The sequence below is a fragment of the Prionailurus viverrinus genome, chromosome C2 (assembly GCF_022837055.1).
Source record: "Prionailurus viverrinus isolate Anna chromosome C2, UM_Priviv_1.0, whole genome shotgun sequence".
NCBI lineage: Eukaryota > Metazoa > Chordata > Mammalia > Carnivora > Felidae > Prionailurus > Prionailurus viverrinus.
The window spans coordinates 5,000,936-5,143,712 of record NC_062569.1 but is presented as its reverse complement, the minus strand read 5'-3'; the positions used below and the strand labels follow the sequence as shown (position 1 = coordinate 5,143,712).

General features: G+C 48.1%; 1 protein-coding gene across 10 annotated transcripts; it reads left to right on the top strand.

The window, feature by feature from the left end:
- The first annotated feature begins 22,781 nt into the window (after positions 1–22,781).
- Positions 22,782–120,900, top strand: TRANK1 (tetratricopeptide repeat and ankyrin repeat containing 1). 10 transcript variants are annotated; one of them, XM_047874472.1, is made up of 27 exons: positions 22,791–22,909; positions 28,358–28,626; positions 37,939–38,074; positions 38,815–38,917; positions 42,752–42,883; positions 46,199–46,325; positions 48,856–49,006; positions 51,788–51,906; positions 54,593–54,676; positions 54,923–55,061; positions 57,798–57,932; positions 69,075–69,245; positions 78,253–78,414; positions 80,522–80,776; positions 82,646–82,822; positions 83,717–86,656; positions 90,961–91,160; positions 91,461–91,598; positions 96,222–96,368; positions 98,555–98,711; positions 101,912–102,000; positions 105,959–106,062; positions 106,174–106,306; positions 111,193–111,338; positions 114,561–117,610; positions 118,702–118,800; positions 119,869–120,900. In XM_047874472.1, the coding sequence occupies exons 5-27, from the start codon at positions 42,753–42,755 to the stop codon at positions 119,967–119,969; spliced, it is 8,955 nt and encodes a 2,984-aa protein (XP_047730428.1). In that variant the 5' UTR covers positions 22,791–22,909; positions 28,358–28,626; positions 37,939–38,074; positions 38,815–38,917; position 42,752; the 3' UTR covers positions 119,970–120,900. The 10 variants fall into 10 exon arrangements, with proteins under 10 accessions (XP_047730425.1, XP_047730428.1, XP_047730429.1 ...); XM_047874473.1 differs by having other exon boundaries at positions 38,448–38,917; XM_047874470.1 differs by having other exon boundaries at positions 37,939–38,917.
- Positions 120,901–142,777: the final 21,877 nt, after the last annotated feature.

The following is a 142,777-nucleotide window of genomic DNA, read 5'->3' as shown; positions in this document are numbered from 1 at the left end:
TGGGAGCTGGGGAGGAACAGAGAGAGAGGGAGACACAAATCTGAAGCAGGCTCCAGGCTCTGAGCCATCAGCATAGAACCTGACACGGGGCTCGAACTCACGAACCGCAAGTTTGTGACCTGAGCCGAAGTTGGATGCTTGACTGACTGAGCCACCCAGGAGCCCCTTAATATTTCCGTTTTAACTTAACATTGCGGAATTGGTATTTAACTTTTATTTAACCTTGATCTTATACTAATATTTCATTTATTTTATGCTGAAAATATTTGTTTCTAAAACGTTATTATAGTAACTTACTTGCTTTACCTACATTACACATGAAATTCTTTCAAAATAACATTTTAAATAATTTAGTAATATTAACGATAGTAAGATTAAGACTTCTCAAATGAAGGTGAGATTTCTGTGCAGTTCTAGTTGTCTTTACAATTGCCTTTACAGTATATTCCTCTAAGAATGTACAGTCAAAAGACTGTGCTCTAAAGTTAATTGAAATCAGGGGTGCCTGGGTGGCTCAGTCGGTTGAGCGTCTGACTTCGGCTCAGGTCATGATCTCGCGGTCTGTGAGTTTGAGCCCCATGTTGGGCTCTGTGCTGACAGCTCAGAGCCTGCAGCCTGTTTCAGATTCTGCGTGTGTGTCTCTCTCTCTGCCCCTCCCCTGCTCATGCTCTCTCTCTCTCTCTCTCTCTCTCTCTCTCTCTCTCTGTCAAAAATAAATAAACATAAAAAAAAATTTAAAGTTAATTGAAATCAGGAGCACCTAGTTGGCTCAGTTGGTTAAGCATCTGACTTTGGCTCAGGTCATGATCTCAGTTCGTGGGTTTGAGCCCTGCATTGGGCTCTCTGTTGACAGCTCAGAGCCTGGAACCTACTTCAGATTCTGTGTCTTCCTCTCTCTCTGCCCCTCCCCTGCTTGTGCTCTGTCTCTCTCTGTCTCTCAAAAATGAATAAACATTAAAAAAAATTTTTTTTAAATAAAGTTCATCGAAATCATTGTTTTTGTTTGTATGGTTATGTCATCAACTTGATATTCATTTAACTTTATTGGTTTCATTTTGGGACAAGTTTAAGACTTTTTTATTTTTTATTTGATATTATGTTTTATATATAAAAGGAAGTATTTCTTCTGAAGATAAAACTGTATGATGTTTCATTTTCACCCTTTTCCTTGTAATGCAAGGTAAGACTGCTTGAAATTAACCCTGTGTTCTCACCATGGATTGTCTAGAAAATGAACCAGCTAGCTTCTCGTCCTTCTCCTTGATGGGATGATAGCACCTATGAAGAGTCAGAGCCAACTACAGAATTAGAGGGATACCTTCCATACAAGACTGCTCTCTCTTCTGAGACAAAAACAAGTTCAGGAGGGGCTCCCAAAACTAACTCTTGGGTTCAATAGTATGCTGACTAGAAGGACTCAGAACTCACTGAAAGCTGCTGTACTCAAAATTGTAGTTTATTTCAGGGAAAGGATACATACAAAAATCAGTCTAGGGAAGAAGCATATGCAGCAGAATCCAGCAAAGTATCAGCTGTGGAGCTTCCTTTGTGCTCTTCCCATGGAATCAGGATGCATTACTTTCCTGGTGTTGATGTGTGACCAAAGGCATCGAGCATTGTCATCCAGGAAATCTCACTTGAACTTCAATGTGCAGAGTTTTTACTGGGGCTCTATTACATAAGCATGACTGACTGTCTACATGGCTGATCTCACTCTCCAGTCTCCAGTCACTCTGGGTGTGATTCAAAGCCCACAACTAAAATGCATTGTTAGACTACTGGGCCTGACCAACAGCCCCCTGCTAAACAAAGACACTCCTATCAGGCATAGTGTTCCAAGGGTTTCAAGATCACTTCCTAGAAGCCAAGGGTGAAGGCCAGGCCTCTTTTGGGGTAAGGTTAATTTTTTTAGAGTTGAGATATAATTAACACAGTTAAACTCCTTACTGCATAGCACCTAAGCTCAGCTTCTCATGCAACCTGTAGCTCCCCTCCTGCATAAAAGATTTGTAAGGGGCGCTTGGGTGGCTCAGTCGGTTGAGCGTCCGACTTCGGCTCAGGTCATGATCTCGCGGTCTGTGAGTTCGAGCCCTGTGTCCGGCTCTGCGCTGACAGCTTGGAGCCTGGAGCCTGCTTCACATTCTGTGTCTCCCTCTCTCTCTGCCCCTGCCCCGCTCGTGCTCTGTCTCTCTCTGTCTCAAAAATAAATAAATGTTAAAAAAAATTAAAAAAAAAAAAAAGATTTGTAAAATCTCACAGGCTTTAAGTTCCCTGGGTGGAGGATAAGTGACTTTCTCAGACAACCCTTGTGAATCACTGCCACATCCAATCCCAGACTGCCTGGTATCGAACAGACTGTTTAGATCACTTTACCACGTGAACCAGTGCGGGGAGGGGTTCCTCCAACAGAACTCCTTGAACATACACTGTTGTCCAGCAGATGCCCTGGCCCTGGTACCCCTGTCCATGGGATGATGGAGAGACTGCACGATGTATGCGTCTTTGTTTTGCCGACTCTGGTCTTGGGAGTTTTCCCCAGGACAGCCAATTCCCCACCCATGCTCTGTGAGGGCATATACTTCATCTCAATCCCTTGTACAAAAAATGGCAGCCCCAAAGGGACCAGACACAGCGTTATCTAAATTCTCTTTGGCACTTTGTAAAATGAACAATACAAACAACATTATCTTGGAGATTACTTCAAATGGATACAAAAGAGGTCTTCTGCATTCTTTTTAATGCTATGTAGTATTCCTTTGTGTGAATGCACCTACTTTATTCAACTACTCCTGTAGATTGTTTCCAGTCTTTTATTTTTACAAAGAATGGGCTCATGACTTACTTTGTGTGTAGGTCATTTCATGGTTTTGTCAGTGGAACTTTGAGGTGGAGATCCAGAAGTGGAACTTCTAGGTTAAAGCATAAGTACGTTCATTATTTTCCTAGATGTTGCCATATTTTCCTCCTTGGTAGTTGCTTCATTTTTTTATCCTCACCAGCAATATATGTATATCTGTTTCCTAACAGTCTTACAAGAAACAAAAGTTGTAAAACTTTTGGATTATTACCAATCTGATGGTTAGGAAATGGTGTTTTGGTGTACCTCTACTTTATGCTTCTCTCTCTTTTAAAAAAATTTTTTTTAAATGTTTATTTATTTTTGAGAGGGAGAGAGACAGACAGCGTGAATGGTGGAGGGGCAGAGAGAGAGGGAGACACAGACTCTGAAGCAGGCTCCAGGCTCCGAGCTGTCAGCACAGAGCCCAACGTGGGGCTCGAACTCACAAACTGTGAGATCATGACCTAAGCCGAAGTCAGATGCTCAACTGACTGAACCACCCAGGCACCCCTATGTTTCTCTTATGAAAGAATAGTTTTTTAAAAAATATATTTAATGATTATTTGTAATTTTTTTTCTGTGAACCATCTGTTCAAACCTTTTGCCTATTTTTCTGTTGGGCTGTTGGCCTTTACAATTTTTAGGAGCTCTTTATGTATTAGGGATATTAGTCCTTTGTGATAGAGGTTACAGATTTTTACCCAGTGTGGCATTTTGTTTCTGATTTTTTCCCCCTAAGAGAAAGTTGATTTTTTTTTTTTTTTTACAAACCTCTAGCTATATTGATGAAGGAAATAAAAGAAGACTCAAATTACTAAAATCAGAAATGAAAGAAGGGAACATTACTTATAAAAATAAAAAGCATTATGAAGAAACACTATATCAACTGTATGCCAATAAGTTAGATAACTTAGATGAAATGGACAGATTCCTAGAAATACACAAATTACTAAAAGAGAAGTCTGAGAAGAAATAGACCATCTGAATAGACCAGTTACAAGCAAAGAGATAGAATTAATAACCAAAAAATTACCCACAAAGAAAAGCCCAGGCCCAGACAGCTTCACGACGGACTTCTACCACACATTTAAAGAAGAATTAATATCAATTCTTCTCAAACTCTTACAGAAAATAGAAGGAAAGAAAATACTTCCCAACTCATTCTCTGAGGTCAATGTTACCCTGATGCCAAAACCAGAGACATCACAAGAAAACCACAAATATGCCTTACGAATATAGATGCAAAAATCCTCAAATAAATACTGTCAAGTTGAACCCAGCAACATAGGAAAAGAATTGTCCACTATGAACAAGTTAAATTTTTCCCATTGAAACGAGGTTGGCTTACCATCTGAAAATCAATGAACATAATATATCATCTTAATAAGATAAAAAATAAAGACCACACAATGCAGGAAAGGCATTTCGCAAAATCCAACATCCTTTCACGATTAAAACACTCAACAAACTTCATAGCATCAAAAAGAACAAAATATTTAGGGATAAACTTAGCAAAAGTAGTGCAAAACTTGCATTTTAGAAACTACAAAACGTTGAAATATTGAAAATGGAAAATATTCAGTTTGTTTATTCTCTCATTGGGGGTAAATCTTCAAGTAACTTTTTCTAAAAATATAGTTGTTTTTTTTTTTTTAACTCTATAGTTCAAAATCTATACTTCACAAAATGTTGTGGGATACATCTAGGTAGGGGTCTTTCCACTGACTTTTTCTATGGAGGAGCTAACATGCAATGGATTTGTCCAGTTCATTGGCCTTTTGGGTGGGAAGTTAAGGGTGGAGAAGGGATGTTTAAAAAAAAATTTTTTTTTTTAATGTTTATTTTTCAGACAGAGAGAAACGGAGCATGAGTGGGGGAGGGGCAGGTAGAGAGGGAGACACAGAATCCGAAGAAGCAGGCTCCAGACTTCGAGCTGTCAGCACAGAGCCCAACATGGGGCTCGAATCCACCAACTGTGAGGTCATGACCTGAGCCGAAGTCAGATGCTTAACCAGCTGAGCCCGCCAGGCGCCCCTGGGATGTTTTAAAATGCAAGTTTTGTTATTATTCAGATACGGTGAAATCAACACATCAGGAGATGACTGTCACTGAAAAGATAACTTATGATTCACAGTTCCCAAGAAGAGGGGCACTCCACACTATGTAGCACACAAGGGGAAACACCAGGGTAGGTCAGGATTTATGAGGAATGAGGGGAGAGCATAGGCAGGGTTTCCATGGGAGAGACAAAGCAAGGCAGGGTAAGCAGGTTTAGGATTGGCTGGTTTGAATAATCTCAGCTGGGAATATGGGATACGGGGGCTCTCTCTAGTTGTCTAGTACCTGGCCAGGGGATGATTAGGGCAGAAGAATATTGTCTCTTAGAGTGTAAGCACCAGATGGGGGAAGGGGTCCAGAGTACAGACTCTGGATTAGGTTGGTTTACAGATGACAGGCATGCTCAAAGGGAAGTAGTTTGCTATGTGTAGGGATTAGCTACCCTGGGGCCTCTCCTGGGTCAGGAAGGACCCAGATGCCAGAAAGTCAGGAAAACAGAAAATAAGAAAACATAGTTAACAGGAGGGGGTAACTACCATTCCAGATCCCGTAATTTTCTGGCAGAGGAACGGCAAGTCCCAGCTCAGGGATAGCTGGTTTATTCTTACAGGTGTTCCAGGGACTCATTTTAGGAGTTTCCTTTTCAAAAGGATACTGGCTCTTTCTTCAAGCATGAACATGTCAATCAAGGGCAAGCCAATGGCTTGATGGAGAAATGAGTTCTGGCTTTTGTGCTTAGCTTGGGCTCCTCAAGTTTCCGTGTAACCAGGCAAGCCTACCAGCCCATGACTGCTGTCAGATTAAGTACTACCTAGGGCATCTGGTGTAGGGTCCCCCTGGTAGATCACATGAGTCATCAAGACAAATCAGAACCTCAGTCTCCTAAAAAAGGAAAATCATCTGTTAGTTGGAATATAAAGAATGGTGGTGAGGGTTCCCTTATGGCCCCTTGCTTGTAACCCTTCTTTGATGCTCCTTTGCCAAGTACGCTTGACTGTCATCCCATCTCTTGAACACGGGCAGAGAGACTAGATAGTAGTTATCCAGGCAGCCTGAAAAACACCGTCCTTAGTTGGGAGTTCCGAATAGACCTTTGTTTGCCTCCACGCTCAGCCACTTTACAGAATGTATGTACTTCTCTGCCTGCTACCAAATGCCAATAATTGTTAAAGCTTATGCGTGGCCACCTGGAGGTCTCTCATCTTTTGTATATGTTTGAAGACTCCATAAGAAAGAGATTTTAAAAAATGAATCACGTTTATATCCACCAGGATGGCCACTATAAAAAAAAGCGGAAACTAAGTGTTGGGCAAGGATGTGGAGAAATTGGTGCCCTGATGCGCTTTTGGTGAGAAAATGTAAAATGATGCAGTCACTATAAAAAACAATATGGCAGTCCTTCAAAATATTAAAAATAGAAATATCAGATGATCCAGTAGTTCCAATTCTGAGTATGTACTCTAAAAGAGGAAAACCTGGGACTTGAAGAGATATTCGTACGCCCAAGTTCATAACATTGTTGTTCACAGCAGCCCAAAAGTGGAAACAGTGGATGAATGCATAAGCAAAATGTGGCATATACATACAGTGGAATGTGACTCAGCTTTAAAAAAGAAAAAAGTTCTGACATACAGTCCAACGTGGATGAACCTTGAGGACATCATGCTAAGTGAGAAATAGCTGGTCACAAAAGGACAGATACTGTTTGATTCTACTCTAGGTGTCAAGTTCATAGACAGAAAGTAGAAAGATGGGTGCCAGCGGCTGAGGGATATTTAATGGATGTAGAGTTTCAGCTTTGCCACATGACAAAGGTTCCAGAGATGGACGGACAGTGGTCATGTTTACACAACAATGTGAACGTACTTAGATGGTTAAGATGGGGGGATGCCTGGGCTGTTCGGACGGGTAAGCTAAGCGTCTGGCCCTTCATTTCGGCTCCGGTCATGATCTCACAGTTCATGGCACTGAGTCCTGGGTCAGGCTCTGTGCTGACAGCGTGGAGCCTGCTTGATATTCTTTCTCTGCCTCCCACTCTCTGCCTCCCCCCCACCCCCAAAATAAATAAATAAACTTAGAAAAGAGTTAAGATGGTACGTTTTACATTACGTGTATCTTACAACAATTTAAAAAAAGAATCAAGTTTGGGACGCCTGGCTGGCTCAGTCAGAAGAGCATGCAGCTTTCAATCAGGGGTCCTGAGCTGGAGCCTCACGTTGGGTGTAGAGATGACTTAAAAATAAAATCTTAAAAAAAAAAAGAATCAAGTTTAAATACTCCATAAAGTTAAACATAAGCCTATCCCATGACTCAGCCATTTTACTCCTAGGTATTTACTCAAGAGATATGAAAACATATGTGACCAAAATGTTCATTGTTAAGGAATATTCATAGCACTTTGAGTCAGAATAATCAAAATCTGGCAATAAGCCAAATGCCCATCAATACGACATGGATACACAAAACGTGTTCTATTTGTACAATGAAAGACTAATCTGCAACAAATACCCATACATATAACAACACGGATGAATGCCAAAAACGCTACTCTGAGCAAAAGAAGTCAGGCCAAAGGGAACATAACTATTTAAATGAAAGTTAAGAATGGAAGAATCTAAATGATGGTGATACTATAGTGATGGAAATCAGAGCCGGTGGGGGAGGGAGGGATGCAGAGAGGGCAGGGCAGGGAGGTGAAAGTAAGGGTTAAATGTGTGTGTGTGTGTGTGTGTGTGTGTGTGTGTGTGCGCACAAATGTGTTATTGACGAAAAAGGTTCAAGAAGGAACTTACAGGGGTTGATGGAAATACCCTGTATCTTGACGGGGGTGGTAGTTCTATGGGGGGACACATTTGTCAAAACTTGTAAACTGTATACTTCACATCTGTGCATTACTATATATTATTTATACTATATCATAAATAGTATTTAAAAAATGTCCTCTGGGGCACCTGAGTGGCTCAGACGGTTGAGCAGCTGACTAGGCTTAGGTCCAGAAATCGTGGTTTGTGAGTTTGAGCCCTGCATTGGATTCACTGCTGTCAGCGAAGAGGCTGCTTTGAATCCCCTGTTCCCCCTCCCCCTCTGCCCCTTCCCCACTCACACACTTTCTCTCTCTCTCTCTCTCTCTCTCTCTCTCAAAAATAAATAAAACATTTAAAAAAATATCTTCTCTCTACTCTCTCCCTCTGCTCCTGGGGCCCGTGAAGCAAGGCTGAAAAAAAAAATAATGTGGTTTTCACACTATTCTCTGGGCTGCGACGTGTATCATTTAGAAAACAACCACCGCTCATGTCTAACGAGCAGGTCTGCCTGCAACAAAACACAGGCAGCAGGTCGCGCTGGCTGGTGCAGGCCCCTAGCCAGTGTCTCAGGCAACAAAGCAGGACGTGAGAGAGAGCAGGGGTGTGAGCTTCCTGCAGCGGGACAGCACCACACAGGGGCAAGAGACGGGCCAGGAAGGTGGCGGGGCTCAAGAGGAAGGGTGCTTGGTGAACAGCGGGCCTGCGGCATTATCTTTGGCATCAGGGAGAAGCTGGTTTCCCTGGCGACGGGAGCCTACTTAATGAGCGGTGCCGGGCAGCGGGCATGAACACATCCAAAGCAAGCATGCACGGAGACGCAGCACCTCCTCACCAAATACTCCCTTTCACTCTGCATTCTCAGCTCTGTGGATGGTTAAAAACAAAATCAGGAGCTGCCAGAAGTTAATGATAAAAAGCTTTGGTGCCCCCACTCACTGCTCTCTTCCCACACGGCTATGCTCTGGTAATAACCGCGCGTAGGCTTTTGCTTATACTGGTTCTTTTGGTTTCATATGAATCACTGTATATCATGCACTCAACTGATCCACTGTCCACATTATCCCTTTATTGCCTATTAAAAGAAATAAAGGCTTAGAGAATCCATACCACTCCGTTTCTTCTTTCCTTCTTCGTGTGTCACTATTCCTCTGGGATCATTGGTTTTTGTTCCAGTGGTTACTTTTGAAAATTTAGGTGCTATTCTTTTTTTAAAAAATGTTCAGTGTTTATTTATTTTAGAGAGAGAGAGATAGAGAGAGAGAGAGAGAGAGAGAGAGAGAGGCAAGGGCAGAGAGAGAGGGAGGCACAGAATCTGACGTGGGGCTTGAATTCATGGACCGTGAGATCATGACCTGAGCCAAAGTCAGACGCTTAACCCACCGAGCCACCCAGGTGCCTCTAGATGCTATTCTTAAACTATTTGCTTTTTCTTTGTCAATTTTCACCAGTTCCTCTCAGCTCTGCCCCATTCAGCCCTCCATCCCTCATCTGACTTCTACCTCCTAGTGCCTCTGGCCATCCAGCCCGGGTTAGAAGGTTCTGTTCAGAAATCAGAACTATTCCCTATACCTGGTACCTAGGTGATGATACACGCTTTAAATTAACAAATAATCAATTGCTATGACATGATTAGCTACATTTTCTCCTATGCTTACAATGTTACAGCCCTGGGCTCCTCAAAGGAGGATGTTCCTAGCAAATCATCAGGTGGATTCTTTTTTTCTTAAACTACCAACCACAGTTGCTCAAATGCATATCACATTTTAGTTTGCTTCGAAGACAGATCATAACTCTACTGTCTTTTTGGAATTTTTTGTTGCCCCTCCCTCTCATTGGGAGACGTAAAAGACTTTTTCATCATAGTGCTGATAGTTTCTTTTTCATTCTAAATAGTGCAGGGTCTATTCTAGAATTCTTCTTAAGGACATCTCTTTGGAGGTGATTGACCTTCTGATTTCTTTCAAAACCTGCTGCAAGCTATCATCCTGAGATTTCTTTTCATTAGATGAGCAAGGTTAGTTTTCTATGTTTCTTGTTAGTTTCTATGTTAGTTTCTTGTTTTCTATGTGTACCTCACACTTGATTTCTCTGCCAACATCTTTAAAGCTCTTGTTCACAAAGACTAAATAGTAGATAAGCCATTTTATCTCTGAGTCTTTACAGGTATAAAAATGGTTTTAGTTCTCAATCTTTTTTTTTAAAGTTTATTTATTTATTCATTTATTTTGAGAGAGGGAGAGAGAGAGAGAGGCAGGGGGAGGGGCAGAGAGAGAGGGAGAGACAGAGAATCCCAAACAAGCTAGATGCTGTCAGCATAGAGCCCGACAGGGGGGCCCGATTCCACGAACCATGAGAGCCAAAATCAAAAGTCGGATGCTTAACCGACTGAGCCACCCAGGTTCCCCTAGGTTTCCATTTTGATAGCTAGTATGGCTAGGTACTGATTTCCAGGTTCAGAATTATTTTCCCGCAGGCCTTGAAGGTGTGCTTCACTAATTCATTGAACGCTTTACAAATTGTGAAATAGAACACAAATATAGAAAGGTGCATAAACACAAATATTTATCTTCATGGATTGTTATCAACCACCAGCCAGGCCATAAAATGACATTTTGGCCAAACCCTAAAAGTCCACACCATACCTCTACCCCCAACTCATATGCCCCTTTCCAACGATAGAGCTGCCCTTCCCTCTTGGAGATATCCACAATTCTGACTTTTATGGAACTAATGCTTGCCTTTAAAAAACAATGTTGTTATGCCAACACGCATCCATAAACACATAGTCTAGTTTTGCTTATTTTTGAGTCTCACACAAACAGAATTCTACAGTGTATTTTGTATCTGACCTCATGTACTCAGCATTATGTTCTGAGACTCATCCATGTTGTTGCATGTAGCAATGGTTCATCCGCTTACACCGATGTCTAGTGGATGAATCCGACACGATTCCACCCATGATGGATAGTTAGGTTGCTTCCAGGGCGGGGCTATTGTGAATAAGCTGCTGTAAACATCGTTCTACATGCCTTTTGGTGCTGATTCGAGGAGAATTTTTGACTGTTTGTTCTACCAGCTAGTGATACAACGTTAAAATTTCCCACCAGCACTGTGAATTTCTCTTTCTCTGACACCTCTTGCTTTACACATGTGAAGGACATTATTCAGCACACACACATTTTAAATTAATTACTTAATATTGCTAATTCTTCCTGATGACTTGAAACTTAAAAAAAATTTTTTTTTGGATGTTTATTTATTTTTGAGAGAGGGAGAAAGACAGAGCGTGAGTGGGGGAAGGGCGGAGAGAGAGGGAGACATAGAATCTGGAGCAGGCTCCGGGCTCTAAGCTGTCAGCACAGAGCCAGATTCGGGGCTCGAACTCACAGACGGTGAGATCATGACCTGAGATAAAGTCAGACACTTAACCGACTGAGCCACCCAGGTGCCCCTTGCACCTTTTATCATAGTGAAATGTCCCTCTCTAATGCTTTAAAAAAAAATGTTTATTTACTTATTTTGAGAGAGAGAGAGAGAAAGAGAGAGGGGGGCAGAGAGAAGGAGAGAGAAAGAATCCCAAGCAGGCTCCATGCTGTTAGCACAGAGCCTAATGTGGGGTTTGAACTCACCAGCCGTGAGTTCACTAATCCGAGCTAAAATTATCAAGAGGCCGCTAATGGACTGAGCCACCCAGGCGCCCCTCTAATGCTTTTTTTAATCTAAATTCTGTTTTGTCTGATGTTAATAGGGTTAGATGAGCTTTCTGTCATTTCCTTATTGTGAATTATGCATAATATAGAATTTTCCATTTTAGCCATTTTAAAATGTACAATTCAGCGGCATAAAGTACATTCACGATCACCACTATTTCATTCCAGAGTTTTTTTCATCATTGCAAACAGAAATTCTATACCCATTAAATAGCAACTACGCCTCTCCCTTCCCCTCAGGGCCTTCTGTCCTTAGGGAATTTGAGTGTTCTAGGTGCCTCCAGAAGTGGGATCATATACTATTTGTCTTTTTTGGGGATAGCTTGTTTCACTTGTTTCTGGAGTTTTAAACAAACATGTTGTATCATCTTCACATAAATGCACTGAGCAGAGATGTTTTTTCTTCATGGACAGACCTCTGTCTCCAAATGGTTTGGGACAGACTGCTTGGGAGGCCGACACAAGGCAAGGAATTAGCATCAGGGAGGCGCAAGATTGACTGTGAAAAGGGTAGCGCGTGGTCTTCCTTTTGTTTGACCTCCGTTGACGGAAAGAGCAACCTGTGTGATATTTATTTACACGTTATTGAAATTGGATCTGTAAGAGGGCGGGGCTTCAGCACGGTTTCCGCCTGCCTGGAGGTGAAGCCCGAGCCGGCCGCCTGGTGGTGTAATTACACACTCCTGCCTCACGGGGGCGGCACACCGAAATGAAAGGAGGGCTTGCTTGTCCGGGGAAGGAAGCTGGGGAAACGAAGCAGCACCGATCCTATCATGGGAGGAAACAAAACCCTTTCCAAGGGTGGCGCCGCTCCAGGTGGCCGTCAGAAGGTGCTGGAAGCACTTTCTAGTTCCTATCCCCCACCACGTCGTTTGCCCCTGCACCCTACAGTTCCCTTGTGAGACCCACCCCATCACAGCCACTCTGTTTCATTTGTCGCCTTACTGCCCGCATCCTCACCACCAGAGTCGCCGAGGGCTCTCAGTCCTTTGAGCCGTTAGTTTCATTCCAGGCTTGTTCTGGTTTTGCTCCTCCTTCTCCCGCAGTGCAAGTCGGTTTCCCAGTCCTTGCCCGTGCTGCTCAACATTATTTTGGCCCACTCCCAGGCTCTGATAATGAACGGATTGTCACAGATACCAATTTGGAATTAGGGGCACCGACTCCTTACCCAGTCGAAAATCCACGAATACCTTTTGACTCCCTGAAACTTAACTACTAATAGCCTACTGTTGACCAGAGGCCTCACGGATAACATCAACAGTCGGTTAACACACACTGTATGTTATAGGTATTATACGCTCTATTCTTACAATAAAGTAAGCTAGAGAAAAGAAAATAATGGGGCGCCTGGGTGGCTCAGTGGGTTAAGCGTCCGCCATCGGCTCAGGTCATGATCTCACCCTTTCCAAGCTCCCAAGTTCGAGCCCCACCTCAGGCTCTGTGCTGACAGCTCGGAGCCTGGAACCTGTTTTGGATTCTGTGTCTCCCTCTCTGTCTCTGCCCCTCCCCCACTGGTGCTCGCTCTCTCTCTCTCTCTCTCTCTCTCTCTCAAAAATAAATAAACATTAAACAAAATTTTAAAGAAAATGTTAAGAACATCATAAGGAAGAGAAAAATATATTTACAGTGCTATAGCGTATGATCTGCACATAAGTGGACCCACACCGTTCAAATGGTGTCGTTCAAAAGGTCAGCTGTATATCCAGAAGCTTCCTGACACTGCTCTCATTCCCGATGTGTACTGTTTGTTCATTCACTCCTCAAGCATTGTCAGCTGAGTGCCAGGGAGCTGGGAACACAGGATAAAGAAGATGAACCCGTAGATCTGGAGGCGTTCACAGTGTAGTGGTAGATGACAAGTGAACAGTTCCAAAGCAATGTGGTGTGGGCTAACACTGAGACATGCAGTGAGCAGGAAGTGTTGAAAATGGAGAGGCCTGGGCTCGGTGGATGGGTCAGTCCAGGCGTTCACATGGGAGGTGACGACAGAGATGAGTCATATAGGGACTTGCGGGTTTGCCAGATGGAAGAGGGTGGGTCGAGAGGCCATATCAGGCTGCAGAATCACAACCCGTGAAAACATCATTAGTTCCTCAAAGTGTCCGGAGTTCAGTGAGGTCGGGGCAAACCACAAGCCAGCCTTAGCTGGACAACTGGATCTTGGTCGTCTTATTGCTTGTGTAGAGGGTTACCCAGAGGTCCTGCCTTCTGCAGAGCGATGAGTCAGAGCAAAGGAGGAGAAATGAGGGGACAGTCCATTCCTGCGGCCAAGACCTACACGAGGAGCGCAGAGAGCGATGAAGGATCATGCCCATTCCTTGGACATTATTCCTGGCCTGGGAGCGTGAGAGTGATAGGTTCACGCCAACTATTGTGGGGGCCAGGGCAATGGCACAAATAGAGATCCACAGCCTGAAGCCTGCTCTCTTTCTCCTCCTATTTTCACCTCTGCCCCGCAGGATGAAGTACACATCAAGCTTGTGGACCCCCCAGCCCACAAGTTGAGCTCTGTCAGCAGCTCTCCATGCTCCTGGCAAACAGCCACTCATTGGCTGCCCTTTGGGTGTGCACTGGGAGCTTGGTGCACTCTTGGAAGGGCAGAGTCAAGAACCAGGCCTGGGCAGACCCTGAAAGAAGGCTTGGAGCCATTTGGGCTGGGAATTATGGTTCAGATCTTGGTCTACAAGGAAGGTGTGAGCTCCGGTGTTTCTCACTGACTCTTGCTCGTAAGAATTTTCTTATCATCTAACAGCACGGGGCCCAAGTCTGGGCGTGTGCCCCCAGTACTCATGCTGCATCGTCAATCAGCTGCTTTCGTTCCGTGTATCTTTTTATCTGCCTCACGCCTTTGGCCCACTCTGGTCTTCGTGACCCATCCATGGGGTTGTCCCCTCTCAATATTTTTCATCTTTGGCTTCTTCTGCCAGTTACCCGGACCCTGACCTCTAAGAGACCCCTCAGACCACTAAGAGATGGTCTGGTCCAGAAAAATCACTGTAGTCCCTTTCAGAACAGCTTTCTTATCAGTCTGTCTCAGTGAGAAGTGGCCAGTCTGCCTTGGCTGTCTTTGGGTAGATGCCTACCCACCCTGGTCCGGGGTTTGGGTCTTATAATACAAACCCTGGCAAGTTATCAACGGAGGAAGCAGCCCCAGGTGGTTTGTTAGCAAAGTTGTCCAAGACAAGGCTATTGTCCACTGCTTCCTCAAAGGTAAGGTTTCCTGAACTTGGCCCCATTGACATTTTGGGCTGCGTATTTATTTACTGTGGGGGACTGACCTGTGCGTTGTAGGATGTTCAGCAGCATGACCGGCCTCTGCCGAGCTGGTGCTAACAGCAGGCACCCTTTCCCCACTTCCACTGAGTTATGATCATCCGAAATGTCTTCAGACATTGCCAAATGTCTCCTGGGAGGAAACTCACCCCCGGTGGAGAATCACAGTTCTAAGAGTATGGGAGGCTTCAGTGTTAGCCCATTCAGGCGTAGAGTTAGTAGTCAGCAGCGTGAAGATGAAGAATAGCGATTGTATGCCTGCCTTCCTCAGCGCTGGCTTAGAGGCTGAGAGGGGCAGCTCCTGCTGTGGGCAGGGGGTTGGGTGGAGCGTCGATGGGTTCAGATATGAGCAGCGGTGCTCGATCAACGTGGGGAAACCGAGGCAGTATCACATGCATGTGTGTGTTGTAGCCGCGTGGGTTTGAACGAGCATGTTCAGTGGTTTCCTCTTTGTGTGTACGTTTCCGAGACTGGGCAGTTCTCTGTGTGGGTGTAAAGGTATCTGAGTGAGGACGCAGGTATCTGTATGTCTTGAGGTTGGACGGCACATAGCGCACACTGCCCTCCTCCTATGTAATCAGGAGAGATTAGTGCCATATATGATGCACCTGATTAATACCAATCAGACTGTCACCCGGGGTGAGAATTAGCTTTACTGAAGTTGAAATGAAAACCAGGACTTACTTCAGAGTGGTTTTTCTTCTTGGGTGGACCTGTCTGCCTCTGGGCTCCTACCACGTGCCACGAAAGGCTCATGCCCCTAGTGGTCTCAGTGACACCATGCTGCAGCACCAGAGTCCAGGGTGGGCCAAGCTCAGGGGCCCAGGAGCACAGCCAAGGCCACTCCAAGCTCATGTGTGTTTTCCAGTTTCAGCCCTTGAAAAACTAGCTGTACAACAAACTGCTCAGCCTTTCTTTTTCTTGGGTTTTCCTTTCTGTAAAATGAAGGTAAGTAATACCCTTCTCAGAGGATTCTCAGGAGCCTCAGGGGACTCTGACATTGTCATGCTTTAAAAAATGGCACTACCTAAATGTTGAATGAAAACGAATTGTACTTCCTCCTCTTTTTGGCATTAGGTGAGCTCTTCCCTTTTAAAAAAATCGACGGATATTTATTTATATACTCTACATTCCTGATCATTTATCTAAATATTTGCCCTTCGGACTTGATTAGCTCTCTGGGCACATAGGGTTAGGTCCAAAGGGAGGTATGGACCTAACCGTATGTGCCCGGAGAGCTAATCAAGTCAGAAGGACAAATATTTATCAAAGGAGAAGAGCTTGTTAATCCTTCAACAAGCAGCCACAGGTGAGAAACAGAAAGGTTATGTACGGCGTCTCCAACCCTCAAGGCATTATGGTAAAGGACAAAGCGTATGGGAAAGAGGCCCACGGACAGTCATGCCAGTCATTCTACTCGTTCACGTTAATGGCCTTTTCTTTTCTCCAGCTTTATTGTGGTATAACTGACAAATAAAATCACATGTATTTAAGTGCACAGCTAGACGATTTGATATACGTGCACTTTTTGAAATGATTACCGCAACTAACATATCCGTCACCTTACATAGTGACCTTTTTTTGGTTGTGAGGACGTTTAAGATCGATCTGCTTAGCAGATTTCAAGTGGACACTGCGGGATTATTAACTCCGGCCACCGTGTTGTACGTCGTGTCTCCAGAACTTATTATCTTATAACTGAAGCTTGTGCTCTTTGACCAGCGTCTCCCCAGTCGCCAGCCTGGTAATTACCTTTCCATTTTCTGTTTCTGTGAGTTTGGCTTTTCTTTTGCTTTTACTTTTCTCCCTTCCTTTCCATTTCTTTCTTTCTCCCTTTCTTTTCCCCTTTCTTTTCTTTCTTTCTTTCTTTCTTTCTTTCTTTCTTTCTCCTTCTCTCTCCCTTCCTTCCTTCCTTCTTTTCTTTCTTTCTTTCTTTCTTTCTTTCTTTCTTTCTTTCTTTCTCCTTCTCTCTCCCTTCCTTCCTTCCTTCCTTCCTTCCTTCCATCTTTCCTTCTTTTCCTCTTTCTTTCTTTCTTTCTTTCCACATGTGTGAGATCATATATTATTTGTCTTTTTCTGGGTGGCTTATTTTACTTAGCATAATGTCGTCTAGGTTCACCCATGTTGTTGCAAATGGTAGGATTTCCTTCTTTCTCAGGGCTGAATGATAGCCAGTTGTCTATATCTATATGTACATATCACATTTTCTTCATCTATTCATCCATCATTAAACACACAAGTTGTTTCCAAATCTTGGCTAGTGTGAATAATGCTGCAATGAATATGGGTGTACAGATATCTCTTCAAGGTACTGATTTCATTTTCCTTGAATATATACCCAAAAGTGGAATTGCTGGGTCCTATTTGGTTCTATTTGTAAGTTTTTGAGGAGACTCCATATAGTTTTCCATAGTGGCTGCACCAGTTTATATCACCACCAACAGTGCACAAGTGTTCCCTTTTGTCCACATCCTCATCAATACTTGTTATCTCTTGACTTAAAAAAAAATTATGTTTATTTATTTTTGAGACAGAGAGAGAGAGAAAGACAGACTGTAGCGGGGGAGGGGCAGAGAGAGAGGGAGACACAGAATCCGAAGCAGGCTCCAGGCTCCAAGCTGTCAGCACAGAGCCCGACGCGGGGCTTGAACCCAAGAACCGTGAGATCATGACCTGAGCCAAAGTCGGATGTTTAACCGACTGAGCTGCCCAGGAGCCCCTCTCTTGTCTTTTAAAAAGTTAATTCATTTACTCTGAGAGAGAGAGAGAGAGAGAGAGAGAGAGTGCACACACACATTCATGAGCAGGAGAGGAGCAGAGAGAGAGAGAATCCCAAGCAGGTTCTGTGCTGTCAGCAGGGCTCCATCTCACAAATTGTGAGATCATGACCTGAGCTGAAATCAAGAGTTGGACCATTAACTGACTGAGCCACCCAGGCATCCCTGGAGAGTTCTTTTTGAATGAAGACCTCTAGCTAATAAATGCAGAAAGAATGATAGAATTAAAAAATGACTTAATTTTAACTTTGTAAATGTCAATTTATTTTGAGAGAGAGAGTGTGTGAGTGGGAGAGGGGCAGAGAGAGAGGGAGAGAGAATCCAAAGCAGGCTCCACATTATCAGTGCAGAGCCCGACGTGGGCTTCAATGTGGGGCCCAATCTCACAACCCTGAGATCATGACCTGAGCCAAAATCAAGGATTGGACATTTGACTGACTGAGCCACCCAAGCGTGCCCCTTAAAAAATGATTTAAAAAATGCTTAAATTTCCCATGTTTGAACATACAAGTGGAAACCCCTATAAGTTGGTTTCAGGATTCTCTGACATAATCACATTCCCCATTGGCAGCTTCTTTGCTTTCTGGAACAACACAGTCTCCCTGGTTCAACTTGAACATCTCTGCCCCCAACATGAAATTAGTGATTTTTTTTTTTTTAACAAGTCATGGTTCCTTGTAGAGAGGAATAGCATTTAGAAATCACCTTGTGGGTGCTGGGGTGCACACTATGATTGATTCTAGCAATACTGCATCACATCAAGGATGGACAGAATGAACAGAGCTAGGTAATAAACCACAAGTCCACACTGATATTTCCAGTTCAGTTCTCAGATTACAGAATTTTTCCTTAACTTCTTTGACTTTATATTTATATTTCTTTGCTCTTACACTGAAAAATCTCAGCTCTGGATAACATTATTATAATTAAGTATTTGCTGATTCTAATTTATATACATTCTGAGTAATAAAAATATTACTGAGTAATATTTTAGATAAATATTTTAAAAACATATCAATATTGAAACTTGAAATAATTTTTGTGTGGTTATGCTCCCATGTGATATTCATTTGTTTCAATATGTCTTTAATTTTGGGAGCTACTTAAACAAATTTATCTATTTATTTTGAAAGAGAGAGAGAGAGAGAGAGAGAGAGTTTGTGTGTGTGTGTGTGTGTGTGTGAGCAAGAGAGGGACAGAGAGAGAGGGAGAGAGAGAGAATCCCAAGCAGGCTCCATGCTGTCAGCATAGAGCCTGAAGCAGGGCTCGGATCCCATAAACCATGAGATCATGACCTGAGCTGAAATCAAGAGCCTGATGCTCAACTGACTGAGCCACCCAGGTGCCCCAGGAACTACTTTAGACTTAAGTTTTCAATTATGTTAAATATTCACATGGTTCCAATGACAAAACTATGAAACAAAGTGTGTGTGTGTGTGTGTGTGTGTGTGTGTGTGTGTGCGTGTGCATGTGCGCACGTGTGTAAGATTTAAAGTTTATTTTTAATTCCAGTTAGTTAAAATACAGTATATTAGTTTCAGGTGTAAAATATAGTGATTCAACATTTCCATACAATCCCAGTGCTCATCACAACTTAATGTATGGGGTTAATCCCCATAACCTTAATCCCCAACCCCCTCTCCCCCCCACACACCAACTGGTAACCATCAGATTGTTCTCTATAATTCAGTCTTTTTTTTTTTAATTAAAAATGTTTATTTATTTATTTTGAAAGAGAGCGAGAGGTAGAGAGAGAGAGGAAGAAAGAGACTTCCAACCAGGCTCTGCGCTATCAGCATGGACCCCAATGTGGGACTCGATTCCCATAAACTGTGAGATCATGAGCTGAACTGAAATCAAGACCTGGACGTTTAACTAACTGAGCCACTCAGGCACCCCTATAATTCAGAGTCTTAAAACAAGGTTTATTTAAAGAACTTTAGCTACCCTAACTTTCCCTCCTGCTTTGTTCCTCCTTATAAGTAACCATGTGTCTTAGTTTTTGGTTTTCCTTCCATTGTTTCTTTCAGAAAATGTAAGCAAATGCATGAAAATATTCAGCTTCCCTTCTTACTGCAAAGGTCACATACTATCAATACTGTTTTCATCTAGCTTTTTTGACTTGACAGTATTTCCTGGCCCCAGCCCATAGTGTTACATAGCAATTCTCTTTATTTCTTAGTACAGCTGCATGGTTCTGTATGGTGTAGATATACCATGGGTTATTCAATCAGTTCTCTATTGATGGACATTTTGTTCCCATAGTTTTAATCCTGAGCAGATGATCATCTGAGGAAAATCCATAACAATGAGACTAAAACAAGAAACATTAATAGAAAAAGGAACCCAGAGAATGGAGCCTGTGTAGAGAAAACAAAACCACTATTAATATCTGTAAGGAGATGAGAAAAGTATATAATCATGAAAAAGGGAATGGGGCACTCCAACAAAGAATAATAAAGAGCTCTTGGAACAATCAAAGAATGATATCAGAAATAAAAAACTCATTAAGAAGAATTAGAAGATAAAATTGAAGTAATCTGCCAGCAAAAAAGACAAAAAAGAGAAGTGATTTGAGCCTCGGAAACACATCACAGGAACCAATCCTGGAAGTTCAATTTTTGAATAATAGGAATTCCAAAAAAAAGAGAATAGGGAAAATGGAGGAGAAGTAATAATCAACAAAATTATTCAAGATCATTTCTCAGAACTAAATAGCTTGAATGTCAGGACTCAAAAGAACCCATTCAATACACAGTAGAAAAGATGAATGGGCCCATAGCAAATTACATCATTGCGTAATTTCAAAATGTTGGGGGGGAAAAGATTTTTCAGGCTGCCAGAAATTTAAAACAAAAAGAGGTCAGATAAGATGGGTAATTGTATGTTTTCAGATTTTCAACAGTGGTACTGGAAGCTAGTAGTCACTGGAGTAATAGCTTCAAAATCCTGAAGGAAAATCCTTTTCAACCTAGAATTTTATACCCAGCCAAACTACATCAAGGGGGGATTTTTTTTTTTTTTTTAGACAAGCACAATCTAAAAAAGAAGTACTTGATGATACATAAAACTGGGGGGGAAAACCACCCAACAAGAAGTAGGAGTATTATCTAGAGGTGGAAATGGAGCCAACAGAATGATTAGCTAGCAGGGATAAAATTGGTTGCCTCTGGAGAACAAGTCAGGTGGGGGGAGACTGTTCTTTTAATTGTGAGAATGTATAATTTTGATAAAAATATTTAAAATCAGAAAGAGAAGAAACAACTTTAAAAAGAAAGGTGACTGGAGGACCGTTTTGAGCTGATGTGATTGTTTTGAAAACCACCACAAAAGATACGGAGAAAGAAGTATGACAAAAAGATTCTAAGATGCTTATGGAAACTGGTCAAAGGGTGGTCAAAGTTTAGAGGATCCTTTTCAACCCTCTGCACCATCACCAACTTCTTGATGTGTTCTCCTTCATGTAAGAACGTGGGAGTCTTCTGGAAGCAGAGACTCCTTGAAGTTGGCTAAAAAGAAGAGCCATGCTAGAAGAGGTGTGTAGAAGAGATCTAGATTCCTAAATATAGGACTGGGAGGCATTGAGAAAAAACTGGAGGAAGGATAGGTAAAGTTTCCTAAAAGGGAAAGGACTGATAATGTCTGGGAAATGAGAAGTAGCTCCAAGTATTTGGAGACTAGAAGTGCTTCCCAAACTTTGCTTTATGTTATCATCACCTGAGGAGCTTTAAAAAATCCAGATGCCCATGCCATACCCCGTAACAATTAAATCAGACTACTCTGGGAGCAGGAGTCAGACATCAGGATTTTTTAAAGACCCTCAGGTGATTCCTATGTGCAGCCAAGTTTGGGAACCACTGGAGTAGTCTGTGTATGAGGAAGTAAGACTGGGAGGATAGGGCAAAATCGTGAAGAGTCTCAAATGCCCAGCTACCTCATCTGGTCTCTAGGCAATGGGGCGCCACTGAAGGATTCTGAACTGGAAGTAATGCAATGTGACATCTGCGGAAGATGAATGGACAGAAGAAATGGGAGGGGCTGAGACTCTAGAAGCAAAGAGACCACTAGCTACACTGATAGGCTAGTTTTCTTTTTAATGTAATTTATTGTCAAACTGGTTTCCATACAACACCCAGTGGTCATCCCAACAGGTGTGATAGGCTAGTTTTTGACTCAGAGGAAACAGCGCAGAGAAGGACACGGGTTGTGTGCATTAGCTATGTCCGTGCCTCACCAAATCCTCCCTGCCTCATTGGAAGCTGTACTGCCCTTCTCGGAAAACTCTGTGGTGTTCTCCTCCCTGCCACGGGGCTGCCCAGTGTGGTGGGCCCGGATTGATCAGAGAATCACCAGGTGGCTGTGCAGGCAAAGCCTTGTTGACCCAAGAGAGGAGCTGTGAGCTTCGCTCTCGGCTTGGGCCAAACCCCAGGTGTGTGGCAAAGTGATCCCCGTACCAGACAAGCTGGGGGCCAAACCCGAGTGGTGGTCGAGAGGCTGTGCAGCCCGTTGCGCCCATGACAACCGAAGGATAGAGGGCAGTCACCTTAACTGTCTCTAACTCTTTGAGTCATCACTGCCCTTCCAGGAGGTTCCCTGCCATTCCGCCTGTAGTGAGAGGCGCACTCCTGGGCAAGTACAACGAACGCGGCTGTGAGCGTGGAGACGTCGGGGGTGTCCCTGGCCTCTTCCCAGGGACAGGGTCCCTGTCCCTGGTCCCTGAATGCCCAGCGTCTCCAGAATGCAGGCCCGAGCACACAGCGCTAGACAGCCAACGAGTGACTGCCCAAGGCGACCACGAAGTGGGAGCCAGTGGGCGCGGTGTTGGTTGCCTGAGCCTGGTGTCCCTGGTTTCTTTGTTGGAGGGGGCGGGAGGCAAGAGAGGAGGCGGGCTGGGGCCGTCAGCTGACCGTGTGCTCGGTTTACCCCACCATCCAGGCGGGCCCAGCCTAAGAACGCAGGAGTCCCCGAGGACCCAAACGTGTCGCAGGGGCGCGTGTGCGCGCTCGGTCCCTCGTGGCGGCCGGCTCGAAGCCCTCGCTTTTCAAAGGCGGCCGGGAGCCACCCCATTGGAGCACTCGCACGCCTGATGGGAGACACCGAAACGCCTCCTCTGAACACGGTGACAAACACGCCCTCCCACCCAGCGGCGACGTGCACGTGACAGTCCTCGGGCTCTCGCAACTACGTGGAAACTTGGAATAGGTCTGCGGCTGCACACAGCCCGGACGCCGGGGTCCCCGCGCCCCCGCCCCCTCCGCGCGGCCCGGGAGCCGCGCTGCCGCCGGCAGGGGCCCCCCGCGCGGCCGCCGCTCCCGCCGCCCGCGCCCGGGGCCGCGGCTCTCGGGCTTCGGCGCCGCGCCCTGCCCCCCCCCCCCCGACCCGGGAAGCAGCCCCCCAGGCGGCGGCGGCGGCGGAGGCCCCGGCCATGTGGGACCCGCGGGCAGCTAGGTGCGTAGCGGCGCGGGAAACGCGGGGAGCGCTTCTGGCCTTGCGGGCCCAGCGCCTCTGCCCGGCGGGAAGCGGCGGCGCGCTGGGGCTGGCGACCCCCGAGCGGTCGTGCGGCGGGGGGAGGGCGACCCGGGCCTGTCGCGCGGGGCGGCTCCGGCCCCGGGGGTGGGGTGGGGGGCGAGGGCTCGCGCGGCGACGGGACCGCGGCGGCGCGCGGCCTGCCCCGTTCCCACCCGGGCGCCCAAGCTGCGGCTCCCGGGCCCACCTCCCACCTCCCGCGGGGGGATCCCGGGGCCGCTGGCCGGTGACGCGGCGCGGACCGGCGGACGCGCCTCCGGGGCACGCAGTCGGGGCTGGCAGGTCCGGACGAGGGGCGGGATTTACGGGAACTTGGACGGCGCTGGCCGCCCCCCCCCCCCGCTGCGGGAGGAGGCTCGCGATTCCCGCCCCGGGAGGCCTCGTCTCCAGCCCGCCCGGTCGGGAGCCCGGCTGGCCCGCAAGGGGCCGTCCGGTCCTCCATCCTCGGCTAAACGCGCCTGGGGCGGGGGTAGCAGCAGGGCCCCGCGGCCGAGAAGCGGGGGGGGGTTCCGCTGGCGAGCGTTGGCAGGCGTGGGTTCCCAGCCCGGAGGCCGGGAGGCGCTCTCCGCCCCCCGCGCTGCGCGCCCCCTCGGAGCCCCGCGGCGCGGCTGGAATAGCGCCTCCCTTGGGTGCGCCGCGCCGGCCGGCTCCTCGCCCGGCCGGAGGCGTTTGGGGGAGCCCGAGAGCCTTCGTGCTTCCCCGGGACAATTTCTAGGGAGGTGTGCAATTTGGAAAATAAAGGGGAAATTTTTGAAAAGAGGGGGAGGGGGGGGGCTCTGAGGTCTCTAGCCCCCAGCCCAGCTGCTTTCGGTCCGATTTCTGTCGGTGGATCCTTAGCAGGGAGAACGAGCGGGGAGCAAAGGGCCTTGCGTTCCCAACGCCCAGGCTCTCCTCCGCTCCCCGGGGTTGAGCCTCCCGGGTGCCAGGAGCCTTTTTGAGGCAAAGCTTTTACCCGGATGACTTGGTCTTTGGTGGAGTATCCTGTTTTGTGTCTCAGTGAAAGGGCTATCGTAGTAGGAGAGTCAGAAGTTTGTTTCAACTGTTTTCCAGTCTAGTCTGTTTTGTAGAATTGCAGGCTGGGTGACTGAGTTCTAAGTAACCTTTGCTGGCTCCTGTATCCTCTGCAGGGCGTGGAGAGGTATGTGTGGCATTCACCCCCTGGAGTAGGATCCCACTGCCTCAGGATGTGGGTTTCCCCATTTAAAAAAATTTTTAATTTATTTTATTTTTTAATGTGTGTGTGTGTGTGTGTGTGTGTGTGTGTGTGTGTGTGTGTGAGAGAGAGAGAGAGAGAGAGAGAGAGAGAGAGAGAGAGATTGTGAATGGGGGAGGGGCAGAGAGAGGAGACACAGAATCCGAAGCAGGCTCCAGACTCTGAGCTGTCAGCACAGAGCCCCTCTTTGGTCTGGAACCCACAAACCCAGAGATCATGACCTGAGCGGAAGTCAGAAGCCTAAAGGACTGAGCCACCCAGGCGACTCTCCCCATCTTTTTTAAAAACCAGATCCACAGTCCAGACCCACCCCTGCCCCCATATATACAAGTATAAGATTGCAACAAGGACTTTACAGTATATTATTCTTTCTACAGGGTGGGGCACAATGATATTTTCTATTTTGTTCTATTTTCTGCTGTTTAAAAACGCTAGTCATAATCCATGAACTTGATTTTGTGATCGACTAACCAGTTTTAGGGGGCAACTGCAGGCCCTCTTTAGGGCTGAGGAGAACATCAGCATTTCGCGGAGAAACCAACTTTGGGAGGGGGGAGTTGGTGTAGGAGACATGAAGGAGGCTGAAGTTCAGACTGGAGTAAGGAAATTCATACCTGGGTCCTGAGAGTACCACAGGACATGGCTGTGTGGTTCCCATCACTAGCATCTACAAAGGCAGGCCAAGGGGTGCTTCCAGTTACTCTGGTTCTGTGTGTCCACAAGGAGCTTGCCACCTGCCATGGAGGCCAGTGGAGCCTTGGTTAAGTTTTGGAGAGATAGGGGCGTAATGTCTCCTTGGCGTGAGGCCTTTTTTGGGGTGGTGAAGGAACAAAGAAGGAGGGTGCTGCAAAGCTGCCTCAAATTCTGGATTCATAAATTCAAAAGAGGATCCTTAACATCTCTGCCCAGAATTCCACAGCTGCAGTGTTAGGGGCAGGGCCATGAACATTGTATAGATGGAAAGACTGAGGCCCATCACCTGTTAGTCATTACAGCTAATGAAGGGTAGCCCTGGGATTGAACACCCACTGTCTTGATTTCTCAGCCCATGACTCTCAAGGACCGAATAGAGACTTTGCCCTTGACTCTCAAGGACCGAATAGAGACTTTGCCCTTGACTCTCAAGGACCGAATAGAGACTTTGCCCTTGTGGACTTCTCAAACTCCTCTTTGCTGATTATTTGTTTCCTGGGTCCCTACCAAATGCAGGCATATACCGTCTTACCGTTTTATCTTTGCTTCTTGGGATGAAGATTCTTTTTTTTTCCTTTTCTTCTTCTTTTTGCTTGGGTTTCCCCTGCATTTGCTAGACTCAGGAAATGCTTTTTGGCAATAAATTGTGACAACTGTAAGGTTCTCCCTCATTTGTTTCTCATCTCTCAAGATCACTGCCCTTCCCCCTGACCCTGGCCTGGTTTTGGAGTCCATAGCTGCTGAATTTATTTTAGTTTATTATTATTTTTTTTACTTTAGATTCACTTAAAGTGTGACTCCATCTTTCCTCTTAAAGCCTTAGCTGCCACTGGGAAAATGTCACAAAGAAATTTTCTGGATTATAGTACCACCTTTTATCCTCTCTAGATACCAAAGATAAATGCTGTAAAAATCATTTTATGCATTTACTATTTACTCAAAACATTTGGTGAACATCGACCATACCCTGGTCACTATTTTAAGGGCTAGCTTATTTATTTATTTATTTATTTATTTATTTATTTATTTATTTTTGGGATTTGTCATATGCCAACCATATAACCTCATTAATTATCAATTGAGATTTGAAATTGTGTTGAAGGTGGAGGCTGTGTCTTAGATATCTTTGAATCCTTTTCTATTCATAGAACGGGTAACAGCATTCTGTACATATGGGTGTTACATTCAGAGTGAATTGAATGATGGAAAACAAAAATAAATGAAAATCTTTTCTCCAGAGAGATGCAAAGTTAAATCAGTTATGTTTTCTTTTTAATTTTCCTTTTTTAAAATCTTTAAATTTTTTTTTATTTTTTGAGAGAGAGAGAGAGAGAGAGAGAGAGACAGAACGTGAGCAGGGGAGGGGCAAAGACAGAGGGAGACACAGAATCCAAAGCAGGTTCCAGGCTCTGAGCTGTCAGCACAGTGCCCGATGCGGGGCTTGAACCCACGAACTGGGAGCTCGTGACCTGAGCTGAAGCCAGACGCTTAACTGACTGAGCCACCCAGGCGCCCCTTTTTAATTTTCTATTTAATAAATTTATACCCCCTTCACCCATTTCTCCCATCCTCCTTCCCCACCTCTGGGAACCACCAATCTGTTCTCTGTATCTCTGAACATTTTTTTTTTAAAGATCCCAGATATAAGAGAGATCGTATAGTTCTGCAGAATCTTTTAGTAGCCAAAGTGGAACCCCTAGGTCCCGAGTTTGAGGAAGGTAAAGTGATTCTGTGGATGTTTTCAAGAACTGACGTGGAGGTTGGGGCCTGGGCCTCCGGCCATTGTCAAGAGCGTGGCATTGTTTCATTTGACCTTGAGGAACAAGCTCTCTGTTACCTTTCCCCACCTTGGGAAGTCGAGCCCATAAGTCACTGGCTTGCCTCTGGTTTTCCAGTCAGTGACACAACTGACGGTGGGCTCATGGCTTTCTACGTTTTAAAATTTCTTTTACTTCTTAATTTATTTGATTTATTTACAAATTTTTTTTAATTCACATTTTAATTAGCACACAGTGCAATATTGGTCTCAGGAGTATGGCTCATGGCTTTTGTAACAAGTTTCCTTGGAGTGCAGCCTGAAGTTTTCAAGGCCAACAAATCCTTGGTGGAAGAAATCTTTACAAGGAAGAGGAATTTGGGGGAAATGGACAGTCTCCTCAGCAGAGATGACACTTCAGTTTGCGGCAGAGACTGATGGTGGGGACGGTGGCAGTGGTGGGGAGAACATTCAGGCTGAAACTCAAAAACTATTGAACGAGGTGAACAGACACGTCAGAACCTGCAAATGTCACAGCACCCAAACCAAGAGCAATGCTCGTCTGTTCTGCCTGACCAGACATTTTTCTTGGTCTCAACATTCATGAGTGAGCACTGCCTTGTTTCCTTGTTTCTTGTTGAATATTTGGACAGGTGAACGAGCCTTACATGTGACACCAGTTTAGCCGAATTGACTCCATCTTTTGTCCGGTCAGTATCAGTGCCCACCTGCCCTCACCATGACATGTTTGCCCGAGCTCTTGCGGGCCTGGCTAGCTGGTGGGACTCACTCCCTGTGTGTCTGTTAGAGCCGGGACAGGTGCGAATTTGGCTCTGTGTTTGAAGTTCCAACCACACTTCGACTGAGAATTTTTTTAAGCGCTGGGTCCTCCAATCCGTGGGGCAGCGCTGGGAAAGGGAACACGAGTGCCAAGCCTGGAAGACGCTGATGCTATCTGGGGGGAAACCATGCCACTGCCCGACAATGCAGAAAATATGGAGAATTACAGTGCCATACCGGGCAATTTGATTCCCTGTGACCAGAGTACTCGGGTCACGGCCTTGAGTCATATCCAGCTCTGGCCTCCAGGGTGCTCTCCTTTGGTCACCTTTGGGCCAGCTCATCCCTCAGCCCATTGGGGTCCCCTCTCCCTGGAGGCTCAAAATATGGTGACTTTGAGGGCTCACTCAAGTCTAAACTTGTTGGCCAGGGTCTAAGGGTCCTGATTGGCCCTTAGACTTTCTCTCTGATGAGCCCTTTCTTCTCCCCTCGGGGTTTTACCTCTTACCTCTTTGCAAGTCAGTTCTTCTCATATAACTGAAGACCCCGCACTGGCCTATGGAGGATAGAAACAGCTGAGACACAGGTGCTTCTCGTGCTGATAGAACAAAGTTGACGGCGGGCAGACCCGTGAGAAGACCTCAGTGGAGACGTAGACAAGCACCCCGAGACAGTTCCCAGCTCCTGAATCCTTCCCAGGAGGAAGTAAGGGAGGCCGCTTTTGAACCAGGCCTAGACAGACGAGAGAACTTCCAGCAGGCAGATTGAGGGGGGCCAGGAGGGAGAGAGGGACAGTCCAAGTGAAAGAAGCAGCTTCTTAGTAAGAATAATACTGAACAAAAGGGCTTAGACTCTAACCGTCAAGAGAATACTAGCAAGGATAATAACGGTTGACCTGGAGCCCGGCTCTATGTTTGGTGTGTTTCAGATATTCCGTTATGTGATTCTCACAGAAGGATTGTGAGCAATACCCATTTGACAGATGTCCCTGCAGCAGAACGTAAGCTTCTGGGCAGCAGTGTTTTGGCCGGTTACGCTCAGCCCCATATCCCAGGCATCCAGCAGAGTGCCTGGCACGCAGTAGGCATTCAACTCATTTGTGCTGACTGACTGAGGACACAGGGAGTCCCGTCAGAGAGGTGATGCTGTCCCCGTTTTCCAGGATGGAAACCGAGGCCTCGGCTCATGTGGTACCAGGTAACGTGTGACTTGATCCCACGTTTTGGGCCTTTCTTTCCTATGAGGAGGACACCCTCGTATCCTCATGTTCTCCTCTGACACGTGCCCCAGCCTTGCAGAGGCATGGGAGAAGGAGGGAGCCAGAAAAATCTGGGGTCGTGTGGCTACAGCATGGCAGGCGAAGTGTTGGAGAATGCTGGAAAGCTAAGTTGAAGGTGGTGTGTGTGAGAGGCTGAGAATGGGAATCTAAGCTATTGAGAGTTTATTCTAAACGGTTTTAAGAGCCGTGGAAAGTGTGTGCGTGTGTGTGTGCATGTGTGTACATGGTTCTGTGTTTTTATTAAGAAGGCTGAGATTGTGGATGAATACATTGTTCAGCCTGGCCAAAGTTCAGACTTTTTTCAAGGCCAAGTTCAAGGCCCTGTGTTTTAGGAATCTGTCAGCTGGTGTTAGAGCGGGAGCTAGAACTCAGCTCGTCCCGGTGCTGCTAAGGGACCTCCCTTTCATGGGGTTGTCCTTCAGGGGCCCCTGTCTGGGGGAGACTGGTTTATGAGGCGCTCCTGGGCACCTCCAGACCCTCCCCACGCTGCAGTAGATGGTGTTTTAGCCTCTCTGCAGGGTTTGTCTTGCCTTCCAGATTGAGGGGGAAGCAGACTGCTGTGGTTTGAGGACGGGAGGTGCAATGGAGGCCATTAATCAGCATTTGAACGGTTGTGGTTGCGGAGAGGCTTGGGGGTGGACCTGGGGGAGGAGGTGACTGGGCTGTGAGTATTCAAACTGAGCCCTCTCTGAATCAGAAAGCACCTTTTTTCAAGGGCTGTCGTAGGAGGGCTTTGTCGCTTCCTCGGGAGCTGCTCCTGACTTCACAAGCAGGTGCCCCCCGTGAGGGGAATATGGCAGTTATTCTGGCAGAGAAGCCAGGTCAGGAGTTGTAAGCAACCTGTGGTGGCCGATGCTTACCTCCCTCATCTGTCCTGAAGCAGAGTACGGAGTGCTCGCTTTTCAGTTTCCTTCAGGTTCGCTTTTACGGGGATTTTATTTCATTCTTTTAAGAGTTTATTGTATTCAATTTATTTTTTAAAAGTTTATTTATTTTGAGAGAGAGAGCGAGCGAGCGCATCCTCATGAGCAGAGGGGGGCAGAGAGAGAGAGAGAGAGAGAGAGAGAGGGAGAGAGAGAGAATCCCAAGCAGGCTCCGTGCTGTCAGCGCAGAGCCCGATGTGGGGCTCGATCCCGTGAACCGTGAGACCTGAGCTGAAATCAAGAGTTGGATGCTCAACCGACTGAGCCATCCAGGTGCCGTATTTTTAAGGACTGTCTATACCCAATGTGGGGCTCCAGCTCGCAACTCTGAGATCAGGAGTTGCATGTGAGCCAGGCACTGAGCCAGGCAGGCACTCCTGGATTTGATTTCAATTTTGAAGGCCGTCCTTTATGTTTTCCCCGGTCACCCTCACCCTTCCTACATCCATCTCCCCGAGGAGCTGTGGACACAGATTTTTGGTAGCAGACTTGGGTTTGTACCTTGCTTGGAGAAATCCCTTCACCTTGATCAAAAATGTTTCCTGATGTGTACAACCAGGATAATACTTACACCTCCTTCACTAACACCGTTAGGGATGTTCCGTGAGAAAATGCCGGAGAAGGTCTCAGCACGGGGCCCGGCACGTAGTAAGTGCTCAATAAATTTTAGCCGATGTTACCTCACGCTGCTCTCATTCAAACAGCAAAATGGAAGGGTGCCGATCTGTGCGCACACTGAGGAGAGACCGTGCCCACCGCTAGCCCCTGAGTGGGAGGGACGTCGAGAGTCCAGGACTCCAGTTCAGAAGTAGGAGTTGCGACTGAGCCACCTTTGCGTGCAGCGATATTTCTTGAGTCGCTTTCAGAGACCTGGTGTGGTTTTGGGAATTTGGAATGTCTGTCTCTCAAAGCTCACACCATCTGCACACTATCGAAGCCTATGATGCAAAGACCTTGGCCCATCCTTTTTCAAGAATGGCATTCTTTAGTCTGAGTTTACATTCTTCCTTCTTTTTTTTTTTTTTTTGGAGTTAAAATGTTCCTTATTTTGTGAAATTATGGGGCGGTGGAGGGTACACGTAGACATTAAACACATTTTTTTTAATGTTTATTTATTTTTGAGAGAGACAGAGACAGAATGCAAGTGCGTTAGGGGCAGAGAGAGAGGGAGACACAGAATCGGAAGCAGGCTCCAGGCCCCGAGCTGTCGGCACAGAGCCCGACGCGGGGCTCGAACTCAAGAGCTGCGAGATCGTGACCTGAGCTGAAGTCGGACACTCCACCGACTGAGCCACCCAGGCGTCCCAACATTTTTTTTTAATTAAAAAAATTTTAAGTCAACTTTGTGCCCCATGTGGGGTTCACACTCATGACCCAGAGATCAAAGAGTCACATGTTCTACTGTCTGAGCCACCCAGATACCCTTGGCTCCATGGTATCCTTTTTTTTTCCTTTTTCAAGTTTTTATTTAAATTCCAGTTAGTTAACATGCAGTGTAATATTAGTTTCAGGTGTAGAATGTAATGATTTATCACTTACCTGCCACATTTAGTGCTCATGCCAACGAGTGCCCTCCTTGGTGCCCATCCCCCATTTAGCCCATCCCCCACCCATCTCTCCTTCAGCAACCCTCAGTTTGTTTTCTATAGTTAAGAGTCTGTTTTATGGTTTGCCTTTCTCTCACCCCCCCCCCCCCCACCGTGTTCATTGGTTTTGTTTCTCACATTCCACTTAGGAGTGAAATCGTATGATATTTGTCTTTCCCGGACTGACTTACCTTGCTTCGCGTAATACACTCTAGTTCCATCCCCATCTTTGCAAGTGGCAAGACTTCATCCTTTTTTATGGCTGAGTAATATTCCGTTGTATATGTATTATCACGTCTTCTTTTTCTCTTTCAGTTTATTTATTCATTTTGAGAAGAAGAGGTGGGAGGGGCAGAGAGAGGGAGGGAGAGAGAGTGAATCCCAAGCAGGCCCTTCATCGTTGGCATGGAGCCCCAGGTGGGGCTCGAATCCATGAACCATGAAATCATGACCTGAGCCAAAACCAAGAGTCGAATGCTGAGATGACTGAGCCACCCTGGCGCCCCAATTACCATGATCACATCTTCTTTATCCATGCACCAGTTGGTGGACATTTGGGCTCTTTCCATAGTTTGCCTATTGTCAACAATGCTGCTATAAACAGCAGGGTGTATGTAACCCTTTGAATCAACATTTTTGTACCTTTGGGTAAGTGGTAGTGCAATTGCTGTATTATAGGGTGGTTCTATTTTTAACTTTTCGAGGAGCCTCCAAACCATTTTCTAGAGTGGCTGCACCAGCTTGCATTCATTCCTGTCAACAGTGTAAGAGGGTTCCCCTTTCTCTGCATTTTCCCCAACATCAGTTGTTTCCTGTGTTGTTAATTTTAGTCATTCTGACGGGTGTGAGGTGATATCTCATTATAGTTTTGATTTCTATTTCCCTGATGATGAGTGATGTTGAACATCTTTTTAATGTGTCTGTTAATCATCTGTATGTCTTCTTTGGAAAAATATTTATTCATGCCTTCTGCCCATTTTTGAACTGGACTATTTATGTTTTGGGTGTTGAGTTTGAAAAGTTCTTTATAGATTTTGTATCTTTACAAGATTGTATCGATTGTATCCAATACGTCGTTTGTGTTGTTTGCAAATATCTTCTCCCATTCTGTAGGTTGCCTTTTAGTTTTGTTGATTGTCTCCTTTGCTGTGCAGAAGCTTTTTAGGTCGATGAGGTCCCAAGAGCTCATTTTTGCTTTTGGTTCCCTTGCCTCCAGAGACATATCTAGTAGTTGCTATGGATGATGTCAAAGAGGTTGTTGCCTGTTTTTTCCTCCAGGATTTTGATGGTTTCCTGTCTTATATTTAGGTCTTTCATTCATTTTGAATTTATTTTCATATATGATGGTACACTTAAAAATTCCTTTTAATGTTTATTTATTTATTTAATTTTTAAATGTTTATTTATTTTTGAGAGAGACAGACAGAGCGGGAGCGGGAGAGGGGCAGAGAGAGAGACAGAATCCAAAGCAGGCTCCAGGCTCTGAGCTGTCAGCACAGAGCCCGACACGGGGCTCGAACCCACAAACCGCAAGATCATGACCTGAGCCGAAGTCGGACACTTAACCAACTGAGTCACCCTGGTGCCCCGATCCTGGAGGCTTTTTAACCCCACACAGAAGGCGATGTGATGGATTTGGGGACCATCTCCCTGGTGGCGGCGAGGAGGCCGAGCTGGAGTCGGGTGAGGCTGGGGTAAGGGGAGGGTGACAAGGCGGATACTGTAGTAACCCAGGCCGACGAGGAAGAATTCTCTGGAGGGTGTGTGTGAGCCAGACTTGGGGACAGCTCTTCTGGAAGCTGTATGCTGAGGTGGGGAACAGCTGACTTGTCTTCGGCCTGTTGTTTCCTAGTCACGGCACTGTGTGTGTTCGTGCTTAGATGCCCAAGTTGATTTTTGGCCCAAATCTTTGGTGTGCAACTGGGAATGGCACGTCGTATTCGTCTGGGGCAGGGTGTGCCTCCTAGGGTCAGTGTGGAGGGAAAGATTCTGAGGCCTCGTCGAGCCCTGCAGGGAGGGATACTGTGACTAGAGATGTCTGGAGTGGGGTGGAGGCAGGACACCCCTGATTTAGACCCTTGTCTAACGTGAAGCTGTGAGAGGCGTGAAATGGGCACGCTGCTCTTCCCCCTTTCTAGCAAACGAAAATAACAACGATTCAAATTGCTTAGGTTAAAGAAGGAAAGTTCTAGAAGGTGGCCCATGACTTCAGTAACTAGGGAAGAGGCAGGGGAATGTGGAGGGAGCCCCTCTTTCTGCCTCTTCCACTCTCTGTCCACTCTCAGTCCAGAGTGGCTTCTTCTCGGGGTGGGGGTAAGGCTGTACCCCTTTGGAGCCTCCTGCCTCAGCTGCCACTACCAGAGGAGCGCTTCCCAAAGTTCAGGTTCAAAGTCCCAGGGAAAGGTTCTGTCGGGGAACGCTGGCCTGCAGGTCTGGCACATAGAACAGGTGTGAGGGCCGGGGTTTGCCTCTGTGCACCTCACACCTCCTGTCAGAAGGCCTCTGTGGTGAGCCACGCAGCCGTCCCAGAGTGCGTTCACGTCGGTTCATTGGCCGCCTTCTAGAACTTTCCTTCTTTTGCCTAAGCAATTTGAATCGTTGTTATTTTCATTCGCTAGAAAGGGGGGAAAGGAGAGCAGCGTGCCCATTTCGTGCCTCTTCACAGCTTCACGTTAGACAAGGATTTATCAAGGCCGGTAAGCAAGTGTGGACCCTTCTTTTCGAAGGAACAATCACAGCAGAGAAGGAGAAAGTTGGGGGCCGTTTTCAGATGTTGCAGTGCTGACCCCCTCTCTCCCCTCATCCAAGGCCTCAAACCTCCGATTTTCTCAGCTATAGCTATTTAACTGACTGGTAATTTCAGGGATCCCCTGTGGAAACAGGCAAATACCAGGGCTGTGTTTTCTACCAAATATTTTCTCTTTGCTGGGTAAACAAAGCAAAGGTTCTGTAAATGTTGCAGGGATTACACTCAAATAACCTATGGAGGTTGTCATGGCCGGTACCGTTAACCGAAACCTTCACAGACCAGGGGCAAGACCCGGGTTCTGGCCCTGGCTCTTTTGCCCCCACAACAGGTGGTGTGGACCGGGGTGCCGGGGTCCAGGAGAGAAGCCCAGGTTTGAACTCTGGTGCTCACTACATTGTGACTGTGGTCAGGCCCCCAAATCTTTGAGCCTTGGTTTCCTTGCTCTGGAAACTAGCCTAATAGTGTCACTTTATTAAGTCCTTTTTATTTATATGATTCTGTGAGCATATTCAGTGAGGGTGTCATACTTGTTTGCTAGGGCTGCGATAACAAATTACCACAAAGTGGGTGACTGAAGTCAACAGAAGTTTATTCTATCATAGTTTGGGAATGTTCTTCCCATTCCCAGACCTACTCCCCAAAGATAGCCACTCTTGTTCGCTTCTTAAGGCCTTCCAGAACTTCTCCCAGTAGATCGAGCGTACACACATACACAAATATGGCCCTGAGCTTTCCAAGTTGCTCTACAAATTGTTCTCTAGTTTGCTTTATTCACGTCATCGCGCATCTTGACATGGCTTCCTCTTACTTAGATCAGCCTCATAGTTTAAAAAAATTTTTTTTAAATTAAAAAAAATTTTTTTTAACGTTTATTTATTTTTGACACAGAGAGAGACAGAGCATGAACAGGGGCGGGGCAGAGAGAGAGGGAGACACAGAATGGGAAGCAGGCTCCAGGCTCTGAGCCATCAGCCCAGAGCCCGACGCGGGGCTCGAACTCACGGACTGCGAGATCGTGACCTGAGCTGAAGTCGGACGCTTAACCGACTGAGCCACCCAGGCGCCCCTAAAAAAATTTTTTTTAAGAGAGAGACAGAGAGACAGACAGACAGAGCATGAGCAGGAGAGGAGGGGCAGCAGAGAGGGAGACACAGAATCCAAAGCAGGTTCCAGGCTCTGAGCCGTCAGCACAGAGCGCGACACGGGGCTCGAACTCACAGACTGTGAGATCATGACCTGAGCCGAAGTCAGACGCTCAACCAACTGAGCCACCCAGGCGCTCCTCATTCTTTCTTTTTAAACACTTTTGTAAGACTTTGTGGTGGGGAGCTGCACTGTGATTTATTAAACCAGTCTCCCGTCAATGGGCATTAATGCTGGTCCCAGTCTTTTCTAATTACAAACAGGTTGACAAGTGAATAATCTTGTACATGTTCCATTTCCAGTGTGTGCAATCAGTCTGTGAGATTGATTTCCGGAAATGGAATCGCCAGCTCAAAGGCCGTGTGGATGTGTCACTTGGTTCAGTATTCCCAAATTTCCTCCTAGAGCAGCTGAAGATGATCTAAAATGTGTCCCTACATTTTCTCTTACTGCTTTTATGGTTTCTTTTCCTCAATTTTTTTTAAATGAGCTATTTGCATGTAATAAAAGGCACAGATTTTGAGTGCACTATTCAGTGAGCTTTCGCAAGTATATATACCTGTGTGGCCACCAGTCCGTCGAAATCTAGAACATTTCCATTCCCCGCAAAAGTGGCCCTCCCTCCTTAGGCAACCGCTGTTCTGATTTCTGAGATTTGCCGGTTCCAGAACGCCATCCACATGGGATCACACAGTGTATCCTCTTTTGAGTCTGGCTTCTTTTGTTCATCATATTTTTGAGGTTCTTTGTGTTGCTGTGCATTTTATTATATGATTTGTATTGGTTTTCTATTGCCCCCGTACCAAATGCCACAGACTTAGTGGCCACATAAGTGAGTTGTGTCACAGTCTATGGGTCCGAAGTCTGGGTCAGCTTGGCTGAGGTCAGGGTGTTGGCTGGCTGGGTGGGCTCTTACAGGAAGGTCTGCAGAGAATCGCCTTCTAGGCTCATTCACGTTGCAGGCAGGATCAGTTCTTGCAGCTGTAGTGTTGAGGGCCCTGTGTCCTCACTGACTGTCACCCAGGGGCCTCGTCAGGTTCCAGGGCCACCTACCTTCCCCTTGACGTTGCCTTCTCTCCACCAGCAAGGCAGTCAGTGATGGGGCCGGGCTTTCCCTAGTTCCACGTCACGTGCCACATCTCTCCCGCCTTCTTCCCTGGCATCTTCCTGACTCCAGCCAGAGAGGTTTTCTGCTTGTAAGGGTCCGGTGATTAGGCTGGGCTCACCCAGATCATCCAGGATGATATCCTTGTCTAAAGGCCTGTAATCTTAACTACATATACAAAGTCCCTTTTGCATTCACGGGTTCTGGGGATTGGGGCGCGGGCAGATTTGGCGGGGGTGTGTGTGTCCATTGTTTAGCCTAGCACACGGTATGAGTTAGAAATTTAACTTCTTTTCCAGATGGTCAGCCAGTTGTACCAAAGTGATTCATTCTTTCCCTATCTATTAACAATCCGTCCCTGTCACACATGGAGTTCTTTGATAGTAGTATATATTTGTTTCTGGATATTCTATTTTGTCCCACCCATCTGCCTACTCCCATGTTAGCATCATCCTTTAAAAATCAGACAGGTTTTGTAAATATATTTTAAAATGTTAGAGATTTTCTCTTGATCCTTTTTTCTCTTTTTCCTGTAGAATATATTTCTACTTGGCACATCCCTGACGGTCACACGTGATCCATTGTCAGGCTTCTGTGTGTTTCCCCAAATTGGCTACTTTATACCGTTCGATTCAGTGCCATCAGAATGGATCCTCAGGGGCGAGGCTGTGTGTGTGTGTGTGTGTGTCTGGAAACTAATTCATTGTTATATCCATTTGTGTTTGAAACCAGAGCTTTCTATATTTCTTTAAAAATTTTTTTTAATGTTTATTTTTGAGAGAGACAGAGCGCAAGTGGGGGAGGGGTAGAGAGAGAGGGAGACACAGAATCTGAAGCAGGTTCTAGGCTCTGAGCATTCAGCACAGAGCCTGACGCGGGGCCTGAACCCACAGACCGTGAGCTCATGACCTAAGCTGAAGTCGGACGCATAACCGACTGAGCCATCCAGGGACCCCTAGATCTCCTATTTCTGTAACGCAAGGTTAATTTTGACTAAAAGCTTTGGAGTTGACTCTTCCTGCCCTTTAGTCCCATGGAGAGTGTCTGCCTCCTGAATGGGCCTTACACTGGTTCATTTCTCTCCATCTTGCCTGCAGCCAGCATGATGGAGTTAGTTTTTGTTAATCCCCAGCTCAAAAGCCTCTGGTGCTGTACTGTCCAGTGTGGTAGCCATGGGTCACAGGTGGCTGTGTAAATTAAGGTTAGTGAAGCTGAAACAAAAAATTCAGTTCTTCTGTACCAGCCATATTTCAAATGCGTAATAGCCACACGTGGCTGGTGGCCACTGTCTTAGTACAAAACAGAACATTCCCATCATCATAGAAAGTTGGAGTGGACAGGGCTGCTTTCTCAATCGTATTTAAGATGAATTCTGGTATCCTTGGTCGGCCTTCATGATCCCAGATTATTTATCTCTTACAGCAATTACCAATTACTTCCCAGCCTCACTTCTGTCCCCACCCCCTGGCAGTTCTTGAACGATGAAGCTCAGGGCCTTTGCATATACTGTTCCCCTGGCCCTATTCTTCACTGGGCCAACTACTCACTTTTGGGGCTTGGCTTACATGTCACTTGCCCTCCCCATTCTAAAGTTATATTCTCATTTTATAAGCTTTCTTTTACCCTCTACTTTTCTGCTTCAGAAGAACAATCCGTTAGCTATAATATTTGTGTGGTTATTTATTTTATGTCCATCTCTCTAACAGACAATAAACTTCTTGCAGGTGAAATAGTGGTTGCCCTTTCACCACGAAACCCCCGATGCCCAGGACAGTGCCTCACCCAGGTTAATTCCATGTAAATATTAACATTGGAGTAATCTAAAGTTCTAGATCCTCTTGAGAGGCACGAATATGTTGGGTGAGTAAGTGAAAATTTCATTAACAGAGGCATAGCTTTAAAAGCAGTCAAGAGACCCCACATATTAGGGAGATTGTTATTTATTTACGTTTAGGATGTAAATTTCACAAGGGTGGTTTGGAGCTGAACTAGTCCATTGGTTTTCGAATCACCATCCTGACTTTGGTGAACACGTAGTTGGCGGTAATTGCGGCTATAAATTAAGGTGGAAGTCATTTAAAGTTGTTGGATAAAGGGGATTGGCTGGATTAGGACAGCCCTGGGGTTTATGGCAGGCCACTGAGCTGGGCTTTGGTGGGTTGGTGCAGGCTGGTGAGACGTCTGCGGGGTGGACACGGTGATCTGGTCTTTCTTGTTCTAATTAAACACCCAGGTAGAAAAAGCTTGGGTCCAGCACCTCATACTTTTCCACAGGCCTTTTGAAAAAAATTTGGGTGAGTTTCTCCAGAAAACCTCTACTCTTCCCCATCAGCATTTACAAGCCTTCCCCCGGGGGGAGGAGGGGGGAAAGGAAAGAAAAGAGAAGAAAAGAAAAAAGAAAGAAGGGCAAAGAAAACAAATTGGAATCTCCAGAATGACTTCTGACTTTGGATTTCTATCCCAGACTGTCTGTGGCCACCTTCTCTCCTGTGGGGAGTAGGAAGGAGTCAGTTTTAAGAACCGTTCCCCCTGGCCTTGGTTCGGAACTGTCTATCCCCAGCATTCCAGGGTTCGTCTTAAATCATTGACTGTCTTTGCAGGGTTTTTTGAAAGGATTTTCATAAAAAAGAAAAAAAAAAAACCCCAAGAACAAGAAAAGTGAATTTGCTATCAAGATTTCTAGTGCTCAGATGACGTATGAAGGTAAAGCCTCCCTGTGCCCATTTTAGTGGCCCCACGCCCAACCCTGTCTGAAGTTTTTGCTCTATTCCTATAAGTCAGTTACAGGGTTTCATGTGTACATAGACAACAAGTAATAAAAGCTACAACAACCTGAATCTGCTTTGTTTCAGACTTGCTGGTTTAAAAAAATCTACCGAGGGCACTTGTATTTTCTTATTTCTACTTCCTTGGGTATAGTAGCCAGACAGCCCATGACACCTCCCCACAACTGGACCTTGAATCCTGATGGGGACACAGTGAAAATGACTGCCAGCCAGCACCACAGCTGTGAGACTATCTACTTTGGGCTTTCATCACACCAAAAAAAAAACCCTGGAAGTGAGGGCTCGGTGCCAGCCAAATCATCCCATGCCTTGGGGATTGACTGGGTGCTGACCTTTGAGCCCCTGTCCTGGCCTTTCAGACTGTAGTTCAAGGTCACATCACCTAGGTGTGCACTGTAGTGCCACGACTTTCTGTGTCACTGTGGCAAGTAGCTTAACTTCTCTCTGCTGCAGTGTCCCTGTGTGTCACATGGGGATGCAGTCATGACTCCCTCGTGGGTTTTCTTGTAAGAATGAAATGGCGTGATTGATGTCACGCACATAGTAGGCACTTGGTACGTATTAGCCATCAACTGTATGTCATTACCATTTGTACTTAACAATTTATTCTATAAACAGACTGCCCGGTTGCTCAGACTCAACCACCAAGCCCTCTGTGTTCTAAGGAAGAGATATAAAGCATTCTTCCCTATCATGAGACCGTGGCTGCTAACAAATCCTAATAAGCCAAAAGCCGGGGCGGGGCGCCTGGGTGGCTCTGCCGGTCAAGCATCTGACTCTCAGTTTCAGCTCAGGTCATGATCTCGCTCTTTCGTGAGTTTGAGCCCTGCCTTGGGCTCTGCGCTGACCGTGCGGAGCCTGCTTGGGATTCTGTCTCTCTCTCCCGCTCTCTCTGCCCCTCCCCCACTCACGCTGTCTCTATCTGTCTCAAAATACATAAATAAAAACTTAAAAAAAAAAAAGAGGCCAGAAGCCTTCTGTGTGGCTGGCAATCCCCCTATTTCCTGTGACGTCATTTTACCGAGAAAAAGCAGAAACAAGAGAAGGAATACATTTGACGTTTGCTCACCTAACGTTAAAAGCTCACTGTTGGTGGAAACAACCCGAAAATTCTGACCTGAATTGTTTTTATTGTATTTGTAAATAAAGTGGAAATGTTTTGTGTTTGAATTCTTCAATTAAGCCCTGAGTCTCATTTTAATAACATTTATATTCTGGTTATTAATGTACATTGTAGAGCAGCTGGGAATTCAGAAAAGGACAGAAGAAAAATTTAAACCCTGCCTAATCTCAATGGTGTTTCATTTTGGCATATTTTCTTTTTAAAAAAAATTTTTTTTACGCGGATTTATTTTTGAGAAACAGAGTGAGGCAAAACGTGAGCGGGGGAGGGGCAGAGAGAGAAGGAGACACAGAATCTGAAGCAGGCTCCAGGCTCTGAGCAAGCGGTCAGCACAGAGCCTGATGCGGGGCTTGAACTCACAAACTGTGAGATCATGACCTGAGCCGAAGTCGGACGCTCAACCGACTGAGCCACCCAGGCGCCCCTTGGCATATTTTCAATATATTATATGTGTTAAAAATTCAATTTGGGATTATACACCTATTTATGTAGACTGTACTTTTCATTTACTAACATAGCCAATCATTAAATGTTTTTTACAACATGATTTTTTAATTAATCGTGTGGTATTCTCCCATATGGATATATATTTTTTTAATTTTTTTTTCTTTTTTCAAAAAAATTTTTTTTTAACGTTTATTTATTTATTTTTGAGACAGAGAGAGACACAGCATGAACGGGGGAGGGGCAGAGAGAGAGGGAAACACAGAATCGGAAGCAGGCTCCAGGCTCTGAGCCATCAGCCCAGAGCCCGACGCGGGGCTCGAACTCGTGGACCGCGAGATTGTGACCTGAGCCGAAGTTGGACGCTTAACTGACTGAGCCACCCAGGCGCCCCTTAAATTTTTTTAATGTTTATTTATTTTTGAGAGAGAAAGAGACAGAATGCAAGTGGGTTAGGGGCAGAGAGAGAGGGAGACACAGAATCCGAAGCAGGCTCCAGGCTCTGAGCTGTCAGCACAGAGCCTGACTTGGGGCCCAAACTTACAAACTGTGAGATCATGACCTGAGCGGAAGTCAGAAGCTCAACCAACTGAGCCACCCAGGTGCCCCCCACCCCAGTATGTGTATTCTATAACCGATTCAAATCCATTACGAGTCATAGGCCATTTAGAGTTATTTCCACATTTCACTGTGGCAAACATCCATCTGTAAGACTGAATCTGTCCGTGATGTAGTACATTTCTCCTCTAAGCGGTATATGACAGCCCCCGACATTTGGGGTCATTCTTTTAATTCTTTAAGTATTTCCCCATGATACCTTGTTGCTGTAATTCTTCACTTCTTTGCTCTCTAGTGAGAGTGATCTTTTTTATTCACTCTCCATATATTTAGAAATTACTTGTATTCCTCTGTGAATCGTGGGCTTACAGCCTTACACATTTTGGACAAATTTGTGGCCTTTTCTTGCAGTGGAGAAGTATTTTTTAAAGTTTTTATTTATTCCGAGAGAGACAGAGAAAGAAAGAGCTAGCAGTGGAGGGGCAGAGAGAGAGAATGCCAAGCTGGCTCGGTGCTCAGGTCGGAGCATGACGTGGGGCTCGATCTCACAACTGTGAGCTCATGACCTGAGCCGAAATCGGGAGTTGGACGCTTAACTGACTGAGGCACTCGGGTGCCCCGGGGAGTTATTTCTAAAAGAGGCATGTTGGGACACCTGGCTGGCTTAGTCAGTAGAACACGCAACTCTTGATCTTGGGGTTATGGGTTCAAGCTCCTCTCTACTACCTTTGCTCAGCAAACACTCCTGGGGTCCACGGGCAGGTGAGGCTCTGGACGCTTGTCTCCGACTACACATCAGAGAGAATCAGTAACAGGCAACCTTCTGGGTTTGGCATTCCAATCTGTTACACCATGAATATTTAAATGGCCCTCATATGCTAGTCTGTAGGGCGACAAAGACGAGTAAGACAGAAGGTACGACCTGCAAGAAGTAATCTCGGGGACAAATACTCTGGGGATTATATTAGAGTGTTTGAGAAAGGGGAGAGGGCGGAAGAGGCAGTGGCTGTGGCCCTGTGTCCTAACCCCTCGTATATGGGGGCCTCTAGACCTTTCCCCCCTTCCAAGAGGATGGGAGGGCTATCCACTGAGTTTCGCTGCTGCCAATAGTCGATGCGGTGCAGTGGTCAGGAGCAGAAGCTTGGCCATCAGGTCGGAACCGGGGGCAGGTGACTTGAACCTCCAGGAGCCTCAGTTTCCGCCTCTGCACAGCAGGGACGGCGCCTCCTTACGGGCCGTGGTGGGTGGGTAAACAAGAAGGTAACAACAGTGCCAGTCTTGGGAACAGCCGCCGCTTCTCGGGCACACACGACCTGCCAGGTGTCAGTCGTCTTGCGGGCAGAAGCAGCCTCGCCACTCAGTGCCCGGCCGGCCATTAGCACAGAATAAATGGAATCCCCCACCCCTCCCCAGCTGCTGCCACTGAGGTCAGAAAAGAACTGGGGAAGAAACGGTCTCCTCAGGAGCCCCGTGTGGTCCCCTGGTGGTGAGGGGTGTTGTCAGGATGTGCTCGGCAGGTGGGTGGGGCCAGAATGAACCGAGTGCCTCTCCACACAGTCAGCAATGCAGACGTGAAGGGAGAGCGGCCGGGCCACCAGCCTTTCCCCCCTGTCTCTCTGCTCGCAGGATGGACCCCACGGCTTACGCTGAGCTGTTGAAAGAATCTGGCAACCAAGTTCTTAAGAACGGGAACTTCTCTCTGGCCATCAGAAAGTATGATGAGGCCATCCACATTCTCCTGCAGTTATATCCGTGGGGGTAAGTGCTGGGATTTACTCCTCATCTTTCGTTTGCTTGTTTGTTTGTGGGTTTTTTTTTTTTTTTTTTGTAGCAAATGGAAGGAAACTCACTCTGCCGCTTATGTGTTCACTTCTTATCACGCCGCCTAGTTTCTGTTTTCTTTCTCGCCCACTTCCTATTTATCCGCTCTGTGCTGTGAGCTCAGAAACTGCACAGAGAATACCAAGTACTGGAGAAATAGAAAGTGAAACATAGGACGCTGTTGGTAAGCATTGCACAATTTCCCCTTCTGTCTGGTTATGGGAATCTGAGTTCCTGGGACGATCCCAGCCCCCAGCCTCTCTCAATGGCCATCTCTCTCACTTTCTTGATCATCTGGGATGTTTACCCCCAGGCTACAGTGTGTACCCCAGGGGGACTCAGGTCCACCCCTTCCTCTGCCCCCTCGGCTTTCAGGAGACCTGTTCCCAAACATTTTTATTAGCGCAGCACGCTTAACAGCTAAGAGCTGTTGTCTGTGGAGGGTGTAGCTTTCAGTAGAGTCTGTATTTGAATTTAAAACGGAGGTAAGCTTAAAATACGTTTTTAAGCATCTATTGAAAAGATCAGTAATAAGCCCATTATATGTTAACGTAGGTAACACATTCTAATGCAAAATAAGTATGTTTTCCAAAGCTGAAAATTTAGTGAGAAGGGTGGCTGGCCCAGTTTTCATTTTTGCAGACCTCTTTAATGCATTTTTTTTTTTCAACGTTTATTTATTTTTTTGGGACAGAGAGAGACAGAGCATGAACGGGGGAGGGGCAGAGAGAGAGGGAGACACAGAATCGGAAACAGGCTCCAGGCTCCGAGCCATCAGCCCAGAGCCCGACGCGGGGCTCGAACTCACGGACCGCGAGATCGTGACCTGGCTGAAGTCGGACGCTTAACCGACTGCGCCACCCAGGCACCCCTTTGCAGACCTCTTTAATGTCCGTCCCCACAGAAGGCATCCGACTTCTCGTATCTGCTTCTGCGTTCAATCCACTGATACCACGTGTCGTGTAGCCTCTGGAAGATTCCCCGCACACATGGGAGAGAATGTGTGAAAAAGACACACGCGTGGTCCCCTGTTACCGCTGTGACTAATGACCACAATTTAGCGGCAGAAAACACCGTTTATTATCCTATAGTTCTGGCGGTCAGAAGCTGAGATGAGTCTCCCGAAGCTAAAATCGGGGTGCTGGTGGGGCTGGTCTTTTGCAGAGGAGAACCCATTTCTTGCCTCTTTCGGCTCTGGGTGGCTGCCTGCACGGCTTGGCTTGTGGTCCCTTCCTTCATCCTCAAAGCATCTCTTCCCAGTGTGCCGCCACGTCGTGTCACTCTCTCCTCTGCTACAGCCACGTCCCTCTGTCCCTCTCCCATAAGGACTCTTGTGGTTGTATCCTGATCCAGGACAATCTCCCCCCAAGATCTGTAAATTAATCCCATCTGCAAAGTTTCTTTGGCCAACAAGTGGTACCATTATTGGAGGACTATTATTCAGCCTGCCATCGTTGGGAAAATATTTTGACCTTGTGGGCCACCTGAGATGGTTTTGGGGCACACCAGACACACACTTGGGGGACCACTGCAGTAGAGGAGGCCGAGATTGGCATTTGTGGGGTGCCTGCGGCCTAAATGTGTACTGGGAAATGCCCCGGGGTGAAATTACTGAATCCCGGCTCCCACCTCCTGCCTTCCGTCACCTTGGTGTCTCCCCAGTAGCTGGATGTGGGTTGAGTGTCATTGATTTGGGCCTGTAATTCTGCCCCTCCCGGCTCAGATCAGAACGGTGTCAGAGCTGGGCCTCGAGCACAAAGCATTTGACTTTCTTAAACACGCAGTCGGGTGTAGCGGTTATGGCTGTAGACTGACCCCGCACCGTGGGGCCGCTAACGGGACCCCTGCCCGGACCCTCCCCTATTATCTCTCATAACCCTCCTGCCACTCTTCCCCCCTCCCGCTGCCGGCTGACATAGGGATTTAGGTGCCTTTGGTTTGCTGAGCAAGTGCTCTCAGGCGAAGGGGACTGAGGGAAGGAGGATGGGGCAGGGGCAGGGGCTCCGAGCAGGGATGGTGCGGCCTCTGGAGGCAGCTTCAGCCTGATCCCCTGGGGAGCTCTGGCGCATGAGCTGGACTGCAGAGCCCGTCCCACTTTGGGGCCAGGGAGCTGACCTTCTGGTTCCCATGCCAGCCAACCCTCGGTTGTAGGCTGTCTGGCCCCGGGGAGTTGTCCTCAGGAGTGGGGCTTGGGCTGCCAAAACAACATGCCGTTGACCGGGCGGAGTCACAACAGGAACTTACTCCTCACCGTTCTGAGGCTGGTAAGTCTGAGATCAAGGTGCTGGCCAGCTCAGTTCCCGGTGAAAGCCCTCTTCCCCAAATAGCATCACACGGGGGGGCCAGGGCTTCGACATATGGACGGAGAGGCACAATTTAGTCCGCAGCAGGGGCACAACTTCCCGGGGAGAGGGCAGCTCCCGTTAGGTCGAGGGCGAATCTGGAGAACAGGGCCATGGGAGCCCCTAGTGGCAGCCAGTGCTCACTGCAGCTGTGGATGGCTGCTCGGCCCAGGTTATGTGGGCGGGACACCTGCAGTCAGCCCCTGCTGATCGATCACCCACTGACCGCCCCACTGCCTCTTCTGTGCACCTCTGGGGTCTCATCCCTTCAACTTAAGGGAACAGAAGCCGGAAACAAAGCACTGACGATGGGGCAGTTGTAGAGGTGATGTTTACTTTGCTTTTTATTTGTGCTTATCTGCATCACCTAACTTAAAAAAAAAATTTTTTTTTAACATTTATTTTTGAGAGACAGAGAGAGAGAGAGACAGAGCCTGATCAGGGGAGGGGCAGAGAGAGAGGGAGACACAGAATCCAAAGCAGGCTCCGAGCTGTCGGCACAGAGCCTGATGTGGGGCTCAAACCCATGACTTGTGAGAGTATAACCTGAGCTGAAGTCGGACACTTAACTGACTGAGCCACCCCAGCGCCCCAGGACCAGTCACCATTTTCACAGAAGCGTCACCAATGGTCTCTAAAAAATGAAAAGATGCGTGGAGATCAGTCGGAGGTAGAACCAAGGTGTTGAGAACGTCTGTCATGAAAAGGAGCAGAGGATTTGGGAGTGGTTGCACTTTGCCAATGCCCCGGGGTTTCTGGGGGCTGGAGGGTCAGATGTGATCGGTGTAATTGGGACCTTAGCTGGTGATGGTGGCAGTCAGCCCCAGAATTGTGACCTCGAAGGTGGTTTTCTGCATTTGCAGAAAGATGGCTCGGGCTCTCCTGACCTCCGGTTGGTTCTTTCTGACAGGGTTCCCCCCAGGGAGCTGGCCGTCCTGCTGTGCAACAAATCCAGTGCATTTTACAGCCTCGGGAAATGGAATGAGGCCTTTGTGGCGGCCAAGGAATGTCTCCAGTGGGATCCAACCTACGTGAAGGTACGGGGACAGCTGGGGGGCCCTGCCTCCTTCCTCCCTTCTTTTTAAAACGGAAATGTGAGGAGTGCATCTCATTCAATCCTTTGCACTTTACACAGGTGCCCGTAGGGCGTGTGAGCCTGTCTGGAGAAGACTGGGAACACTGAGGGCCAGGTGTGGCAATGCCCTTGCAGGTGGAGCTCGTTGTGCTCTGATGTAGTTTCACCACTACTCGTAGTCTGAAGAGTACTTTGATGTTTCCGAGTTTCATTTGAGCTAAGCTGTGTTGCAGGTGCAAGCTGGGTGGACCCACATGGCACCGATTACTTCTTACTTCGAAATCAGCTCCCTTGGAGGGATGGGGGTGGGGGGAGGTTCGAATGGCCAGCAATCCACCCCCACCCCCACCCCCCCACCAGGGGTTAACAAAGATCAGTAAATGAGTATTTAAATGAGTATTTGATTGTTTTCCGCAGCTAAAATGCTGTCAGAGTTCTTCCTGCCTCAGGGTGAACCAAAGGCCAGGGAGACACCAGCCCAGCTGTTGAGTAACTCTCGGTCAAGTTGGGGAGAGGACAAAAAGCAAAATCGGAGGAGACCGTAAAGGAGTTGCCATTCTGGAGCCATCTGAGGCACAGACAATTAAGTGTCACGTGAGTGATACGGACCATTTATGGCGAGGCTCCAAGGTCAGAAACGCACAGGCCTTTCTCCCCGCTGCTCTGCTGTGCGGCAGACTGGTTTCAGCATGGGAGGAAATGCGTTTCCTTCCTTAAGCCTTCCTTTCCCCGACTGTGTAGGGAGTGGCTGCTTAGGTCTCAGAGTCGCTTCAAGGATTAAGGAGACCTTGGTTCGAGTCATTGGCACTCAGGACATAGGAGTTTGTATGGTCTTCTCAGTGATCTGCATTTTGTGTACGGAACAGTGGGAAGGGGCGAGGGGTTTTGACCTGCATGTTCTCCATCCTCGAGGGAGGGATTTGCCTATTTTACCTTCAGCCTTTCCTTAAAAACATTTTTTTTAAACATCTGTTCATTTTTGAGACTGAGAGAGACGGAATGGGAGCGGGGGAGGGGCAGAGAGAGGCAGACACAGAATCCGAAGCAGTCTCCAGGCTCTGAGCTGTCAGCAGAGCCCGATGCGGGGCTCGAACTCATGAAGTGCGAGGTTATGACCTGAGCTGAAATCGGATGCTTAACCGACTGAGCCACCCAGACGCCCCTATACATTTTTAACAGAGTGGTAAAGTGTGGAGGCGGGACAGACAAAGGAGAGGGGTTTAGACTTCGGGGGCTGCAGACTGTGGGAACGCACATGCACACACGTGGGGAAACTCATGAGAGGGGAGATAAGGGTGATCTTAGTAATGTTTAGCAGCGCTGGGCCGGCTCAGTGCCAATGTCCGTCTTCTTCATGGCCATAAAAATTCCCTGGGAGAGAAAATTTATGGCAGCCCTCATTTTGTAGACTTTCTGCTTTTACTCAGATCAGGGGAGCTCCAGGAAGGTTTCCTTCCACATCTTTTGAATCTCAAATGCCTTGGGCTCAAGATAATCCTTAGGCCCAAGTGCCATATTTTGGGGTGGCATATTCTGAACCCCTTTCCTCTCCCCACCAAAATAAAAGATGAAAGAAACTAACATCTGAGGAAGGGAAAGAAGCGGAGAATTCTGTATCCAGCTTACTGGGTTGGGCAAAAAAACCCCCAGACATTCTCCCAACCCTTTTTTTTCTCGTTGTCATCTAATGACGTTTCAAATGAAGGTGAAAACAAATCAATAGTCAGAGATTTGATTTTCAGTGGAATTTTTAAGTGCTTGCTTTTTGTGTGAACCCAGTTGGTGGACACCTTTCATTATCTTAGAATGTTGTCATGATAGATCCTGGTGTGGATTCCTTTAGAGAATCAAAGAGGGGGAAGGCACTGCCATTTTGTTCCTACTCAAGGCACACCATTTTATATAGGCCAAAGTCCGCCATTTTCCTCTAACAATCATTGTAATTTTCCTCTCCACAGAAATAAAAAATTTTTGCCTCCGGTATACAATGCCTATAACGTGGAGCTCGATATACCTCAACGCTTGTCATGACAACTTTTTTTCCAGCTGTGTACCCGTGGAAGTCGTGTTGACTTTGATTGAAAGGAGCAGGGAACAAGTTCTGTGTTTACATGACAATCTCATTCTTTTCTGGAACACTGTCGTCGGAGGATTTTTTTTCATTCTCTTCTTGCCAGGGCTGTGATTTGTTGCGTGAATAAGCCACACATGTACTTGGAAGCGGGCCCGCTTCCTTCGCTCTGTCCTATGTTAGATGCAGTAGAAGTCATGCATTTGGAAATGATTGTTTTCTTGGCAGTTAAAAAATGACAGGAAAACTGTGGCACAGAACGTAACGTGGAAATCCTGTAGCCAGTGCTTGTTAGAAATCCGTGTTGACACAGAAGTGAAACCTCTCCGGCTCATTTCCCCATGTCATCAATCTTGCCTTTCCTTTTAGCAGCTGGTTAGAGGGATGGGTGAGTTATGGGTTTGCTTTTCTTCTGTCCCAGGGATACTACCGGGCTGGTTACTCCTTGCTGAGGTTGCTTCAGCCTTACGAAGCTGCTCGAATGTTTTTCGAGGGTCTGCGACTTCTCCAGGGCAGCCTGGACCAGATCCAGATTGCTGATTTCCTTGTGGGAGTCTTTACCACTATGGGCAGTAAGTTGGAACCGCGGGAAATCTGCCTTTCTTCCTTCCTTCCCCTCCCTTCCTTCCTTCTTTCCTTCCTTTCTTCCTCCCCTTTTCCCTTCCTTCCTTCCTCCCTCCCTCCCTTCCTTCCTCCCTTCCTTCCTTCCTTCCTTCCTTCTGTCTTTCTCTCTTTCTTTCTTTCTTTCTCCCCTTTCTTTCTTTCTTTCTTTCTTTCTTTCTTTCTTTCTTTCCATGTCCTTGTTATTTTATTTGAATGGCTCCTGGAAGAGATAATTCCAGGGGGTTTCTTTGTGGCTGATGTATGCAGTTTGAATGAAACTGATTTTCACATTAGAAACCATTTTGGAAGTTGGGGTGGCTCAGGTTCTTGTAAAAACACCGAAATCGTTTTGCAGAAGAAATCACTTAGAGCTCCGCCACTCTTGTTGCAGACTTCAGTTTTCTGTGTTGCTACTGAGAGATCTTTCCCTATTCATACTGCCCTTTTTACGTGAGTTGTGCTCTTTCCTATGATTTTTGCATGGATTTATCCCATACGTGGAGGCAATATTTTTGTTCGCTGTCAGAATAGCCTGGAAGGGCTGATGGAGGGTCCCGCGGAAGCTGCCGCGGTGCCCGGCGTCTCGGCCGCTACGGTCAGTGACGCACGGGGGCTTTCCGCGTCACTGCCTTGAGTTATTACTCTAATGACCTGGCCCGTGAGCCGGCTTTGTCAGTGGCCTGGATTAGACAAAGACAGAAAGCCGTAACACAATGTAATGGACTCCCTGCCAGTGACCACGGAACTCTTTCTGTGTTTATCTTGGCGCAGTCTAAACGTTCTGCCAATGACCAGCCCATTGTTTTCAAATATTGTGTTTGATCACATTTAAGATTGTACCCATTAAGATGTGCCACTGAAACAAATGCTTTGCCACTAAGAGACAAACTCAATCGTCACACGCGTCCCGATTCTAGAGATGTTAGGATGTGAAACATGGCACCTGTTAGAACTGTGGGCAAATGGTCTTTGGCTTTCAGAGGCGGGGAAATAAATTCAACTGTGACAGAGCCACCTGTTCCCACTGGGAGTGTGGGAAGGCAACTTGTGTGGTCTGTGGCCAGCATGCCACAGATTTTGGCAAGTTTGGCACAGATGGGGGGTGAGAGCCGCATCAGGCAGTGAGTGGGGGGTGGTTGGAGGTAGACACAGCCACGTCCCCCCAGCAGAGAAATGGAAGATGCCCAGATGAGTGCTGATGGGTCACAGCTTTCCGGGCACCCTTTCACTGCCGTGACGGAGCCTGTGTCCCATTCCTCTGAACCTGATGGATTGGCCATTCCCCTTCGATCCCTCGTGTCTTCTGCATCTTTGTGAAGTCACCGTTCGTTCTTGGCGACGGCTCCCCTAAGAAATCTGGACGGTTTCCATTCTGCTCCCATCCTGAGAGCGGCACGTCGTAGGACTCCGTAGGGCAACTCATCCCAGACTTTTATACCAAACGACTCCTGTTTGGAGGGTGAATGGATGCCCACGGCCCGACTTCTAAAATTTGAAAAATATGCTTATGGAAATTTTGTATCGTCTTGTGCAACATCTATTTATTTTGATAGTTCCCTATCTGTGGAAATTGATAATCCCGGAGGAGGTGCCATGCTATTCTGGCACCTGCCTCGTCCCCTTGGATGATCTCACCCATGGGTTTGAGAAATGTGGCTTTTGGAGGATCATGAGATGCATTGGGCCACTAGGTTAGAAGAATGTGTGTTGCATAAGAGAGTTGGTGGATCTGGGTTCCCATCTCTGTGTTTGTCGTTAACTGGTTGCGTGATATGCCATGAAGACTGGCCTCGTTTGTCTCCGTTTCTCATTGGTTGGGTGAGGATAATATTTGTCACATCTTTCTTTCTTCTCCTTTTTTTTTTTTTATAATTTCTTTATTTGTTTTAATTTACATCCAAGTTAGTTAGCATCTAGTCAACAATGATTTCGGGAGTATGTTCCTTAACGCCCCTGACGCATTGAGCCCATTCCCCCTCCCACCACCCCTCCAGCAACCCTCTGTTTGTTCTCCATATTGAAGAGTCGCTTATGTTTTGTCCCCCTCCCTGTTATATTAGTTTTGCTTCCCTTCCCTTATGTTCATCTGTTTTGTATCTTAACATGCCTCATATGATGTCACATCTTAAGGGAAGTGAGGTTTTTTTTTTTTTTAACTTTTTTGAGCTTCTATTTCTTCCTCTCTAAGTGGAGATAATAGGCAGTGCCTTGTCGGTATGTTTGAGGGATTAAATATTAGCACATATCACTGGGCTTCACATATAGAAGAGCTAAGTGAGTATTAGCTCACATTATACCGCTTAACCCTTGGGGCATTGAGTTTATAGGTGAACTTAAAATGACTGCTGCTTCAGTCAATTATATAGGACTTTTACTTTGAAAGTGGCTCTCTTTCTTTTTTCTTTTTTAAAAAGTTTATTTATTTTGAAAGTGTGTGTGTGTGTGTGTGTGTGTGTGTGTGTGTATGTGTGAGCAGGGGAGGGGCAGAGAGAGAGGGGAGAGAGAATCCCAGGTAGGCTCTTCACTGTCAGAGTGGGGCTCTAACCCACAAACCATGAGATCATGACTTGAGCCTAAGTCCAGAGTCGGAGGCTCAACTGACCGAGCCACCCTGGTGCCCGAGAATGCCTCTCGTTCTGATATCTTTAACTTGCCATTTGTTTATGTGTGGTCCTAAATGGAGGACCTTTTCCCAAATGTTCTAGACTCTGCCTGGGTTAAAATTTCTAAACTATGGAACTTTCTTTCAGGCGACCCCATTGTTTTGCAAAGTTTCTTGCCCTGTTTCGATCATATTTTTACTACTGGATTCTCAACAGAAGTGTGGCAATCTGTAATAGAAAAGTTGGCAAAGAAAGGATTATGGCACGTAAGTAAAAGGAGATGACTCTCTTGTGGGAAAAGCACATTCTCGATCAAACAGAGTCTTTCTGCTGGCACTGGGGAGGGGGGTTGTAATTTATTATTTGTTTATCTTGATGCCAAAATAACTTTTTAACGGACACATCATTAAAAATGGAAAGTCACTGAGGTATATCAATTAGCCAGTTTTTTTTAAAGGTAGGAAACGTATTCAGAACACCTATAATAATATTAGCTAACGTGTATCACCCTCTCTCCTTGCCCTATGTCTCCATGGTCATCCCAGAAGTGTAAAGTCCAGATGCCAATGGTAATATGGAATGAGGAAAATAAATTTTGGAATGTTCATCTTCATATAATCTTTTTTTAATGTTCACTTATTCATTTTGAGAGCGAGAGAGAGGGAGAGCACGCGAGCAGGGGAAGGGCAGCAAAGGAGGGAGAGAGAGAATCGCACACAGACTGCACGCTATGACTCCCTCCTGATGTGGGGCTCGAACTCACAAACCGTGAGCTCATGACCTGGGCCAGAATCAAGCATCGGACACTTAAGCAACCGAGCCACCCAGGCGCCCTCATGCAATCTCTTCTATATTGCATTTGCTAGTGTGGGCTCAGGAGACCTGCCTGTGCTGCCCCCAGCGCTTCCGTGTAGGCTAAAGGGACCGCTGCCCGCAGGTAGCAGTGAGGTTGTAGGAGCCGGCCCGAGGCGGGGAATCTGTGGAAGGGATTCCCGGTGCCCAGTGCACCGCAGCCTGGGCTTTGGTGTGACACAGATGCCTCCTCGCATCATCATCTTCCACTTTCTGTTTTGGACCAATTATTTCCCCTCTGGGTCTCATTTCCGCATTTGTAAGTTTCAGGCTATAAACTTACTCTCTCGGGGCTTTGGTGAAGTTTAGAAATACTGGAGCAAGAACGCCTAATAATAATATTAGCTAATGCTTGTCAGGGGCTTACGATGTGCCAGGCATTGAGCTAATGGAGCTTCATGGTAGCTGGCTGTGCTACGTGCCCAGTGCATAGTTGTCATCGATGGTGGCCTCTCCGTGCTCGTGAAAAGAGCCGGCCGAGGATGGGAGTTAGGTCAGGAAGGGCCTGCTGGGCTTTCTAAAGCCTGGCAGTCCAGAAAAGTCACTAAAAGCCAGGGCAAGCCATAAGGACTCTAGAGCCAGGCAGGGCGAATGACTTTAGAAGACAGAATTCTTCAATTTTTAGAAAGCTCATGGATTCCACTGGAAATCCAATGAAATCTATGGGGTTCTCTTTGTATACATAGTTTCAGGGGGTTCATGGGACATCCCCTAAAATCCAGCCACGATTTCCCTGAAACTCAGTCCCATATTCCAAGGTCTTGAGAAAGCAGGTAGGTAGGGAAGGGAAGGCCCAAGAAGGCAGCCCAGGGGGCAGGTGCACTTGGTCCAATACTCCAGCAGTGGGGCCCAGGTCATTTTCACATATTGGAAACAGAGACCAAAAAAAAAAAAAAAAAAAGCCGGGCCAGCAATCAGGATTGTTAGAACCCTGAGTATGTCATCTGAGATTGGGGCCTGTGTGTTCACGGTGAGCGGTAAAGAGAGGGCAGCAGGCTGAAGGAATCTGCAAACAAGATGTGGCCATAGGCTCAGTCGCTGTGGTCCCCATGTCCACTGGGCATACACGAGGGAGACTGATGCGGAGCCCGGGCCCCAGTCACGGCCACACCAGAACCTGGAGCCCTCAGACCTGTTGGCACACCTGGATGATCTCAGGAGGGACCTCTCTGTGGGTGACCTAGGACAAATTGCTTAACCTTTCTGAGGGATTCAGTTTCTTCATTGACTCTAGTTTGGGTCAGTGGTTCAACAACTGGCTCTCTGCGAGAAAAAGGCCTGATTTGTAGTGTTTGCCAATCTTCGTAGCATCAGTACTCCAGCCATGGCCAACCTGAAGCCACGAACAGGGCTACCGGGTGTGGAATTGGGGAGAGATGGGCAGCCAGCTATCACTCGCTGATAAGGACCTTTCCAGCACACTCTGCTGGCCGGGGTCTAATGGACCCCAAACACTTGGGGCTTATGAAACACCCGTGTGCTACAGAATTAATTGGGATGAGATGCTTGCAAAGGATGGGATTCCTCTGCTTGCTCGGCTTTAAGAATTTTGCAGAGAATCACTTTTTTACCCACTCTGCCCTCGGCAATGCTGCTTAACGTCAGCTGCTCCCGTCTGCAGCGGGCTTTGAGGAAATGCGGAGAGAGCTTAGCTGTCAGCAGGAGCAGGACATCGGCCGGACGGAAGGACTTCGATTATCATGGCTCAGGCTGTAAAGCTTGGCACGTAACTTAAAAAGAGCGACGGGGTTGGGGCGCCTGGGTGGCTCAGCTGGTTAAGCATCTGACTTCAGCTCAGGTCATGATCTCACAGTTCGTGAGTTCGAGCCTCGCATCAGGCTGTCTGCTGTCATCACAGAGCGCGCTTCATATCCTCTGTCCCCATCTCTCTCTGCCCCTCCCCCGGCTTGTGCTCGCTCTGTCTCTCTCTCAAAAACAAATAAACATTTAAAAAAAAGAGAGAGAGAGAGAGATAGGGCTGGAGGGTATTTTGTTTTGGTTTTTGCTTGTTTGTTTTCACCCCGAAGGTAATGTTTGTTCCAATAACCTACGTGGAGAGCATTACTATTCCAGGTTTTTCTCTTTCTCCCTTCTCACCAGTCGTTCCTACTTCTGTCAGCGAGAAAGGACCGGCTACCCCGAAATATCCATGTCCCAGAGTTATCACTGAAGAGTCTCTTTGAGGTGAGGTGGCTTCTTGAAACATACGGTTTTAAGTCAGGCCACTTGGGGCTTGTATTTGGGACCTCTGCTTGCATAAGGGGACTTCAGCTGCCTCACTGCATATCGGTCGTTTATAATGATCTCAGGCGTGGGCCACAGCGAATCTAGGTTTTGCTGATCCCAAATTTTATGAGTGAAGGGGTTTGACGTTTAATATTGATGCGGTGACTTCCATGATTCTTCCTTTGTGTTTTTCTTCCCCCCCAGAAATATGTCTTCATTGGGCTTTATGAGAATATGGAACAGGTGCCCAAGCTAGTGCAGTGGCTCGTCTCCATTGGTGCGAGTATTGAGACAATAGGACCATACCCTCTTCACGCCCTCATGCGGCTCTGTATCCAAGCAAGTGAGTGTTCTTCTGGTTCACCCCGCCCAAGCCGCCCTCCCGGCTCTGAGCTCCGAGCTCTGCTGAATTTGGCCACCAGAATTTAGCCACTTGAAGGTGGAATGTTCAAACCATTTGAATACTCAAATGGTTTGATTATTCAGATGAATAAAGGCAGCAGGGAGATAGCATTGTTTGGTTTTGGTTTTGGTTTTAAAACGTTTTATTTTTTATTTTTTATTTTTTTATTTTTTTATTTTTTTTAAAATTTTTTTTTTAACGTTTATTTATTTTTAAGACAGAGAGAGACAGAGCATGAACGGGGGAGGGTCAGAGAGAGAGGGAGACACAGAATCTGAAACAGGCTCCAGGCTCTGAGCAGTCGGCACAGAGCCCGACGCGGGGCTCGAACTCACGGACCGCGAGATCATGACCTGAGCCGAAGTCAGCTGCTTAACCGACTGAGCCACCCAGGCGCCCCAAAACGTTTTATTTTTTTATTTTACAGAGAGAGAGGGTGCGAGCGGGGGGAGAGGGGCAGAGGGAGAGACAGAGAGAGGGAGAGAGAGAATGCCAAGCAAGCTCTAGGCTGTGAGTGCAGAGTCCGATGCGGGGGCCGAACTCACAAGCCGTGAGATCATGACCTGAGCCAAAGTCAAATGCTCAACTGACTGAGCCACCCGGGCTCCCCAGACAGCCTTGTTTTTATTTCGCCCGGGACCTAGTAGCTACAGGGGCCCAAGCTGAAAAGATTCTGTGTTCCTAGACAGATCCTGGCAGCACAGGGGCACTGAGACCCGAGGAGGGACCTTGGGACAGACAGCCTTTGCTGGGCGGAGCTCCCCGAGCCGCGGAAGGCGCGTGTGGTCTTTCCCCTTTTTCGGGTTCATTTTCTCTCTAGCCGGAGAGTCGACTGCTTCAACACTCTTCAACACTGGCTGTTGTTGATAGTGCCTGCTGTGGTTCCTTTAAAGGACTCCGATTTTCATAGAATTCTTTTTTTTTTTTTTTTAAGTCTTCACCACTTGGCTATAGGAGTTCAATTCAAAAATATTTAAATTTTATCATTCACACACACACGCACACATGCACGCACACACAAGATAAAAGCTTGTTTTTCTTTTCCAAGCATGTATGGCACCAGAGTTAGACATTTACCCGTACTGTTTTAGAGCCAGAAGAGGCAAGAGAATTGTCCAGACAGTCTTCCTCTTCTAGGCTGGATTGCCTTCCTGGGAATGAAGGAGTGAGGGGGGTGGGCAGGGCCTTCAAGACCTGGGCCCCCACTTTCCTTTAACCAGATTTCCATTTCATGTACTGTGGAGCCCATGAAATGTTTTATTCTTGCGGAGGGACTGGTGGATCAAACATTTAAAAGTAAAGTCTGACTAAAAGCAATTTGGTCCAATCCTCCCAGTTTTTTTAATTTTTAGTTTTGATTTTTGAAGGGCAGAGCGGGAGAGAGAGAGAATCTTGAGCAGGTTCCATGTTCCGTGTGGAGTACAGTTCTGGGCTCGATCCCACGACCGTGGGATCACGACCTGAGCTGAAATCAAGCGTCGGACGCTCGACCGACGGAGCCAACCGGGCGCCCCCAATCCTCCCAGTTTTAAACTAGGAATCTGGAACCCAGAGAAGTGTGCCTCTGGTTGTGAAAGTCATGATTCCCCGCTGTGTCTGCTCTTTACGTTAGCTCCCATGGGTACAGGCACGTGTCAATACCATCAAGCGTTCAAGGTTATCCCTGATTTGTTTCTCAGAGGAAAACTCTGACATGGTGACAGACCGTGTTCAAAGAGTTGGCGGAAGTGTGTGGCTTTCCTTGATCCCAGGAGCTCCAAGGAAGGAACGTGGGAAAATAACTTTTAACTATATGTCCTATCGGGGCTCCTGGGTGGCTCAGTCAGTTGAGCGTCCGACTCTTGACTTCAGCTCAGGTTATGATCTCAGAGTCATGGGATCAAGCCCCGCACCGGGCGCCCAGCTGAGCGCGGAGCCTGCTTGAGATTCTCTCCCTCTCTTTCTGCCCCTCCCCTGCTTGCGTGTGCACTCACGCACATGCGCTCTCTCTCGAAATAAATAAACATTAAAAAATATTACCAGTCTTGATTAACAGTCTTATTAACAGTATTGAATAGGGTAACCTTTTCGGATACTGACCTGCTTTCTGACACGGGCACTGTTGCCTTGCCTGGAGCCTCTTTACGACTAGTGCCCCCATCCCCACCTGCTGTTCCACAGCTGCCTCCTTGGCCAGAGAGCTGCTCTTGGCCAATCAGCCCCCCACTCTCTGGAGGCGCTCCCCCCCCACCACACCCCCTCCCTAGAGGTGCTCTGGAGCTCTTGACTGACACAAAGGTTAGCCCCTGCCTCCTCGTGGGTCAACACCGTGGTGCAGCTCACGCTGCAGAGCTCCCTGTGGGGTCAGGCTGAGGCCGACTCAGGGGAGACCACATCTCTGCTCGCCTCCTTCCCCTGCCCCGCCCTGCGTCCCTCACACTGTTTCTCCTGAGCTCCCCGTCAACAACTCACACGTACAAGAACCCCGGTCTCGGGCTCTGCTGCTCGGAAATCTGGCTGAAGTTAGAGCTCATCCTTTTAGTCTACAAGCTCTGTGTCTCCCATTCTCGTGGTGAGTGGCACACATGTGTCGGAGTCCCCATTCGGCTCCCTCAGGACGGGACGTGTTGATGTGCTTTCAGATTGATTTTCTGTGTGTGGAAAATAACATCAGGAACTCATTTTAATTCCCTTCAGAGGAAAACCATCTTTTCAGGTGGTTGATGGACCACAAGCCCGAGTGGAAAGGCCGCATCAACCAGAAGGACGAGGGTGGTTGCACCGTTCTCCACGTCGTTGCCTCGGCTCACTACCCAGGATACCTCATCAAACGTAAGTGGCGACACCAGGCTGGAGGGGGTGCTGTGGGCTGGGTGACCTCAGGCATTAGAGAGCCTGACCGCACGTTTTTACCCTTTTCCTCCTGGGCCGGGCTCCAGAGGGCTAAACCTTATGTCGACCTAAGCATGACCGGGAGGGCAGGAAAGATGCGGGTCGAGGGAAGGAAGATTGGCTGGGGTCCCCATGCTCTTTCGGCTTCGATGGCTTCTGTGGGGTTGAATGTCTCCGGGATATGGGCTTCTGGCTGCCCTGCTCCTTCCCTCATCACACAGTTACTATAAGCGCTTTATTTTATGCCAAATCTACGCTAACGAGCCAGACCACAGAAGTGGTCCTGCTTCCTGGCCACTCAGAATCGAACGCGGGGATCGCATCCTCCATCCTGCCAAGGCCGGACAGGCCACGAGGAAGAGTGAGGCTGGTTCTTTTTTTTTTTTTAATGTACTTTTTTAATGTTTATTTATTTTTGAGACAGAGAGAGACAGAGCACGGGCGAGGGAGGGCGGGGCAGAGAGAGACACACACACAGAATCCGAAACAGGCTCCAGGCTCTGAGCTGTCAGCACAGAGCCCAATGCGGGGCTCGAACCCATGAACAGTGAGATCATGACCTGAGCCGAAGTCGGACGCTCAACCGACGGAGCCACCCAGGTGCCCCCTGGAAAGATGGATTTTTAAAAAATAAGACGCCTCAAGATTATAAAATGTCCGCTCAAAATTAAACATGCCTGTGGACTAGACGCAGCCTGGAGGGCTCTGGTTGGGGACGTCCCGGGCACTTGTAGTCTTTTTTCCTCAACGTGTCCCAGGGAAGCCCAGCGAGGATTGTTTCTCTAATGTCATCCCCATGGAACTGCGTCCCAGGAACCCACATCTGGGGAAATGGAGAAAGGGTGTGCTACAGATACTGTTTGGAGCTTTATCGAAATATAATTCAGATGCCATATTCACCTGTTTCAAGAGTCCGATTCCCTGTTTTTAGCACATTCACGGTGTTATGCAACCATCACCACGATCAGTTATAAAACATTCTCATCATCTCCAGAAGAAACCACGGATCCATCAGCAATCATTTCCCATTTCTCCCTACCTCTCCAGCCCTAAGCAATCACTAACCTACTTTCTGTGCCCGTGGACTTCCCTCTTCTGGACATCTCATACAAATGGAATCATACGGTCTCGTGACTGGCTTCTGTCACTGAGCATGCTCTCGACGTTCACCTTGTAGCATGTATCAGGACCTCATTCCTTATTATTGCCAAATAATATCCCGTTGTGTAGGTAAACCACATCTTATTTACCCATTCATCAGTGGATGGGCCCGTGTCTTGTCTCCACCCTTCGGCTATTACGAATAATGCTGCTCTGAACGTTTGTGTATGTGTTTTTGTGTTGGGATATATTTCCATTTTTCTTAGGTAGATACCTAGGAGTGGTATTGCCAGATCATACGGTAACCACATGGAATCCCTTCAGGAACTGCCAGACTGGTTTCCAAAGTGGCTACACCATTTTATACTTCCCACCAGTGACGCACAAAAGTTCTCATTTTTCTGAATCCTTGCCGGCACTTGTTACTGTCTTTTTTGGTGTCCTGTGTATTTTACTACCTTCTTCTCTTGTCCAGATACAGTCCTACGCTTCCCCAGCTTCCCTTTCTCTTCTCTTTGTCTCTCTGCAGAAGGGGATCCCTCCCCTCTGTTCCTCTGCCGCCCATCGTATCTCTCCCAGTTTGCAGTCACGCACCTACGGCCCACCAGTTTGTCCTGGTAGGTCCCTGGAGGCATCTCTGTCACGTTGCTGCCAGGGGTCTTGCAGTTCAAAGTCCTCTGGACTCAACACTGCTGTGTTCGAGAGACGAGGGAACTTCGGATCCCCCTACTTCTCCGCCATGTAGGATCGCTTCCTATTTTAGTACCTTCTTAAAGGCAATGGTATCCTGGCAAATGTTTGACAAATGGGCTCTTCAGAAGGAAAAGCCCTGAATTGTGGTGTTTGCCAATTTGCTTGGTGTAAACACACCAAGACTTGGTGCCCCGAGTTTTGTTTTTAATGTAACCTATTTATCGTAAGTTTAAATGGCTATGTTGATCAACCACCTTGTAGCATTTCTAGACATTCGACTACTGGCCCTCGTGGACTAGGGTGATCTGGTTCCAGCTAATGATAATTACCCTGGTCATTTATGGGTAACGTCTGTGTCTCCAATCACTGTCCTCTCCTTACACATCCCTACTCTGAAAATGCCCCCCCCTCAAAAAGTATTTCCAGACAGGACTTTTCAGTTTGCAAAGAAACGCAGCTCCAAGTCTCCTGAAATCCAGGTGGTTTTGCACGGTGTGGGGTATTTTACATGCATGGAACGCCTCGGGTGCCAACTCTCTGCATTGATAACTTGGCAAGCATTTCCTTTCCTGGGGCTTATACAAGGACTGTCCAGTACAAGCATAATGAGAGCCACGTATAATTTTAAATTTTCTGGTAGTCATATGAAAAAGTAAAGGCAAAATAAGTGAAACTAATTTTCGTCATGTATGTTATTTAACCCATCCAACCGATGTGCGTTATCCAATAGATGTTATTTAGCCCATCCAATATATGTTTATATATATTTAGCCTATGTATTTAGCCAATATATATAGCCTATATATATATATATATATATATATAAGCCAGAATATTTAGCCTATCCAATAGATGTTATTTAGCCCATCCAATATATGTTTATGTATATTTAGCCTATGTATTTAGCCAATATATATAGCCTATATATATATATAAGCCAGTATATTTAGCCTATCCAATATATGTTATTTAGCCCATCTATCCAGCATATGATCGCTCACATCTCAGTGCAGACTAGCCACATCTCAAGTGCTCAGTAGCCATCTGTGCCTCATGGCTGCCATATGGAACGGCACAACTTTATACTGTTTCTTACAAAGGCAGAAACCTTCCGGACTTTCTGCAACATGGGAGAATAAGCACGTGACGTAAAGAGAGGCTCCTTTCTCCATGCAGGTGTAAACATGGACTGTCCCCCGGGCATTGCCAAATGAGGCTTCACTACTTTTGCAGGATGCTTCTCTTTTTCATCAAAGAAGCTTTTTTTTTTTAAATCTTCAATTTCAACTAATTTTAGACATACAGAAAAGAGGCAAAAATAGTTCCGGGAGTTTCTGTATACCCTCCCCCAGCTTCCCTTAATCTTAGCATGTTACGTGTCAGAGTTAGATTATCAAAATCAAGAAGTTAATTTTGACAGAATGCTATCAACATACACAGACCTCATGCGAATTTCACCCCTGTTTTCATGAATGACCTTTTTCCGTTCGGAGACCTGTACCTCACTTCCTTGTCGGGGCTCCCTAGTCCTCCAGTCTTTGACAGTTCCTCGGGCTTCTGTTACCTTGACCCTTTTGAGGAGTACTGGTCAGTTGTTTTGTAGATGGTCTATCAGTTTGAGTTTGTTTGATGCTTTCTCATCATTGGAATAAAGTCAGGCATTTTTGGTAAGAATTCTACAGAAATAATTTTGTGTTCTTCTCAGCATTATATCCAGGAGTTCGTGATGGCAATATGTCCTGTGACGTTAGCCTTGATTGGCTGGTTAAGTTGTGATCTGTGGGGACTTCTCCATTGTGAAGTTACCATCTTTCCTTTCATAGTTGTTGAATACCTTGTAGGAGATAATGTGAACTCTCCAAATACCATCTATGCAAATACTGTTGCCCTTTAAACTTTTGCACACTAATTTTAGTATCCATGGGTGGATCTTATCAGCATCAACTATTACTGTGACCTTTGGTTAATGTTGATTTTTAATTTTCTTCTTTTCTTCTACATTTGTTATTTGGGATTGTGTTGCAATGAAGAGCTATCCCTTCGATGTATGTATGTATGTGTGTGTATTTTAATATGGACTCATGGATATTTATTCCATGGGATAAAATCTAATACTATCATTATTTATTTTGTTGCCCAAGTTGTTCCAGCTGTGGCCATGAGGCACTCTTTCCTTCGGATTGGCTTCTGTGTTCCTTTGACGAGCCCTATCACACCTCTGATTGCAGACCAACACCATGGTCATTTAGCCTTTTAAAATTTGTGACCTCTCTCTTCTACAATATATTTACTTATGTGCTCACTTTTATGAGTTTCAGACATGCTATCCCATGCCTCTTTGAGAAACACATCCACTAACTAGATTTATGTTTGTTTTATGTTCATTTTATGTTCGTCTGTGTTCAGTTCTTTTTGTCTTCAACTTTACGGCATCCAGTCAAGATAGTAGGTTCTTTTCCTCCCCACCCTATTCACTGTAGGTATGCTGCTCATTTGTAGTACCCCGAGGATTATTTTTCCAGTGTTTGCATTTCATTTTAGGGTTCTTCTCATGTCCTGATTGGTTTTGTTTACGTTTTGGTACGTGAAAGCCACATATGTGAAACATTATTATGGTTTTAGGAGTCTGAACTTTACAAAAAGATATACTCAGAGAAGGGTCATTTCCTCCTCCTCTCAACACCCTCAGTTCCCAATTCCCCCCTTCTTTCTGCCCCTCTCCCATCCGCTCCCTGTAAGCGATCAGTTTCTTTTATATCAGGCCTATTTTTTCTGGGTTCCCTTTGCAGTGATGGGCAGATACACGTGTATTTTCTTACATCTCCTTTTTTACATGGAGGGTCCCCTTCTACAGATACTGTTTGGCATCTGGCTTTTTTTTCCCCATTAACAGCTATGTCCTGCAGGTCACCCCATATCATAAGTGCACATTTAGTTCTGTTAGATATCGTCAGATTTCCATCTGGAAGGACTGTGTCAGTTTGCACAACTACCTGCCATGTATGCGTCTTTCCCCACAGATTCACCAACAGAATTTGTTGTTGGATTTCTAAATTTCTTCTGGTCTGAGAGGTAAAAATTGGTATCTCAAGGTTGTTTACCTTCTAATTATGTATGAGTTTGGATGTTGAAAAATACATTTGAGAACCATTTATACACACACACACACACACACACACACATACACACACATACTTTTTTTTTTGGTGAGTTATATGTTCATGTTTGTTTCCCCTTTTTCCATAGAATTTTTGGTCTTTTGCCCTCAATTTTTAAGAATTCTTTGTTCATTAGCTCTTTGTCTATGGTATAAGTTATGAATTTTTTCTCCCAGTTTTTCAGTTGTCTTCTGCCTTCTTTTTTGTCATGCAAATTTGATTCTTTTTATGTAGGCAAATTTATTGATCTATTAATTTCTTGCTTCTGTATTTGGTGTCAGAGTTAGAAAATCTTTACCTGCATCAAAGTTAAAGACTTCTGTTTTTTTCTAGTACCTGTATGGTTTCTTTCTTTCTTTTTTTTTTTTTAAGTTTTTTTTCTATTTATTTGAGAGAGAGATAGAGCATGAGCGGGGGAAGGTCAGAATGAGAGGGAGAGAGAATCCACACTCTTAGCATGGAGCACAACGCGAGGCTCAGTCCCACGACCATGAAGTCGTGACCTGAGCTGAAATCAAGAGTCAGATGCTTAACTGACTGAGCCAGCCAGGTGCCTGGTTTCCTTTTTGACATTTAGATCCTTGGTCCATTGGAGTTTCATGCAAAGATCTAGTTTTACCATTTTCCAGATGTCCACTTATTTGTCTCAGCATTATTTATTTATTTTTCAGCATCATTTATTTTTAAAGTGTGCAAGACCTCAGGGATTTGAGATGCCACTAATTCTGAACTTTCTCTCCTGGTCTACTAGTCTCCTTGCCTGTTCATAGAGGCTTCTTTGAGTCACCTTTCAAAAACTGGTTTAAAAATTAAAAGTACACTTCACACCAAGATGGCTGAGATACAAAAAGATGACAGGAACTTATTGATGAGGATGTGGAAAAATTGGGAATAAAAACTGGCGTGCACCTGCTTTGCAAAAAAGTCTGGCAGTACTCACATCACCATATGATCTGGCAATGTTACCCCTAGGTGTATGCCTCATGGAAATGAAAACGTATTCCAACAAAAACTTGCCCGTGAAGGTTTATAGCAGCCTTATGGGATAAGAGCCAAAATAGTGCAGGCAACCAAAATCTCCATCAATTGCTGAATGGACAAAAAAAGGCAGTACATCCATACAGTGCAATATTATTCAGCCATAAAAAAGAAGGAAATATTGATACATGCTACAACGTGGATGAACCTTGAAACATTATGCTGAGTTCGAGCCCCGCGTCGGGCTCTGGGCTGACAGCTCAGAGCCTGGAGCCTGTTTCAGATTCTGTCTCCCTCTCTCTCTGCCCCTCCCCCTCTCATGCTCTGTCTCTCTCTGTCTCAGAAATAAACAAACATTAAAAAAAAAAAAGAAACATTATGCTGAGTAAAAGAAACCAGACACAAAAGACCACATACTGCACGATCGCATTTATATGAAATGTCCGGAATAAGGAAATCCCTAGAGACAGAATCAGATTCCACGTTGCCCCTGGGTGTGGGACAGGAAATATGGAGTGACTGCTAATGCATATAAGGTTTCTTTTTGGGGGGATGAAATGTTTTGGAACCGGATAGTGGTGATGGTTACACAGCTTCATAAATACACAGAAACCCACTAAATTGTACACTTTAAAAAGGATGAATTTTATGGTATGTTCAATCGAAAAATATTTTAAGGGGCACATGGGTGGCTCAGTCAGTTAAACGTCCGACTTCGGCTCAGGTCATGATCTCTCGGTTCGTGAGTTCGAGCCCTGCACCGCGCTCTGTGCTGACAGCTCAGAGCCTGGAGTCTGATTCGGATTCTGTGTCTCTCTGCCTCTCTCCCACTCACACTCTGTCTCTCTTTCAAGAATAAATAAACATTTAAAAAATTTTTTAAAATATTTTAAAAGCAAAAAAGAAAATTGAAAGGCATGCTCTTGGTTAAAAAGAAATCCACACATTTAAAAAAGATATGTGATCAAAAGTAAATTCTCTTTCACAAAGTCAGCTACCAAGCATTTTTTCGTGAGTCTTGACGGGATATATACATGTGTGTACCTGTGTGTGCATGTGTGTGTGTGTGTGTGTATCCAATTTTTATTTTCCTGCTTTAAATATGAATGTGGGCATACTCTACATTTTATTGAGTAACTTGCTTTTTCCCTGAACAATAATCTTGGCCATTTTCCCCTAATAGTAACTGCATAGCTATTTCATTTTTTTTTTTTTAACAGCTCACAGTTTTTTCTGACATGGCTATACTTCACTGATGGATGTGTAAATGGTTTTCAGTTATTTCGCTACTGAAAATAAAGCCCAGAGAATATTTTCCTACACATGTCTTTGTGCACTGGTGGGAATGTATCTGTAGGATTATCTCCTAGTTGAGGGATTGTTTGTTCAAAGAATTGGACATTTTGTTTATTTGGATGACTCTCATTTTATTTAAATTTTAAATAGATTACATTCACAACTCAAAAGATACAGAAAGTATTGAGAGTCTTTGTCCTTTAACCTTAGAAACCCATGTTACCAATATCTTATGATTTTTTTCCTACAAATATTCTATGAATGTATAAATAAAAACATATGTGCAACTTTAGGATGTTAGCATATTGGTATGCATCTGGCTTTTGAAAGCTATTGCTAATTTGAACCCCAGAAAGGTTGCCCCAACAGTGTATGAGTTATCTCCACTTTTAATACTTTTTTGACACATGGAGACTCAGGAGCTCTCCAGCGACTTTAACGTGGCCTGAATTCCAAATTCACCATTTAAAATAATTGCAGCATCATCGAGCCTCTGAAGTCATCAGTTCTGTCGGCATTTTGGTGGTGGCGGTTGTTACTACGGTCTTCTTGGCTCTGGATCAATGTGGTTTGGGAGGCCCAGGAGTACGGTCTCAGGGAATTACCAGAGCCCGGCAGCAGCAGGACCCAAAGCCTAGAAACGGTCATCTCCTACAACTGACATCAAGCCAGGCCAGGAGTAGTTGCACTGGACTTGGTTATAAGCTGCAGACGCTCCAACTGGCTTTGGCAAGAAAGGGGATTTATTGGCTCATGTGACTCAAGAGTCCAGAGTTGGGTCCAGGTACTCCAAAGGTGTTTTCAAGAATCTTTCTACCTCTCAGCTCTGCTTTCTTCTGTGTTAGGTTCCTTCTTAGGCAGGCTCTCTTTCAGGTGAAGCCGCCTGATATTAAGTTTATCTTATGCCTATTTGTCAATCGCAGCCAGAGAGGATACCTCCACTCAGTATTTCAGCTCAAGTCCTAGGAAGGAGTCTTGGTGACTTGACGTTGGTCACATGCCCTCCATGAACCAATCAGTAGAGCCAGAAGGATGGGATGATCTTACTGGCTAGTTCTTGGTGAGGCATTTTCCCCGGAGCTGGGGCTGGGGCAGAGCTCCGGGATGGAATGATCTGATTGTCCAGATCCCGATCAGGCGTTTGCCCCTGGGTCTGGGGCTGGGGCTGGGGTTGGTTGGGGTCGGAGCTGGGGCCCCGGCCGACGCCGGGGCTGCGGCCGTTGTGGAGGATGTCATGGTGGTGGAATGTGTGTCTGTCTGGTGTTCACTCACATCAAGTCAGGTAGGCTGGAAAAGGTGCTTCTCAAAGGAGACCTGGGCTCTTGTTATCAGGAAAAAGGGTAATGGGTGCTAGTCAAGTAAAAAAAAAAAAAGCCTAGTGTGTCTTCAAATTTTGCCTCTTTATCTCCTTCAAGCCTTGAAAACCTGTGCACTTTACATGTTTTCAAGTTGACATCTAGAATTTTTTATCTGTGAGTCAAAAATGTGTAAGAAAAGGTACTTTTCAGAATTGTGTACACAGATATTTTAAAATACACCCATTCTCTCTCTCTTTCATTTGCATATACTAGAATATAAATGCTACAGCAATTTTGATGTCCTCTAACATCTGTGTGAAAAATTATGGACCAGCTCTTTAGTAGCCAAAAATATCAACTTGTTCATTCATTTTTTGGGGGGATCATATCTCTCGTTTACTTTTCAGAGAGAAGTTTACCCTAATATAATTTATGCCTGAAAGTCTCATCAGCTGTCCAGTGATCTTCTGGAACAAAAATACTTATATGGCTTTAGATTAAAAAAACAACAACTTTTTTTCCTGTGATTTAAAACTCTAGAGTTAGTCTCTTTTCTAGATTTAATTATTACAAAATTGCTACTCCAGATATCATCAAAGCCACAGCACTCTATTAAAATCTTCTGTAACTAATTATTACAGAGAAAAATAATAATTTCGGAGGACAGTAAGAGGGGGTAGACTGTAGTTCCTTCGAAAAGAGTCACCTGGCGGTCACCTGCTTCTCCCTTCTGTTGATACTCTGCGGGCCAGGAATTTTCACCTCCTTGGGGCAGTACATGAATTCGCGGTTAGTTCTCTAGGCTGTGTAGCAAATCCCTGTAAATGTAGTGGCTCAAAACAGCTCAGTTCTGCAGGACAGTCGTCTGATATGACGTGACTGAGTTTTCTACTCGGTGTCCCCTGAGGCTGGTGTCAAGGTACTGACGGGGCTTTGTTCTCATCTGGAATTCCGGGCCCTCTTTCGGGGTCACACGGTGGTGGCAGAAGCCGGTGCCCTGCGGTTGTAGGACTGAGGTTCTCGTTCCCTTGCTGGCTGGCAGCCAGAGGCTGCGTCAGCGTCTACAGGCCCCACACATTCTTTGTCATGTGCCCCCCGCCCCCTTCAAAGCCAGCAGGGGAGAATTTCTTTTGTGCATCACACCCCTCTCGTATTTTAATTCTTTACCCTCTTCCTGACCTGTATACCTTTGACCTGTATGTAGTTCAGGCGGTTAGGTCAGGATAATCTCCATATCTTCAGGTCAAGTGCTTTGGGGCCTTGATTACCTGTGCGAAGTCTCATCACACTTTGACGTTTAAAAATTTTTTAAATGTTTGTTTATTTTCAAGAGAGAGACAGAGACAGAGAGCAAGCAGGGGAGGGGCAGAGAGGGAGACACAGAATCCGAAGCAGGCTCCAGGCTCTGAGCTGTCAGCACAGAGCCCGATGCCGGGCTCGAACTCCCAGACCGCGAGATCATGACCTGAGCCGAAGTCGGACGCTTAATCCACTGAGTCACCCAGGCACCTCATTACATTTATTCATTTTTGAGAGAGAGACAGAGCACAAGCGGAGGAGGGGCAGAGAGAGAGAGGGAGAATAGAATCTGAAGCAGGCTCCAGGCTCCCAGCTGTCAGCACAGAGCCCGACGCGGGGCTCGAACCCACAAACTGTGTGCTGATCGATTGTGCCAGTGCAGCTGGGCAGTTGGGGGCTATCTTAGAATTCTGCCTGCCCCAGTGAGATCCTTGATGGGTAAGACGTTTGACTTTGTAATTTTGTCTCATTTTTGTCAATGGGAGAAGGGCACTTGTGACTGGGGACATGGGAAAAGGGGGCTCCGTGAACAGGACGATGCCTGGATAGGTGCCTTGTCAAGGCGGTGAATTTTAGGAAAACATGGGCTTGGAAGTTGGGGATCAGGCGTTGATTCGCTTAACTCTCTGTGCCCACATAAGTCTTTGTACCCCCAGGGCTACACCCGTTCCATTCGGAAACCTGTTGCATCTGTGATCACAGAGGCACCTTGGTGCTCGGCAAATAGATATGTCAAAGCAGCGAATGGAGCTGGCAGCCAGAGGGTTGGGACTGGGAGGGTGGAAACAGTGACAACAAAAAGACCCTGATGCGAAAGCAATTGCCACTTTCTTCTATCCCCAGACAGGCTTTTTTTTTTTTTTTCCTTTTTTTTTTCTGGAAGAAGATTCTGTTTCCCCTCTAAGGAATAAAGAAATCTGAAGTCACAGCTTGCTGTTATCCTTACAGCTGTAACTGTTGCCTAGTAACCAGATCCCCCTCTCCTTGCGTGTTGCCAAGGAGAGGGGAGAAAGGTAGAGAGGAGAGCACTTCTGAACCTCTTAAAAGCTATTGTCCTACCCACTCTACACAGGACTTCTCGCTTCTGGGAGTTGGGTGGATTGCCCAAGGCCAGCAGTTAAGATTCTAGAAGCAGAGGGACCTTGGTCTCCTTGCCCCAGGCTGCTTGGGCAGGGAACTGGGAGGAAGAGCCTTCATGGGGACGTCTCCTTATAGAAGGAACCTCGACAATCCCCTGTTGTCGTTTTGGCCTGCTCTAGCACAAACAGAGGACGTACAGATGCTCCTGAGCTTTGGGGCAGACCCCACCTTGCTGGATCGACAGTCCCGGTCTGCCATGGATGTCCTGAAGAGGAATAAGAACTTCAAAGCCATCGAGAAAATCAACAGTCACTTGGCAAAGCTGGCCACATGTTCCAAGGACCTATCAGGTACAGCTTCCGGTGAAATAACTTTTTTGGAGGGGGGGGAGGTGCTAAAACTGGGTCTGTGATATTAGATGCAAATCACTTTATACTTTCTTAGTATATGATGATGGAGGTGAGACCCCTCAACTTTGGAAAACTTGTTTGCCTGTTTGGAAAGATACAGTAAGACAACTCTTCCTTACAGAGTGTCTGTGACATTCTGGTAACTTTGCTAGGTCCGCCTTTGGGCGGTATAGGTGACTTTTTTTTTCCATGCATGCACACAGTAAAAAAAAAAAATTCATACAAAACAGGAGATAACAAAAATGAAGCCTACTCCCCAGAAGCAACTACAGCCAACAGTTTAAAATACGTTCGTATCTCTTAAACACATATGGTTTACCAGTATGGGACAGCATCTATTGACTGGCTGCTGTATCCAACGAAATGCAACAAGTTAGCTCTAATTGTTGTATTTTGCCTAGTAATGTTATGTGTGTCGTTTACATTCTGCTCCTTACCTCTGAGTTTTCTGTGCTTCATCCACAGATGAATTCTAGAAATGGAATTCTAGTAAATGGCATTTACATGGTAGTGTGATTATGTAAATGATAATGTAAATTATGTTCTGCAACTGGTAGCCTAGCTGAAGCCGTAGAAAAGAATCACCAAATGTCCCGAAAACTTTGCTCTTTAATTGTGATACTATTTAAGCATCCCGGTTTAACAAAACATATACATTATTGTGTGGATGTGTGTATTTTTCCTGGAGGAGAGACATGGACAGTAGACTCATGGAGTTTTTTGAAAATGTCTTTATGTTGTCCTTACATTGGTTGAGTATAGGCAGTGTTTTCTTGAACATGGGTATCGTGTTTTGTCGATTCTAAATTGCAGTTTCCCCCCACATTTTAACGTCTTTAAAATCGGAGTGTGTTTCACATGTGGCGTGTCGATTTGAGGGCAGCTGTTTCTGGTGTGTCTGTCGGTGCGTGGGGTCTTAGATTGATAGACTATTCTGTAAAACCTTGTTCCTCCCAACTTTGGGGAAACTGTCATTGTCTTCTAGCCTCCATTTGCTACTGATTAGAAATCTGATGTCAGTCTCGTTTACTTTCCCATCTAGGACTTTCTCTGTCCTTCGAGTTTTGAAATGCCCCTGGGATATTTCTAGGTGTGGGTCCTTTTTCGTTCTTTCCGCTTGGCTCTTGTTGGCCCCTTTCAATCTAGCTTTTTTTAGCACAGGGAAATTTATCTTTTATCATTTTGTTCCCCTCCGATGCCTTTTTGGTGCTACCATTAAATGGCTGTGCTTCCAGAATTTATAACACGTCTCTCTATTTTTCCCAAATGTTTTCTAGGTGCTTTTTCTTCCCAGATCTTTAACTTGGTCTCCAGCGTTTCTTTTATAACTCAGCTCGCTCTTTGCATGTTTTGATTTGGAAACTCAGTTTTAATTTCTAGCAACTCTTGTTCTCTGATTCTTTCTTATCTATGGCAGCTCGTGCTTGTTCCGCATTCGCGCCTGTTCTTGAATGGCATTTGAGAATATTGCAAATTTCAGGGCGTCTGTGTGGCTCAGTTGGTGAAGCATCTGACTTTGGCTCAGGTTATGATCTTGCAGTTCGTGAGTTCGAGCCTCGCGTCAGGCTCTCTGCTGTCATTGCAGAGCCCGCTTTGGATCCTCTCTCTCTCTCTCTCTCTCTCTCTCTCCCCCCCCCCCCCACTGCCCCTCTTAAAAGCAAATAAACATTAAAAAAAAAAGAATATCAAGAATTTCTTTCCTAAAAGAACGTCCTCCTCTCTTCTCTGAATTATTTGTTTCTTTGGCGGTTAGTAGATTCATTTTCTTATTTCTCTTTTGCGCTATTGCTCTTCCTTTTTTTTTTTTAAATAACAAAAAAAATTTTTAATGTTTATTTTTGAGAGAGAAAGACAGTGTGCAAACAGGGGAGGGGCAGAGAGAGAGGGAGACACAGAATCCAAAGCGGGCTCCAGCCTGTCAGCGCAGAGCCTGACGCGGGGCTCAAACTCACGAACCTCTGAGATTGTGACCTGAGCCGAAGTCGGAAACTCAACCAACCGAGCCCCGCTGCCCCACCCCCGGTGCCCCACCATTGTTCTTCCTTAATTATCTTCTGATCTTTGGATGGTTTTTGTGCATGAATGAAGAACTAGACTGACTAATCCTCAATAGATGGTTAGTGTGTGTTTCCTGAAGTTATCTGGACGTGTTTCCCCTGGAAACAGTGCCCCCCCCTGAAGTGGGTAAGTAGGTGACAAGGTGAAGGAAGCCCACTGGGTATGTGTGTTGGAACCAAAGGCAGTGGGACAGACGAGGTCATCGCAATTGCCAGGGTCCAGAAGGTTTTATTTGGGGGAGAAACTGCTTTTCATTTAATATCCCTGTGCCCCTCATTGCCCTATGTTTTTATTTTCATGTAATTGTTTAAAATATCTTCTGTTGTTTCCATGAGATCGTGGGAATGAGGGGACTGAAGTGTATTTGCAGAGTCCTCTGTTTCTCATAAATGATCTTTTAAAGCTGTGACATATCATGTTTAGTTTTTATTTATTTTTTATTTATTATTATTTTTAAATATAATTTATTGTCAAATTGGCTTACATACAGCACCCCGTGCTCATCCCCACAAGTGCCCTGCTCAATGCCCATCACCCATTTTCCCCTCTCTCCTACCTGCCCCCCCCACCCCCCATCCACCCTCAGTTTGTTCATGTTTGGTTTTTAAATGGTTTTGTGATTTCTTCTGTAAGGTAGTGTAATTAACAAATCATTGTGAATTCTTTCCTGAGAGGTTTATGTCTCTAATCTCAGCTTCGGGATGGTTTCTACTGTTTGAGAAATTGACACTAACCAAACAGATTTCTTTGCCAGTGAATGTCCAGGTTTTAAAATAACAACAAAAAAGGACCACCTGTTGATGGTAGAAAATGGCTGATTTGTTTGCAGATTTTTCACTTATGTTTAATTTTGTGTTTGCGATTAATTCTAACCCTAATTCTTAGAATACTGTATATGTGTGTATGTATGCTATATTTAGGGCTACAGACGTTAGCATTAAGTCATTCATTTTTGTTTAGTTTTGAAAGTTTTGATTTTTTCAAGTTTTTTTTTTTTTTTGTAGACTAGAATCTTTGAATATCTGCTAATCCTAAAAGCATCTCAGTTTCTGAGACAGGGTCTTGTTCTCCTTTCCTCTCTCTCCACCTTCACCAACTGAATTTGTGGCCTAGGTTTGGAACTGAGAGAAGAGATTCAGTAGAATAGCAGCCAGTTCCCTTTTACCTATTAGAATTCAATTATACTCTCATGGGAAGAAAAGCACATTCAAGAGGAATGTGCCTTGTTCCAAGCCTGCCATTTGTCTCACTGAGTAGTTTGTGATGACAGTGGATGCCGTGAAACCTACAGCCTGCGTTGGTAAGCTTATTGGATATTACTTTAAAGTTTTCCGGACCGTTGACCACGAATTTTTTCTTGCCGTGTAGAAGAGTATTGAAAGACCATAGGGAAACCCTGAGTCAAAAAAGGCAAAAGAAACTGATAGATAGAAATTGGAGAAGAGGAGGATGACAGTTGTCATGACGAGCTAGCGAGTTGGAGTCTTCTGGTAGTGTATTTCCCAAAGACCCCGAGCAGTAGAACCCTTGTAGAAGTCGTTGGAATATGATGTCTGTATTGAACATCATTGAGCATCGATACGGCTGTATAGAGCGGTGTGCGTAAATTTCATTCCTAAGATTTTTGCCAGTTGCACAAACTTTAAAATCTAAGGTGGGGTCCGGGAATCTTTGTAGACGAATACCATGCAATATAATTTTCTGTAGTGATGTAAATGTTCTATATCTGCTCTGTCTCATGTGATAGCCTCTGGTCACATACGGCTAGTGAGCACTTGAAATGTGTGACCCATGCAACAGAGGAACTGGAAATTTCATTTTATTTAATGCATTTTAATTCTACTTAATTAAGTTAGTGGCCATCGTGGTGGACAGTGTAGTTTTAGACTTCAGCCCCAGCGTGGTCTTTCTCACCAGCGTAGTAGTTGAGAAGACAGGCAGAGGGAGGGCCCAGGGCTATGGGCATAAAGGTAGCTCTCTAGTCATAAAGATTAGGGTTTTATGGACTTTAATCCTTCCCCATCCTCACACATTAAGGAGCTGGATGGAAACACACTATCTTTGGGAAGAGTGCTGCCAGAGGGTTGGGGACCCTTGCTCCTGACCTGAGTCCACGAACTTAATCGTTTTGTTTTTGACATCTGGGCTCCCAAGTAAAGCGCCTTCAAGACCCTAGCTTTTCGTACCCGGACGGACAATATTCTAATGTACAGAGTAGGGTAAAAGAAGCTCTCACCCTCGGCTCATCCTGGGTGTCTCTGCGCCCGTTTTGATGATTATGGCGACAACGTCTTTGGAGAGGATGGCTTTTGCGCCTAGGTGAGAAGTAAAGGGTCTTCCTGAAGACTTCTGCTGTTCTCTAAACCAGAGCTTCTGATGTTAATGGGAGCCATTTGGGACGCTGTTAAAATGCAGATTTTGATTCAGCAGGTTCTGGGCAGGACCTGAGATTTTGCAGTTCTTGCAAACTACCAGCGGAAGCCAGAGCCCATTTGGAGGAGCAAAGCTTTAGTCCTAGAGTCAGGGTTACATACAGCAGTCCCCCGCCCCATCTGCAGGGGACACGTCCCGAGACTCCCCGTGGACGCCCGCAACCGTGGACGGTACTGAACCCCGGATGTCCTATGTTTTTTCCTATTCATACATCCCTATGATAGAGTTTAATCAGGGCCCAGCAGGAGATTGAAAACAATAACTCCTATTAAATAGAACCGTTATAACAATCTAGACTGTAAGAAGAGCTAGGTGAATGTGGTCTCTCTCAAAGCACTTTATTTGTACTCTTCTGGCCCTTCTTGTGATGATGTGCGACGATAAAATGCCTGCCTGATGAGGCGACATGAGTCTGAGGTGGGCACTGCGGCAGAGCCTTAGGGTACTACGGACCTTCTGACGGTTTGTGAGCAGGAGCACCGTCTGTTTCTGGACTGCAGTCGACCGTCGACCGTGTAACTGAAACCTTGGCGAGGGACACGCTTAACTGCCTTTCCCTGCCTCTCACGGCCACCACCAGGTGGCGCCAGGCCCCCCGCTCTGGCCGCCGTCGCTCTTCTCTCCTCCGGACCGGAGCCCTCATTTTCCTCATTTTGTACTATCTGGTTCACTCAGAATGAGGACCATTCCAGGCCTCTGAGGCCCTCCCTCCAGGGCTCCAGGGGGAGCCAGCTGCGTCGTGCTGTGCACAGCACTCGGAGGACACGAGAAGCTTCTCTCTGTGCGTGTGGGCTTCCCCCGTAGACGGACCTTGGGGCTCAGAGGCCCTGGTTTCTCATCTTACCAGCCCTCAGCACCGAGATGGTGCCCCATTTTCATACATACAGGAATCGACCTAAAAGATGTTCCTGATATGGTTTCCTTATTAAAAAAGCAATGTATTCTTTTTAAAAATTTCACAAAGTATAGAAAAGGAAAACCAGAAAATATTAATTTTCCATAAACTCACCTCCCTCCCCCCCCCCCCCAATTAATATGTTTGTGATTTGGTCATTTCGTCTTATTCCATGCTTTTAAGGTTATGCATTTTTCTTTTCTTTTGTAAAACTGAAACGAGTACATAAATTTAAATTGATAAAATGTGTGTACTAAAATTTAACCAGTTGTGCCTTTTTTAGCTTGAAAGAAGAATTTCAGGCAAAAACGAAATCTCTTTCTGAAATGGTTTGTTTCTGTGTTCTAACACTTCTGAGCACGATTGCAACTCCACAAGATGTCTTTTCGTTCTAAGTTTTGATTTACTTTAATTTTTTTCCAGAAATTTTTAAATGTTTATTTATTTTTAAGAGACAGAGAGAAACAGAGCACGAGTGGGGGAAGGACAGAGAGAGAGGGAGACACAGAATCCGAAACAGGCTCCAGGCTCTGAGCTGTCCTCACAGAGCCCGATGTGAGGCCCGTGAGATCGTGACCTGAGCCGAAGTCGGACGCTTAACCGACCGAGCCACCCAGGCGCCCCCCAACTTTTAATTTAAAAAAAAAATTTTTTTTTTCAACGTTTATTTATTTTTGGGACAGAGAGAGACAGAGCATGAGCGGGGGAGGGGCAGAGAGAGAGGGAGACACAGAATCGGAAGCAGGCTCCAGGCTCTGAGCCATCAGCCCAGAGCCTGACGCGGGGCTCGAACTCACGGACCGCGAGATCGTGACCTGGCTGAAGTCGGACGCTTAACCGACTGCGCCACCCAGGCGCCCCCCCCAACTTTTAATTTTATATATGCTTATATATATATCTAGTAAACCTGATCATTGTAGAAAATTTGTAAAAACAGAGTTTTATGTAAAAACAAACATTTATTGTAATTATACTTTGGCATATTTTATCCAGTCTTTTTGTTGTTATTCAGCACTTACATAATCATCTTAAAAAAAAATCTGTGATTATAATGTATAAGCAACTTTATATTCTGATGTTTCTCTTGTCTCTTATTAAGCTTATGGAGAATTTAGAACAAAACAGATTCAGAGTAATAAGCAAGTCGCCTGTGTCTGCCCAGAAATACCATCATCAGTGTGTTAGCATCTTTCCTTTTATGTGTCTTTTTAAACAGTTTTTTAAGTTTACTTATTTATTTTTGAGAGGGAAAGAGAGAGAGGGAGCACAAGCTGACAGGCAGAGAGAGTCCCAAGCAGGTTCCGCACTGTCAGCGCGGAGCCAGATGTGGGGCTCAAACTCACAGACCACGAGATCACGACCTGAGCGAAACCAAGAGTCGGACGCTTAGTCGACTGAACTGCCCAGGCGCCCCCTTTTACGCACCTTTACATTGTTGATGTCATTCTCTGGTTTCTTTCCTGACATGTGGAATTTTCTCTGACCCACTGCTTGACTATTCAGAACCACACAACTATGCGTTTATTATACAACCGCATCTAATTGCCTGTATTGTCAAGCTTAGTATATTTCTGTTCAGTTTCAAGAAGACTTTTATACTAATTTCCCTAGTGGAAGAATGATGTTCTAGAAAAGCTGTTGATGGCGTGAGGTCGGGCACACGAGACTGATGGAAGTTGCTCCTTTTCCAAGGGTCCTGTTGTTCTGTGAATTTCACTGTTGTGAAACACTGTTGTGTTGTTCTATGAATTTTCACTGTTTTCTGTGTGTTCGTTGGCATCTTAGGATGAACTTGGGAGGGCCGATCTGGGGGTGCTAGTCGGTCAGTGTTACACCACATACACGTTTCCTGGGTCTCTGGCTGAGGTGATGTAGCTCTTCCTTTGCCACGCGGTTTCCATTTCTTTTTCTGTGGAGGATGGTGCTAAAATGGGTCTTGCTTCTGTCTGGCACCTGGAGGTCTCCCGAGTAGAGGTCAAAGTGCGTTTGGCCCCGATGTCAGTAAGTATTGCTGTGTGTGTGTATGTGTGTGTGTTTCTGGTGCTCTGGCTTGATATGTTGAAAGGGGATCCAGGTGTGTATCAGAAGGCACAGCAGGTAATGTTGGAACTGTGCTTGGATCCTGGGTCCCTTTCACCATTGTTGTGTGCTCCCTGACACGCGGTGCCTTCAGTTTGGGAAGCCAACACCCAAGGCTTGCTCTCAAGGAGACCGGCTTATGGAGCCAGTTTTGCTTGTGTTCCTTCAAACCAGGAGTGCTAGGGAATTTACACGCTCTCAGGGCAGCCTGTAGCCACTGACACACTGAAGTGAGCGTTTGAAAGCCCGTCTCCCTGACTTCTCATGGGGACACCTGTTTGGAGTACTCACGTTGGAGCTCCCCTGTGGGTTCAGGCAAGGCCACCTGGCTTCCTCCCTGACCCCTAATCTGCTTCCCGTTGCATTTCTCCGCTGCATTTCTCCGCTGGTCGCCTCCTTCATGAACAGCTTGCACACAAATCCTTGACTCGGGGCCTGCTGCTGGGGAAGCTGATGGAGACAGGATGCTTTCAATCTTTTTCTCATTTTCAACTAGTTCATCTCTTTTAAAGCGTCCTGCTCTATTAGAACATGACGTTGAATATTCGTTCGTCTCTGCACGATGTGATGGCACTTGACGCCGTGGGCCAGGCCCTTTCCACTGGGTGTGAAAACACACATCCTATGTGCTCAGTAAGATTCCGTTGTAAGCACGAGTGCTTTCTGAGTGTATCACCTGATAGCAAAATAAAACAATTGCCCTTTTCAACATTGTCTCCGCGGAGGTTTTCTAATCATGGCGACTTTCTCAAGTAAATGGAACCAAGGGGGTATTGTCTTCCATTCTCTGGCCAGAGAGGTGGCTCCTTCCTCTTGGCTTTTTCCTGCTTGCCAGTAAGACTCACGGGTGGCTGGGGTATGGTTGGATGTTACTGTGGTGCTAAGCCCTCCTCTTGCTGTCTTAGTTCCCTGAACTGTTGTTATGTCAGTTATCTATAGCCATGTAACACATTGCTCCCCGAATGTAGCCTCTTGACGCAACCAGCATTTATTTCGCTCACGATCCTGCAGGTCAGTAGTTCAGGCTGGGCTGTTCTCGTAGCTTTAACTGAATTCCTCCAAGCGTCTGTGGACGTGCCGGTCTTGGCCAGGCCCTTTCACGTCTATGGAGCCTCAGTTTGGACAGCTGGACTGATTCCTCTTTGTTCTATGCTGTCTCTTGTCCCCCCCAAGGACGAGACTGGACCTATTCCCATGGCAGAGGCCTGGGTCTCAAGAGAGCAAATAGAACTCAGCCAGGCCTCTTGAGACCCCGCCTCAGAACGAGCATCAAAATCACACCCACTGCATTCTAGAAGGTCCAGAAGCCAGGCCAGAAGCCAGGGTGGGGAGGAGAAAAGGCTCCACCTCGTGACGGAAGGTGATGCAAAGCCACCTGGCAAAGCACGGGCGTACACGGAGGGGTGGAGAACTGGGGTGGTTTTTGCAACCTGCCACGGCTGTGGTCCCTGTATTCAGAAGCATCGTCTGCTTGTTTTGTAGGACTGACCAACGGTGATGGACCCGCTAGTGAGACCGACACTTTCCGGAAGGCCGCTGAGCAGCTGGTCAAGTACATGAACTCAGGAAACCAGCTGCTGCATAAAAACTTTCTGAAGCAAGAAGTAGTTCAAAGGTTCTTACGCCTCCTTTCTTCTCTGCAAGGTAATTTCGCTCGCAACATTCAGTTGTGCCAAAGATGATTTATGCTCACTAAAACTCTTTTCTAGTATCCTTAAATTTTTTTAAACATTTATTTATTTTTGAGAGACAGAGAGAGACACAGCATAAGCAGGGAAGGGGCCGAGAGAGAAGGAGACACAGAATCTGAACCAGGCTCCAGGCTCTGAGCTGTCAGCACAGAGCCCGACAGGGGGCTCGAACCTACAAACCGAGAGATCGTGACCTGAGCCGAGGTCAGATGCTTAACTGACTGAGCCACCCAGGCTCCCCCTGTTTCCTAATATCTTTAAAAAATTAATTAAAAAAAATAAAAGTGATGAGCTACATGTAAAACATTCCAACAGCACAGAACATTATTCAGGGGAAAGTCTAGATCATGCACCTTGAACTTGAGTCCCTAAATCCCATCCCCAGCCTTAGCCTCTGTTTCTGGTTTGTCATGTATCCTGCAACAGTTACTTTTGCATATATGATCGTTTTTTAAATACCACAGATGTTTCTCTTTTCTATAGATAGTGGCTAATGTTGGGATATAAAGTTATTGTAGAATTGAATGTAATTTTTTTTCATTAGGGGGAAATCAGGAAAGTTCTAGAAAAGAACTTCGGAGACACATTCTAGATAACTAGGGAAGATTCTAGAAACCCTAAGTAGGTGACAGTTAGTACTTTGAAAATTGGTAGTCAGTAGGGGCTGTAACACATTCACTTGGACCATCCAAAGGGCTGAGATTTCTTACTTTTCCAGAGAATGCAGGAAGGAGTAGCCAGTGGAAGGAAAACGCTCTTCAGGGTATGCAGCAGATCTTTGTGTTTCAGGCTTGGAGTTTTGCATTTGAATCTTAACCTCTACCACTTACCGGATCTGTGGCCTTGGACCAATTATTTAACCTCAGGACCTTCGGTTTCCTCAACCCTGCGTTAGCTAGGGTCCCTACCTGCTGAGATGATGGGCGTCGAGCACCTCGTCCAGGGTCCTGTTTTTCGCGTTTTCAAATGACTATTTTCAATATTAAAGTGAGTGTTTGTTTTAGAAATCTTCGAGAAAGGTGGGAAGCAAAAACCAGCAATGCACATTAAATTGCTCTTATTTAGGGGACTCCTGATTTCTTCCCTTCTTCTCTTCCTCCCTGCTTTCTTACTGCCAGGATTGCCAAACTGCAGAATGCCCGGTGAATTGTAATTAAAATTTTTTTTTAATGTTTTATTTTATATTAGAGAGAGAGAGAGTGCGCACAAGCAGGGGAAGGGCAGAGAGATGGAGACAGTCTGAGCTGTCAGCCCAGAGCCCGACACGGGGCTCGAAACTCACGAACTAACTGTGAGATCATGACCTGAGCAGAAGTTGGACGCTTAACCTACCGAGTCACCCAGGCGCCTCGAATTATAATTTTAGATAAACAATGAATATAGCTGAAGTGTGTCCCAAATAGTACGTGAAGGATTTAACTGGCATCCTATGTTTTTATTTGCTGAATCTGGCAATTTACTTATTGAGGACCTCTTTTAGAAGTTTCCCGTCCGTGGGCTATACCAGCGTCATGAACTGGGATAACATTATCTTGTCTCTGATGGAATACATCAGAGATCAGATGGAAACACTTGGCATCTCGTGATGTGAATCAGGAACTGAGGGTTAAACCATCCTCTCGCTCCCAGCCGGCAACTGTCGATGTTATAATTATTCTTCAGTGCCTCGTTGCATTTCAGTGTTCCTTAAGCAGAAGACACTCTTAATATTATGCAAGACTTAAGGCAGGCTCTTGCCCTTCTAAACTCTGAAGAGTGGCCTGACTTACGTCTTCTTCTAAGACACAGTCATCTTTCTGCCCTCCTTCGGGGCCAGGCTCTACTCTCCTTCGAGTGTTTCTAACCCTCCCAAGAGGGTCACGTGGCCGGTGCTGCCACTGATGTTTATGAATGGCTGAGTTGTGTGCTCAAAGGAATGGCTTGTTTCTGTTTTCCCCAGTGCTTACAAACACTGACCGGTAAATTCCTGTTAATTATGCCTAAATGTGTTGAGCGGTATTTGCGTTCAGAAATCATATGCACCTTTTTTGGGGCGTGTGGTGTATTCTTATTTTTCAAAGAAATTCCTCCTGACCTGGTCTGTGACATTAACCGTGACTGCGCCAACACCTTCATCAAGTTTTTGCTGGAGAAGCAGAAGTGGCCTGAAGTGCTTCTGCTGCTGACCCGCAAGGTAAATGGGGAGCCGCCCCTGGGCGACTGCCTCCTCAAGGGCTGCAACTTCTCCGACCTTGACCTCTGCGCCCTCATCCCCCGCCTCAGCGCTTGGGACCCTCGGAGGATGCAGCTCCTGGGCTGCCTCATCGACGGTGGAGGTGAGAAGGCCTGTGATGAGCACTGGAGGCTTGTCCCCTGGGATGTCAGGCCACCGCTGGTCGCGGGGCTTTCACTTGGTTTTGGAGATTCCCCTAAATGTTGCCCCATTCTCTTCTTGGGGAGCGTCTCATTTTGCAACAGTGGCCCGGTTAATGCCCTGTCGGTTGGTGCTGGCCTGTAGGAACTCTCTGCGTCTTCGTGAATTCCACTTACCTTTCTTGTCTTGTCCTCTGCCTTGTGTGAGGAACCTCAGGTGCGTGGAGGGGCCCTTGGCCCTGGGTGTGGCCCACGGCAGTCTTTTCCTTCCGATGGCCGGCCGGACTCTTCCCTCCGCTCAGGATGCTGTGTGCATCCCTGTCAAACTCTGGCATTCTTTTCTAGTCAGTGGACTGGGATTTGGTGCTTGTTTTTAAAGAAATGGCCAAATAATTGCTGGGTGGAAACATCTGCCGTTGTAATCAGCACAATAACATATGGCTCAGTGCATGTCTGGAGTGAGCCGTCGAGTTGGTCTCCCTTCCTTCCTTCCTTCCTTCCTCTCTATTTCTTTCTTCCTTCCTTCCAACTTTATTTATTTATTTTTGAGAGAGAGAGAGAGAGAGAGAGAGAGAGAGAGAGAGAGACAGAGCATGCGTGCAAGCAGGGGAAGGGCCAGAGAGGGAGGGAGACACAGAATCCGAAGCAGGCCCCAGGCTCCGAGCTGTCAGCACAGAGTCTGATGTGGGGCTCGAACCCATGAACCGCAAGATCGTGACCGGAGCCGAAATCGGACGCTCAACCGACTGAGCCACCCAGGTGGCCCGGATTGGGTTTATTTTAAAACCAATTTGGGAGCACCAGCCTCCTCCCACTTCCCTCTCTTCCCCCCTCCCCCCCCCCCCCCCCAACTAATGCCACTACTGATTGTGTGGCTTGGGGCATGCTATTTCTGCCTTCATGTCCTTCTTTATAAAATGAGAATGATAACAGCCCCCCATTCTTAGGTTGTTTTGGATATAAAATGAGTTCACGCATGCAGGTTCTTGGAAGAGCACCGTGGCTGTGTGGTTTTCTGCTTGCTTGGCTGTTTCAGGGGGAAGGCCGTTCATTGGTCCTCAGCTCTCAAAGTGCCACACAAAGCCTGCAGGCGTGGGCTGTACCCACATTTTCCGGGAGGTAGATAGAATGCCTCCCGTAGTTTAATGTCTTTAAACCCTTTCCTCGAGCAGAGCGTTACTGCTACCTTTGCCTGGACCCTGGCCGTCATGGGATTTCTCTTTTGTGCCCGAGTCAGCGAGCACTTAGGAAGCGCCTCCCTGGAATCGGGCTCTGGCGGGGCAAGGACGGAGTGAACGTGTGGCTGCCGGGGGGCGTGTGCGGAGTGTGGGGGTGGAGGTCGGCAGCCTGCGGTGCAGAGGGGGTGTGGACGGGGCTAGAAGGAAGCCGACGTTGGGGGTGGAGGGGTGTCACGGAAGATGGCATTTGAGGGTAGAAGGGCGTCCTCAAGAAGCAGCTTGGGAGACGCAAAAGACGCGGGCAAGCCGTGCTCGCATCACCTGGTCACCGACGGTGTGTCGGGTAGGGCGGCAGGCAGGCCCCGGGATTTGCGTTGTTCACGGGCCCTGTGCCCGCTCCCGGGCAGTGCCGAAGACGTGAGGGGGGGCAGACGAGTGGGGAGCGGCTCGGCCCGCGGGCTTGGGCTTTCACCCGGAGGGCCCCGGGAAGCCTTCGCCTCCCAGAAGGGATGGTGGTAAGAGGGGCTCAGAAGCCGGGTCGGCGTCCGCTCTCGGAGTACGTGGCACAAGGGGGCCCCCCCTCCTCCGGCGAGCCGGGCCGCGCCCCGTCACAGGGATGCAGCTCACGGGTGTCCTTCTCTTCTGCCTCCTCAGCCTTGCCCGAGGGTCTCCAGGACAGGCAGGAGACGCCGCTTGTGTTGTGCCTGAAACACGAGGACTTTGAGCTGGCTTTTCTTCTCTTGACCAAGGGTGCGGACCCCCGCGGTATCACCCTCACGGAAGGTGACACCCCTCTGCATGCGGCGCTCCACATCTTTTTAGATATCAGAGGTAGGCCTTTCTTTCTTTTTTTTTAAATTTTTTTTTCAACGTTTTTAATTTATTTTGGGGACAGAGAGAGACAGAGCATGAACGGGGGAGGGGCAGAGAGAGAGGGAGACACAGAATCGGAAACAGGCTCCAGGCTCCGAGCCATCAGCCCAGAGCCCGACGCGGGGCTCGAACTCACGGACCGCGAGATCGTGACCTGGCTGAAGTCGGACGCTTCACCGACTGCGCCACCCAGGCGCCCCTCGGCCTTTATTTTTTAAGCAGTCTTCTCCTCGGAGGGGCAGCTGGGCATTAGAACTGATGCCGTGCCTTTTTGTCTTTCCTGTGGGGAAAGCCAGCGCTCTGAAAAAGGCCCATTTCTTGGTGAGGCCCACCTGTTGTCTCCCGGCCCCTCGCCCATAGCTTGATGAGAAGGGGCAACCATCACGGTGAATGGTCGGCGCGGGTTGATTCTTCACCCGGCTGTCCGTAGCCGACAAATACTTCCCTGTTATCGACACCATTTTCGGGGGCCCTGACAAAAATCTTATGTCAGGAATGCTATGAAGCTATTTTAGGGTTTCTCAACCTTGACCCTATTGACATCGGGACCAGGCGATTCCTTGCTGTGGGGGCTGTCTCGTGCAATGTAGGATGTCTAGCAGCATCCTGGGCCTCTACCCATTAGATGCCCATCCTGCCTCCCGAAGTGTGACAACCAACGGTGTCTCCAGACGAGGCCAGGTGTCCCTCGGGGAGCAGACCGTCCCTGCTTGTGAACCCCTGGGCTGTCAAGTACTTGGGGGAAGTTTCGTGCTCTGAGATGCCCCTGGCTGGCGTCTCTCCCAATCCCGGGGTCTCCGTGCCCTGGGGAGAGCGACGGAGCACTCACAGGGTTTGGTTTGTGTCTTTCAGCTGACATCGGTTTTAACTTCCTCAGCCACCTGCTGGATCTCTTCTGGTCCAACCCCGCTGAATTTTGCTACCTCAACCCCAACACCCAGGACAGCAACGGCAACACGCTGATGCACATCCTCTTCCAGAAGGGCATGCTGAAGCGCATGAAGAAGCTAATAGACCTGCTGGTGAAGTTTGACATCAACTTCAACCTGAAGAACAAAGAAGGCAAAGACGTGCGGCACCGGATCAAGAAGAACGATGCCCTGCTCTTGGCCTGGAACAAAGCTCTGGCGGAGTCCAGGCACAGGAGCCGGCAGGACTCTGCCGCCCACCCGGGGAGGCTCCCGAGGCCCGCCGCCCCCGGTCACACGTCTCAGCTCAGGTCCCAGGGTTCATCCAAGTCTCTGTCGTGCAGCATCAACGCCAGGACCCTGCCCAAAGGAGCTGTGGTCCCCGACAGCTGGGAGACTCTCCCGGATGCACAGGCAACGAGGCAGGAGCGGGGGGCCGTCAGGCCCTGCTCTCTGAGAGACCGGCTGGTGCGGGACATCACGGGTTTAATTCAGCAGCTTGAACCGAATCCGTCCCTCCCAGAGGACTCTTCTCAGGGCTCTGAGCCTCTGGAGACAGGAGCTGGTAGGGAGGTAAAGAAGGACGAGCTGCAGCGAGCCCTGGGGGCGCGAGGCTCTGACTCCAGTGGGAACAGCCACACCATCCTCGAGGCAGGGGGTGGAGTTGCTCAGGCGGGCCTCGGGGCCTCGCGGCTCGTTCCCGCTGGCCACAGAGGGAGAGAAGGCAGTGACGATCTGGACAGCTGGAGCACGCAGGAGATCGAGGCCTGCCTCCAGGACTTCGAGAACATGACATGGGAGATCGAGTGCACTTCGGAAATGCTGAAGAAGCTGTCCAGTAAGGTAATGACTAAGGTCATGAAGAAGAAAGTCATCCTAGCCATCCAGCAGCTGGGGAACGGCGAGTGGACCCAAGGCCTCCAGAAGCGGCTGAAACATCTGAAAGGAAGCATCCGGCTCTTCGAGGCCAAGCTGGACAAGGGGGCCCGGATGCTCTGGGAGCTGGCCATCGACTTCTCCCCTCGATGCAGCGAGAACCCGGAGAAGGTCATCACCACGGAGCAGACCCTGCACTGCCCGGAGAAGTCGGGTCGGGTCTACACAGAAATCATCCGGATCTGGGACATCGTCTTGGACCACTGCAAGCTGTCGGACTCCATCAGGGCCATCTGCAGCGCCTATAACCGGGGCCAGTCCTGCGTCCTGCGGAAGAAGCTGAAGGGCATCCACCAAGGCCAGGTGTCGGCCAACGTGAAGGTCCTCAAGCGCATACCCCGCTGCTACGTGGAAGACACGGAGGCCGAGAAGAGCCGGGGGCACGCGGACCCCGAGTACTTCCCGCCCGCCAGCGCGGCGGAGACCGAGTACAACATCATGAAGTTCCACAGCTTCAGCACCAGCATGGCCTTCAACATCCTCAACGACACGGCGGCCACGGTGGAGTACCCCTTCCGGGTGGGCGAACTCGAGCATGCCGTGATCGGCCTCAACCCCAGGCCGCTGGAGCCCATCATCCTCATCGGCCGCAGCGGCACCGGGAAGACAACTTGCTGCCTGTACCGGCTGTGGAAGAATTTCCACGGTTACTGGGAAAAGGCTGGGCAGGCGGGAAGCCCGCTGCTGACCAGACAGATGTGGCTGAAGAGAAGGCTGGAAGTAGACCCCGGAAAGGAGGGTCCAGGTGCGGAGGAAGAGGAAGAGGAGGAGGAGGAAGGGGAGGGGGAGGAGGAGGAAGAGGAGGAGGAGGAGGAAGCGGAGGGCTCCCGGGAGGTGGAAGCCGTGGACGGCACAGACGAGGAGCAGGACCCTGAAGCCCGTGCGGGGGCGCCCGGCGGGGAGCCGGGGGGGCCTGGCCGGGGGGCCGAAGCGCACACCCCGGAGCATCTCCGCCAGCTGGAGCATTTACATCAGATCTTCGTGACCAAGAACCACGTCCTGTGCCGGGAGGTACAGCGGAATTTCATCGAGCTTTCCAAGTCTACCAAGGCCACCAGTCACTACAGACCCCCGGAACCCAACGTCCACAAACTCCAGGACCTGAGGGACGAGAACTTTCCTCTGTTTGTCACTTCTAAGCAGCTGCTCCTCCTGCTGGATGCTTCTCTGCCCAAACCATTTTTTCTGAGAAACGAAGACGGCAGCTTGAAAAGAAGCATCGTGGGATGGTCCACACAGGAGGAGGTGACCATCCCCAACTGGCAGGAGGAGGAGGAGGAGGCCGAGGCGGACGGCGACAATGGTGAGGAGGAGAGGGCGGCGGAAACGCGTCCGTGCGACAGTGACCCCCGGGTGTATGTGACATTTGAGGTGTTCGCCAATGAAATATGGCCCAAAATGATCAAAGGGAAAACCTCCTACAACCCTGCACTGATTTGGAAAGAGATCAAATCTTTTCTGAAGGGGTCCTTTGAGGCCCTCAGCTGCCCGCAGGGGAGACTCACAGAAGAAGCATATAAGAAATTAGGGAGGAAGCGGTGCCCCAATTTCCAGGAAGACCGGAGCGAGATCTACAGTCTCTTCTGCCTGTACCAGCAGATCAGGTCTCAGAAAGGTTATTTCGACGAAGAAGACGTTCTGTACAACCTGTCCCGGAGGCTGTCGAAGGTCAAGGTGCTCCCGTGGTCCATCCACGAGCTCTATGGCGATGAGATTCAGGACTTCACTCAAGCCGAGCTGGCGCTGCTGATGAAATGCATCAATGACCCCAACGCCATGTTCCTCACGGGGGACACGGCCCAGAGCATCATGAAGGGGGTGGCCTTCCGCTTCAGCGACCTGCGCTCTCTGTTCCACTACGCCAGCAAAAGCACCACGGACAAGCAGTGTGCCGTCCGGAAGCCCAAGAGGCTCCACCAGCTGTACCAGAATTACAGGTCCCATTCGGGTATGTCCGGGCTTCGTGCCTGCCCGCAGGGGAGGTGCCTGGGCGCTGGCCTGGCACTGCTGGGCTTTGGTAGCTGGAGTGAGGGGAATATCTTGGAGTCTGTGAGGAAATGGGCCCGTGAACGAGAGATCCTGTGGTTTCGGCTGCCGCTCATCCTTGGGCTGATAATTCAAGCTGCGGCCGAGTGGAAGGTGCATCCTAGGGACCTTGCCATGGCGTGAGAACATTCCAGGGGAGCACTGAAAGTGCTTGAGAACGTCTGCTAAAACGCTTGGCAAGCAGGAGCTCGTGCCATATACGGCAATATGCCGATGGCCAGTTACTAATCCCCAAAGCGGCACTTCTCTCCAGGAGAAGCCAAAAGAGAGGGCTAGGAGGCAGTCGGAATAGCACACACTCAGGTGCTTTTAACTTGAACCTCAGTTGTGCCCCTTCCTGGCGCCAGGCCGCTGATGCAGAGCACCTGCACTCGATCCTCGCAAAAACCCTGCCGGTTAGGCATCCTTCCCATTTGACAGAGAACACCAAGGGGCGGAGGGTTCGAATAACACGACATCCGCGCTGCAGTCCTTCCTTTATGGTTTATAGAATGCTCGCACGTTCACCCCCCTGTGTCCTGCATGTGTCCGTGAACAAGAGAGTATCGTTTTACACGCTTAGAGACTTCATCTGATGGCATCGTGCCAGACATACCTTCCTGCCACTTTGCATTTTTGCTTCGTGCTATGTTTTGAGATTTCTGCATATTGACAATGTGGAGCTCTAGTTCCTGCAGTCGTGACTCCTGTCAGCGTCCTGTTTTATGGCTGTACCACGATTTCTTACTCATTTTCCAGTAACGGGCATTAGGCTGGTGGCAGTTTTTCACTGTGATCCCGGAGTGAACCTTCCTGAGCAGATCTCTCTGGCTCTGTGTTATAGCCTCTTGCTTTGCTCCTGGGGTAGGTGTGAAATGACATCTGGTACGGTTTGAATTTCCATTGTCCTGAGATGTGGCATCCTTTCCTGCGTTCACTGGCTACTCGGTGTTCTGTGAATCGTCTGCTCTCCTGTGCCCGCCTTTTTAATGAGTTGTTTTTCTTACGGATTTGTTCAGAATTTCATTGGTTAGGATCTTAAGTAGTAGCTTTAACAGGTATCTGTTAAAGTCCACATAAGATGTACTAGATTTTGGAGACGTTATAACAGATGCCTGTTATTTCTGAAGTTAATGGGACCATTTCTCATATTTCACCATTTACGTCTGATGTTTCTTGTAGGATTTGATAGATGCTCTTTTTCTAGATGCATCTCAGATTGGCTTTGGATTGGTGGAAAGAGAAAATACATGCATACCACACATACACATAGACATGTGCATTCACACACACACACACACACACACACACACACACACACACACTGTGAAATTAGATTGACATTCTGATTTGTTCAGCCAAGGAGTCAGAAAATGATCGGAGGGCAGGTGGCCTCCCAGAGTGCAGGGGACGCCACAGAACTCAGCCCAGCTTCCCGGGCTCCAGAAGACCTCACAGATGTTGTATTTGAATTGTGGGACCTGGCTGGGCCTGAGCAGTTCAACTTCTTGTTCTTCTGGGGTCTTATCCCTGAGACTTGGGTTGTGTAGGAAGAGCTGGCACAAAGTAGTTTACGCTCTTCGTAGGAAAGAGAGCGCTGACCCTTTTTCATCCATTCAGGAATCATTTACAGAGCTCCTACCCTGCCTGGCACTGTGTGCGGACTGAATGACTCCCTCCTTTCGTCCCCAGGGAGTGGCTCCAGTGGCAGGATCTGGCACGAGTAGTTGAATGAGCTCCTCATTCTGGTCGACCCCCTGGTTCGGCGCTGCTGGTCCGGGGCCAACAGCCTTTATGGTTGGCATGGTAGAGCCTGGCAGGGGGAGTTGTTCCTGGGACCAGTTCTGGTTACTCTGGCTAAGTAACCCGTGAGGACAGCGACTACATAGACCCCACCTCCCACCTCCTCTCTTGGGATGGAGGGAAGACTGTGTGTATACGTTTCTGGTTATAGAACCAGGAAAAGCCCAGATAAGATGTACTAGATATAGAGACTTTGTGAAACACAGAAAATGTTCAAAAAAAAAATTACAAGTTACCTGTAGGGCCGCTCACTGCTAATATTTTGTTTCATTTCCTTTGGATCTTTTAAAAATATACATTAGGGGCACCTGGGTGGCTCAGTCGGTTGGGCGTCCGACTTCAGCTCAGGTCACTACCTCGCGGTCAGTGGGTTTGAGCCCCGTGTCAGGCTCTGTGCCGACAGCTCGGAGCCTGGAGCCTGCTTCCGATTCTGTGTCTCCCTCTCTCTCTGCCCCTCCCCTGTTCATGCTGTGTCTCTCTCTGTCCCAAAAATAAATAAACGTTAAAAAAAATTTGAAAATATACATGATATGCATTTATCATGCACATGTATGTATTGATTATGTGGTGAATATACACTGTGTTTAGTGAATATTTTCCCTTATGCTGTACTCTTTTTTAAAATTGAGATTCATGTAGTGCAGCATTCACCTGTTCATTTATTTTTTTATTAAAAAATTTGTTTAATGTTTACTTATTTTTGAGAGAGAGGGAGAGAGACAGAGTGTGAGAGGGGGAGGGCAGAGAGAGAGGGAGACACAGAATCCGAAGCAGGTTCCAGGGTCTGAGCTGTCAGCACAGAGCCCGACGTGGGGCTCGAACCCACGAACTGTGAGATCATGCCCTGAGCCGGAGTCACATGCTTAACCGACTGAGCCACCCAGGTGCTCCCCCATTCACTTGTTAAAAATACGGAAGTTAGTTGTTTTAATATATACACGAGGTTGTGCAACCGTCACCAACATCTAATTCCAGAACATTGTCGCTCATCACCCCAGAAAGAAAGCCTGTACCATTAGCAGTGACTCCCCGTTCCCCTCACCCTCCCTCCTCTGGAAACCACTAATCTATTTTCTATCTCTGGATTTGCCTGTTCTGGACATTTCATGTCATAGGAATCGTCCAGTATGTGGCCTTGGCTACGTGATTAGTGTAGTGTTTTCCAGGGTCCTCCGTGTTGGAGGATGTGCCAGAATTTCATTCCTTTCTACGGTGGAACCATCTTTTATTCTTTGGGTGTGCTCGCTTAAGTTTCTCTAGAAGGCATTGAAGTGGGTGCCCATTTATCACTGCAGTGAACACTTCCCTGCCCTTTTCTGCTGCTCGCATGAGTATGGATCTCTGGCCTTTGCTAGCTCTTAAGGGGGAGGGAGCCTCAGTAGCGGCTGATTTGCTTTGACTCAGTAGTTTCCACTTGTGGTCTCACCGTATACATCTAGTAATATTACTATTGGATAGTGAAAGTTCTCCTTATTATTTGGTGATGATAGCAATTGGGACACGTATGCCCATTTCGTGGCGTTTTACCAAGGACGTAGTATTCTATCTGGTGTTAGGCAAAGGACACGTGGCCCCTGTGAACAGCGGAGAGACCCAAGATGATCTGTGTTCAATTCAGCTTCAAATCCTGTCACTTGGAGGGGTTTGCTAACTTCTTGGACCTGGGAGTCTCTGCTCATAAAGGTGGGATTGTCTGGTCTCTCTCACTGGGCAGTCCTGAGGATTAAATGAGATAATTTTATGAAGGTGTTTGTTGTGCCGTAGTGTTCAGCCAGCTGACCGGCTAAGATAGGACAAGACAAGACAGGACAAGACATGACAGGAGCTTAGTGAGAAATGGGTCCCAGGGAGAAAGCTCTTCACAAAACCCTCTCTCCAGCTTAGTCCTATCTCGGCTGGGTATAAATGTGGTGGAAAGGTGATGGAGGCCTTGGCTGCTGCCCCCAGCTAACATCCAGCACTGCAGTTACCATGGCAACATTTCCAGTGCTCCAAGCTCCAAGGGTCAGAATCATTGTTGTTTCCTCACCATCTATACCAGCCCCTTATATTAGCATCCTAACAACACTGATTGTTCAAATTGCATTTCTGCCTCGACATTTCTTTATGAGGTGTTTTTCTCTAATATGAATGTAGGTCGAGGATGAGATCCCACAACACCTTAGCAGCGCGTCTCTGCCTTCATCCCCTGTCCCCAGAGTGATTCCGCACAGGGCCAAAGTGGTAACCTAATGGGAACCGGAAATTGGCTTGCAGTGATCCATACTCTCAGGGCCAATGCTGCTTCTCAGGACAAAACCACACACACACACACACACACACACACACACGCGCGCACACACGCACACACACAAAAACAGAAAAAAACCCAGTCATGTTGTTGTGTTGTTCATTATGTGACATGTGTTTTCTCTTTTATGTCAGGAATCCTTAATCTGGCATCTGGAGTGGTGGATTTACTTCAGTTCTATTTCCCAGAATCTTTTGATCGCCTCCCCAGGGACTCTGGCCTCTTTGATGGGCCCAAACCAACTGTCCTGGAGTCTTGCAGTGTAAGCGACTTGGCAATTTTGCTCCGAGGGAACAAAAGGAAAACCCAGCCCATTGAATTTGGGGCCCACCAGGTGAGCTTCTGGGGAATGTGTGTCGTGAAATAAAAAGCAGTGTGCAGTTGAGAAAAGGTTCGGGAGGCCGAATTATTCCACAGTGTAGAATTCAATAGCCCCTCTTCCTGAATGGGTGAGTGTCAGAGATGGGCGAGTGAACGGCTAGCCTGGTTGGCCAATCCCTTGCCGGCCACTTCTCGTTTAAAGACGTTACTTGCCTCCCACAGAAATAGAGTGAGCTTTTACCAGATTTCTCTTTGTAGAATTTGATGGTGTTTTCCTTTCCTACCTTCTTCTTCTCCTCCCCTCCCTCCCCAGGTAATCCTTGTAGCTAATGAAGTGGCAAAGGAGAAAATTCCAGAAGAGCTGGGGTTAGCACTTGTGCTCACCATTTATGAAGCCAAAGGCTTGGAATTTGACGACGTGCTCCTTTACAACTTTTTTACTGATTCTGAGGTATGTCATAGTGAATTCTGTTCACGCTGTGCATGCGTATGTATGAGCTGGGCTTCCGCTCTGGGAGACGCAACTTGGAGCTGAGTAGAAGTGAGTCTGTCACAGGTACTGGTTTCCGTTTTAGAGCATCATCCATTTGGTGGCGGGGGGTGCTTGTTGTGTTTGGATACGGGTTTTGTCAATGACTGCGGGTGGTTTTCTAGTGTGTCGTCGGCTGGTTCGCCCTGCCCTACTCTCTTGTATTCATCTTCTTATGAGTGCCTGGTACCCAAGCGCCAGCTTCCAGTTTTCACTAGCTCTGTTATCCTTGACTCCCAAGGATGCTCCAGTTGGAGTGAGCTCTAAGGAGAGCCTTACAAAGGAAGGCAAGGTTAGCAGTGTCCACCCTATGAGGACAGAACTGGGCAAGTTCAGTTCATAGAAAGAGAAAACTCCGGGAAGACAAATGAGGCTTGGTTCCTGCCCACTGCATCAGGTAATGTGGGGGATGAGGACAGCTGCCCCGCCTGGGAGCTCCCTTCTGGCATGGCTTCACCACTGCTTGCAGCCCATGTAGACGATGGCGGTGAAAGAGTCCCTGGGTTGACCCCCAGTGACCTCCGTGCCAGCCCGCTGCTTTGACTTGGCTCCCGAGTCCTTGGGAGGGTCTTTCTTCCCAAGCTCAGCACACTGTGGGTAGAGTCACCAACTCGAGCCGCTGGTTTCTCTTCACCACTCTCTTTTGATGGGGGCTCAGGCTGGATGCCGACTGTGCTGTGGGGTCTCCTCTGGGGACGTAGCTGGCTGTGTCCTTGTCCCTGGTGCAGACTTCCCACTACACACGTGCATGCTTGAAGGGGCTGTTTTTCGTACTTGATTTAGGAGCACTGTTAGCCTTGACACCTTAAAATCTGTCCCGGAACTGACCGTTCACATGGGGTCCTTCGTGTTTTCTTTCCGGTCTTTTAAAAAATATGATTGCCTTGATGGTACCTAGGACTAATATTGCTATGGGTACTTTACGGCTTATGAAGTACTTTTTGAAGGCCTTGTTTCCCGTTATCCTCCTCTAACCCTCTGAGGTTGTGTGTATTTTCATCACCCTCATTCTACAGATAGAGCTGAGGGTTGTGGGAAAATAGTCATGATGTAGGTGCCAGAGCTCGGAGACCAACTCAGATGCTTTCAGTTCTGAGTCTCGAGATCTTTCCTCTGTACTCCTTTCCTTTTAAAGCCCCGCATGCAAATGGGCTTCCAGAATCTTCCACGATGAGTATGACATTGCCAGACCTTAAGTGCATTCTTTTTCTATTGACTTTTGCTAAGGCAATCAGATGCACTCTCATTGACCCTGGAACCATTTTTAATCTCTGAGGACTAACTTTTCTTCTCATAATACGTCCATTGGTCATGGTTGGACCGAGGCTCTGCTGAAAGAGGAAGGGGTAAGACTTTGTTGTTCCTGTCCTTTATTAAGTGCCGGCTGTATGCTTGTGCCAGTAAGAAGCCTGAGGAGCTGTGGGCTTACGGATCTGTAACTTGTGGTCGGTTCTACTTGTGAGAGAAAAATCCAGTTATCCTGTCTCGCCTTGATCCTGGAAATGACAAAGGCAAAGACATCTTGGCCCTGTGCTCCCACCAATGGCTCCGTTTGTCGCATGAAATGAAAATAATCCCAAATGGAATCTTTTGGTAACCGCCACTTCATCTGTGCATGTGATAAGATTTCTAAAACGGCTTCTGATGGGGTGCCTCTCCGTTCCCGGGGGATATAACCATGCCTTCCCCGGCACAGAGCACACCCCCTGTTATCACGGACAAACTCAAGCCCAACCAACGTCTCATTTCTAAATGAGAGGAAATGCTTTAATTAAAGCAGAGGAAAGACAGGGATCACTTAAGTCTTCAGTCGCCTGTAGTCTGGCTCCTCATGTGGGGTTTCCTTCGGGGTGACTGGCTGAAGGCTGCTGCAGAGCAATGGTGTTTTGATACGGGCGACCGTGGAGAGTTCCCCTCTCCATCCCTGGCCTCTTCTTCTACCCCAGTTTGTGTTTCTGGCAGACACTCTCTTTGAGCATGTGTTTGTGGGGGTGGGGAGTTCTTGTTGCCCTCGTTTGTGAGTCTTCTGTCTGGAGGATTTGTTGTGACCTGTTCAACTGTAGGTGCCAGGGCCGTCTTCTGAGACGGGAAAGGGACCAAGAATGGTTACACCAAACCCTTCTCTTCTAGGATCTGGCCTCAACTGGGGGGAGCAGCAGTCGTTCTCCAGTCCCCCCCACACTCTCCCCCTGTGGGGACTTGGAAGGGTGCCTGCCGTTCACTCTGCCCCCGTGGGGACTCCTTTCCTTCACACTGGCCTGTGAAGAGGACGGGAGGGACTTTGGAAACCACAGATTTTATGGGTTAATCACTTAGAGAACAGGCCCACCTTTGGCCTCCCCAATTCTCAATCCCAGTAGAAGGAGCTGGAAGAGTTAAATCCTGCTTCTTTGATGCTCAGAGGTGCTGGAGGCCTGGATTCTTGCCACAAAGACACGTGCTCACTCCTCAAAGGCCCTGTCTTGAAAGTAAAGTGTGTTTTATTGCTGGAGGCAGGTTAGTCACGTGCCCGATGAGTGGCTTTGCTCCTCATTCAGCGGTTTTAAAATACGCTGGCGCTTCACAAGCCCTTCTAAGGTCAGCCGGTCTGCTCCTCGCGCTGTCCCCCAGGAGAGCCTCGCAAATGTCAGAACACTTGTGTCTTTTGCCTGCCTTCGTCGGCACACAATTCAGCGACCGTGAGCGGCTCTGTAAGGCCCATAGTCATAAGTACGTCCGGAAGGCTTTTTTTTTTTTTTTTTTTAACTTCCAACCACTCAAATGATTACATGATTCACATCTTGTTCAGAGCGTGGTGATTCATCTCGCAATTGGTTAGTAGCGTGACCATTTTTACGTAGTAGGCAGCGTATAAAGCATTTACCCTAATACTTCTATAGCGTAAGTCCTGGAGTGACTTGAGGGACGTCATGAGCCGTACTCTGCTTCATGTTTTCATGGTTCTTGAGAAGGTAGCATCATGTTATTTATTTATTTATTTATTTATTTATTTATTGTCAAAGGATGAATTTTTATTTATTATTATTATTATTATTATTATTTAATATGAAATTTATTGTCAAATTGGTTTCCTTACAACACCCAGTGCTCCTCCCAAAAGGTGCCCTCCTCAATACCCATCACCCACCCTCCCCTCGCTCCCACCCCCATCCACCCTCAGTTTATTCTCAGTTTTTCAGAGTCTCTTATGATTTGCCTCCTTCCCTCTCTAACTTTTTTTTTTTCCTTCCCCTCCCTCTGGTCTTCTGTTAAGTTTCTCAGGAGCCACATAAGAGTGAAAACCTGTGTTATCTGTCTTTCTCTGTATGACTTATTTCACTTAGCACAACACTCTCCAGTTCCATCCACGTTGGGTAGCACCATTTTATAAATGGAAAAGGTAAAGGCTAGGGACAGTTAACTAGCCACTTTCCCAAGACGCAGTAAAGTCTGAAATCTGAAATTTCATGGGAATTCTGCCCTCTACGTCCGGCATGTATTCTGGGCACTTTAGCTTCGCCACGGTCTGCCAGCCGTGAGGGCCAAATCCAGCCTACTGTCTACTTTTGTACCGCCTGTGGCCTAACAGTGGTTTTTACATTTTTAAATGGTTAGAAAGAAAATCCAAGGAAAATAATATGACATGACACATGGAAATCACATTCAATTCAGTTTTAGTGTTGGAAAACAATGTTTTATTGGAACACACCATGCCCATACATCTACATAATTGACTCTGGCTGGTTTTGCATCATGAAGGCAGAGTTGAGTAGTGGTGACAGAGGCCACATGGCCCGCAAAACCTAAAATATTTATCACCTGACCGTTTAGAGAAAAAACTTGCCAACTTCTGGTCTACGTAGTCACTTTGTGGTATGAATTGGGATAAAGGCACGTGTGGCTAAAATATCAACTCCTTGTCAAGCATCGTATTATTAGACACTTGACATTGATGATCTCCTTTTATTTCCCCCCAAACTTGGGTAGTTCTATCACCCCCATTTTTCAGAGCAGGAGTAGGAGACCAGCGGAAGCAAATAAACAATTTGTCTGAGGTCACATAGCTGAGAAGAGAAAGAACTGAGATATAAATATGTTCTTTCTGACATCATTCTACTGTGTCCACAGTTCCTGAATGTCGTTCCATCTTTGCTTGAATAGTTTAGTTAGAAATGTTGTCATATATGTCTTAACAGCTGACACTAAGTGGCATCTCTAACACGTTGTGAAAAGGGGTGAAGGACATGGATTCCTCCCTCCGTACTGCTTGCTGAAATTACGGAAACAAGAAACTTCCTGGGTGCTTAGCATTCCTTCTGGAAGTGGGCACGTGTGCCTGGCTTCTCAGCTGTCTTGGCCAAGTGTCCGGGGGAGTTTTCATGGTGGCTTCCCCGTTCCCTGCCTGTGCAACCTGAGGTCCCCCCAACTGAGGCCATAGGATGGCCGCCTCCTCACAGCTGGGGCTGAGGGCCCCAAGCCAGGAAAAGGGGGCTTCATTCACCATGAAGCTGTGTGTACAGTTCAAAAGCATATTCTCTTGGTCTCTAATTTGTCCTTGTTGTTCAGGCTTACAAGGAATGGAAGATCATTTCCTCATTTACACCTTCATCATCTGACTCCAGACAGGAAAACCGGCCACTGATTGAAGTGCCCCTGGAGAAACCCAGCTCCTCTCAGGGTCGGTCTGTTGTGATGAATCCAGAAATGTACAAGGTGATTTTCTGCCATTTGTCCACACGCCGGTTTGATGGGGAGGCAGTAAACAAGGTTTGGATGAGAAGACGAGGTTGAAAACAGAGTCTGGTACTTGACTGGTTTTTTCGTATGTCAGCAATGGCGAGTGGAGGGTGGGAGTGGGCATGGCAGGGATCTCAGTGTTGGCAAACTCTCTTTTCTCAGCAGAGAGTGGGGCTTGGTGGGTGGGGCACTGTCTTGAACGTGGAAGGGGGAGGCTTGTTCTTTCTTTCTTTTTTTTTTTTTTTTTTTTTTTTTTTTAAATTTTTTTTTTTCAACGTTTATTTATTTTTGGGACAGAGCGAGACAGAGCATGAACGGGGGAGGGGCAGAGAGAGAGGGAGACACAGAATCAGAAACAGGCTCCAGGCTCTGAGCCATCAGCCCAGAGCCCGACGCGGGGCTCGAACTCACGGACCGCGAGATCGTGACCTGGCTGAAGTCGGACGCTCAACCGACTGCGCCACCCAGGCGCCCCGAGGCTTGTTCTTTCTATCCATCTCTGGAATTCAGCTCTCTTTGGAAATTTTGATGTTGCCGACAGGGAACTCAGATGTGAAATGCAGGGCAATAGTTAATAGAGACTTGTATACCAGCCTTAACTGTTGTTGGGGAGGAAAATTTTTCTCTACATTTGAGGATTCTTCTATCTTCTAGTTGGTCTAAAAATTAGATTGACACGAGACAGATTAACAGAAGACAACAAAACTTAATTATGTATGTACAGCAAATCGACATAGACCTGAGATTCCAAAAACAAGCAAAATAAGGTGTATACGTCACCCTGAACCAGGGAGAAGGGGGTAGGGCTTTAGGGCTTCAAAGGGAAAGAAAGTAATTCACAAGAAGATGAAAAAGATAAACGTTTGGTAAGCAAATGTTTGCTAGGTCATCCAGAAACAATGGGACACAGAAAGGAATTTACACAGTTTGCTATCATTGTTCCTGTTTACCACCCCTAGTTCATATTATACTGTACTTGTCTGTGGTGATGGGCGCCTTCCTGGAGCAGGTCCTCTGTCTACATTCTTTTAGGCAGTCAGGGAGAAGGTCAAAGTTTCTTCCTGAGCCTTTCGTTTCTTAAAAATAATTGGCCCAGGGTGCCTGGCTGGCTCAGTCATTAAGCATCTGACTTCAGCTCAGGTCATGATCTCACAGTTTGTGAGTTCGAGTCCAATGTCGGGTGAGCACGAGCCCTGCTTTGGGTGAGTCCTGCTTCTCTCTCTTTCTTTCCCTCCCTCTCTCTCTGCCTCTCGCTCACTATGCCCTCTCTCTTTGTCTCTCTCTCAAAAAGAATAATAATAATCCACATGCCAAAGAGATGGTAATCCACATTTTGGGGTGGCAGATTTTGCACACGTATACTGTTAAGGGACCTGGCTTCCCCTTCCCTACACCCCAGCTACCTCACTGAGAAAGAGGCTAAACCTGAACAGTTCTGCAGAGTTTTTGACTGGGGGAGGTTGATGGGGCCTCAAGAGAGTAAGGGCAACATCACAGAAAATTGAACCAGCAAAACCAAAAATTTTGGGCGAAACTCCTGCCCTAGTTTAACGTCTCATACAAAGTGCAAAACAAACAAACAGAGTAGCAGTCATCAGGCACTGCAGAATTAGAAGTTAGATCACTGCCAAGCTATGCAAACCTCTAGGTAGCCACAAATCGGCTCTTGTCTTGAAATGTGCATTATTTAATTAAGTAGGCCTTCTCCATGCTCAAATCATAATACCCTTATATCTGTAGCCCTCAAGCGTGGCACAGGTCATGAGTAATTTTGTACTAATGATAGTGGTCATAGACGTGTATGAGTGGCTTAATTTTTAAAAGTAAGTTACAGTAATTGTGTAAGATGTAACCATTGGGAAAACTTGAATGAAAGGTGCGTGGGACTTCTCTACACTGTCTTTGGAACTCCCTATGCACCTGTAAATATTTCAAAATATAAAATTACATTAGGTCCAAGGGCAGTCCCGTGCTAGTGTTGTGCTCCCTTGTTAGAGCTCTGCTTACCTGTGCTGTGCCCACAGTTGAGTTCCTCGTGTCCCGCCCATGCCTGGGCTATACTTACGTTGGCTTTTTGTGTTTCACCCGCATGAGTAAGCCCATCGAAGTGCATTGCGTTGAAGGTTTAAACAAGAGGCTGTCTGTCTTTGTCCTCGATTTAGCTCCTCAACGGAGAGCTGAAGCAGCTATATACTGCTATCACACGGGCCCGGGTCAACCTCTGGATCTTTGATGAAAACCCAGAGAAGCGGGCTCCTGCTTTCAAATATTTCATGAGAAGAAATTTTGTCCAGGTTGTGAAGACAGATGAAAATAAAGGTGAGATCTCCTTAAACTGTTCTGGCCGTTGGGTACAAAACCGGTTACCCCTGGCTTCTTCTTACGATACCTATGAAACCTATACAGCGTATAGGTTTTTGAGAGCGTGCTTTCTTTCCTTTGCACATTCTTCTGAGAAATGAGCGTTCATATTTACCGCTAAGGTATGTGGGAAAGTGTGGTTGTAATGGGATGGGGGGAGGTTAACTCCTTCAGGGAAGATCTTTTATTGGTCCTTTGAAAGTGAAGGGCATGGAGGGCACCTGGCTGGCTCAGTCAGTAGAGCATCTGACTCTGGATCTCAGGGTCGTGAGTTCAAGCCCCATGTTGGGTGTGGAGCCTACTTAAAAAAAAGCAAAAGTGAGCGTCATGGGCGAGGGTGAGAAGAAATAGGCTTTGTTGGGGGAACACAAATTGCTATGGTCTTTGGACAGCTGATTGGCGAGATCCATCAAAATAAACAATGTGCAGCTTTAAAAGTGACTCAGCAATTCTTGTTCTAGGAGACTATTCTAGAACATTCCTGTATAAAACCTCAAAAATTTATGCACGAGAGTGTTCATCACAGCACCATTTGTAATTATCAGAATCTAAAACAACCTAAGTGTCAAGTGTCCTCCAACGAGGAACTGTTTATGGCGGCTCCTCTGGTCCTGTGACACGTGAGTGTGGGTTGTTGAGTAGATATGGATGCCTTTTACTTTTTCCCTTCTGTGCTGTTTGCCGTGTTGAGAAAGCCAAGCCAATATTGTGTGTTGTTGTGATAACTTATAGAGACTAGCTAATTAAAAACCGGAATGGAGGTCTCCTGGTAGGAGAACTAACAGAGAAACAATCAGCCCTTCATAAAGGAGAAAATTGCTGTCTTTCTTGTGGGTTAGCTGTTGAGTTGGCTCCTCTAGGCCACAGTTAATTTCTCCAAGGATGGGGGGAGGCGCAGGGCTCAGCCACGGGGCAGAGGTCTGCTGATTTCCTGAGCATTTCCCAGCCAGTTTTATGGAGACTATTTCTGGTTACAGCCAATGGCTCAGCTGGGGACCAGGGTGGGACGTTCTATTCCTGGGCCCCGGCGGTTAGGTGTAACAGGGGAAGTTGAAGTCTTGGAGTTAAAAAACCCTAGCTTCTCATTAGAACTTTCTACCTATGCGGCCACGTGACCTTGTTCAGGCACACTGCCTCACCCCGGGCTTTCACTTCTTCAACGAAAAGGGAGCGAGTGGGCTGGCCTCCCGTGGTTGTTCTTGGCCTTTGCTGCAGCGCAAACTCCTTTTGGTCTCAAAATAGATTCTGGCACCTGTTATGAGAGATCATCAGGAGAGGCAATTTTCCTTAATTTAAACATTCAGAATGAAACCAGATCACAATTTATTTTCCGTCTTGGCGCATGAAGAATACAAGAAAAGGGCAGTCTTTGCTGTGTCGTAAGTTGCACATGGGAAAGTCTGTGAGAACATCTGTTCCCACTGTGCAGGGGAGCTTGGGCTGAGCGCAGTGACTGGGTTTTTTGGGTTTCTTCATCATGGGCCGGCAGAGTTCATTGCCCTGTGCCGAGCTACTGTGGAGCTCTGCTGTGAGGGTAAAATGTCCCCCGGGTGCTGGCAGAACCCGGGGAGTCAGGACAAGACGCTGCGAAGTTGTCTTTGCACTCACGGCTGCAGGGCATGGCAGAGGGCTGGCGGGAAGGATTTTGCACCTTTCAAACGAAGCTGGCAGGTCCGCCTTGCTGCCCCCCGTTGACATCCACGGGCCCGGGGATCCCGGACCCCTCTAGCCCCAGATTGGCCTCTCGGCCTGGTGCTGGTATTCAGTCTTTCATGTCCTTCTTGCAGCTGTGGCTCAGAACCAGCAGAGAGGGTTGCCCACTGCTGGTGATGCTCCGGGGCTGCAGGAGGGGTGTGATCTAGTCTCCAGCAGGCTAATGTGACGACAGAAAGGCCCGACAGCAGGTGGCTGCGATAGTCTGCGTCCACCAATGGGGATGCGACACGCTGCTTACCATGAGGGCAAAGTCTAGGCATTTGAAAACACTGTAAAGCACTCTTACCTTGTTCCTTGCTAAAGCCCCTGTGTGGGAGTTTGCTAAGAGCTACATGGCTTTGGACTTTTAAGGAGGAATAGACTTCGCTTTAAAAAAAGATTTTTTTTTAGTGTTCATTTATTTTTGAGAGAGAGAGAGAGAGAGAAACAGAGTGAGAGCAGGGGAGGGGCAGAGAGGGAGGGAGACACAGAATCCGGAACAGGCTCCAGGCTCTGAGCTGTCAGCACGGAGCCTGACACAGGGCTCAAACTCACGAACCACGCAATCATGACCTGAGCTGAATTTGGATGCTTAACCGACTGAGCCACCAGGCGTCCCAGAATTTGCTGTCTTCCAATCTATAGCCATAGGGGAGGAAGGTAGACTGAAGTTCAAAAACTGAGCAACATCCTTTCTCACTCCTACTTCCCCCTTCCAAAACCTGCAACAACCTGGCTTGGTAAGCTAACATCGATCTTTTTTTTTTTTTTTTTTTTAATGTTTATTTATTTATTTAGAGAGAGAGAGAGAGAGGGAGCACGAGAGGGGGAGGGGCAGAGAGAGAAAGAGAATCCCAAGCAGACTCTGTGGTGTCAGCGTAGAGCCCAGTGAGGGGCTCGATCCTATGAACCACAAGATCATGACCTGAGCTGAAATCAAGAGTTGGATGATTAACCGATTGAGCCTCCCACGTGCCCCTAAGCTATGTATTAAAACGAATACTAGAAAGACAGCACAGGTGTATTTGTCTGCCAGGGCTGCCATAATAAAATACCACAAACCTGATCATCTGCGTTCTGGAATAGTACAGTATTGGTCTCCAGCACTGGACGTGAGAAGTCCAAGACCACAGTGTCAGCACCTTGATCAGACCTCTTCTGAGGCCTCTCTCCTTGGCTTGTCGATGGTTTTCCCTCCGTGTGAGCCCCTCTTTCTCTGTGTTGATCTCCCTTCTAATAAGGACGTAGATCGGATTAGGGTCCACCCTAACAGCCTCCTGTTAACTTACTAACTTCTTGCAAGGCCCTGCCTCCGAGTATAATCACATTCGGAGGCCCTGGGGGTTAGGGCCGCAACATATACATTTTTGGGGTGAGGGAGGGGGGCACACTTCAGCCCATAAGAGCACATTTAAGGGAACGAATGCCCAGAGAAGCAAACCCACTTTTCTTTTTCATTTCAGACTTTGATGACAGCATGTTTGTTAAGACCTCAACACCTGAGGAGTGGATCGCGCAGGGAGAATATTATGCTAAACACCAGTGCTGGAAGGTAAGTGCTGGACCAGGAGTCTGGGGGTGAGGTCTTTGTGACTGGGGACCTCATCGGGCCACACAGGCAGGTTTTCCGCCATCCAGCCTTTCACCAGGATAGGGCAAAGGTTATGGCTGTTGTGCTACTTCTTCTGAGACATCAGGTCGCCCCGCGATGAAGTGAGCTTCCTGTCCTGCTCCTTCCCCAGTGCAAGGGTGACATCCCTTCCCTGTGGCCAAGTGCCAGCGTGTACCGATAGGAAGAGGGAGTGTCATGACTTCTGCCCCACCCACAGACCCTTCTGTTAACTTTCTTTTCCTCCTGTGCTCTTTGTTTCCACTTTTTTTGCTGTCATCCCACCGCGTTTTAAAATAGTAGCAGGGGCGCCTGGGTGGCGCAGTCGGTTAAGCGTCCGACTTCAGCCAGGTCACGAGCTCGCGGTCCGGGAGTTCGAGCCCCGCGTCGGGCTCTGGGCTGATGGCTCGGAGCCAGGAGCCTGTTTCCGATTCTGTGTCTCCCTCTCTCTCTGCCCCTCCCCCGTTCATGCTCTCTCTTTGTCCCCCCAAAAATAAATAAACGTTGAAAAAAAAATTAAAAAAAAAACAGTAGCAGATTGGGGGCGCCTGGGTGGCTCAGTAGGTGGAGCGGCCGACTCTTGATTTCAGCTCCAGTCATGATCTCATGAGCCAGTGAGATGGTGAACCACGCTGACGGGGCAGAGCCTGCTTGGGTTTCTCTCTCTACGCCCCTCTGCGTGTCTCTTTCTCCCAAAGGAAATAGTAAATAAACGTTAAAGGAAATAAAACAGTAACAGGTTGGCCCATTGTTTCTCGAACTGATCCGACACAGACCTGACTGCCAGTCTGGGGCTAGTGAGCATGGGTTAAGCTTTCTCACCAGACTGAGTTGACCAATTCTGGGCGACGAGCCATGTTGCCAGCGTGAGCAGCCTTCCTCCGGGCAATGTTATCGCTGCTGGTCCTTTTGAAATACTGAAGCCAGCGTGAGAAGCCCCATCCCTCTCCCACGGTCAGCATCCCTACACCTCACACGGTCTCAGGTGAGGCCCCGGGGCCCGTGTGTTTCCCGTGATGCGGCGGTAACGATGTCTCCACCTACAAGGCACAGACACCTTCGGCCCAACAAGCTCATCTTGGGCCCCATCTCATTCCGTGTCTTCCCTGTGTCATCTGCAGCTTGTCAGCGGACATGAGGACTGCAGCAGGTGGCTAAGCAGCCCATCCTCCCCAGCAGCAACCCAAGCAGGGCTGAGGGCAGGCACTTTTCTTCTCAGGGGTCTCTTTCTTTATCAGGAAGTCCCCCGTGGACCTCTTCTGACATCTCACTGCTCGGTGCTAGGTCACGTGCCCACGCCTGGTGCAAGGGAGTCTGGGAGGGCAGTCCCATCCTGCGGTTTCAGCCCTTCATGGAAGGCAGGCTCTGCCGTGACGCACGGGAGGGAGCGGGGAGTGCTGTGGGCAGCTAACCCGCAGCTGAGTTCAGCTGTAGCTCCTGTAAGTCTCAACCAGGCCACCCACGTCTGAACTCAGCAGCCAGTCGGCAAGCAGGTGGGCTTCTGGGGGTTAGGTGGCATTTGGCTCGGATGATGGGGGTGAATGGGGACACGGGCCCCTCATCCTCCAGCAGATGAGCCTGGGCTGAGCAGCATTCACAGTAGAGAGGGAGGCAAACCATAAGAGACCCTTAAATACAGAGAACAAACTGAGGGTTGATGTGGGGGGGGGGCGGGGAAGAGGGGAAAACGGGTGATGGGCATTGAGGAGGGCACCTGTGGGGAGGAGCACTGGGTGTTGTGTGTAAGCGATGATTCACGGGAATCTATGTATGTAACGCTGTATGTTAGCCAACTTGACAATTACATTAAAAACAGAATGAAACAAAGGGTAGAGAAGCCCATGAGGCCCCCTGAAGCCTGGCCTTGGAGCTGGCCCTGTGTTACTTGGCTGTGTTGTGTTGGCCAGAGTAGGTCACAGCCCAGATCTGAAGGGAGGAGACATAGGCAGCAGTCTTGGGAAAATACTGTGAAGGGGTGTGGACCGCTACCGGGAGCACTGAAGGACTGTCGCCACCTTGCGATCAGTCCCAAGGGGTGAATATGTAGGATTTAGCTGCTAAAAGTGGACAGAGCTCTGAAACTTTACCCACTGCCCATCTTTGTTATAACTTAGATGCTGTTATAAAACCAAGACTCTCTTTGGGGGGAGCAGCAGAGAGGGAAGAGAGGGGAGATATGGGCAGCAGGTATGGATATGAACTTGGAAACCTAGACGGTCTTTCCCTTTACTCCCTTCAGAAGAGTGTTGGTGTAACCTATACGTGTCGCCCATGCATTTCCAAGTCTTTAGCCCTTTTTAAATTATTATTGTTATTATCAATGTTTATTTTATTTTTGAGAGAGAGAGAAAGAGAGCAAGCAGGAGAGGGGCAGAGAGAGAGGGAGACACAGGATCCAAAGCAGGCTCCAGGCTCCGAGCTGTCAGCACAGAGCCCGACGCGGGGCTCGAACTCACGAACCAGGAGATCGTGACCTGAGCCGAAGTCGGAGCTTAACCGACGGATCCACCCGGGGGCCCCTCCAGTTCTTTAGCCCTTTAAAAAGACCTTTTGAACGTTCGAATCTAAAATCTTTTTATGGGAGCTGGCCCCGATGAGAATGCTATAAAAAGCTTTCTCCTCACCTGATTTTGTTTCGGCTCCGCTAAAGGGCTTCAGGACCCAGGTTGTTTATTGAGTTTTTGGCTGCATGTCAGTGAATGTTCCAGAACCAGCATATAAATGGCAACCACTAGAGGTTCACTCACTCGATAAGTTCCTGTTGAGCTACTGGCCCAACATTGCGTTTAGGTTGCAGGGATACGATGGTGAGCAGGACACACACGGAAGGGCGCACGGCTCCTCCTGCTGCAGGTGTCACAGATGAGAGATGAGCTGCCCTTAGAACCAGCTGTCCTGGACAGGTTGGCCAGGAAGGATGCTCCAAGTGGGAGCCTTGAGCTGAGTCCTATGGGCTGAATGAAGTTAACTGGGCAGAGAAGGAACGGGAGAGCGTTTCAGTTAGAAGGAGCAGCACGTGCAAAGGCCGGGTGGTTGCCAGGAGTGTGGCACAGGTCACTGGAATGCAAGGAGGCCCATGAGGCTGGGGAGGCTGAAGCAAAGAGCCTGAGGGAACAAGATGTTGTCCCATCTACTTAATCCTTCCCTCGCCCACGCTGAGACCTAATCTTTACCTGCTGGACCAAACCTGACTTTGTGCCCTGTAGCCTGTGCGCTGAGACGTGGCGTCAGCACTCCCGTTTTAGAAAAGCAGCTTTCTGCAGGCCGGGATGGGGGTCCAGGCCACTCTCCTGTGATGCTTTTATGCCCACCTTCTACGTGCTCAACACAGAGGCGCATGACCCAGGGATCTGGCCGGTTATCTTTCAGAAGGTCCCCGTCTCTATCCCCATCCCTACCCCCCCTTTCTGTGTTCGCGGCTCTTCCACCAACACTCCCAGTTAGCTATTGTGGTTCCGGACTAGAAAAAACCTGTGTGGGTGCCTTTGGGCCAACGCTCCGTGTCTCTGACCTGAGGTTGCTCGTGCATGCGACCAGAAGGATGAAGCTTCTCACACGTGGCTTTTGGAAGGTTACGTGAGGGTGTTACTTACGGCGGCCTGTAAAACTAGGTCCTGAATCCCTTTTCCGCGGATTCTGGGCACTTCCAAAAGGAACCTTTGAATGGGAAGGGTTCGCCGGTAACGTTACTGGGCTTTGTCCCGTGAGGTCGTTTTCTTTAGCTCATCGGCACGTTCCGGCTCCTCCCCTCAGGCTGGGCCGGGGTGAGACTCACTCCCTTGTCGGTGCACACACGGGCGTGTGCGTGTGTGCGTGCGCGCGCGCGTGCGTGCGTTTAACCCTCGTTCCGTACGTCACCTCCAGTTCCTTGTTGGGAATCAAAGCCTTCTGCCCGTTCCAGGTGGCAGCCAAGTGTTACCAAAAAGGAGGTGCGTTTGAGAAGGAGAAGCTGGCCCTGGCCCACAACACCGCCCTGAACATGAAATCCAAGAAAGTCAGCCCCAAGTAAGAGTCCCGGGGGGTCATCTCGGGGCCGCTCTGGGGAGAGCCGCGGGTGAAACCTAGCGGGGGCTCCGTCGCCGGTCCGCGGACACTCTGTTTTGTCTCCTCCTCCAGGGAGAAGCAGGTGGAGTTCTTGGGACTGGCCAAGACCTATCTGGAGTGCAACGAGCCAAAGCTGTCCCTCAAGTGCCTGAGCTGCGCCAAGGAGTTCCAGCTGTCCGCCCAGCTGTGCGAGAGGCTGGGGAAGGTGAGGCCCAGCCCGCGCTGTCGCTGGGAGAACCGGGCCGCCCTGGAGCCCACTCCCTCAGCCCCCGCTTGCGTCAGGGAGGGGCCCCGGGCCTCCAAAGAGGGACACGGCAGCCCCGAGGACTGCAGGGCAGTCGTTCTCTCCACGCGCCCGAGCGTTTCCACGGCTCCAAAGATGTGCGCGCGTGTCCACGTCCGCGTGAAGGTTTGCCATCCGGCGTCAGTCACAGAGGGGCCGAGGGTTCAAATCAAAGGGCCGATGGGCGTTGGCATCGTCCTGCCTTCCTGTCCTCCCTGTCCAGGCCGGAGTCTGCCTGCGGCGATGGCCCGGCACGACATGGCGGTTTTCCCGTGTTCTCGGTCACTGCTCTAGTTGCCAACCAATCTGGCGGGCCGCTAGCCACAGGTGGCTATTTAATTTATAATTCAAGTTAACTAAAATGTCAAAAAATAAGAAATTCAGTTCCTCGGTCCCACTAGCCACGTTTCAAGTGCGCATTGCTACGAGAACACTTCCATCATCGCGGAAAGCTCTGTTGGGCAGAGCTAATGGTCTAGAGCATAGCTACTCACCGCGTGGTCAGCAGGCTGGCGGGCGGGCCACGCAATTTCACGTGTCTGCACCAAGATTAGCACCGAAGGTGAATGTGACCAGTGAGAGACTGTTAGGGCAGTTCGGCACTGCCGTGACATCCAAGTGGTGATGATTTTTTTGGCGATTCCTTTTTCTCCTCGAGTCAGAATTGGCGTGGAAAACCGTATCAGTTGTAGATGCACGACGTCATGATTCGATACATGTGCGTGCTGCGAGGCGATGCCCCCAGTAGGTTGAGTTAACATCCATCACCGTACAAAGATTGTTTTCCCTCGCAATGAAACCTTTTAAGATCTGTTCTCGTAGCAGCTTTCAAGGGTGCGGTACGGCATTATCTGTACTCACACGGTTCACGTTCAGTGTATCCCTTGTGAGGGATGGGAGGTGTAGAGCGAGGTGGTTCGAGAAGCTTTGCTCTAGAATGCCCAGCTCGGGCTGCGGTATTCCCCCACGTAAAAGGCTTTCCAGCAGGAAAGTGGGTTTCCACGCCTCTCGTCTCCCCGTGAAACCTAGTAGCTCCTGGATGTGCAGAGCATCCCGGGCACTGGGTGGGGCGGGAGCGGCACCTGCTGGGGACTTTGAAGTGTGGCCCCCAAGTCAGTGTAAAGAACATGAGGCCCTCATGGTGCTGCCTGCCCGGCCCCACATTGATTAGGGTGTGCGACCTGTTAGGGTGTGGGAGACAGGGATGGGATAGGGATTCCCCTCTGGGTGGGAGTTTGGGTCCTAAGATTCCGGGAACTGGCGTAGCTTCTAACCTGTCCCCGTTCCTTAGCTACCAAATCCTCAATGCCCTGTGTCGCCACCTTGGACCTACTCGCTGACAACTACAGGGAACCAGCCTAAGCCTTTGCTTCCTGTTTTTGCCCAGCAGTGCCCGCCTTGACTGAGTCAGAGACCTCTTCCTTACGGACTCACTTTGCCCACCGCCCCACCCCCACCCCCAGCCTGGAGAGCTCTTCCTCTGAGAGTAGGGGGCTCAGGGACCAGGAGGCCATAAGTACAGCCTGTGCTCCCTCCTCCGGGACTCCAGCACCTTCAGAGTGTGGAGGCCACCCTGCTCCCCTTCCGCGGGTTTGGCCACCGGTGGCGGTCTCGTCTGCTTCCTCTCACCAGTACATTCTAGCAGCTCCAAGCCCCAGCCAGGGAAGGGTCTGGTCCCAGCGCCCTCCCTGGAAGGGTGTGCAGCCCTCAGCCAGCCTCAGACCTCACGTGGTCATCCTGCCACACTAACCAGCACGATTCACGTTGACCAGCTGAGCAGCAGCCTTCGTCAGTATCCTTACACCAAATTGCCCCCCTGTTCCCAGCCCCTAAATGTGTGTCGCCCCTGCCAAGAAGTGTTTTTGAGGGGACCCTGGGAATGCAAGACCGTTTTGCAGGGATTCCTCTGCCTCATCTGCTTCTTGCCTTTCCTGAGAGCGACACGGGCTCCCTCGGAAACCTCTCAAGGGCCCTGCTCTGGACGGCGGGTGGGAGCCCTCTGCTCAGGGAGCAGAGCTAGTGGAGGAGGGAGCTGCTGCATAGAACCAGCCCTCTGCTCTCTCTCCGGTTGGGCACACGCTTGGCACCTGGCAGGGCCTGCCTTCACATGGGGGGGTTTTCCTTCCGAGTAATCAGCATTGTCAGGGGAAGAAAGAGGTGGGGTGGTAGGTAATCCGGTTATGGGGTTTTATTCATGTGGCCGAGATGGGTCTAGATGCTCCCGGCTCTGTGAGGTCTCGGGACTTAGAAGAACCTCACACCCGAATCTTTCCTTGTTTTTTTATGTTTAGTTATTTCCTGAGAGAGAGAGAGACAGAGTGCAAGCAGGGGAGGGGCAGAGAGAGAGGGGGAGACACGGAATCGGAGGCAGGCTCCAGGCTCCGAGCTGTCAGCACAGAGCCCGACGCGGGGCTCGAACCCACGAACCACGAGATCATGACCTGAGCCAAGGTTGGATGCTTCACTGACTGAGCCATCCAGACACCCCTCAAACCTGAATCTTCTTTGAATTTTGGCACTTGGTGTAGATGGTCTAGATAAATAAAAGCCAACTAAAATTTACTGGAGGGACTGGAATATATTTTGTCTTATTTCATTTTGGTTTTGTTTTCTCTTTGGACCTCAGGAGCAGTAAGTAGAATTCTGAAATGAACTATTCGACAAACAAACAGATGGGCCCGGGCTGTGTGCCGGGCACTGTGGGTGCTCAGTGGCCGGTAGGCGACAATACAGGGGCCTCTGCCTTGACAGAGCTTCCGTTCCTAGTGTGGGAGAGGGACGGCGGACAAGCCAGTAGCATAGAAGATGCCACTGGTGATGAGGCTGGGTGAGGGGAGAGGGGGTGTCAGGTGTTGCTGTTTTGGGCAGGGGGCGGGCAGGGAGCTGTCTTGTGAGCAGAGACGGTGCAAACACCTGGAGGGCATGGTGGGCCAAGCGCCCTTGCAGGCAACAGCCCCCGAGGTGTGAGCGTGTGGGCGAGCTTGAAGAACAGCAAGGAAGCTGGTTGGGCCAGAGCAGAGTGAGTGGGGTAGAAGCGGCAAGATGAGCAAGAGAGGGCGGCGGGAGCAAGTCACGTAGGGCCTCCAAGTCCGTGGTAGGGACGGGATTTTGTTGACGTGTGACAGGGAGCCAGTGGAAGGTTCTGATGGCAGGAGCCGCATGGAGCTCGTTGTTTGGAGGCTCTGCGGGGGGTCTGTAGGCAACAAGAGTAGAGGCAGACAGGCCAGTGGATGTGATTTGCGTTGCCATGATGGTGGTGGGGTGCCGGGAAGGGGAATTGCGGAAACGTCGCGAGAGCCAAGCACAAAGGATTAACCAAAGGGCTGGATGGAAGTGTGGGGGGAAGAGCAGGATATAATCTTCTGTTCTCGCAAACCCACTGTTGGTTTTTGTTTGTTCATCCTCTTCCTCTTCATGGCCAGTCTCCGGTCCCATTCTCTCGTCACTGGCAGCCATTCCTGTGAATTTAACGTGTCATCCCCATATGCATGCCTAATTGAATAACAAACTCTAGTATTTTCTATACATGTATGTTTTGAGCTTTTGTAAATAGCATGTTGTTCTGGTTTTTTAACACCCCCTGCTATAGTGTTGAGGTCCGGCCAGGTTTGTGACCCCTGATGGTATTCCAGAATGGGCATCCACTGTATTTGACTTTTCCATTTCCCTAGCGGTGAACGTCCAAGTTGCCACCAACTCCCGGCTGCCACACACAGTACTATGTGGCACAGCACGTCTCCTGCCAGTCCTGGGTACTGCTGGAAATGGGCTTGCTGGCCCTAGGGTATGCATATACTTAATTTCACTAAGCGAAAGTGGAAGCCACTTTGCTTTCTAGAACAGCCGTACCACTCTGTGCAGGATGGTTCCACGTGCCCCATGTTCTTGACCACATTCAATGGGCTCTGGTTTTCTAATTTTTGCCAATTTCATGGATGTATCTCACTGTGGTTTTAATTGACGTTTCTCTATCAGTAAGCTGGAGCATCTTCATTGATTTGTTAGTCACTCAAGTTTCCCCCACTGTGACCTGCCTGTCCGTATCCTTTGCCTAGTTTTGTGTTGTGATTTCAGGAAAGTCTTTTTCTTGTGGTCGAAAGAATCCATTTTATGTTCTAGATCTGTCTGGTCAAATATGATAGCCATTAGCCACATGTGGAAATTAAAGTTAAAATGAGTGGAAATGGAATGAAATGAAAAATTCAGTTCCTCAGTTACGCTACCCACATTCCATGTGCTCACTCTTCACACGTGCTTGGTGGCTACCATATTGGCTAGCATAGCTGTAGAATATTTCCATCTTCACTGCAAGGTCTATTTGACGGCGCTGGTCTAGATGTTCATGTTTGCCCTCTCTCTGTTAACTTTATTTCACATACCCTTTATTCAGCAGTTTTGATTCCATCAAAGGAAGTTTATGTGTTTTGGGTTTTATTGAAGACTTTCTTTAACCTCAAGGTCACAAAGATATTCTCCTACGTTTTCATCCAATAGCTTTCACATTTAGGTCTTTATCCTATCTGAAGGTTAATTTTGTATATGGTGTGAGGTTGGGATATAACTTTATTTTTCTCTCTATAAATAATTGTATACAATATATAATATGTATAATACAATATGTATTGTATTTTATATATAATTTTTATGTAATTTTATATAAGGAAATCGTTTTCCTAATATCGCCTATGTCTTAGCATTTTTCACTGGGTCCTAACAAATAGCAGACATATTGTTCGTGGTATTGGCTTATTTTTAAGATCAAAAGTTATGCTATGAATACGCCAAGAGTGTATTTTACTCTGTCCTAGATAAAAGATGCGGCCTATTTCTATAAGCGAAGCCAGTGCTACAAAGATGCTTTCAGATGCTTTGAGCAGATCCAGGAATTCGATCTAGCACTCAAAATGTACTGCGAACAGGAGCTTTTTGAAGAAGCTGCTATTGCAGCCGAAAAGTAGGTGGTTTTATTCTCTCCCTTCCCCCACCCCGCTCCCTCCCTCCTGCTGCTTTCTGGGGGCAGCCTGCCTTGGAGGGTGTTATTCTGCTCTTCTGAAGCGGCCTGCCCGTGTCACCCTCCTTCCACTCGAGCGGTGGCCTCGGTGCTGGGTCAAGAGCTCCTTGAAAGCAAAAACCAAGCCTAAAGGATTAACCGAGGAGCTGGGTGGGAAGTGCGGGAGGAAAAAGAGTGGAATATAATCTCCAGTTCCCAGCAGAGTCACCACTGGTTTCAGTTTGTTCATCCTCTTCCTCGTCATGGCCGGTCTCCGTTCCCACTCTCTCATCGGCAGCCATTCCAGTGCCTTTAACATACACGCTCTTAATATATTCACATATAATGTATTCTACTCTCTTTATAAGCTTTGACACAGTGTCATGAGAAGAGGCAGAAGATGATGAAGGGTTTGTTACAAGCGTGTATATAAGACACATGGCAATTTTGTGCTTAATGATGGTTCTGTCCTCTACCCTTACCTGCTGAGGTAGCAATTTCGCTGAATGGACGGATGAAGGTAAGTGCACTAGTGGGCAGTCAGGCCTTTGCTTCACCGTGACCTATGGGCAGACCCTTAGCCATGCGGTCATACATATGTGTACGAAATGTATGTTCCCATACCCTCATAAGCTTCACACATGACCCACTGGAGGCCTTCTCGAGCCTTTATCTAGCTCATATTCCAAGGATGATGTCGAGATGGGCAGGGCTAATGGTTGACAAGGAATACAGAAACGGCATGTTACTGGTGCCCCGAAGAGATCTTCTTGGTGGTATGGGGCAGCTGGAATGACAGAGACCGCTATTCTGTGTTTCTGTTTGAGTGTACTCTCAGCTCCTGGAGAAGCAGGGTGTGGGTTGGTTCTACATTTTCTTTGCTTTCTACCAAATTCTGCATGTGACAAAATGAACATAACGGACCCAGGTGTTCAAACTTCAGGTTTTTGGGAAGTTAGCTTTTGTTAAAGTATAATATATAGTCAAAAAGGTGCACCTAATTCTCACAAAATAGATCTACTTGTGTAACCAGCACCTCAATAAAGGTGCCCAGTACCTCGAGTTTGAGTTTTGGAAATGGAAAAGTTGGTGTTCTGTGCCATGGCTGGGAAAGTGAGCATATTCCTTCGTGAGGGTCTTTGGTACCCTTACGTTTATGATATACGCAACGGGTATGTAGTAGTCCGTTTAGGCAACCAGAACGAAATGCCATGGATTGAGGGGCTTAAATAACAGAAATTTATTTTCTCCTAGTTTTGGAGGCTGGAAGTCCAAGATCAAGGCTCCGGCCGGTTGGGCTATTGATGAGAGCTCTTTCCCTGGCTTACAGATGGCTACCTTCTCACTGTGTCCTCAGGTGGCTTTTCCCTGGCACTTCCACATGGAGAGAGACTGCAAAAGACAGGTCATTCTCTGGTGTCTTCTTATGAGGACACTAATCCTGTTGGATCAGGACTCCACCTTTGTGACCTCATTTAACCGTAGTCTACTTCCTTTAAAGATCCCATCTCGAAATCCAACCACACTGGGGATTGGGCTCGAATGTATGAATTTCAGGGGACACAAACCATCACTCCATAAAAGGGTGCCAGCTGTGACATTTATTGGGCACGTAGTTACCAGGGTGCTATGCAGTCGTGATATGAGTAATTGACCAGACCAATTCCCTTGTGAAGTCATATGACAAAACTGACCGAGAGGTTGTTGTTTTTTTTAAGTTTTAATTAGTTATTTAAACTTCTGCTCTCAGGTTTTCGGCAGAGCATTGAATCGTCACAGATTTTTCCCAGAAACATATTTTTCTCTAATTATTCTTTTTTTTTTTTTTTAATTTTTTTTCAATGTTTATTTATTTTTGGGACAGAGAGAGACAGAGCATGAACGGGGGAGGGACAGAGAGAGAGGGAGACACAGAATCGGAAACAGGCTCCAGGCTCTGAGCCATCAGCCCAGAGCCTGACGCGGGGCTCGAACTCCCGGACCGCGAGATCATGACCTGGCTGAAGTCGGTCGCTTAACCGACTGCGCCACCCAGGCGCCCCTCTCATTATTCTTTTTAAGCTTGATTGAGATATACAGCTGAGAGTTCCTATGTGTTGAGTTGAGATCTAAGTGTAATCTGAGTATTAACTGGAAACTCACGTTAGATCTGTCCCAGTGTCCTTTGAGCACCGTGCATATTGAGTGTAGAATTCAGTGGCTAACTGGCATGACCCAAAATACATTGTGGACCTTGCAGATTTGCAAAGGAAATACCCGGGGAGTTCTTTACACTTGCTGAAAGTACTCACTACTCCATTAGCCAAAGCTCACATGTGAAGTATACTCCTTTTCTTCATCTTTATTTACAACCCTTCATGGGAGACCTCTCGTAGAAGAGGAGAAGCTAGGAAAGCAGATGTTTGTAGGATAACTGAGCCATCATAAGGAGCCTGGGCACTTCTCTGGTTGTGAGGAGACGGGTTTTGTCCTATCAGGGTTCAGAAGCACGCATGTTTTATTGGATTGTTCCAGTGCCTTGAAAATTGGTAGTGTGGGAGGGACTGACTTTGACCAGCAGAGTAAAGGGGAGCATTCGGAGCTTCGTTAGTCTCACTCTTATCAACCACGCCCGTACCTGGCAGAAGAGAAAAATCAGAGGTTGGGTGATGAGAGGAAGACTGATGTCGTTAATGTCACGCTGGCGTGTCACGCTCTGTCTTCACCCTTTCTCCTTAGTCCTGTCTCCAACTCAGTGGGGTTGTCGGCCCAAAATGAGGATCGTGCTTTTATGAGAATTTAAGGGTTTCTTTTTTTCTACAGGGATAATTTTGGTTATGCATAATCGTTGCCCTTCAGATTGACTTTCATTTACCTACTTAGTTTTCTTCTCAAAATTTTAGTTACTTTTCTTTCTTTAAATTCTCAGGCTGACTTTCAAACCTAACTTCCATTTGCTTAGGTCGTCACGCCGTGACATTTCATTAATTGAACATACGAAAGCTTCGTTCCTTTGGAGAATGAAGAATTCATTTTACCCCCGCGAAATGAAGCACTCGTAAAGATGCCGGATAAGTTTAGGCCCTGTTTTGTAATTTAGATCTACACGTGGGTGGGACTTGTGTCTGACTTGCTCTGTGCTGTATTTTGGAGGAGATTTTCTCCTGGGTGGTAATGAGCTGACATTTGGGTCGTCTGTCATTGCAGGTACGAAGAAATGCTGAGGGCCAAGACCCTTCCCATATCCAAGCTGTCTTATTCTGCCGGTCAGTTTTACCTGGAAGCCGCAGCAAAGTACCTGAATGCAAACAAGATCAAGGAGATGATGGCGGTCCTCTCGAAGCTGGACATAGAAGACCAGCTGGTGTTCCTGAAGTCTCGCAGACGGCTAGCGGAAGCTGCAGACCTGCTGAACGGGGAGGGTCGGAGAGAAGAGGCCGCCTTGCTGATGAAGCAACATGGCTGCCTGTTGGAGGCTGCCCAGCTGACTGCCGACAAGGACTTCCAGGCCTCGTGTCTGCTGGGGGCTGCCCGCCTCAATGTGGCCAGGGATTCGGACGTGGAACATACCAAGGCCATTCTGAGAGAAGCTCTTGACCTCTGCTATGAAACCAACCAGTTGGCCGGCATTGCCGAGGCCCAGTTCCTTCAGGGGGTAATCCTGAGAGACTTTCAAAAGCTCAAGGACGCCTTCTTCAAGTTTGACACACTCAATCACTCGGCGGGAGTGGTGGAGGCACTCTACGAAGCTGCCAGCCAGTGTGAGGTCGAGCCTGAGAAGGTCCTGGCCCTGGCTCCGGGGGGCTTGGAAGTCCTCCTCAATCTGGTCAGGGCCCTCAAAAGAGTGACCAACAATGCCGAGAAGGAGATGGTCAAGTCTTGCTTCGAGTTTTTTGGGATTTCTCAGGTGGATGCCAAGTATTGCCAGATAGCTCAGAACGACCCTGGACCCATATCAAGAATCATTCTTGACCTGGATGTGAACCTGAGAGAGAAGAAAACAAAAGACTGTTTCTTGGTAATGACCGACCAGGTGAAATTGGCCCTCAACAAACACCTTTTGAGCAGGCTGCGTCAGATCACGCAGAGCCTGCTTGGGAAGACCTACGCAGGCGTCTGCATGAGGTTTATCGTGGGCCTGAAATGTGAGGTCGAAAACTGTAAAGATTTCCACAGGCCCTTGCGGCGCTGTGAGGCCAAGTGTTTGGTGCAGTCAAAGATACACTTGGTGGCAATCAGCGGGTTGCTTTTGGAAGCCAAGAAAGTATTCCCTAAAATCTTAGCGGAGGAACTCGAAGAAATCGATTACGTTTCGTCTGGCCATATGTACGGCCTTTGCAAATCCTTCCTGAACGTCCTCTTCCCTAAGCATTTCCACCAGAGAGTGTTGTCAGAAAACCCCACGGCCTGCAAAGAGATCCTCAAACCGAACTACAAATCCTTTCGGTCGTACAGGGCAGCTCTGAAAGAGTACGTCCGTCTTCTCTTTCAAAACGAGAGGCCACGAAGCCGCCGGGAGTCTACAGACCTGTGGCTGAACGCCATGCAGGCGTTCCTGGTCTCCTCCAACTATCCGGAGGAGTTCGAAAAGCTGCTCCGTCAGGAGGAGGACAACTACAACAGGGAACTCAAAGCTCTAGAGGCTGAAAAGGAGGAAAGGGGCAGGGGGAGGGGCGGCAAGGTGAAGGGAATAGAAGGAAAATTCGGCATGTTGGCGCCCAACAAGGACGATGACGGTGCCGAGAAGACCCACCTGTGCTTCATCCGGCTGCTGGAGAATTGCATCGACCAGTTCTACGTGTACAGGAACCCAGAAGACTACAAGAGGCTCTTTTTCCGTTTCATGAACGTCCTCGTCAAGAGGTGCAAGGAACCGCTCATCCCCAGCATTGGAAACACGGTGGCCCTGTTGGAGCTCCAGTTCGTCCACTGCGGGGTGGTCCTGGCCCGCCTCCGGAAGAACGCCATCCTCCGCCTCCCCAAGAGCTACATCGCGCTCTTGCACCACTGGGAGTTCCTGGTCAGCAAGAAGGACAGGGAGCTCGGGGACGTGTTCTCCATCGTTCAGGAATACAAGCCTAAGGACGTGGCCAGAGCCATTCAGGATTTCCGGTTCCACCTCTCCTACCTCGTCAAGGTGCTCTGTGGCCAAGAGAATGGGAACTTCAACGTCCTGCTCGACGCCTTCGGTGAGATAGACTGTGTGGTGTCCGGGGAGGCAGAGCGGACCCTGGTGCTGTGCTTGGTGATGCTGGTCAACGCCGAGGAGGTTCTACAGCCGTACTGCAAGCCTCTCCTGTGCCGTCACTTCCAGGAGATCCAGACGAGGCTGCAGCTGATGAGTAGGGACTGCCCCGACCGGGTGCCCGAGAGGCTCCTGAAAGCGGCGAAGCGGGTGTTGATGGCGGGCAACGTGAAGTCGGTGGCTGAGGCGCTGCGGGACCTGCTCTTCGAGCGGGACGAAGAGTACCTGATGGACTGTTGCTGGCGGTGGGACAGCGCGCACGCCAAAGGGCCCGTGGTCCGCGGCCTCTACCACGAGGAGGTGAAACTGAGCCGCCTGCCCAGTGTGGAGCCGGCGGACTACTTTGCTGAACCCGAGTGTGAGATCGGTCAGGACGAGACGGACGAGCTGGCGTCAGAAGACCGAGACCCCGTCCTCGCTGCCATTCTTTCCCGGAAGCAGCGGAAGGCTTCCATCCGGCGCAAGTTGAGGAGGGTGTGCCTGGTCGTGTCCTTGTGCATCAGCTGGAGGAGAAGGGTGAGCACCCAGGCGGAGTGCTTCCGAGAGGAGACCAGGGAGCCGGGGGCCGGGAACTTTAAGAAGGCCGACATCGACAGGACCCAGTGTGACCTGTGTGGGGTGAAGTTCAGCCGAGGTCCTGACAGCTATTTCGGCCCCGGGAAGGCACTTGAAGGAGTGGCTGCGGAGGCCGTGGCCCCTTCCACGGCCGAGCCGGGAGACGAGGAGGGTCCGGAGAAGAACAGCGAGTCTTACGAGCAGCACATCCGCCTGGAAAGCCATCAGAGGCAGCAGGTGGCCTACCAGAGGTACTTCGAATTTTTCCATGAGAAGGTGGACCCGGCCATCGACGAAGGCAAGCTGCTGGTGCAGGACATTGAGCAGAGCGTGTGGATCCGCAGTCACCTGGGCTCCAAAGAGCACAGCCACATGTTGCAGAGGAAGGTCCAGGAGAACATCAAGAAGGTCTCGGATACGGTGGAGGACCTCTACAGGCGGAAGGCCTGGGCTGGCGGTAAGGCGTCCCCAGAGGTCGGGGCCCGGGGGTCTGACCCCTGGGTCAGAACCCAGGCTTTGAGAACACATGTCAGATCAAGTCCTGGGAATGACAGAGCTTGGCGTTGGCAGAAATACAAGTGAGGAGTGGGTGTTCTCAAATCACAGCAAACCCCCATTATTTGAACCACCCCACCCCAATGAAAACATGTGGTTATCTTGAGTCGGGATGGTTTCCCTGGCACCACACAGAAGAGAGGGCCTTGCTCACTAGTTCTGTGACGAGGACGTCGGGAGGGCATTTCAAGTTCTGTGACAAGGACGTGGGGAGGGCGTTTAACGTCCCGAGGAAACTCTTTAAGCTTCCGATCTGTTCTCCAGTGACCATTTCTTGAGCACCTACTCTGTTCTGAACGTTTGACTAAGATCTGGGGCTGCATAGCTGGTCTCTTCCTTTTTAGGAGGGTTTTTAAACCATACCCGGCGTGAGACCTTAACAGTAAGAATTCTTACGTGGCCTTTGAATCAGATTTCCTCTAACTTCCTTGTTCGCTATTTCCTAGCAACACTGAGTGCAAGTCGTGTTACGTACCAAATAAGTGAAATATCGTGTTTAAAACTCATTCTGTCATCCAGACACTCCAGTGTAAGGTTTAAGGACATTTTGATGTTTATTTATTTTGGGGAGGGACAGAGACAGAGACAGAGCATGAGCTGGGAATGGCAGAGAGAGAGGGAGACACAGAATCCAAAGCGGGCTCCGAGCTCTGAGCTGTCAGCGCAGAGCCCCACACAGGGGTCGAACTCGTGAACTGTGGGATCACGGTCTGAGCCGAAGTCCGATGCTCAGCCGACTGTGGATTGAATGACATGCTGAACGAGGTTCCCTGAAAGGTTTGCTGTTGGCAGTCTCTACCCGTCACACAGTGATGGCGTCAGGCTAGCATTTAATTGCGGTTTACGTCTGAGGGGGCAGAAGGTGGCTGTGGGCCCTTATCCCGTCGTCCCCCTCAGAGGAAGCACACAGACGGCCCTTGGGAGGTAGGGGCTTTGGCTCTGGTTCCTGCGGCAGCCCCTTCACTCAGAGCCCTTGTTCTTTGGTTCCTGTAGCAGAGGAGGTGATGGCTCATTTGGTCAACGTGCTGATCCCGTCCGTCAGGGATGCGCGGGCGTGGCTGATGAAGGCAGAGCTCCACTTAAATGAAGAAGGTAAGGAGCCCTTTATCCCACGGTGATGCTCTGGGTCTCGTGGCTCTTGGTTCCGCTGATTCCCAGGTCACCGCGAAGTGGGGTCACCTATAACGTCCCCTCACTGTCTAGGGTCATCTTCCCCCAGTGAGTCGAGTAACATCTGAGATCCCCCCTCTGACCGAGGGCTCATGTTAGTTGCTTTTTCCCAAATCTCTTGTGCCGCTCATGGGCTCCTATCGATGACACCCAGTCACTACTCATGCTCAATACAGTGACTCCCACGCGTAGACCAAGTATTGAAGGGCTGTCTTTTGGCAAACAGGGTCGCCTCTGTCAACCATTCATGTAAGTCCGCGAATATTTATTGAGGGCCTAGTATGTATCAGCGCTGTTTTGGCCTTGGGGATATAACGCCAACGCATTTGTGAGCAAAACAAAATCACTGGGAGACTTACACGCCCCTTCCTAGAGGGTTAAGGGCTTGTACGGAGTGAGTCAGGTTTCTCTCCTGACAGAACGATCTTGCCAAATTCTGTATCATTCCTCTTGCCCATCCCAACTGCCACCCCCTCTTGGCCAGACCTGATTTTTTCTTATTCCGTATATTTCATGTGCCCCAGGTTGCCCTTCTGTGGGTCCTCCTAATCCAGATGCTGCTGGAAAATCTAGACCTCAGAGCTGGGGAAAACTAAAAGGGACTTGGCACAAATATCTGTGTCGGGGAAAAACATCCTTAGAATATATTCCCTGCCAGGACCATGATTTTTGTGATTGTTTCAAAAGGGAGATGACTGGCATACCAACTCAAGTTTGTGGTTGAATTTGGGTTTTTGTTTGATTTCTTTGCCATGTAAAGGGTCTCTGAAATCAGGGCAAAGGCACCAGCCTGTACAAGAACTTAATTCTAGAGAAGGGTGTTTCCTTTGGCCCTGACCCAGGCTTTTTTGCCCTTTAATTTAAAACAATTACAGAGACGTTAGGTTTTATTAACACGTTCTGTTTTACAGTGGTGTGAAAAAAAAAAAAATCACCGTTCTGTGCTTTGTTCCCAGCGTTGTGTTTGTTTCTTTTTGGCTTTTGAAACAGGTATCGTCCAGGAAGATGATTACGAAAATGAAGCCGAGGACTTTGGTGAACTCCGTCCTCGAAGGCGTTCGCGGAAAGGTGGAAAGCCGAGAAAATACTAATGTCCGCTCAGCTGCTGCCTCCTAAGCCTTCAGAACATTCCGTCCTGACTTAGAATTCCGAGTGCTGGGGCAGATGGGGGGGGGGGGGGGGGGGAAGAATGTAAATTAGCTTAAAAGGGGGAGTCTAGCCATGCCTTTGATTTTTATTCTTGTCACAAGAGCTGCTTGCGCCCAGGGTCCACGTAGGCTCTCTGCTGGCCACTCCTTACCCCCAGGCCACCCTCTGCTCATCTCCGAACCCGCTTACAGCAAGGGCCCTTCTGTTACGGCCTCTTGTCTCCGTGCGACTTTCCTGCCCTCCTTCTCCCCATTTTTTGTGACCATTTCCAGCTACCTGTGCGAGTGACGGTGAGACTACCTCAGAGTGTAGTCAAGAACTCCCCAGCGTCCTATGGGTGGGAGCCTCAGGACCTTTGCCCTAGAAGGCAAGCCTGGGGGGTGTGGTGGGGGATTCCCAGCCTGCCTCTCCGAGGTGGTCCTAACTCTGCCTTGGCTATGGTGCAGACGCTCCACAAGTGTTTGTATGGAGCGCTATGTGTCTCACTTTCTTGGTTGAAGGAGGCTCTTGCTTTACCCCCAACTCCCACCGAGCCGGCGGCCATCCGTACGGCCCCATTCTGGAGGCCTTTGTGCCGCTCACGCTTCCTGCCCACCCTCTGCCTTGCCCTGTGTGAAAGCTCGGCTTACTCGAGCTCGGTCCTTCCCTGATCTGTCCTCGCAGCAGAGCCAACTCCCCCCCCCCCCCCCCCCCCCCCGGTGTTGCTGCTGCTTCTGCTGCTTAGCGTTTTCTCTTTATCGTCTTTCTAAATGACTCTATTTCCTTGTTTCTAATTTTTATTCCAGGTGGTTTTTATAAATGTCACTTGCCGGAAAACAAAAATCAAATCTTGCCATATTACCACATTTTTATAAAGTGAAATCATTTCTCTTACGTGGCGCTGTCCGTTGACTTATTTCCGGTCTCCACTCAGTCAGGGGTGGATCCTGGGGCTGGCTCTCTCTGGCCAGCTGGTTGACGCCTTCTGAAATGAAGACATCCGGGGACTCACAGCTAGTTGCGTTGTCTTGAGGGCTTGCCTGTGTCTCCTGAGCGTTTAGGGTGTGGACTGTGGGAGTTTTGTCACTGCTGCCTATTGGGACTGCCCCCAACAAGAACATTGCCCCGGGAGGCAGGAGACCCGGGGTCAAATCTTCTCCCGACCCCACTGAGCCGTGTAACCTGGGGTGGTCAGATCACTGAGTGCCTAGATGTGGCACTTGAGTCCGTGGGGGCTCGGGGTCTGCTGTGGGACAGAGGCGGTGACGTGGAGAAACAGCAGTGATAGAAATGCATATCATGTGGGTGGCAGCTTCATTTACATAACCCAGTGGGGCCTCAGTTTCCCCTTTAGGGGAGTTGAATGGTCTCAGAGCCCTTTGTGCATGCCCTGGTGCCCAGTGGCTCTGTAGCTTTTGCCATGGGTTCGAGCACCCTCAGGTCTTGGTTCTGGGATCTCAGGATTTGCTTGCGTTGGATGAGCAGGACAGCTGAGTCTCCGGAAACAAAGGGTCCTCTGTCCTCTGATCCTATGCCTCAAGGTCCAGGAGGCTCATGACTGGGCCAGATGAGCCTGCTACCTTCTGGGTCAACGCTGTCTGATAGAACTCCCTGGAGAGGACCACTCCCGAGAATCTACCTGCTCGACTCATAGGGGTCCTCGACTCATAGGGGTGCAGAGGCTGGGGAGAGAGGAGTGGGATTCGGCAGTATGGTCAGCAATTTCCCCTGATGCCCTCAATCCTCAGGCCCCACCCAGTCCAGGGGCTTTGGTGTCCCAGGCCTTGCCTGGAAGTCCGGGAAGGGGGTAGGTGTAAGGGGTCCCTAAGAGCACTCTCATGTTCGGGAACGCTAGCAGGGCTCACGGGACTCAGCCAAAGCTCTACGGAGCACCATCGGTAAAGGGAAAAGGCACATGGGCGGAGTCGAGGGGGATGTCAAGTGCAGGCCTCTGAGGGTCCTCCACCGGTGAACTCACACAGGATACACTTAATTCCCCCACTGACAAGTGGGACAACACATGTGAATTGTTGCCGATCAAAAATTATTAGCGACTCAGTGCTCAGAGTTTTTGTCGGGGGCTGCTCACGTAGGCGTCTTCTGCCTAGCACGTAGCAAAGTCCCAGAGTCTCAGACGGAAAGCAGGTGTTCCGCGTGAACTACGGTGTACAAACAGTGAGCACTGTGAGGTGCGGTTATCGGTTCTGAGGACGGCAGGAACCTTCCAGAAATTCAAGTTCCCAGATGCCAGCCAAGGGGTGGCTTTCCGAGCAGGCCTTTCAAAAGCTAACAGACCTACTGTGTTAACTGTCTTCCGCCTCAGGGGTCCCCCCAGCCTGGAGCTCTGTCATGATCACCCCCACCCCCAGCTTGCTTTGTGGTCCTTCCCCCCCACTGTGTACCTCGCTGCTGGACAGGCGAGGACATAGCTAGTGTCTACCTCCCCAGTCAAGAGGATGGATTCTCAGGGACAGATGACCTTCCAGAAACCCATCACGAACAATCAGCTGTTTTCCTAACTGCCTCAGACATGGATCCCACTTCTTTGCAGTCAGCATTAACCATTTAGGGTGGTGTTTGGGGCCCTTGAGGATTGCTGGGGGAAGGGAAGGGGCTGGATGGCTCCTACCAACATGTACATGCTTTGGCCTGACTGTTCTTAGCCGAGAGCCCTTGTTCGCCTCAAATTCTCTCTGGGGACAAAGGGCCAGTCTTGTAATGACTGCAGGAAGGAAGGACACTGAGGGTCCCTCTTCCTCAAGCCGGCTGCACGTGTATGCCAGTGGGATGGGGTTCAGCTAGGATCGGAAGCACGGGACCAAGGCAGATCTGCGTGGCCTCTCGGGTTTCTAGAAGAGCCTCTTTTCTTACTGGATTATCATCAGCACGGGCCATATGACACTCTGACCGAAACACCTGAGTGGGTGAAGCGCGTTCTTCTCTGACCGTCTATTTGAACAAGTATTCGCCCACTGCATCCCTCCGTCTCGATTTCTAAAAATACCTTTACTGTTTCCTATGACGGCAAATATAATCCAAACTATTTTTAAAAATCCAGCTCTTACGGAGTACTCAGTCACCAGCACCACCAATTTGGAATTAAATTTTTTTTTATTTTTCCAAAAGTGGATTGAACCATATGGCCTCCACTTTAGCTTGAGTTTTCACTGAGCCATTGGTGTTTGCCATTTTTCCACGCCAGCACATTTAGCTCTTTTTAAAAAACTGGACCGGGGCGCCTGGGTGGCGCAGTCGGTTAAGCGTCTGACTTCAGCCAGGTCACGATCTCGCGGTCCGTGAGTTCGAGCCCCGCGTCGGGCTCTGGGCTGATGGCTCAGAGCCTGGAGCCTGTTTCCGATTCTGTGTCTCCCTCTCTCTCTGCCCTTCCCTCGTTCATGCTCTGTCTCTCTCTGTCCCCAAAATAAATAAACGTTGAAAAAAAAAATTTAAAAAAAAAATAAAAAACTGGACCATATTCATGGTCTCTAGCCATGCCCCCAGCTGAATACGTGAGTTCCTTCCAATTTTACACCGTCCCAGATGCTCCTGGACACTTGCTGTAACGCTTCTCTAATTTAAATCCCTAAAAGTAGGAATGCTGGTAATAAACATACAACTGAATATGATTCGGCCCTAAAAAGGAAGGAAATTCGGACACACGCTATGACGTGGATGAACCTTGAGGACATCATTCTACGTGAAGTAAGCCAGTTGCAAAAAGACAAATACCACACGAATCCACTTACGTGCATCACCTAGCGTGCTTAAAATCGTGGACAGAGAAAGTGGAATGGTGGTTGTCAGACGCTGGGGGGAGGGGACATAGGGAGGTGTTGTTCAATGGGTAGAGAGTTTCAGTAAGATAAAGTTCTGGAGACCGATTGCACAATGTGAATGTACTTAATGCTGTTGGGTTGCACGCACACAAGTTTAAGGTAGTAAATTGTATATTACGTGCATTTTGCCACAATTAAAATTATAATCTAATAATAATAAATAATTTTTTAAATCCCCCCAAACAAAAAGTGGGAATGTCAAGTTCAAAGGTGATTCCAGTTTTAATTTTAATAATGTTGGCGAAGTGCCTCCAGAGGGGCTGTCCCGGTCTTGTTTCCACCGCAGGGTGTGAGAGATCGCTTCTGCCACAGGCTCTCCAACATGGGCATTGCCAATCTGTTCTCCATCGTGATTTGGTCATGGCAAATGGGGACCGAGAGAGGGCAGAAGCTGACACTTAACTTGAAGTGTAACGAAAGAACGTTCTTCTGTTCAGCCCATCTAGACACTTGAGTGGCCACAAAGTGAATTTGGGTTACAGTGTTCTTCAGGGTAAGTGTAGATCTCTGTGGATGCCTCCGGAAACTCCAGACTTATTCTAGCTCTTCCCCATCCCATCCCACTCCCTAACCTTAAAACCATGACTCCAAATATCACGGACTGGCCTACATAGTTCCCTGAAACAGCTGTCCTGCAGAATCACTAAAACTTGGGTTAAAAATAGCCTCGGTCTCTAAAAGAAGGTTGAGTCCCTGGAAACAAAGCCCTCTTAGAAATGTCCCCACCTCCATAAAGGGCACACAAAAGCTGCCCCAGCTCTTTCCCCAGAGCTGGTCTCTACTCGTGACTACCCGTCCCTGCGCTGGAAACAGATTGTTGCCTGAAATCTTTTCCCGTTCTTGGTCCATCGATGGAAGAAAAGCAGGGAATAAGGGAGTATAATGCAATTACAAACAAGCTACAAGCTCGTGTCCTTATTTCCATTTTATAAATGCCCAAATGGGCTCAGAGGCCTTAAAGAGCATGTCTGAATTCCCATAACTAGTATAAGGAGCCAAATTTCAATTTTACATCTCACTTCAAAGATACAGCGGTGACAGTACCCTGCTTCCCAAGGGCAACCCCTCCCCCCAAAAGGTCCTATCAGTCATTCAGGTCGCAGCACCACTGAGGAGGGCCAGATGACGTGTCAGGCAGAGAACAGAGAATTCTGCAGCACCAGGAGACGTTTCTAGACAACAACCCACCTAAAGAACGCCCGGTACCTTGCTGATGGCTTCTCCCTCCCCCTTAGCAAGTGGGGCGACACATTTTCCCGGATGGTGGGTGGGAGTGAGGATCAGCTATCTCCTGTTGTTGGCAGACCCAGCTTCTCTGCTGTGGGAAGGACTGAAAGTTTGTCGGGTTAAACGGGGAGGCCTCCCATGAGCTCTTAACCCCTGTGCTGTTACAGAAGTTGCCAGGTGGGGAGACGGCCTCTGGCCGGCCATCCGACTTTGCGCTCTGTGGTCAGGATCTCCAAAGCATATTTAGAGTGACAAGATCAGGCAAAGCCAGTCTCAGTTGCTTTGGAAAGATATTTGTGGCTGCAGGGAGAGCGGCCACTGTACCTGCTGTGTGGATTTGCCCATCCTTTGGGTCATAAACTTAAGGATGATCCCAGGGACACAGATGTCTGGCAATTGCATGGTGTTGGTCCAAAAGGACATTCAAGGCATCCCAGACCCTAGATCAGCTTGCTGGAGAAGGCCAGGGATAATTTAGTGAGTGTGTGTGTGTGTGTGTGTGTGTGTCAGAGAGAGAGAGAGAGAGAGAGAGACAGATGGAATTTAAGATGTTAGGCATTGAGATGGTTATTATGGCAGGAGGATCTATGAATCCTGGAATCCTGTCCTGCAAGGACCCTGAAGGAGACAGATGTGTGAGGAGAAATGACCAGAGAAGTACCACAACGTTGTACTGTTACCTAAACGCTCTGGCCCAAACCTGCAAAAAGAGTACATATCCACATCCCTCTCCAGATTATATTCCAGTAGTTAGGAGCCCCCTGTTCAAATCTTCCTGAGCTTCCTCCCCGCCAATGTGCTGGGTCAAGGGGGAGCCACGGGTGGCTCTTTCTCCTGCTCTTAACACTCTTGGCTCTACACCTTCTAACCCCCTGGCAGCAACTTTGACCTTGAGTCTCCCCACTGATGATACCCTCCTGCTACATTCCCTGGCATCTGTCCTGAGCTGTGAAGACACACTCATCTAGCTGCGGGGCTTAAGACAAGGCAAAGAGCTACGGCAATCATAACGGCAGTCACTTAGTGAAAAAGTACTTCAGTACTGGCTCACGTAACTACCACCACAACCATCCCCATCCCACCCAGGGAGACTAAGGCTCTGGGAGCTCCAGCCAGCCCTGTCCCTCAGGACTACCCACCTGCTCCAGCCCCAGCGCATGGGGACCACAGAGAAGTTAGTTTGGGTATAGAGACAGAAAGGGTGGAGGTTTTCTTGAGAATCAAAACACTATTCTTCCATCTTCTACTCCACCAACTTCCCCTTCCGTTCAGTTTCCCTTCAAGCAGACGTCAGCATGTTTCCATTTCTCTGGAGTCCTTTGGCTTTTTCAATTGCCGACTTGCAGGTGTTAATTTGGCACTGGGGGAAGGAGGGGGCAGCATCTGTTTTTTGTCACAGTTCACAAAGTCCGTTGTCTTGGTGAGAGCTACGATGTTGGGATTCTTGCCGCCATGTTGGTGGTCTTGTTGGCCTTGAGGGAGGACCCTGGGGACAATACAGGGGGGTCTGGCGCATCCAAGGAAGGGAAAGAGTCCCTCACACGGAATGCTACCGAGTTCACAAGGGAGGAAACGGAACTACAGATGAGGTGGGTGACTTTTTCAACTTTTTTTTCAAGCTTTTTCAGAGCTTCTGGGGCAGACGTAGGGGAAAACCACTTTAGTCCTTCTGCTAGGGCTCTGAGACGTCAGAAGAGCTGCATGAAAGGCAGCTGGTCATCCCGGACTTTGTGTCCCTGAAGACACACACCTGAGCCCTCAGAACCACCCGCAGGATCACTGAGTTTCGTCATCAGCTCTTGTGGCTCATCAAAACCCAGACCTTAAGAACCCAAATTGGGTTAGAGTTCCCAGGGAGATCTAGGTTTGTAACTGAAGTGCTTTCCTGGAAGCACTTTCCTCCTATCAAGGGCTTTCAAATAAAAATTTTAAAGCAGCAGAGATCCTGTTAGAACAAAAGTAGACTCTGGAGATGCCGGGCTGTCAGGCCATCTATGCTGAGGAGGGGGAATGTGGCCTGGGCACCAAGGGCACAGCTTTCGAGTGAGCAGGACTCTTGCCAGGAGTAGAGAATAGCATCTCTGAATGCTTGCCTGCGCGCGCGTGTGTGTGTGTATGGAAGGCTGGGATATAAAGGAAGAAGGTACATGTGGTTGAATTTCTCATTCCGTCTGTTCCTTTGCATTTAATTTAAAGGGAAAAGAGTGCACGGGCTGTCCGGGGGTGTCCAGGTGAAATTAAACCACTGCTGTTTAGTTCAAGAGAACTGCAATCCACAAATATGTCTGAAAAGGAGTCTTTGCCAAAGGACAAACACTGTTTTATCTACTCTTTTTATGGGAGTCAATTAAACAAATAAAGTGGGAGCCTGCCATCTGAAGGGTCTACAGACCCCTGTCTCATCCTGAGGGACGGTAGTGGGCCTATGGGGTCAGGGTGAGGAGGGGGGTGTTGAGAGTGGGGGTTGGGGGTGGGGGGACACTGCACAGCGGGAGGGGGCTGTCTGACAGGAGGGAACTAGAGGCATTTCGACTAAACCTCCCCCCCCCCCCCCCCCGCCACTGATGACAACCAGGTGAATGAGTTGGCCAGGGCCGCCATAACAAGGTACCACGGACAGGGCTTAAAACGACAGAGATGCATTTCCTCACAGTTCTGGAGGCTGGAAGTCAGAGATCAAGGTGCCAGCAGTTTGGTTTTTCTGGAAGCTTCCTCTCCTACGCTGGGAAATGGCTGTCATTTCTGTGTATCTTTGCATGGTCTCCCCTCTTTGTGTGTTTGTGTCCCAATTTCCTCTTTCCGTAAGGATACCGGTCATATTGGGTTAGAGCCCACCGTAATTCACCTAAAGGGCCCTATCTCTAAATACAGTTACATTCTTAGGCAGTGGGGATTAGGACCTCAATCTATGAATTTGGGGGGCCACGGCTCAGCCTGTAGCACCAGGTAAAGGCCTCAGCTTTGTTGAGCAACCCTTGAGGCAGAATGACTTTGGTTGGAGCCCTTAGCCCCAGTGGCCCAAGTGCAGAGGGCAGAGCCTGTGATGGTGACTTTGGGCTGTGGAGAGGGGACTGAGGGTTCATGGCATCTGGTTGACTCTACCGCTGAAAGTGGGGTGTGGACAGCTGGCTGGCTGCGCGGGACCTAGAGGCTGTCCAGGGAGCTTTCTCTTCTGCCTCCCTTTGCGGTCTTCTGATCCTACTGCCTGAACATCTCCCTCATTCCTGCAGCCTCGGTTTCCCTGCTGTGCTCGTGACTTCATAGCGAGTCTTCCCGCCCCAGCACCTCTTCCAAGGACCTGCTGACCTCTTCTGCCTTGAAGTGTCAGTGGCACAGTAAACTCAAGTGCCCCAAATAAGTGCTCTGCCCCTTGGGCCATGTTTTGGTCCTGATTTCTCAATTTCTATCAAGGGCCCTTTTCCCTTCAGTCAGGAGTTTCAGAAGAGGCTGGTTGCGTCCCTCAACAAGACTGTGACCTCCCCGAGGGCAGGACTTGGGCTGTTCCATTGTGGCGTCCCCGGTGCCTCTGCGTGCATCCTTCAGTAGGCACCCAGGAGCTATCTGGAGACTGAGGGAATGAATCTCCAACTTGGTTTTATTCCCAAAGCTAATTTGTAGTCAATCACCCAGCCTGAGAGATGGCTCAATGTCATCCACCCTTCCGCAAACATTTATTGGACACCTACTACGTGCTTTGACAGTCGATTTCATGGGCTGAAATGTAGCCGGGTGCTAGGGATGTGGGACAGAGTAGGAGGTGCCAGGAGTGTCCTTGGAAGACAAGTCCACACTCCCCTGCCCCCCAACTGTTTCCTCCATCCTGACTCAGGTGTTCATTCCCTCTCAGTTGGACTACGGCACCCTGTTGGAGGAGGTCATGGAGAGGATGACCTCCAAGCTGGATCTGGTTCCTCCACCCCTTCCCCGTCCTTGGAATGTTCGTTTCAACCATCTTTCCCATGGTGGGAGCGGCTTTCAAGGACACTGCCTTGAGAGAGCAATGTGTCGTTGAAATCCTCTGGTCACACCGCCCTCGGTATACCGGCGCCGGTTTGTGGACCAGCACCCGCCCCGTCCGGGGCTGCTCAGCTTTGTGGCTTATCTGTGGCTTAGCCACACCGTCTGCTTCCTAAAGCTCACGTTGGCCACGTTGTTCCACTGCTCAGAGGCACCTGGACACCAGCCTGCTGATCAGGCTATCGCTTGTCCAGACTCCTCTGCCCCCAAGGCACTTACTGTCTTTCCTAACCGTTCCGAGGGTTTACTGCACTTTCCAGCGTCTGCACTTTTGCCCATTGCTAGTTTCTGCCTGGAAGTCCCTTTCCCAGCCAGACTCACCTGTTGAAACTTTTTCCTTCCCTTAATCCTCTTTTCCCCACCTCCAGGCCGCCACCTCCAGGAAGACTTCCCTAACCCCCCACGTGGAAATTCTCCTATTGTTCAGGGGAGGGGTTGCCGCGCTGCTCCCCGGCAGACGGTCTCCGCACCTCCATTGCGGTGTTTTGGCAGAGGCAGAATAAGGCTTTAGTGCGCCCGCCTGTCCCCATCTAGCCTGGACTGCCCAGTAGAGCAGTCGCCAGCCACATATGGGGATTTTAAGTAAAATCAGCTCCGATGAAACATAACTGAAAATTTGGTTCCTTGGTCACACCAGCCACACTTCCAGGGCTCTGTAGCCACACGTGGCTGGGGGTTCTGTGGTCTAAAACGTCGCCATTGCCCCCAAACGTTCTGTTGGACAGCACAGCTCTAGATCCAGAGCTTCTGGAGGCCTGTCCTGGCGGTAAGCATGGGGCTTGACCCACGGCAAAGTGCTCCATAAAGGCTTGTTGAACGAAGTCGGACATGTGCTTTGGAGGAAGTAACAACAAAATCTTTGGTGAACGCTGCGGTCTTCCAGAGTGAACCGGGAGCTGCCCCCGAGGGGCAGAAGGATGGGGGGGAAGGGCAGGGAAGGCCTGGGAGCCGAGCACCTGCTACTTGGCCAGGCATAATGCACAGCCCCCTAAATTTGATGGGGCTGGTGCTGGCGGTGGTGGTGGTGGGGTGTGTGTGTGTGTGTGTGTGTGTACGTGTGGGTGCAGACAATTGCTATTCTAGACAGATTTTCCCATCTGGATGAGACACATTTTTGGCTCACAGCTTAAAACAGAATCAGGGCCAAGAGCGTGCTCTCGAGCGCTTGCGTCTGGGACTGTCATAATGTTTGAGTGCTGCTTGCTTTGTTCCCTGTCCCCCTGTGCTACCTCGCCCCGCCCTGCCCAGCCAGCCGGGCAGGCTGGCAGAGGAGCCGGGCCTCCCCCAGGCCTGGCTTCTGAGAAGGGACATGGAGAGAGTAAATGCACGGAGGCCCCGGTACAGGGGGAAGAGCAAGCCTCCTGGCTTTTTTCCAGCCCAAATCTGGGGCTGTATGTCAGTCTTAGCTTCAAACAGACGCACTTCCCTTGCAGCAACAACGAGCTGGTTTCTCCGGGAAACCCAGGCTGCAAGCCCTCCGGCTGTGAGTGGGAGGCTCTGAGCTCTGTCAGGTGCAAAGCAAGAAGTGGGGCATCTCCCCCGTCAAACTTGGTCGCCTTCCCCCTAAATGCTCCCAGGCATTCGTGTCGCGAGATACTTTCCACGCCTGAGAATCAGTCTGTCCCTGGCCAAGGAATGGACGCTCAGCTCCTTTTCCTTCAAGGATGCCCACGAGCTACCCAAGCACAGCAGTTGTGGCCTCTGTGCGCAGCACCCGGTGCCCGGCGGGCAGCTCAGGGCTGTCGTTGTGCTTAAACTTCCCAGTGACCTTGAGGAGCAGGCAGTGAACGTTCTGCGGATGTAGACACTGAGGTGTGAGGGGGCGAGGCTGTGCGCCGGGGTCTTTCCCTCACCCCCTCTCCGAGCACAGCTCCACACCTCACTGGTAGAAACACGAGGGATGTTACTGGCTCCCCCCTCCATGCCCTTGACAGCAGTCGGATTTGCCCCTCCTGCCAGCCAGCCTGAGCCATGCACCCCAGCCGGGACCCGATACAGCTTCAGGTACCTCTGGCTCCCTCAACTCCTGTTAAACCATCAACCTCCGCACCCCCCCTCCCTCCCCGCATCAGTAGCACAGATGCCTTTACAGAAGATGACATTGTCGGGCAGGATGTGGGAGCCCTCAGCTGCCTACCACGTCTCCCAGCATTGCTTCCACCACGGACGGGGCACCGACTGCTCGCTTCCTCCCTTGGGCTCTTCGCGGCTGAACTCACTCATGCCCCTCTGCACGTTCCCGCCTAAGAGGCACCCCCACCTCATCGCTCCTGTGCTCCCCTCCCGTCTTCAACTTTTCTCTCTCCACCCCCTCGTGGCAGATTGTGTTTTCCAAAAATCGGCACAGAAATGTTTCTAGTCCACGTGCTTTACTGGCACTTGGACACCTGTCACCAAGAGATGCTTCATTTTCCCTCCTCTTGCACCAGTGGGACTTTGCTACTACCTTAAGGGACACAACATAGAAGACGGGAACTATTACTTCCAAGGCTAAGTCAGAAAAAGTGATACGGCTTCCTCCCTCTCCTCACAGTTCCTGCTTCTGGCTTCTGCTTGGCACATATCCTACAGGATAAAGTCCGGAAGACCACAGGGGATACGACCCTGTGTATGGCAGTTTTAAAAGACACTCCCCTGACCCAGTTTGGAGGTCCTAACTAGAAGCCGGTTAGTTCTTCTTCCTGATCAGCTAAATCCACCCTCGATCTTATCAGGTTTTTGCACCTGGGCCACCACACACACGGGCTACCGTACGGCTGCCCCAGTTTCCCAGGGCCAGGCACCAAACAGTCAAGGACAGACTCTATGCCCCAGAAATTAGTCACACTGGCCAGTCCTAAACCTGCTTATGCTGCCTGCCCCTTCCTTCCTTCAGAAGCCACAGTGCCCACGGTTCTCCTTTCTCATTTTGCCTCCTGACCAAACCTGGTGCTTCCCTGAGTGGCCCTGCATGGTGTGCTGTGTTCTCCCAGGGAACGGTAAGTAACAAAGCTGTAAAGGTCTTTCAACTCTCTCTCTCTGGTCTCACCATACATCACCCAGGGTAATATCTCAAACACCTCGACACCAGCCCAATTGGTTAGAAGTTATTGGGTAACAAACCACCGTAACAACCATCGAGAACAGCAGTCATTCATTATTAGAGCTCATAGGTCATGAGCCAGGGCTTGGCCGAGCTTAGCGAGGCTTGCTCATGTGTCTGTGGGTCACCAGGGGGCTTTGCTCTGGGCTAAGCATGGCCAAGCAGTCTCATTTGGAATAGATCTGATCCGTCTGGGTTTCATTCCCCTCCTGGGACCAGTGGGTGAGCCTGGGCTTGTTCTTTTCATGAAGAAAGCAGGAGCACAGGGAGCAAACTGAAATTCTGAGTCTCTCGAAGCCCAGGCTTAGAGCTTACCTCCACCCTCAGTCTCATGGTATTGGCCAAAGCCAGCCACATGGATGTCAGGAGTGGGGAAGTATGTCCCACCCATAGTGAGAGACCCCTGAACAAGTTATCTAAGAAAGACAAAGGGCATGGGTACGAGGAGGAACCAAGAACTGGGGTTATTAATGAAAATCTACCATTTCCCCCAAATAGTGCTACATCCAGAGTTAGATTGGTCTTCATAAAACTATCTTTTATTACTGATCATTAAACTGAAAACAGCGATTTTGGAATAATATATTTTGAAATTGGTTATTTTCAACTGGGTTTTTGCCTATAAATGCAACAATTATGCGTACAAGACAAAACATTAAAATTACACGAGAATATACTATGAATATTAAGGTTTCTTTCCTCCTGACTTTTTAGTTTTCATTCCAATACTACTGCCCTTTTTCTTTTTCACTTAATAACATACCTTATATGTATTAATACATAATAACATCCCTCTCTCTCTTTTTTTTTTTTTTACAATTACAACATACATAGCTTAACAAGTCTCATATTGATGGATGTTTAAATTGTTCCCAATCTCTTACCATCATAAACAATGATGTCGTTCATTCATCTCTGCATACATACGAGAACATGTCTGTAGGATAGATTCTGAGAAATGGATCTGGTGGGTTAAAGTGTGTGTGCATTTGCGATTTTGATAGGTTTTGCTAAATTGCCATGAGCTGATGGTCAATTGAGATGATTAATTTTACAATGTCTGAGAAATGTATTTTCCTATATCTTTACCAAAGTGTTATTACACTTACTAACCTTTGCCGATGGAATAGTTATATCCAGTAATCTGAATTTTAATACTCACTCCTCATATTATTAGTGAGCTTATGAGAACCTTTTCAGACGTTTAAAATCCATTGGTGTTTACTTTTCAGTGACGTGTCTATTCGTAATGTAATAATTTCGTACGATGACATATGGTAACGATAGCTATTGTGGTGAGCGTTGTGTAAGGTATGTAATTGCTAAATCAATATGTTATACACCTGAAACTAATATAACATTGTGTGTCAACTATATTTCGATTAAAAAAAAAAGATGGAGTAACAGGGACTTGACTTACCTTTCTGCTTTAACAACAACAAAAGAAGGACAATAGTAAATGACACAGTGGCACTTCAGACTCTGACCATCAGGAAAGTGATCCTTGAGATGTGGGAAACAAATCAGGTGAGCCCTATGATGGCCACAGCTTACTGCCTGGAGGGCCTTCCTAGGACATGATGCATGGAGAGAGAAGCTAGGCAGAGACCAGAAGTCTCCCTAAGCTGGGATGGAGTTGGGAGTCTGGTAAAGCCAAAGTGGCTAGAAGTCTCAGGGCACAGTGCTGGAGACAAGTGAGTTGTACGAAGAGAGAACTCCAGAGATATGCAGAGGGCGCTGGTCAGGTATTTAGCCTAGTACTGTATGTGAGAAACTACCAGGGGCCAGAGGAAGAGCCATTCAAAAGGATTAGAGGGGGCGATGGTGCACGAAGCTCACCCAGGGCTTGGAATAGTGCCTGTTCTCAAAAACCAGAGTAGAATACCTCAGAATTCATAAGGCATCCCAAAAGGGCTAAGAAAAGTCTTGCCTCGGAAGTGAGAAAAATTGACCCTACACTACATGACTGTCCGGTCCTACCTAACATTAAAAGGATCAGACTGTTTCCAAGTTCCTCAACTGTGCCCCAAAACAATGTTCGAGAGTATTTGTAAGACTGCGATATATCCAACAAGTTAAATGATGATGTGTAGCATTCAACAAAAAATTATTAAGAAGGCAAAGAAGAAGAAAAATGCAGCCCATATGAGGGGGAAAAAAATCAATCATTCCTGACCCAGGAATGACACGAGTGACAGAAGTAGTAGATGGGGACATCAAACGATGGTCATGACTATACTCCGTGTGTTCGGGAAACTAGAGGAAAGATTGAATAGGTTAAGTAGAGACACAGAAGATCTTAAAAAAATATCTGAATTGAACTTCTAGAGATGAAAACTATATTGTGTGAAATGAAAATGCACTGTCTAGGATTAACAGCTGATCAGACAGCTGATCAGAAGAAAAGATTAGCGAGCCTGAATGTATGACCATCAAAACCATCCAAAATCAAATGCGTAGGGGAAAAAAAGAACACCGAACAAAACAAAACAAAGCAAAAGAACAGAGCACGAGTGAGCCCGCCAGTGGCACAAATTCAAATAGTTAAATGTAACTTTATTTGGAGCCCCTGAAGGAAGGAGGGAGCCAAATATATATAGAGAACTAACAGCTGAAAGATTTTCCGAGTTGATGAGAATGATAAACCCATAGATCCAAGAAGCTCAATGAAACCCAAGTACACACACACACACACACCCAAATCAAAGCAAATGAAACCAAAAACTGACTACAGCAACAACAAAACACACACACACACACACAAAACCGCACCAAGGCACATTACGATGAAATTTCTTAAAATCAGTGGTAAAGAGAAACTTACGATGTAGCCAGAGAGAATAAAAGGCCCATTGTGAACAGAGGAACAAAGGTGAGAATGACAGCATATTTCTTGTTGGAAACAATGCAAGCTAGAAGACCCATCTCTAATGTACTGAAAGAAAAAAAATATCAAGCTGGAAACTATATGCTGCAAAAATATGTCAAAAAATATGGTGAGGAGGTCACAAAACAATGCAATAAAGCCCTCTAAGTTCCATCCTTCTATAAAAGCAGCAAAAAAATGGGCCAAATCTGTGAGAAGCAATGTTTGGAAACTCTGGAAATTAACCAAAGGCTTATAGCAACTCAGAGAATAGTTATTCAAGAAAAATGGCTGATTCTTGGTAACGATAATGAGCTTTGCGGTGTTTTAACTTATCCCAACCCCGTTCTTGACTCCCCATTTCAGTAGTACTTATTCTTAGTACCAGAGGAAACAGAATGAACCTCATTCACGAAGAACTATAGTTCATTATTTGTTCTGATTGTATGGTGGTTCCCTGGAAGACTGGCTCAAAAGCTTGTCTTTGTTTCGCCTAACTTGGACCTGGCCCACTGCTACATCTGCTTCCCGAAAGCCATTTGTCGAAAACCTTTACAAACTGGGGCACCGGGGTGCCTCTGCCGGTTAAGCTTCTGACTTCAGCTCAGGTCATGATCTCACAGTTCGGACCTCATGTCGGGCTCTGCACTGACCGCTCAGAGCTCAGAGCCTGCTTTGGATTCCGTGTCTCCCTCTCTCTCTCTGCTCCTCCCCTGCTTGTGCTCTTTCTCTCTCAAAAATAAATAAATACACATAAAAAAAAAAAAGAAAACTTTACAAGCTAACGGGCTAACGTCTTAGTTGCTGCTTGAGGTGATAGGTAACGGTTGGAGCCAACAGAAGAGTAACCTCAAAGCTCGGGAGAAAAGGCTGGGTAATGAGATACCTATAAGGACTGTGAAAAGCTATGACGAATTTCGGGAACGATGGAAGTCCACGTGCATACTCAGGCATGTACGCATGCTCTTAGGAACGACTACAAGAGCGTCCTAAGGATTAACCTGCTGCTGACCTTGAGGCTCTGAAGAAGCCGGAAGTGAAGGTTAAGGTAGGGTTCTAAAGCGTGCGGCTGCATGTTAAACAGGTGCCTCACCAAGCGCACAAAACTTCTCCCCAAAGATTAGAAGCTTTGTCGTTCAGGGCATCTAAGGAAACCTCTGTCTCATTAATTGACCACTATGGGAACAGAGAATTCAGACCACCCATGAAAAATGATACAGACTATAAAATTAGTTCCCTAAATAAACAACTATAATAAACAGCAGCAACAGAAAACACCAGGGAAGGGAGAGAATCAGATTTCCAGTGTTGCCAGTTATAACATTAAAAAAGTACAATTTCCACAAAAATTGAAAGAAGCAAGAAAGTCCGGCTCATTCGTAGGAAAAGAGAAATTAATAGAAACTGCCCCCAAAGAAACCCTGACATTGGAGTTACCAGGCAAAGAATTTTAATCAACTGTCTTAAGTATGCTCAAGGAGCTCAAAGAAATCACGGGCGAAGATCTGAAGACAACCAGGCGAACAAGCTCTCATGACACAGGGAACATCGATAAAGAGACAGAACTGATAAAAAAAGGAAATGCATAGAAATTTTGGAGGTGAAAAGTGTAACTGAAAAGGAAATCACACGTAGACATGCCATACTCAAACTGTCAAAGGCCAAAGAGAGAATCTTGAAAGGAGCAACAGGGAAGACACTGGTCACATACCAGGGATCCTCAACAAGATTTAAGAGCTGATGGATGGTCAGCAGGAAGAGATTCTCTGAGTAGTATGCTTGCACAGTCCTCCGCTGAGGTTGAAGGAATGTACCTAATGCTGGTGATTGGGGGTGTCAGCATGCGGGTGGGAGGGGCATCCTTCCTGCTCAGTGTAGGTGTCCACACCTCGGAGCCCTTTGGCCATCTGGGGACAGCCCCTGCTGCTGACTGCCTCTCCTACTGAGTGCCAGTTTGCCGGACGTATGGTGGGACCAGGGAGTGTAGGGAAGACACAAGGGCCAATCAGCTGAAAGCAGGGGGTGGGGGGAGGTGTAATCAAAAGAGACAGGGGGTGATCTTTCTGACCAAGAATTACCTAGTCCATGGCTAAGCATTGTTGCTGTTGACATTAATCGTTTTTTAAAAAAATGTTTATTTAGTTTTGAGAGGGAGGAGGGGCAGAGACAGAGGGAGACAGAATCGGAAGCAGGCTCCAGGCTCAACTGTCAGCACAGAGCTCAACGTGGGGCTCGAGCTCAAAAACTGAGAGATGATGACCTGAGCCGAAGTCGGCTTAACCGACGGAGCCACGCAGGCACTCCAACGTTTACCGTTTCGAAAAGATGTTTCAATCTTGCCTCTTCCACGGACCAAGGGTTAGGACCTCTGACTCTGCCCCCTCAAAAGTGCTTCTCTTCCTCTCTCTCTTTCAAGGACCTGTGGGGCAAGGCCACCCGGGCACAAAGATGCTCTGGAGGAGAGCTTTCTTGCTTAGCAGAAGTTGGCTTCGCTTACCTGGGCTCCGGACCCGTGGCCGAGACTGCCCGTGGCCTGGCTGGGTTGCCTGGCCACAAGGCTCAGATGCCAAAATCTGCTGAAGTGACAGAGGGATCCACCCCCATGCCAGCCCCCGCCCCCAAGGTGGTTCCCTTCTTCCTCGGAGGCTGAGGACTGCGGCCTTTGGTTGCCACCGGCATACTAGTCCAGAAGCCACTGAGAGGTCCACCTTCTCTAGCCCCTCAGCCACTTTCTGTCAAGCTTTCTGCTTAGAGAATTTCTCGCAATTAGAAGTTCTCTCGTGTATTTGTTTTCTTCTCTACTGTCTGTCTTCTCCCAACGGAATGGCAATTCCTTGAGAGTTGGAATTATCTCTTTATTCACTTCTACATCTTCAGCACCTAGCAGTGTCCGTCCCTAGGGCCCTCATACATATTTCTTGAACAAGTGAATGATTGGAGGGGCAGGGGTGGGGCGGTGAGCCTCCCGGAGCCTGTCTAAACTTCCCTCCATCCTTTCCCAAGGGTGCAGAGAGGCTGGGTTGTCAACGTTTCGCAATAAGGAAGCTTACAAAAGAAAAGAGGAGGTAGGGCTAGGGAGCGCGCCCTAGACCAGCCCAGGGGTCTGGACTGGCTGGATGTGAGGACCAAGGGTCACAACTGTGGCAGGTGACGTTCACAGCAAATAGTTCTGTGTCAGCTGCTCTGAGAGCTTACTTTTCGAAAATCCCCAGTTATACTTGGCATAACTTCTTGGTATAAGCCTTACCGTGGGAATAGATCAAGTACGGATCCCCAAGGCTCTTCTCTACGTTTTTCCTGAACAGGTTGCCAGAAAGAATTTAGTGTTCATTATTAGCATGCTGGCCCTCCAAGCCCACTGGCCTGGAACCCTCCAGACAAGTCTGAAGGCATTTAAGGTGACAGGCGTATCCCAGCTAACCTGGGTGTGGCCCCACATTTTAGCCCGATTTCTCATGATCTCAAACAGGCACTACCTGGCTTTCCAGCTGCATCACATTTGAAGCGTCTACAAGGCTCTTATTCAACATAGCCTTGTGGGCAGGCAGCCCACTCAGTTCTTCAGTTTTGCGAGAGAAAAAGGAACATCTTTCCTCCAGCCTACAGGGACTCAAGGTTCTTTTACAAGCTCTGCTTCTCTGAGGGGCTAGGGTAGATACTGCTTGACCAGTGCCACCAGTATACTGTGTCCAGTCCCACCAGTATGGATTGCTTCTAGGCCGTCCCCAGTTGGTCCAGCCCAATGCTGCTCCTAACAAGAAAACTCAGATGGCATTGCTGATGTACAAAAAGTGACTCAGTCTTACCTTCTTTCATAGACCAAGAGTTAGGACTCTGTGCCTTCATGCAAAATGGTCAACGTCCTATAACCTGGGCTGCAAGACTGCTCTAGGCGTGTTCCAAGCAGAGCATGGCAATTTCAAAAGAAGGCAAGACATCTTAAAGTCTTGAATTTATGCTGATTCATGCACAATGAACTCCCCAGTTTCATTAAGCTTTAATCTGTTACTTTATTACAGATGCGTATCACTTTATATTACTAGTCTCTTTCCCAAATGCCCTGGCTATTCCTTTTTGAGTCCTTTCACATTCCATACGCCAAGTCTCCGTAACACTATCTCGGCACAGGACTCCCCAGATATCCAGTAAAGCACGGCGTCTGTGGGAGCAACCTTTAGGGGAGCACTGAGCAAGTGGGTCAGAGCCAGTTGAGAAGCACACATTAGGTAACTGCCTCGGTTGGTTGTTGTCATAGCAACCGTTTATAAGGCATTGCGGATACATCCCCAGAGCTCCGGGGATGCATTGCTGTGTCACTTTTGGAAGATGGTTTTTGGTCTACCACCCATGCCCACCTCCATGGAATGGGGGAAGGAGGGTGAGTCTGCTTTATGGAGAGCTGAACAATGCCCGGAGAGACATCTCTAAAGGAACATCATTGCTCTGCTCAAATACTTGTCACATCAGAGCTCAGATGATTCCAAGAGGGCTGAGATTTTAGCACTCACTATCCTTTGGGTCAGAGAACATAGAAAACATATTTTACTACATACTTGCACACACTGCAAATCAGCTTCCTTTCTGGCTTTTTGCTCACCCTCTCCTTGGTCCTTATTCCCTTTGGGAAGACTACATCATCTCCAAAGTCTGGGTTTGAGCACTTGTGTGTGCCCGTAAAATATGCTGTGATTGCCTTTTTACTTGCCTGTAACCCCAGCTAGCTCACTGACTTCTATAGATGGGGGATCACGTCTGTTTTGTTCACTCTTGTATCCACAGGGCATAGCTTTGACATAGAATATATTCAGACATAGTGAATATTTATGAATGAATCAGTGTAATTCGAGGAGACGGCCATTTTAGCCAAACCACTGAACACAGAGGTGGCCTCTTAGAGAGACCTTGTTTCTTTTTTACCCATTTTGTAAATCAGCATTCTGGGATTTTTTTCCCCCGCTAGCTTTCTTCACCCTGGCGTTATTGTTAGCATTTTTTATTTTGAACAATTTCAAACTTACAGAAAAGGTGTAATTGGGCCCAGGTCAGTCTGCCCCCAAATAGCCAAAGCGGTGTATTGATTATTTTTAATTAAAGTTACTTAAGAAACAGCTGATGTGGGAAGGACATTCAGACCCTCTTTTGTCTCCCTGGAAGCAGGACGATGAATCTCCCATGTGGACGGGACCCTCCCTATACCAGGAGGAAAGGAGACGGCACCCTTATTGCCAGAGATGGGGAATTGGAGGCCAAGAATATGCAAAATGCAACTTGTCGCTTCTTTACTAATGTACTACCCCTACCCCAAACTTCTTTGCCTCGTCAATTCCTCACAAATTTATTGTGTCTTTGTTTAGAAAGTATCAAAGCTACCTACTTTGGTCGCTTCTTCGGGTTGTGCATCTATGAGACCTCCGCACGAATGGATTAAATTTCTTTTTTCTCCTGTTAATGTGTCTTGGGTCGATTTAATTAGTAGACCAGCCAAAAGAACCAGGAAAGGTAGGGAGAAGCTTCCCTTCCCCAACAGTTTGGGCACAGTTGGCAGGCTCTGCTCGCTCCTGGGACTGTTGTGGATGAGAGATCCTGGGACCTCCGACACAAAGCCGAAGGAAGGTGAGAATTCCTGCTACGTCAGCCTCCTGAATCTCTGTCTGCGGGGTGTGGTGGCACCCGAGGTGCAAGAGTCTTTGTCCGAGTTTAGATCAGCAGGAGAAAATATTTGTGGAACTAGTCCCTTGGGTATGGTGACTCTGTTAAAGATTTGCTACGCGTACTCTCGCTTTTTATGGATCCTTTTCCTCCCAGGGATGGTTACTATATTTCTTTGTCTATGTCTGTTGTGTCATTTGTGATAAGGGGAAAAAAAAAAAACCCAAAGGGTAGGACACAGGCATAGGATGCATCAGCCTGCTGTTCAAGCTGGTCTAACAGACTGGTGAGTTCAAGGTTCTAATCAGACTGGCGTCTGTTTAGACAAGCTTTGTGGTGGGTCGTCTGCATAAAAACTGGACGGGGTTTTTCCCTTTTGTCTTGTTCTGCGTCCTGAGAATTCAGCTTTGTGACCAGCGAGAATGTTCTCTTTGGCCTCTGCCATTCAGAAGGCATACGTACCAGTGTGCATTGGTGGCCTGTGACATAGACAGGGATTCTGAGACATACAGTTACACAGAGCACACAGCCAGCTCTCAGGGGAGTTTGTCATAAGAGGTCCCAGCGCATAAGGACCCTTGTCATCTCAACCTTTGTGATCTTGTCTATGCTGGAAATTCTCATCCCAGTAGTGTTTGCTCAGTGTCACAGATTAGTGGGTCTGTGACTGAAGACATCTCACGCTCCCACGAGAGACTGGAGACATGGTTTTCCCTGCACAGTTCTTACCGCCTGTGACAATGAAACCCCTTTGCCTTTTTTTTTTTTAATGTTTATTTATTTTTGACAGAGAGAGAGAGACCTAGCCTGAACGGGGGAAGGGCAGAGAGAGAGGGAGACACAGAATCTGAAGCAGCTCCAGGCTCCGAGCTGTCAGCACAGAGCTCGACGCGGGGCTCGAACTCACGACCCGAGCCAAAGTCAGACGCTCAACTGACTGAGCCACCCAGGTGCCCCGAAACCCTTTGCTTTTTTAGGCTTATTCTGCGAGTAAACTTTCTGCATCTTGTAAGGGCTGTATCTTTTGCACTCTCTTTTGGGACACCTCTCATGTCCCTGGTTCAGCCATAAAAGGGCCTGAAGCACCGTGAAAGTTTGTAAGGTGCAGGAACCCCCTCCTTCTGTGAGAAGGGTGAAGTTACTTAACCAACCGAGCCCCCCAGGTGCCCTAGAAGGGTGAAGTTATTTAAATCAGGTAGCAGTCAGGGACACTGAGTTGAGACCCTTGTTGAGAATAATGAAAATGGAATCCAGTAGGAAAAAGACTGACTGAGGAAGCTGGGAACATCCACAGGGACCATCCCTCTGGAAAAGGCCGAAAGCCCCCTGTATACCGTGCAGGTGTTTTCAACACCACATCGCTGTCTCAAGGCTGTGTGCTCGCATCAGGCTCTGGGTGCAGGAAGGGCAAATACATCCCACATTCCAAGGAAGGGGAAGGGGTAAGGAGTCGCTGAGCACCTGGGTCTAGCTCACGAGCACCTGGGTCTAGCTCACGGGTCAACCGGTGGCCACATCTTGTGGTACTGCTCTGCTCTGGTACTGCTTCAAGTTTCCAGTACTCTGAGATCGTCCCGACCATTTGGTACAGGAAATCATACATGTATGTTGTGATGCAGTGGTTTGGTCTGGGTAGGAGCTAGCAATTCAGGATGGCTCACGATGGGCGGACAGAATCCACCCTAATTAGATGGTGAGGTTCTAGAAGCAATGGGACCGGAGGAGTGAGGCTCCCCCCCAGCCACATACAAACTCTCACACAGCTGTGAGATTTCAAGGGGGAGTCGCCAGGAATTCCTAGGGACAGTGGAAGGAGCCAGGAGCTGGTTGTGTTAGCAGACGCCTACGTGTGAGAGACAGGAAGTCCAAGCGTCTTGACTGCCTTCACAGAGGTGAGGGACACTGGTGGGGTGCTGTGCCACTTGGCATCATGTGTGCGATCAATAGCCTGTCAACATAAAACTGGGAATGGTCACTGTAGAAATAAGCAGCAAGCCTGGAAAAGAGCTTTAATGTTTTGTTTTGTTTTTTAATTTTTTTTAAAAAGAAGGAGAGAGGGAATCCCAAGCAGGCTCCATGCTCTCAGCGCAGAGC

Coding starts and splice junctions, on each gene's coding strand:
- TRANK1 (XM_047874466.1), top strand. CDS start 42,630: ATGTGCTCGGCAGGTGGGTGGGGCCAGAATGAACCGAGTGCCTCTCCA. Junction 46,326..48,855: donor GGGATCCAACCTACGTGAAG/GTACGGGGACAG, acceptor CTTCTGTCCCAG/GGATACTACCGGGCTGGTTA. Junction 49,007..51,787: donor AGTCTTTACCACTATGGGCA/GTAAGTTGGAAC, acceptor ACTTTCTTTCAG/GCGACCCCATTGTTTTGCAA.